The sequence below is a fragment of the Corvus moneduloides genome, chromosome 1 (genome assembly GCF_009650955.1).
Source record: "Corvus moneduloides isolate bCorMon1 chromosome 1, bCorMon1.pri, whole genome shotgun sequence".
Lineage (NCBI taxonomy): Eukaryota > Metazoa > Chordata > Aves > Passeriformes > Corvidae > Corvus > Corvus moneduloides.
This window is the reverse complement of record NC_045476.1, coordinates 113,923,874-114,068,052: the sequence shown is the minus strand read 5'-3', so window position 1 is coordinate 114,068,052 and position 144,179 is coordinate 113,923,874. Positions and strand designations below refer to the sequence as shown.

Here is a 144,179-nt window from a genome sequence, read left to right as displayed (position 1 = left end):
GCTCTTCCCTGACACACTGCAAGCCTTACGACTTTTGGCAGAAATCTAAGAGCCTTCTGCACTCACTGTAGGGACAGGCAACTGCACAGATCTCCAAGCTGTGTGAATGGCTAATGCTCACATGCACCATGGGTACCATATTCTGAAGTGGAACCATTTCAAACAAGCAGCAGAAAGCTTCTGTTTCGTAACACAGTTACCTTTCTTTCACAAAGCTGGGGCAGCCCTCATTTTTCCATGAGTTCCAGTTTTCTTCAGTATTTAATATATGCTGTAGAAACACAGAAGGTATTGCATATTATTAGGATCATAAGCACTTTCAGAGTTGACTCCAAAGTTTTAAACTAAGCTATTAAAATTAAGGGGAAAACTTTGTTCTAGGTTGTGTGTTTCAGTCACTATCTTAAAGATCACCAGTATAATCTTAGGCAACTGGTTTAATTTATTAAAAAATAGTGTATCTTCTCTCTTCAAAAATTGTGGGAAAGGCTTTATTTCCCCTGGTATACACAAGAAAATAGATGGAGTCAAACTAAAGGAAAAAAGGAAAGCAAAAAGACAACTTCTTGGGTTTTTATTAATTTCACTTGTATTTTATTTCCATGTCTTTGGGCACAGGACTCCTATCTGCAAAAAGTTTTAAATTTTTTTTGCTTTCCAATAACCCATCTCTCCTGTATGTCCACATGCACATATAGGCATATTTCCATTTCTCCCCAGCACAAGGAAGAAAAGAGTATTAATGAAAACATGGGATAAAATATGACTACAAAATAAAAAGACATCATAAGACCTTTTTTTACTGGGATGAGGTAAAAGCTTTCTCAGATATAACAGCTGTGTTCCAAAAGCTAGTTTAAGCTGAAACTGATTTTTTATATGCTATACAGACTTTGTTCAGGCAGGCATCAAAGTACTTACCTCTACCATTTTTGAGAACCTTTCCCCATCTGGAGGATTTTCTGAAAGAAGCTATGAATGGGAGAAAAGAAAGTGAACTTTTTGCATTATATCTGTAGCAGAATATGTAGGGAAAAAAAAAACCTCAGAGAAAATAGTCCTTACTGCTTCAAGGGTGGTTGATACAATATTATATGCTTAATCTTCTTCCATGTAATTTTTATGAAAGTAGATACTGTACCAACCTGATAAACTGCTTTTGTAGTATCTTCAATCCAAAGAGACTGTTCATCTGTTAGAACATAGTTTGAACTGAAATTGAAAAACAAAACAACACATCAAAAAGTGTGCTGAGGACACATAATTTACACTACATGCCTTCTAAGAAGTGTTGGAGGGGATCTAAGGAAAATACTTAGAATGTGAACTGCTCTGGTCCCAGGGACTCACCATTTATTAGTTTGTGGAATTAATGAGATGCGCTTTCAAGGTTTAGATTCACCCAATAGGAAGCCCATTTGTGTGATTCAAGACGACACCTTGATGTTGGACCCAAAACCCAGCAAATGGACACAATGAAAAGATTTACCTCAAGAAATAACCAAGTGTTATACTACACCATTTGTATCTCATGACATCCTTGACCACCAATAAGTGGTCATAATGCATTTTTATGCATTGACATTGAAATGACTCTCACTTCAACAGGACTGAACTGCAGTTCCGAAGACCTGAATTCCATTCCTTCTCTGTCACTAGACTGCCTTGACAAATAATCCGTAGAATTAGGGTAATGATCCTAACCTAGTTTACAAAGTTCTTTGAGAGCTGCTTATAAAAAGCAATATACAGCAGGTGAGAGACAGCTGCCTTGTTAAGGATGTTAATTATTATGTGCACATATGGCCCAGGGCACAAGGAAATGAACAGAGAGATGGGATTTTCTTCAGCATAATGTTAGATACTAGGAACAGATGGGGTTTGGTTCTATCCCATTAGTTCATAAAAGCAACAATCACCATTGCTATTTCTTGCCGTTTTAGACAGAGTTCTGTAGCACACTAAGAAAAAACAAATCAGTAACCAATGCCACATTGCAGAGTCACTATAGATTCAAAATGATGCCCCACACAAGTACCTTCCACTGGTCTAACAACTTGGTGCTGCCAAGGAGAGTCTCCTTCCCTCTCATGGCTGGCACTCACTGTAAGCAAGTTTTAATGGCCTCTACTTCTCTGAGACCCCACAACTCACTTTACTCTGCAAAGATGAGCAGATTGGGTTTTTGCCTGTATAGTAAATGGCACAAGTTTGAGTAAGTCAAATCAACACTAAAGCAAAGGATGGCAAACAGGCAGAGGAACAGAGAAATTAATGAGACCTCTGCTTTCCTGCCATAAAATAACTTCAGCCACACCCTGTATTTACCAATGCAAGGCTCCAAGTTCCACAAGAACCTCAGAATAAGTAGACAAACTATTTTAAAATATTTTGGTTTATCTCCAAGTTCCTAGTTCTCCATCCCCAAAATACAAAATATTTTCACACTACCTTTTAAATTTGACTTGTCCCTTTAGATACTGAAACAGTATTAGGTACTGCAACAAGATGTGACGGCGGAAGTTACTGTCACTCAGCTGTAAATCCATCAGCTAAACAACAACAAAAAAAGCAACAGATCTTTAAATATTTATTCTCCTTTAACTTATCTTTGTAAAGACAACATTACAAATGAAATCAAATAAACAAATGGCAGCTTTACTGAAGACTCTTATTCCAGAAATAGAAACTCCCGTGTCATTAATTAACAGAGGCAATCCACAAAAAATAAAATACAAAAAAGAATAAAATAGAAAAAGGAATAGAATAAATGCATCTAAATAAATTGGCCAAACAGTGTAATTGGGTACCAGAGTCTCCATCTGTGGAGTCTCAATGTGTGGAGACATTCAAAGCCCAACTGGACATAGTGCTAATCTCCAGTTTAGAGCTTTGAGGGAGGCTGAACCAGACACAGGTTCCTTCCAACCTCAAGTAGCCAAGGATTACAAGACGGGAAATCACATACCTTTTCACTAGTTAGGAACTTTGCAAAATATACATGTTCTCCTCCTGTTTTTAGTTCTTCCAACTTTTTTCGGGAAGCCTGAGTGTCATCCAGTTTATAACTTTTGAAAACAGCCAAAACCTCTTCTGAGTACTATAAAACAGTTATTTAGCACGTGAAAACAATACTGAACCTTTGTAGTTAGAGAACTACACTAGACTTAAAGCCAAGCAAGTAAAATAATTTGTAAATTTGCTATCAGCCCATTGAAACAACCCATTTGTTACCAATGTGTACAACACAAATGAAGTGAAAGCACTATCATGTCAGAACACCTAATCATATGGAATATTTAAAGTATGCTAAGAAAAAGAACGTTTTGGGTTGTAAATAGTGCTTTGTTGTTGAGACATCATGAAGAAAAAAGGTTCACATGATGACAGTGCTACACTGAAAAATTTCACCTGAAAGACTTAAGTCTGGCCTTGATCAGTTTCTGAACTGCACCCGGGTGGTTTTTTTTTTGACCCCACTAGTAGACCTCATTAATTACATTTATATTCGGATGTCTGAGCAGATGTCACCTCTTATTACCAGAACACAGAGAACAAAGATGAAAAAAAAAAACTAGACTTCTTTGAATTAAATAAATACTGAGTGACAAATTGTGAAGAAACAGTAGCTTAGCAATAAATCATCTTCAATATTCATACTAAGCAAAACTGAAACAGCTGGCTGAAGGGGACATTCAAGTCATAGTTTCTATAAAGAGATTTGCTTCATTAGAAACCAACAATCTTTAGGATCCCACTGGGATCAATACGACTATTCAAAAATAAGAGCTAGGACTAGATAGAGCTACTTATCTTCTCTGGGTACAAAAAACCCACTCAAACCTACAAGTTCTGCTTTTTGCAGCTGTTAAGCCACAAAAAAGTTATTTCTGGCACTGTTGCAACATATGAAGTATTTCTGATACTGACTTACACAAGCTGTATTAGGGGGCTTACTGTACATCTGAACACAACATGTTTGTTTACTGCAAAAGGCTCACTTTAGAAAACAGCAAAATGCATTTCCTCCTGCACTATCATCTTCCAGCAGCCTGAGCCTTTGAACTGTTCCATGCTTATGCAGTCACTGCTACTTGTGTAAACAATGACCTTTACTTAGGCTGAATGGTTGAAAGCACGAACTCAGATTACCTTAAGGAAAGTTTTCCATGACACCTTCTCGTAGCACTGCACAGGATTTCTAAAATAATCTTGAAGTGACCAGAATTTTCTATACAGGTTATAATCTATTGGAATGGAACTGTGGAAAAAATAATGAAAAAAAACCATACTGAAAAGCAGCATTCAAGTTCACTCAGGAATGTACAATCCCAGAAAATATAATTCATTTTGGAAGTAAATTAATGAGTCAGTAGAGAACCCTCACAGACAAATCTGTAACTCAGAATTTGTCCTTGTAAGAGTTTTTTCATTCGGTCTATTGTTACTTTCTCACCACAAAAGCAAAAATAGTACGTAAAAGGGATCTTAGGAGTTTTCAGTATCTGGGAAACAAAGAGGACCACAACTTTTTCTCCTAAAGCATATACTCAAAATCCCTGAATACATCTTATCACAACAAGTTTTGTGAAGGGAATTTGGAAAACTGTCAAAACCAGACTGGTTCTCAGCAAGGGTATGTAATTTTTTCAAATCTGTACATTTCTGTCTTCCAGGCAACTCCACTTGAACAGTTAAGGCACTGTCAGGAGTCTTCACCAAGGAGATACATCTTATCTTCAGAGGGCAGGAGATGAGGAGAATTTGGACCACGACATTTAAGGATATTTCCCAAATAGCTTTTTTCCTTTCACTTTACAAAGCTTTGCTTCAGCTTTTAAAGTTTCTGTAAGCTCACCAACTTGTTGGTGCTTCATCATCTCCCATTTCACCTTCTTCTACATCCATTCCTTCTTCCCTCTCCTCGGTGTGCTAAATAGGAAAAAAATATTTAAAATTTATACAAATGCCACTACAGTTTGCATAGGGTTCTCACAGTGTTCTTTACTACAAACATTCAATTACATATTAGATCAGAAAGCTTAAGCTGGTAACTCAAAACATCTCTGAAGTATTATTACTGTCAAATGTGCAACAAATTCGTGTCTTAACGCACTGGTAGCCTCACTTCTCCTATAAAAAGCTGAAGAGACGGCTCTGTTCTCTGCACACTGTGGGGAAAACTTCGCAGTGAGTGACAGTGCTTATTCCTCACAATCAAACCAATCCTTTTCCCCTCAGAGTGCACAGTTCAATGTTCCAGATAACATGCCTATTCCCAAAACTACAGCTTGGTCTGGCAGAGGAACAACCAAATGATGAACCTACAGTCCCAAACACTTCTTGTGCAAACAATCTAACATGTTTACTGCAGAATCAGTGAAAAATGACATAGGAATTTTCACCTTCTGTCCCAGAGTGCTCTCATGTTCATTGGTATTGAACACAGTGACATTTTCCAGGTTAAACTGACTCTGTAGGTTAAGCCCTGTGAAAAACAAAGGGTAAGTTTTAGAAGTTGTGAAGTTCCCAAGTCTGTTCATTCAGTCAGCTGTTTATGAAATGTTGGTACTCAATTCTCAGAGCATTCAAAACTTATGTTTGAAATCAAAGCAAATAAAAGTCACTTACAACATCGAGGACAGACACAAGAACTAGGATACAAGTGCAAAGTGATTTGGTCCAACTGGACTTGGTCTGCAACCACCAGAAACTTACAAGGTTCAGCTTATTTAGTCTCAATGTTAAGTGTGATGAAATGCAAAAAATCTCACCTGACTTTTCTGAAAGTGGAAATAACCGAGCCAAGAAGAGCTGAATTCTTCCACAAAAGACTGTGTTTTGTGACTTAGATAATCTTCTTAAGAGGTCTAGATATCACAAAAAGTACAGAATATTAGTATTTGTCCCTCTTCTCCTTTCTCATGTAATAGAATTCAAGACTTGCTAATTACACGACTTACAGAGCTAACGAAAGGAAGCTCATATTTGTAAATTTAAATGCCAGTGAATTCCTCTGATCAGACATATTTCTTCCAAATGCATTCTTACAATTCTTCTAACACCTTCAACACCAATAAAAAATAAGTTTGAATGAATCCTACTCAAATACAGCCTCTGATATGAGCCTTGTCATTGCTGAGGAATGATATTCTTCTATAATGATCTCCACTGATGAACAGAATTCCCTGAGGTCTGTACGTCTTTTACATTAATAAGCAAGACTCATGAATTTCTATCTGCTGAGAAATGCACCTTTTAACTTTATAATTTATTGAACACATCTGAATTTAAATCAAGTTATTAAACTCACTTTCATTTGCTGAGATAAGTTCTTTAAAACTGCTCCCCCCTCCCCGAAAAACTACCACTCACCATTGCACATGCGTAGCAAGTAATTTTTCCCTGCAGAGTAAAATGTGTTCTGAAACAGAGTAAAGGCATTTAGAACATTAAGAGATAATAAAACCTTCTTGAGCAGATTTAATCCAGCCACAAGGTATGAGTAAGTATGAGTCAATCCTACAGGTAACTCGAAATTTGAGTCTTTTCTTACATAACAGGCAGGTTTCACGCAAAAGAAGATAAAACAAGCAATCCCACAAATTCCAACAAAGCATAAAACACATTTAAATCCAGCCTTCATAAAGAAAAACGTATGTCAGTGAACAGTAAGAACAGCATCCACTTTTTTTTCTGAATATGCTAATTTTTACAGTAATTTCCTTTATTATTTCATTTATGATTTATATAAATAAGCAAAGAGCACTCACAAAAGATTTACAGTGTTCACAATACTGGTGATTTGAAAGCAGGAGAAAGAAATTGGTAGAATTAATTGAATTAATGACAAAGAACAGTTTGCGAATATATCAGGGGCTGCAATGTTATCTGAAACAGAACAGCTTGAGTTAATGACTATAGGAGGAAGTTCTGGTTAGAAAATCCAGGTTAGGAAAACACTGAGACAGAAGAATGCTTTTTGGGTGCTACCTCTGGGGTTCCTGACACGTCAGCTACAAGACAGTTAAATTCTCTTCATAAAAATGGTTCATGTAGACAAAAGCTTTGGCAAAACTATGCAATGTTTCGCAAAAATACCCACCGATTTCCACGTAGCAACATTTTTCTCCACAAAAGTGAAAATTTTGTCACACTGATCCAAAGGTAGGCAATCCAGAACATCCCCCAAAAGCACAAAAGGAGTTGATGCAGTGCAGATACCTGTGAGGAACAGGGAATCTTTTATTCAACAAATTTGAACTGAAATATAAAGAAAAAAAAAGATGTGTTGCACTTGCGGGACATTTTATTAAAAAAAAAAAGAAGAGAAAAGTTTTTATTCCTAAGAAAGCTTGGACTAAAATGGGAACTTTCATTGAAGATATTTCTACACATACTCAAATGAGACCTGCAAAAGCTTTGCACTAACATAAAACAAGTACTAAAAAAATTGCCTGCTCTAATGACCTCAAACAAAGCCTCAAACGATGCTGCATCTTTCTGCAGAACGCAAGTGAACTCTTTCAGACTTCTAAACCCACAGTTAGTCACACTACACACACCCATGAAGCCCGACAGCCTTTCCAAGCACCACTAAAACTGCTCCAAGGCCATCCATCCATGATCTGTAGGTAGTGCCTGCATTCCTCATATCACACAGCTCTTGCTATTCTACAGCTCACAAAACATACATGTAGTTGACCTATACTTACTAAAACAAACAATTTTTGATGAATAATGTGAACAAATAAACAAAAGGAAGGGCTCAAAGGTCACTTCAGAAGAGACCAGCACACTGATTTCTGACATAAAAAACTGTTACAGAAACAGATTCAAGTATCTGAAAAACAGCCATGTACTGACAAGGAGACGAGCACAAACATCCAGGAAATGTCATTTCTGACTCGGCCAAGTCATTTGACATCTCTGCCTCAGTGATCTCATCTCTGAAATTATGCTGGGAAACTTCTAATCATTTTAGAGTGCTGGACAAAGCAGAAAATGCTAATCATGCTGCAACGAAACCCATACATCTCTATTAAAAAGAAGAAAAAAATTCAAAATTCCAATACAAATGTCACATATATAACCAAATTTAATTATATTATACTTAATTTCTCTTCTAAAAGAAACCCAAGCCTACTTACCACTAGCATAAGAGTCACTTATCACCAAAGATAACTGCTGCAGGTGACTTACAGAAATCAAGATCTTAAAATTCCCTTAAATGGTCCCTAAAACTTCCAATAGATTTGAAAGAGAGATGCTCACCTTCTGTGACTCCATTAATAGCAAGAGAAATAATTGCCAGGAGATTTTCACATGGAGCTTTGTTTATCTAAACAGAGAAAACAGCGTTGAAATTCTCTAGTCTGACCTAAACGTATCTAACAAAACTAATTTTTTTGTTTACAAGTAAGCATATTTAAAACAAATATTGACATTCAACTTTCCAAAACAATCTATGAAATTTGACCTATCAGCTAACTATAATAAGTTTTTATTGAGTGTGAAACCTTCCTTGACTGCTTCCAGCCACTAAAGACCCAAATACTGGGAGAGTCATTTACCTCTGAAAATTAATACCCCACGTTCAGACTTCATTCAAGTATTATTTGACGGTAACATTATTTGACTCCTTACATCATTCTTTTCAGCTGACAAGGCAGCTTTGTTACAAATACATATTAGTATTGTTACATATTAGTAACAAATCACAAAATAGTTTTGATCTGAAGAGGCCATAAAGATCTCCCAGTACAAACCCCCCTGCCATGGGCAAGGACACCTTTCACTAGACCAAGTTGCTCAAAGCCCCATCCAGCCTGACCTCAATCACTTCCAGGGATGGGGCGTCCACAGCATCTTGGGGCAACCTGTTCCAGCGCCTCACCACTCTCCCAGTGAAGAATTTCTTTCTGACACCTACTCTAAACCTACCCTTTCCACCCACTCTTAAAGTACAGTTAAAGAACAATGCACATTTATGAATTAGAATTTTAAGATGTAGCAGACTTTCATAAGCATTACAAAGAACTGCTGGAAGAGGCTCAGTCAACAGCTCCCACCATAGTGTGACACCTGTAAAGTACAAGATTCTACCAATCTCCTTGAATCATCTGTATTTAATCTCACTTACCTATTACATAGTTCCTGGTTTTAATAAATAATGTTTTCTTACACTAAAGTAAGTTGCTGTTACATTAATATACTAGCCTGCAAATAGAAATTTGAGGTTCAACAAGAGATAACCTTCAGCAGTTTAAAATACTTACTATTTCTTCTTCTACAACAACTCTAAAAGCTTGATCCAAGGTACACTTCTTTTCATTTTCACTGCAAATGCAAACATTCCACCTTAGTTAGTAACAACACTCAGGCACAAGATTACTAAAAGTTATCTGAATAGGCACTTTTTAAAAAACCAAGTGGCCCTTACTTACCTCCCAGGAACCTGGTTAAATGCATTCAACAGCGGCTTGATGCTTTTGTTAATCAGAGCCTCTCTGGTGGATGTCTACCAAAATGCAAAGAAAAAAAAAGCTACAACACCAGTACAAAACTAAAAGGATCTTCCTATTCCTCTGACAGTGGTCAGAAATACTAAGGAAGCTTTCTACCACACACCATGTGTTAGTTTACAGAGAGAACTTTGGAACAAGAAGGGCAAATAACAAGCACCTAGCAAATTAGACACCTGAGCTAGTAGAGCATCACACCTCAAACCCGGGCTAACAGTGCGGTGAAAACAGCATTTCTAAGGGATACACACAGGAACACGCTGTTGTGACCAACACTGCATCTATCGTCTCACGTGCCACACTCACAGCTTCAGGTGGTTATGGTGGTTTGGGATACAAATTGCAGAATATTCTGAGTTGGAAGGGACCCACAACGATCATCGAGTCCAACTCCTGGCCCTGCACGGACAGCCCTAAGAATCACATCATGTGCCTGAGAGCCTCTCTGTCTTCAAGGGAGTTAACAGCTCCTCCCAATTTCGTATCACCTTCAAAGTTGCATAAGATCCCTGCAAGTCCTGCACCTTTAGGAAGGTGTTGAAAAGCACTTCTTAGCACTTCCTGCTAAGAAGATGGTCTAAAAATTACTATTTCCTGTTACGAAATCGATCTAATGGATCGAGCGCTTGTGCCTCGACCACTTCTGTGCAAATCCCACCCTCTTGTCTGACAGCCTGGGTCGCAAACGACAGGATCTAGAGGCCTGCGTACACAAGCAGGCCTCATGCTCCGGCAAAGGAAAAGCATCCCTCAGCAAAGGCGGCAAGTGCAATACACTCAGACGTTTTGCTGCGGGGGGCACGCCATACCTTCATTGTCTTTTACATTAATTTTCGCTAACCTGACGGCTGATCCTCCCCTTGGCAGAGCCGTCGCGCAGCCCGCCCTCACTCCCGCACCGCCGTACCTCGGCCGCGCTGAGCGCTCCATAAAGGAGCGCCCGGGCCGCTCCCGGCAGCAGCCCCAGCCGGGCCGCGGGCCCGGAGGCGCCAAGGCACAGCCCGGCCCCGCAGCTTCCCGCCCGGCCGGACCCCGCCTGAGCAGCGGGGATGGAGGGAAGGGTGGAGGGGGGAGGGAAGGCAGGAGGGAAGCGGGGGAGGCTCACCGTGAAGCGGAGCCGCGCCTCGGGCAGGCTGAAGAGCGGCGGCGACATGTTCCCGGCCGGGCGGCGCTGCGCGGCGCGGCGCGCGCCGATGACGCCATGGCCGCCGTGCTCCCGGCGGGAAGAGGGAGGAGCGCGGGCTTTGGCGGCGGGGTGGCCGGGGAATCGCCGCGGCATGGAGCGGGGCCGGCTGGGAAACACCGCCGAGATCGCCGAGTCCAGCCGTTAACCCAGCACTGCCGGGCCCGCCACTACAGCACGGCCCCAAGGGCCGCGCTTTTTGAACGCTCCCAGGGATGGTGACCCCACCGCTTCCCTGGACAGCCTGTTCCCATTGCTTGACAGCCCTTTCGGTGAGGCAGTTGTTCCTGATCGCCAACCTAAACCTCCTCTGGCACAACTTGAGGCCATCTGCTCTTGTCCTGTCACTTGTTACCTGGCCACAGCCTCCTCTGAGGTGTTGTAGAGGTCTTCCCTTGATGTCCAGGTGTTAGAAGGATAAATTACTGGTCGATGGAATTGCCTTGTTGAAGTTGAGGACTTGACATGTTTCAATGATCTCAGACAAAGGTTAACAAAGCTTGGGGAGAAGGATGTGCCACTGAGAGTGGACACAAAAGAATGCAGAATTTACAGGCCACCAGAACATTTGGCAGAACTCCCGAGATAAGGATGGAATTAACAAAGGCAACGCGGCAACTCTGGTGAAATCAGCTTGAGCTAGGTAAAAGGTAATTCTGACAGGGAGATTGCAACCACCTACTTATGGACCACCAACTCAAGAAAAGGCCTGACCATATGACTAATTAGCATGAGAATTGAGGCAATTATTTAACCAACATAGGATAGAATACAAATGAATAAGAGAACTATGTAACTTGTAGCCAATGAACATCAATGCCCTTTTCCGCTAAAATGTATAAATAGTGAAACATTTTTGTAGTAGGCGTGCTTGCTTTGTGGATTTGCCACCCAGCACCCCTCTCTGCTCACAACTGGAAATAAATCAAATATCTTGACTCAGTGTGTGGATTGGCCTCTTGAATATCAGGTGAAAGAGCCTGCAACAACCTGAGCCTCCTTTTCTCCAGGCTAAGCAACCCCAGCTCCCTCAGCCATCAGACTTGTGCGCAGACCCTTCACGTTTCATTATTGCCAAAGTGGAAATGGTTTTTTTTCTGATAAGCAATCCTAGGCCACAGTCTGCCACCATTTTCAAAGTATCACTGAAGTAAGAATGATTAGGGATTTTTATATTGTCAGTCAAATCACCTCAGCGCTCACAATTTACAGGTTGAGCAATATCCTATGGATACCTCCTCAGTGGCAGAAATATTTCCAGAAGAAATTACACTTCTCATGATCATAGAATCAAAATCATAGAATTGTTTGGGTTAGAAGGGACTTTGGTGTCTGGCCAAAAGCTCAGGTACTGCCAAACTCTTGTTCATAGGTGGGAAGAAGCTCCAACATCCACTATCCCGTTCATATGGGAAGAGGCAAATAATATTAAAATGAAATTTATTGTCATTATTAAATGCAAATATTTAAAATAACGCATGAAAGGATAGATGAGTGTGTGGGGGTTTTTTTTGGTGTGGTATGGTTGTAGTTAGCTTTTTGTACCGGGAGAGGGAAGTGTTTTCCCAGAAAAGGAGGATGCAGTGTGAGGGACAGCTTGAGCCGCGCTTGGGTGGCTGGTTCCAGTCGCTGCTCCGCTAATGGGGAGATGGAGGCACCCTGCCAACCCAGAGTTTGTCACCTCATCTATAATTGAAACCATTGTTTGACGCTGCCTAAAAAATGTGGGCTGTGCCGGAGCCATGCCCATTCATTTCAAATCATGGGGAAAGGGGCTTCATAACATTGAAAATAGGCTCCACATGATCTGTCTTTTTGAATGAGTCACCTGCACGTGCTGTGAGACTTGCTGAATGTTGTTCATTCAGGCTTGGGAGAAATTCTACTTTCCTCCCCCCACTTCTATTTCTCATCTCTTATTAAAATCATATTATCAGCTGAATAAAGGGCCATTCTAAATGAGTAATTTGAGATTATTCTAGCCCCCATCTCTTGCTGTATGAAAGACAACCAAAGAAGAGCTCTCTAAATCGGTTATAAAGTTTTTAAACTTTAAAAAGATGGTAGAAAGTGAAAGTAGAAGTGTTCCAAGGAGATACTGTCAAAGGAAATGGTCTTTTTTTGACTATAGATATTCCTTAAGCCAAGACTAATGTTTTATATGAACAGAGAGGACTGCCAACATACTGAAAAAAGCAGTACAGTATATTTGTTAACGAGTACAACATGCCTGAAGACTTTTTTTCTTGGGGTAGGAACAAATGAAGAGGAAGAACAATGTTACTACTGCGATTTAATAGTGTTTTATAGCCACCTCCTGTTTGATACCGATTTTTTCCTGTTTGGAACGGTGCTTGTTACTTTCTCATGGATCTCATGCCGAGAGGGGATCAACAGTGGGCTGTTAGTGCTCATGTTGGGTTGTGGACAAATGAGACTGCAGTGCCTGAAGAAGTTCTCACTCCAGCAGCTGCTGTGCAGCCAGGGCAGAGACTGCCCCTTCAACAGCAATGTCAGCAGCGTGGCACTTCTGCTTGCCACGTGGTCTTGTCACCCTGCAACATCTGACGACATTGCTTAAAGCCATCCTCATCACCTCCATAACAGAGGTGCCAAACTGTGCTCTGGGCTGGCAGGCGACAAACTGGGTTTTGGGATCAAAAGCTCACTCAGAGGAGTAGTGCTGTGTACCTGTAAATTAAAATGCCACAATTATCCTGGATATTAAGAAGAGTCACTGTCCTAAATTAGCTAGCAGTATGTTAGAAAAAGCTGTGTCTTCTAGTATGTGCTAGGTGGGAAGCTAAGGGGGGAAAAAAGGAGTAAATATTGCTTTATATAGAAATATTGTAAGCAAAATAATGTTTTAGCCCAGATTTGAATGCTATCACCAGCTGAAAGCTCAGATGGATGAAAGCAATCAGCAGCAACAGTATGTCAGGACACCTCTGTACTCAGAGCTCAGTTGATAGAACAGATGTTCTATCATCTTATGTCAAGAGGCTGTGTAGTTGGAATTCCAAAAAAAATCACCCAGATGCTGTATTTTGGAATAAAATCCTATTCCAAGACCAAATTGAGTTTCCATTTTAGTTTCTGTTACCATTCCTACAGAAGGGCATGTTTGGAGACTCTGAAGCCTACCATCTCTGATGGCAATAGGGCTTAGTGCTTTGTTCTCCCTCTGTCATTGCCCACCCTTGTGCTTAAGTGCTTTTCTTCTCAACCCACTTCCTTCCCCATCGCCCTGCACACCATCCAGTGTGGAAGTACAGGCATTAAAGCTGGATAAATTGCCTTAGTAGGCTGGTTAAAATAGCTTACCTGTTACTTCCAAACCAGTCATGAGAAGTTGCACAAGGCAGTTTTATCTTTTAAACGATGATGAATACAAGGTGTCCTACCTTAGGCACTTAATTTTAAGGTGGCATCCTGCCAGCCACTGTAGCTTGTTACTGACGGTGCGATACAATTAATAATGTGTGGACTGATGAAAGAGAAGCTAGATTAACACAAAAAGTAGCCCCTCAGGAAAACTTAAATAACATTTTTATAAAGTGAATAATAGAGAATCCTTCTGCATTTTATTATTGTATTACACTCTTCACCAGAACATACATATAATTTTTATGTTTGTTAAATCTCATGATGATGTTCTGGTGCGTTTAATACTTTCAGGATTTTATCTCGATTTATTGAATAAATTGCTGGGGAATATATACCATATGATCCCATTCCCTCATACCAGTTACAGCAGACATGTTTCACTGATACGTTTTGGTGGCATTTTTCAAATAATTTGGTAAGAGTGCCTAGAAAGGGTTCATTTACCTCAATTCACCTAGAAGACTGCTTCACATGTGAATCTGAGAATGAATAATTTTTCTACTCTTCATCTTTTTTCTGGGACATGTGACTTGCTAGCATAGAATACCTGGAATACTGCCAGGTATTATACTTTATTTATATAAATTTATATCTGCACATAGGTGGAAATATGGTCACAAATGGCAATGGTTGTCAAATCACCCACTAAGGACTTTAATGACTGAGAGCAGGGATTTGACCTTAGAGTCAAAACCTTGCAGAAGTGTTTACTGTATATTGTTTGCTTTATCCCAATGCAGAGAATGTGTCTTTTTCTTTGCCAAAAGAATTTAACAAAATTAGTATCTGTGTGCTACTAATACTACAGAAATCTGGCTTTTTTCAAAAGCAAGGTGTCACACATTTGGCTGCTATTCACAAAAATCATGCTATCAGCAGCTCTTTTCCTCATGTGGCAATATTTTTTGGATTCTAACCTAACGATACTACTGTGATTCCAGCAGAGAACTTGGATTAGTTGGACATTTTTTAGCTAGAATTTCCTTACAACATACCTCTCATTTTGCACATACTCTGACATGGAATCCCTTTAATTTAATTCATGAGTGCTTTAGAATGTCAAACTTAGTTATTAAAGAATGCAGGAAGGCATCTTCTGGACCACATGCCTATGTTTCTATACCACAAGTGCCTGAGGTTACTTTCACATCTGCCATTGGTATGGATGCTGAAGTATGTTGTTGTTTTGTGATTATGCTACTGAAAAATGATACCATTTTTGTAGATTCAGGTCCTGTGGATTGCACTACTGAAGCTCATTCCTTCCTCCTTGTCATCTTCTTTTTGCCCTTCCTTGTCAATATTCAGAAAAAATACAGCTCTGCCCCTAAGAACTTCTAGTTTGAATATACACATAAAAAAACATACAAAAGCCAGTGGAAGAGGTAGGCAACTAATTCTGATCATAAGCCAAGAAAGATCATAAGTCAAAGAAAATGAGCTTTTCTTTGACTATAAATTTGAAATGAGAGAGCAAAGATACTCAGCAATCCAGGCTTGGGGTAATAAGGAAGAAGTCATACAAGTGAGAATCCCAGAAAGACACAGGTAAAGAGAGCGAGTGTGATGACCCACCCTTAAGGGGAAGGAAGTGGGAGTAAGATGTAAGAAGGGGTCAGAGTCATGAGTGCTGGAGTGGTCTCAGTGGAGAGGGAGAGAAGGAACCTTTGGAGGAATAAAAGAACCTAAGCAGGGAGAGCCAATCTTAGCTCAAATATTCAGCCTGCTTTGGAAGAAATCTACCATGCTGCAAATGTTTTTAATTTGGGTGCCCGATAGTTCTCTGTGTGGGGCTTGGTTAATGAGGAAATGGTCCCTACCAGTGTTTAGTCCAGTCCAAATAACCTCTGATGGTCACATGCATAGGCAAGAGGAAAAGAAGGAATCAACTCTTGTAGTTCAAGCTACAGAGATGCAATCAGGAAAAGCTCTGCTGAGGCTGTGTAGCAGGAGTTCATCCAAAAATCTCCCCAAAAGGCAGATTATCTGGGTGAAGTTTTTATATCAGAAGTTGTTGCAATGTCAGCTGCTGTATCTCTTCTGTACTTCAGCACAGGGCATAATTTACGAGAGAGGATCCTCTAGTCTAGTTGCTGCATGATCACTATGTGCTGCACTCACATGGTGGTTCTCCTTAACAAAGAGTGAAGAAAAGAAAGAATGGAAAAATATTTTAAAAACTGTACTGAAATTCAGTATAATATCTTAAAATATGTAAGGCCTAGAGCTAACAATTTTATTAAAGTACTTGGAAAAAAACCCAAAAAGCATAGGGAGGACTAGCAGGGAATTAGCAAACTATATGTGTCACATCTCCCAGCTCACTTTATGAATATGTTCATCTGTGTTTGGGTTTTGTTTTGGGTTTGTTTTTTTTTTTTTTAACACTGCACAACCCGTAAGTTCTCCATACCCAAATGGAAGTTTGTAAAGTACCTTACTCTTTGTGGACCTGTGTTTCACCTCAGCCTGCTGCTCTCCAAATGTCATTCTAGATTTTCCCTTACCTGGGGGTTTTGTGTCCCCCTCTCAGATGGATTGTCGCTGGAAACTGCCAGCTTACGGCAGCTGACGACATTCTTTAAGAGACATCTGAAGACAAAGTGGAAAAATCCAGCCATGTCTGTGTGTAAATTCTAACTAAGGCATGTGTCATTGATAAACTTTGCTATTGGGACTCACTGTTATACTTTATTTATATCAACTTAAAGCCTGAAAGAATGTTGCTTTGGCTGCCTTTCAAAACCTGAGAACTGAGAATATGTGGATTCATTGAAAGGGAAATTAGTCACTCTTATTGCTTTAGAGAAACCAATCACTTTAAAATCCCTGCAACATCAGTATGCCTCCCCATGATATAAATGCCCCAGAGGTTTTCTTGTTTTGAACAGTTCCTTAGTGCAACTATCTACTAAAACACAGTTCCATACTGAACTATGGAAAGGCATTTGGAAGTATAGCTTGTTCAATCAAAACATCTGAACAGACTTGGAATCAGCAGAGTGTTTACATTTTTGTCAGTTATCTCCAAGTGCTCGCTACTATTAGAAGCTGTCTTTTTCCAGGCAGCCTTGCTTGTCATACAGTACTGGAGAAAGCTCATGAGGAGACCCAGTGTCCTTTAACATTGCAATTTGTAGCAAACCTAAGGCTTTTTACCCTCGCTTTCACATGCACAATCACCTTCACCAAGGTGAGCTGTTCCCTAGCTGAAAGAAGACAGTGCAGGCCCAGAAGATCAAGTGTTATTGCCATGGTGCAACGCACTATGGTGATGCAACCAAACTCCTTTCCAAGGGCTCCTCGTATCCTATGTGACCATAACATGTGATGAGCAGGTTTCTGAGACTCTGTTATGGAAAGTCCTCTCTAGTCTCCCAGCAGGAGAACAACTAAGTGACAACAAATGAACGAAGAGAATGCTAATACTCACAATGGCAAAATGGCATTGACTGAGATAGCAAAGCCCTCTTAGACTCTGAGACTGCTCAAAAGATGTCCTTAGTCATCACTGGGCAGAGTGGTAAGGCTGTTTTCTTCTTGCGTCCCTCCTAGATGAAGAGCCTGAAGCAAAGCTCTTGAACATCACTCCTATAAAAGATGTGGGAATGGCAGGCTCAGATGCATTGAGATGGAAGGTGTAGAAGACCTACTAATCTGTATTCAAGTTTATATCTCATAGATAGCTCTATTCCTTCAGTAAGGCCTGGATCCCAGTCATGTGTGGAACTAGGTGAGGAGCCCAGCCTTCATAAACACATCTTCTGATGAAATGAAAGGGTGATTCAGGATTTAGGTGAGAGAGTGACACTGTGGTGGTCTGTTGTCCTTACAGAGAGCCTAGGACAAGTATGCCTATCTCTTAGGCACTCAGTTAAGTACTATGAATTAGGTGGGATGGATCTCAATGACAGAAGTAACTTCATGATCTCCCCTACTGCTCTTGTGCTGTGTTCTGGCAAGTGGAGCAGACCAGCATCCTGGCAGGATGATTGCACGCACCCACCCTTCAGCAGGCTGCAGCCTAGGAGTAATGGCTAAATTGACTTGCTCAATCCCAGATCTGTTGCTTTTCCAGATGACTCCTGACCTTAGATGCTTCTTACAAAACTAATTTGATCAACCTTCTCACTTCTTCTGGGACTTGGTTGTGGTCCTGAGACAGAACCATGAACCTGGTTGCAAACTGCATGTATCAGGAGGTATATCTAGCACTGTAGTATCTGCAGTGTCACTGTGACTCCTCTCCTTAGTTAGCTGGTTCCTCACACTCTCACAAGTCTGGACTCTTTGCATATTCACAGTCATTATATTAACAGTTTCACTTTCCTCACAACATTTGGTATTGAATTCTTCATAACGAGACTTGAATTCTCAAACTATTCTAATAGTTTGGCATAGTTACTGGCCACTGGACTTTTTATTGTTGAGGAATTTCACAATTTTGTAATTAAAACAAGAGGGTTTGTATGGCAGCGTAAGATACTCTGAGCCTCTGAGCTATGGTTTTGGATTTTAAATCAGTTGTTGGAGCTTGTGCTCAGAGCTGTGACAGCAACAGATTCATAAAAACAATTCAGGAACAAGGTTTCACTAGGTCATTGTTAATAATACAGTCTGCTAGCATATATTTGAAGCATGCAGGTAGCTCCAAAGAAAAATTACTAGACAAGTTCCTGTGCTTTGCTGAACCTGGAATCTGGGCAAACAGCTGAAGGAGAGCATTTGCTACCACACGAGAAAATTCTCCTGGCTCTTGGGGAAGAAGTTGAAGGGGGAGGACACACTGGAAGTAGTTTCACTTTCTTTACTTTCCTTTGACTCTAAGTGTCAATTTAAGTGACATTATGGTACATTTTCTCCTTGTTTTCAAGTTGTTTTACTCTCCTTCAGATCAGGTAGGAGGAAAAAAAAGAGAACTCATTACATGGAGAAATATGTGCAAAGAGTTGCCTAACACACCAAGTCAGTCCACCAAACAAAAGGGAAAAATATATTTCCCCCTGAATTTTTTAGAGTAGGATTAGTAATCTGAGGTGCCCCTGTACTTCACAGCAGTAGGGATGCTCAGGTAACAGTGTGGTTTCTAACCTGAAGATAAAATACCCAAATGACAAAATTTATTACCTGACTACAGCTTTATATCAATCACATTGTTTCTTGTTATATATAGCTCACCTACTTAAGTTTCATATATAAATTACTTCCCTGAGTTACCCAAGGGAACAGTAATAATTTTCCAAAGTATTCACCTGAAGGTTCCTAAGATTATTCAGGTATCTATTAGACTCTAGAGAGACTAAATATAGCCACATGGAGCCTTCCTTTAAAATCCAGGGCTGGAAGACTAATTTCTGTTTCAACAACAGGCAGCAGGGCCATTTTCTTTGTGAAGCTGTGGATCTAAAAATGTTTTAAAACCTCTGTGGCTTCTTCACATGAGAAAAGTGTGTATCAGAGAAAGAGGTGTTGCAAGAAAGGCCATCTGAGGCAGAGCAAGCAGTACACACAAATCTTATCCCAGATTTTTGAGCTGAGAGCATTTGGCAAAGGAGAAATTGAGAGGTGCTGGTGGTGGGATCTTCCTGGAGTAATGGTGATGCTGTTAGCAGCCAGTCAGTGTTGCCATATCTCACTACTTCTGTGCCCCTGTTCCCACAGGTAGACCCAGCCTTGGTTCTGCAGTATGTATGGCAACAATGCAAGTTCATGTTTTTCCTCTATAGATATAGCACAACATTTTTGCCACTCTTACAAAAGGAGGGATAGAATCGACCTCAAAGAGTCCTGTTCTTAAATCCTACCCCCTAAATTATTTTGCCTGTCCACTCAGTATAGACCTTCCATTCACTGCCTTATGTGAAGTGAAGCAGTAATTGTTTGGGTCAGTTGCTGTTTTGTAAATGAGGCAAAGGGAGGTTTGCCTTAGTCAGTTACAAATATCTTGTGAACTAGTGCATTTTTTCTGTGTGTTTATATTTCTACTCCATCTTTCAGCCAACTTTCTTAAAATATTTTGCAGGTGTTTCTGTGGGAATACTCACAAAACCTTTCTTTGGTTGAAAAAATTCATTAGCATCTGTAGTGAATAGTGAGAGAAGCTGGGGTAAAGAATCTTTCAGACATTGATCAATGGGACCAATGATCTGATTAAAGCCAAGCAAAAATTTAAGTGATTTACCACACCAGGCCTTTAGATCTTTGCCAAATGTCATCAAGAAAATTGGTGGTAGTACCCATATCTCCTACAGCTCTGCCAGGCTCACATTTTAATTATTATAGAAAACTACTGTTTTATTTAGTAAAAAAAAAAATCTGACAAGCTTGGAAGAAAAATGAACTGGTTTTGTGGCAGACGGCTACACATAGAAATCTTGTGTGACAGCAGCAGGACTGACTCTGGTTGACTCCCCTGGAGAAAGGACTCTATAGAATGAGTGTATTTGCAGAGAATCTGTGAATAGAGGGATGGACATCTGCTGAGTAAATCCTCTGTTGTCAGGCTATAGAGCTTTTAAAACACGAGGCAAATTTCACCTGATTTCCTGAAAGGTGAAAAATATTGAGATCCTCTAACTTCTGTTGCCTAAACCACAGTGGCATTCAGTAATTCCCTATTAGGCGTGGGATGGTCCATTTTAAAACTCACAGCCACAGTATGAGCACTACTAGAAAAAACTGCTTCTCTATTAAATTCAAATGCTGATACCACAATGCTCTCTAAGTTTTTTTCTTCTGTCTCTGGTTGGCATGTAAATGACATAATTTGCTCTATTAGTTGCAGGATTAGAAGGCAATTTGGAAGTCCTTTAGCTGATGTTTCAATTAATATATTTTCCAAGTGCACTTATTTCATGCTCTAGAATTTAATGTTCATGCCATTATAGTTGTTATTATACAGACCACACTAAATCAGGTCCAGGTTGTGTGTGGTGCTGGATGGTGTTAGTGGTGTGTTTGGTGAGCACTCTTTGCTGTCACCTAATGATGCCACAGGTATTGTGATGCCACATCTACTGCTGAGATGTTCACACCGTGGCGTATCTGACACAGCCTGAGACTATACCCTTGGCAGCGGGAGAAGGTGGCCCTGAGCAGTAAAGCACTTAGGAGTAAATGCCTGAATAAATCCCTTCCTCCTGCTTTTTCTTTCTCCTGCAGCAATCTCTTTTGAAGAGAAGTAATGGGTCTGATTCTGTCCTCCCACAGGTTTTTTACTTTGTATCCTTTCAGAAGTGTCATCTCATGTGAAGGAGAAGTGTGTGGTGTGTGCTCTTTTCCGGTGCCTGACAGCCCTGGTCACACTGACAATAAACTACAACAAATACTATATTTTCCCTAAGCTTTACTTATCACATATTTTAACTAATGATCAAAGAATTTACCTGTTCTAGGCTTAGTGTAGTTTCTGGTTTTGTTTTTGCTTTTATTTTCCCAGGAGAACATCAGATTCTTCTCCTGATTTCTTCAGCTTCTTTTTCAAAATGTTCAAAAATTAGCGCTGAACCTTGCAAAGTGCTGCATGTGCACTGGAAAATACCTGACCCAGTGTTATCTGTGGTCTTTGAGCATGGGAACACCTCTCGCTGCAGCATCAGCGGTGGAGGGGGAGAGCTGCCTCCAGCAACTGGTACAAGAGCCAGGTACTTCTCAAATGGTGATAAAACTGTCAAAAGAAACAAGGCTTGCCTGGGCTTCGGGAAGCTTGTTCTTGGCTCTCCGCATGCATGGACTGTCATTCCTCATCCCATATCCATGGCGTGAGTAGCCCAGAGCATAGCCAGAGTGCTGTGGGAGTCAGTTCCACATGGGTTTGTGCAGCCTATTACATGGTGTACACTCATTTTCACTGTCTCTCTGTGCTTGGAAAGAGAGCAGCATTCCTGGCTCTTTTTCCTAGTTTCACAGCCGTATATTCATACATATTTTTACCCTGGCTGGTGTGATCACAAAGGAAATAGTGCAGTAGCCCCTCAAATTGAAGGAAAAGAGCAAATCAAAGCACATCAGTCACCTGAGCCAGAGTCCCAGCTACCAGAGGGTTGGGAAAAATGCCATGCATGTGATTTTGCTGCATGTTAAAATATAGGGAAGGGAAACGAAAAAATATATCACCATGTCCTTTAAAAATCTGTACCTACAGAGTTGAAGCAACCACAAGTGATGCTGTACAGATGGTTTTACTCTTGCCAGGGAGAAGTGCAGTGAGGCCAGAGTCTTTTAATCTGTCATATATATAACTCAAGATTTACAGTTAGAATCAGACTTGAAAATGTAAATGGCTTTTCAATTGCAGAGTCTGATCCGTCACAAAGGCTTTCATTCAAAGCTTTGTCTGGGTAGAACAACAGCTGTTCTGCCTGTGGTTTTTCTTGTTTTATTTTATTTTTAGAATTTTGTCATATGTAAGATGCCACAAGATAGACACAGACTGGGAGACCTCGTGGTGATGTCTGAAATAAATAAAGTGCTCTCCTTCTACACAGAGAGAGTTAATTCAGCTAGTGAAGAGTCCTGACCAGGACTTTTGACCACCCTCCCACTCCTAACATGGCTAATCTGGATAAAATGGTATGCAGAGATCCAATTTGCCTTTGAAATTAGTTTTTTTCCATGAAATCACCAGCTGGTGACTGATGAGAGTCCCCAGCTTTTGCATCTTAAAGTTAAAAACTGGGGAAAATCAGTGGTTGGTCATTTAAAAATGCTACCTTCAAAGAAAATTCAAGGGTATTTGGAATTGAAGTGTCTCTGGTGTTCAAATTCAACAACTGTCTGTTTATAAAAACTAAGGTACCTCCTTTTTGTATCCTCTTTTTCAGCATGTGTACATTTCTGCACCTTTTGTTCATTAAAGTTTGTTTATCAAAGATCCATGTTTGACTTCATAAAGTGCACCTGTTCAAATGTCAATACCAATGAGAATTAGTATAGAAACAGGAGCTGTGAGTCCAAATACTGCTGTGGACGTATTTTCCAGACAGTGTTTTGTTGCTTGGAGACCTACTGTATGTTCTTGCTTTTGTTCTCTCTTCCAAAGTTGAGTTTCGTATTTCTAATACAGACGGAAAACTAGAAAATATTCTGTGTTTCAAAACTTGTGTAGGAGGAAAAGGACATGTAGGAAAAACCAACCAACCACCAAAACAAAAGCCTCGACCCAGCTCCCAGAAGACCTGGAGCCACCAGGAATTTTTGTTTGTGCTGGGAAAGTATTACATGACTTCAGGCACCAACTGAATGATATGCCTCTCTTGCAAGGCAGGGATGTGTTCTCTTCACAGCCAAGAATGGGAATTACGAGAACTATGACACTGCCCAGTTGTATGTTTCTGAGAAGAGACCTCCTCTGTGGTTGATCTTACTAGAAACCACAATGAGGACATCAGTGTTCATTATCGTCCTCAATCATTCTCCATATTTTTCTCTTCTACTCCCTGAGCTGTCCCTTTCTCTTTTCCTCTGTTTCCCTTCTGTCATCAGCTCTTCTCTCTTTACCTTTTCTCTTTCTTATCTCCTACAGTTTCTTTGAAACACAGCAGGAAACATGGTTGCCCCAGCCTGTCAGAAGATGGACCAGTGACGAGGCTGTGCCTGTAGTTAAGTTTGCTTCTACAAGTAGATAGCATGAAGCTGTCTGTTCAGATATCAGTTCGTGCTGTTATCACAGGCAATAATCCAGGAACATTATTTGCCTGCTACAGTGAGATACTGCAATGCCAAGGATGCTTTGTCTGATTTCCACTTCCAGGCTTTTATTTTGACATAAAAAACCAAAGTGGACAAAAATACATTGTTGCCATTCAGAAAAATAATTCATCATCCGTTTGATATGAGTGCGGGTAATAGAGATGGAATTAAAGAAATGTCATCTTTGCAATATGCCCAGACTTTTGAATGAGAGGGATTCCTGAACAAAATTCTTCCAAAGTCATATTTCAGACTTGCAGCTTCTATCAGCTGGACCTCTTGCAGGGCTGGCAGGAGCATGACTGCAAATACAGGGAGTTTGGAAGCAATCCTTAGAGCCTGGAATCACACTGATGCCTGAGCTGTGGATTTGTGCCTTGGCAGGACAGATAGAAAAAGTAGAAGTCACGTGCTAATCTCTGAATTGGAGATTTTAATCTCTTGAAGATCAAGAACCTAACTATAACCTGAACTTAGATTCTGCTCTGGTGCAAAACCAGAATAAGTGTGCTTAAGCTCAGATATACAGAGTGATTTTTCAAATGCCTTATAAAATGTGTTACTGCCTTATAAAAAGCCAAGCACTTGTAACCTACTCTAATTTAGTGGGAAACCACTCTTTATACCCATTTTGTTGCTCTCTTTCCTTTTGCAACACTAACAAAAAAGAGTATGGAAACTTCCACCATTCAGCAAGATGCCCAGAGTGTCCTCAGATAATCCCTTGTGGGCCTGGGCGGTGGGATCAGAGCCAGGCTCTGTCATCAGGGCTCCCCAGCTGGTCAGAGGGATGTGTTTGTTCCCAACCATCCCTTACTGTGTCTCAAGATGAATGGCTCCACACTGACCACTACAATTACTTGACGGTCCCAGGAGAGATGCTATTTAAGCTAAAGGACAGCACTGGAAACAGAACAAATGTGTCTAAATGGGACACAATTGCATTCACACTGGTTATTAAAAGAAGATTCCTAATAAAGTTTTTGAAGAGCAGCCAAAATGATTTAAGGAACAAAGCAACCCCTAATTATTTTTGAAGTGTAAGCTGGTATGTTTTCAGGAAGATTTGTTGAAGTTGAGCTGCAGAGGAGTCAAAGGTCTCAGCAGTCCTTAACCTTCTTGTTTCTGATCAAGGGGGTCTCCTGGTAATTTAGTGTCAGGTGTTAACTGTTACCCACACAGGACATTGCTCTACTCTGCTGCTGTTCCTCTGCTGTGATCACACTGAGCTCTGCTCTACAAAACAGCAGCAGAAATGTCTGCCTTCCATATGCAGGGTGATGGGGGAAGGACACCATTCTGTTTAATTCAGCACTGAAAAGCTCACTCCCCTCCTTGAGGTGTATACAAAATAATTTGCTCTATGCCAATTTTGGTTTCACTGGAAAAAGTCACTTCTAAAAATCACCTCCCCAATAAACAAAAATCTCCAAAACAAGACATCAAAATGAATCATATTCTTGAAAATCTCCTTTTTCTTCCAGTCACAAAATGGGGCTGGCAATACTAACATGCCTCTGGGAAGTTCTCTGGGTAAGAAAATCCTCATGGCATGCAAGATCTTCTCCAAAAAGAGCATTATTTGCCTAGTAATTTGCTTTTATTGTTTTGGTCTAAAAAAAACCCAAAACATCTCCACACAAACTTTGTAGCAGTACACTGAGTTTATTTTGAAAAAGAAATCAAAGAATGTTTTTTTCATCTCTGAGCCAGATGGGAAGAAAAAACAAACGTATTCCACCATATGAAAGAAAACAGATGAGAACTTTCAAAAAAGTTTTTAGCCAGTTTTTGGTTTTTTTTTTTTTTTTCACTAGACAGCATGAAAAAAATGAGGTGGAGATGGTGAATGAACAAATAGGCTCTGGTTTTAGGAAGGCCTGGTTTCTGAGGAGCAAGGGTTTTGTCTGTAAAGCAGTGTATCATCGCATTTATAGATGCCAAGGCTATCTCTGAGTGTAGGTAACACTGGGAACTTCCTCCTCCTGCTCCTGCCCAAGCCCTGGAGAGATCGGAGTGTCCCAGCTGGGGGAGTGCCAGGCATGGGCAGCTGTCCCACTGCTTGACTCTCACGTGTGAGCCCTGACACCTGCACAGGGCAGCACAGAGACCGCTCCAGGGACAGCCAGGTGGTCATGGAGGAACCTACATCTCTGGGGTGCACAGACCCCAGCAGAAGTGAGGGAGGAAAAAAAAAGTCAGTCTGGAGGCTGGGGCTGGAGACTTTTTGTTCCCTTTGGATGCTACAGATGTGTGAGCTGCTGTGCTCTTAGGCAAGGGGGCTGCACTGGGGAAAAGTGGTTGTGTTTTCTCACGTGAGAGTGGACTCGGCCACCTTTCCCCTACTCCCTGCAGAGCAGTTTCTTCCCACAGGCAGTGGCTGCTCTCTGACCAGCTCCTCGCCTTGCCAGTGATCAGACACCAGCTCCTGCTACTTGCTAAAAGCAGAGTAGCTACTGCCAGGAACAGAAAATTAAAAGAGGAGGTCAGCCATCTGAGAGAGAGAGGAATAGCAAGACCAGATTGGCCATTATAAACAGACAATTTAAGCCATCATAATGGCTAATGTGAGGACTGATGATACTCAATTCAGGCTGTCCTTCACCGGGGGGCCCATCTGAGGTGCTTGGTGTGCTAGGACAGTAAGCAGCAAAGGGCTTCAGCCCTTCTTAAAGGTCTTGTTCAGATCAGACCTTTGAACCCATGTTCCTAGCCCCTATGTGCTGCAAGAACAAGGCACTAAAATTGCAATTATGGGATAAGATAGCCCCGGTCAGGCTTAGAACTAGGATGGTGTAAGTGAAAAGCAAAGCTTTAATGGAAAAAAACTTCATCAGTTTGATTTTTAATACATATGAATGTTCTGGCTCCACATCTCTCTGATCTCCACATCCCTCTGTTACACACACATGCACAAAGTGAACAACATTCATCTCCATGTCTCCGCTTAGTGATTCCTTTATTAGAACATTTGCAAGTATTAATTATAGACAACAAAGGAAATGAGAGTTGAGATTTATAAGCTCTAATCAGCTGAAGGCATTTCCAAATAAATTAATGAAACGAGTCAGAAATGACATTAAGAAATCCAGAACTGAATGTAAATCACAGTGACTTTGTACCTTCTCTGCCTTTCCCTCTTTTTCTTCCAACAGTCCCAGTGCTTGCCAGGGTATACGGACTTGAATTTAATTTTATGTAAAACAAGAAGGGTGATGGCAATGTGTGCTCAGTATTACAAGTTACAATACTCATGCATAAGAAGGAAAGCCAAAACTCAAGCTGGGACAAAATAATTTGCTATCACTTAAAACTTTCCATACAACCCACATTATTACTCAAAGCATACAGAAAGATTTGACGGGGATGTTTTCCCATTAAAGAGTGGCAGGTCTGATTTTCATGACAACATCTTGGCCCATTCTGGTGACCTGCTTGCATTCCTACCAATCTGTCCTTTCTGTGACAGGTTCCTGAGCTGTCTTAACACTCTCTTGTCCTAACACTCAGTGATTTCAATCCTTGTTGCCATTGGACACCTCTGTTTCCTTCCTGCAGGAATACTAGGTCAAAAGGCTGGTCTGTCTCAGCACGCCTGGCTGCTCAGGCCATATTTTAAGGATGACTGGGCATGTCAGGCACGCAACTGCAGCAGCCCTCTTCATCCAGTTTTGTATAACAGCTGCAGTGTGTGGTTCAAGTGTGTGAACAGAAGGTATGAGCCCAGTCACATTTCATTTCTCAGTGTCCTCAGCTTGTCATTCCTCTGACTGTAGGACACTAGATAACTCTTGGATAATCTGATCTCATGTATTTACCATCACTGCTGGTGCTGAAGGAAGAGAAGGATGAAATCTGGGCAAGGAAGCAATACAGCTTGAGCCTAAACAGAGGTTTCTCATTCACTTCTTTTGGTGACAGAAGTCTGTGGCATCAATAAAAAGCATGAAGAACGCAATTTTATGTAGCAGATGCTCAAAACTTATAAATAAGCCAACATTCAAAACAAAGGTAGCAGTGCTTCCACTTCAGTGTGGCTCTGCAAGGCTCCACTCACCAGGGTCTGTGAGGCTCTCTGGGCATGCAAAATACTAGTTTTGTACCTCATTATCCAAAAATAGCAGTTTAACATTATCTCCACAGACATTGTGTAAATATAAACACTACAGCATGTGTTTACAAGGCAACTCCTTGGTACAGCATGACAGTGCATGGCAGAATCAAGTTGTATTCAAAACCTTATGAAAAAGCCAAAAGAAAAGTCTTATGAAATCCAGACTGTCTGAAGACAAGCCCTGCCTCCATGATGGTGACACATGGTTTCTGCAGCTGCAATACACAGACCTTTCACTTTTAATTAAGCAGATGCAATTTTCAGGTTGTTCCTGTCTCATATCTAATTTGTACCCACAGGGCAGATTCCCAAATGTAACATTTTGTGTATTTTGAAAGAAAATTATAATTGAAATTTAAAACACTGGAGGGAGTTTGAGATGTAGAGAAAAAAACGCCTTTAACGGGTTGATCTTAGGAGCAATATTTGAAAATCTTAAGTACAAAATCTTGTCTCTTTCCAACAGAGCTGGAATATTTCAACAAATTTATCTGCATTCAGCCAAGGTAAATGGCAAGTCATGAGGCAATGGAAAAACAGTTCTCCTTCCCAAGAAGCCAAAACAACTTCCTTCATTGTAGAGCATGTGGCGATGAAAAGAGTACAAAAACTGGAAACAAATACCAAGATTTCTGCTAATGAATTAACCCGCTAATTTTTAAAATTCCTGATAAGCAACACTGCTGCCTAGACAACGGCTCATGGGACTGTGGAGGAAACTGGCTGGGTAATGATATCATCTCTTTCTGCTTTGCAGCATACTTTATTTTCTACTTTGTTTGGGAGAGAAGTACTGGTCCAAGAAAACAGAGAGATTGATTTTCAAAGCAGTTTGGAGAAGTGCAAGTTTATTAGACTTTTCTGAGTACGGCATGTTTTTCTCACCAAATCTTGAAATCTGTCTTAAAAACAAACATATTTCAGTGTGTGCGGCTTCTTTGTTTCTCTTTTCATAAAGTCTCTCACCTGGGCTTGACCTGCAGTATGTGTGGCACCTTTTCGGGTGGATTTCCTTACGAGAAGGGGGAAGGAATGAAAACATTTCAAAATCATTCTTTAAAATTGGAGATTTACTTCCATTTCTCAGGCATTTTCTCCTGAGTGGAAGGAATGTAGGATGGCAGGATAGCAGGCAGGCAAGCAGGCAGGCTGGAAAGAAGGAAGGCAGGCAAGCCAAAAAGGACAGAAGGAAGGAAGGAAGGAAGGAAGGAAGGAAGGAAGGAAGGACGGAAGGACGGACGGACGGACGGAAGGAAGGAAGGAAGGAAGGAAGGAAGGAAGGAAAGGAAGGAAAAGCTTTTATTAAAATTGTCTTTCCATAGTATCCCAACGAAACACTGGCTGTGATCAGAGCTATAATGAGTATCTAGTCCTTAGTCAACTTAATTGTTACACATGCAGACTAGACTGCATACAGTAAGGAAAACACTATCTAAAATCTGCTTTAAAAGTTATTTAACCAGAACAAATCATCTGGGAAAGTAAAAATATTTCTAACTGGAAAAATATTTCTCTATAGCTGAGCTAGGCCTCACAGCAAACCTTAATGAATTATTAGTACCTTTATTGTTTTCTTTGGCCCCTGTGCACTATATTTGTAAAAAAAGTCAGTAAAAAAGAGAACAATTGTAAAAAGCAAATATTTTGTACAAAAATACAAAGTTTTAAAAGCTCTTAAAAGTATATTCCATATTATTGATAAGAGTTGGACTATATATATATATTTATATAAAATCTATATATTCGTGTATCTGTATAATTTTCCTACATTTGGGATTTTAGCAAATCAAGCAACTGTTCACACAGTTGCGTTATATGTTTTTCTATATGAGTGACCAACAGTCTTACTCAGATTGATAGAATGTCTTTTCTCAGAAGACACAAGTTGCTTATGGATGTGGTTACTGGCTGGGAAGAAAATCTAAAACAGAATTAGTCCAACACTATTTCCTGATGCTGTGGGTCAAAAGGCCTTAAATAATTACAGGATGCTGGAGAAGAGTTACTGCTGAATTCCTTGATGCTTTTAAATCAGTTTTCAGTGCTTGCTTTTTTCTTTTTTCATATTTTTTTTTCGATTTTGGAAGTCAGTGTTGCTCTCTCCCAGGATTTTCTTCTTCTTCATGTAAGTTTCCTTAATATGAAGGTATCTGTAAAGTCACAGCCTATTATACTCCAAGTATTTGCCCTACAGTATGAGAAAAAAAAAGAAAAACAAAGAGAAAAAAAATCCTGTAAAAAGCCTGTGAAGATTAAACAAATTTCCAAAAAGAAAACTTACAGAGATCAAGGTATGTTAAAAATTTGAGCAGACTCATATTCAGATCCTGTAGGTCCTGGAGGATAAATATTTGTAAACCTTGAAGTTTTCTTAAAATAACAAATGTATGTAGGAAAACCAAGGTAAATTATATTGTTACTTACACACGGTCCTTCAATCTGGACCTCCAAACAGAGTTATACACACAAAGCTTGTTCAGCAGTTTGTTTTGTCTTAGGGGGCTATGGATGGGATGTAATTTTGGCTCTAGCTGACATTTATGTCTGCCTTCACTGAAATTCAGCTGACAAGTTTCCAACTGGAGCAGCCAGGCACCCTTGGCAAAGCAATGTTTAAACAGGTTGTATGGAGGAGATAACGTTTCAGGCAGAGCCCCACCATGAACACAAACAGCAGCTTTGACCACGTTCTGTGATGATGGGGCAGGGCTCTATGCAGCCATGGGAACCACCTGCCCTCTGCTCCTGCAGAAATGCCTGTGTCAACAGAAAGAGATGCCCTGTGGCAAACACCTGGCTGACTGCTGGGCCACATGGGCACTTTATGAGTCCTTCACTCCAGCTGCAACAGATGAGATGCTTATGGCCTGTGGACCCAGCTTCTCAGTCCCATGGGACATCTCCTGGCAGCAATGGGAATTTTAAGATCTCCTTAGCAGTCACCAAGTGCCTCCTATTGCACAAACTTTCAAAACAGAGTCTTTTTGGTTTCTGAAGGCTGGTGCCTGAGCCACCCTAAGGCCACCTTTACTTTGTTGTGTGGCCACTGAGCCTATAAAAACAGCTTCCAGTGTGGGTAGGATCTGGAGCATGTGCCAAATCATGCCCAAAATTTTAGGCATGTGTAAGGCCTACAGGAGATGGTCAAGATGCTGAGCATGCCATGGCTATAGCCAGTTGTGAGGCTGCTTTTTCCAAGTGCAATAAATCCAGCACTTGCATCTGGATCCGACTAGAAGTGCTTCACATGTGATTCCCCCTCTTCCTCAACAAGGCGCTGCTGTAGCATTTAGCCAAGATCTCACCTCTAGCTGTAGCACATTTACTATGGGCAAGATGAAATAATCCGACCAAGGGCCTTGCTTACCTTTGTCCATGTCTTTTTCACAAATGAAATTGTTAATATCTTCACAGTAGAAGTCATTCCAGAGCCCAGCATAGATCAACCCGGCACAATCTTCCCCTGGCCCGTGCCCATGATTCCAGTTATCAGGCTGCCCGATTTTCCAGTTTCTTTCCACCAAAAAGCAAGAGATATGATTGCACAACACAGCACACATGGCAGGTTTTCACCACAAGAAATTAACAAAAACATCATGAGATCTGTTCTGAACGGGAAATTCACATTGAAACAAACAATACATGACTCTTGCTGGAAATGGAAAACAGATGTATTACAGAGAAGGGAATCTATTTGGCCTCAGGCTGCCAAGACTCAGAGACCTAAATTTAGACCAATGAACTTTATTTTAGTTTCTGAGTGTACATCCACACACAGTGGGAGTGCTCCATGCTCCATGTGGATTGCTCCAAGCCTGCAAAACCTGCACACTGCATTCCTGGTGGCAGATGGGACTGAGAAGAGCCCATGGGCTCAAAGGTACTGCCAAGATGGCAACAGCCTGCCCTTGCTCACTGCAAAGGCACTCAGCCCTCTGACTGTATAAAGGTGGGCATCTTGGGAGGAACAGCAAAGATGCACATGTTTTAGGGACACAGGCTCAGATGGGAAGGGAATTCTACTGACTTACAAGGAATGCACAGAGTATATTTACAGGCATCTTTTGAGAACATTAGCTTTGATGGCGAAATTGAATGCAGCAAGTAAGAAATCTTACAGCAAGTGTTTCCTCATCCTGTTTTTGTTTAACGAGTGAGAAATGCTTCCAAACTCAGGACTCAAAAGCTCAGTTTTCCTGAAGAAACAGGTTGTTGAGGGGAGCTTGTGATTGCTGGCTGACACAGTCCATGCTCAGCTAAAAAACATGCCTGCCTGACACAGAGTGTCCAACCAGGCACCTGGGAGGACACACAGCTTTCCAGAAGTAATGAAATGCTCCAAAAATCTGTAACTAACAGCTCTGAGGTTACAACAGAGCACCTAAAACCACAGTGTAGTGGAAATCTACTAAAAGCAGTGGCTGAAGTGGGAATCCATCACAGTGCTGCCATAAAGAGGAAGAAAGATGAAAACGGGAAAGGAGGAAAAGAGGAAAATATCACGGCTCATTTGAAATGAATCTGACTTTTCCCATGTTTTTCATCTAAATGAACACCAATGAGATCACAGCTAATCATTTCATAACATCTGCCTGACTGTGTAGCCTGTTTTTCTAAAGCACAGCATGCTCAGATCTATAAACTCTTTAGTCTACTCCTCAGTATTAAAAATTTGGGTGGTTGCAATCTGTTCCATTTAGAACAAATTAGGTGTAGCCCTAGGATTCCTGGAGAGCTGCCAATTCAGTTTTCAGCTGGCCAAAGCATAGACGCCCTCATTTCATGCATTTTCCTTATGTTTAATGCTTTCCACTTGGATTTGGGCTCTATCTAAAGACTGGTCATTTTTTATCAGAACGAGTACTCTATTTATAGCCAGTTGTAATGCAAATAAGGAAAATTCAAACCAAAACAGTAAAACTGTCTGTGCTTTCCATCTCAACTTCGTAATAAAAGTCAGGAGCAAACGTTTTGGCAAGAAACACTGCGCTGCGTAGTTATGTGATTCTTTCATTCAACATTCAGTTTTCTTCCTGGCAAGGAAAGGAATCCTTGTGCATGGAGTAGGGAGAGAGAGAAAAAGCCCAGCACCCCCAGTAACAAATTAAATTATTGGCATCTACAACCATCTGGATCCATTGGATAGTTTCAAGATGGTGCTTTTAGAAGTGTTAGCAAGAGTGGTAGCACTGCTTTTTGTTTACGTACGTGTAAACTGGTAAGGATCCATCCAGCCATCTCCATTCATTTTCCTTCTCTGAATCTGTTAGTCCAATCCAGAAGCTGCCTTTCCCAAAAATCTGCCTTTTTATCCATTGCTGTGAAAGAAAGATCTTAGTCCGTAACAAGGATGACAGTCTTTGGAGCCAATAAACTACACTGGTTTCATAAGCCTCTTGTTACCAGAATAAAGAGGGCCAGAGAAATTTTTCTAAGCTGAAGGTATGTTTCAGGAGTTGGCCTTGGGATGTGTTGCCCAGACTAGAATCCCTTGAAGTGTTTGCAATGAGGTAGAGAGAGCTAGGCATGAAAATCAGGTTGACATGAAGTCACAGCTAATGTCTTATGGATACAAATCGAAAAAAACCCAAATAGTAAGCAGTTGTATCTTGACATCCCCACTGCCATGTTGAATAGTATTAAAAATAAAGTTAGATTTATAGTCAGATTAAAAATACTTTTGGGTCACACTAGTCCTGGGCTGCATGTGTCAAATCAGATAATTTAAAATTAAATTATATTCACTGCTGTAAAAGATACTGATAATATACAAGGCATAATGGATTCCATCTTTAAAGGTTCAAAACTCCTACAATTCTTAGCAGCTTTTCTGACTGCTCTGTCCTCACCACCTTCAGCATCAGCTCTGCTCACACTGCCCTTCTGCAGATGGAGAAGCTGCTGATCAGAGGGTGGACAAAATTCTGAGTCAATCAGTGCGTTTACTTCTACTATATGAAGTCATGATGCTCTCAGCTTCCCACTATCTTGTGGTTTCTACATGTTAAACAACTTCAAACTCCCTCCTTGAAAACCAGAAAGAGAAGGCAATTACCTGCTCCTCTTTGTTGTTGATGATAACCAATTGCGATTCTTTCTCTTCACAGAATAACTTTGCCTCTTCAAAAATTTCTCTTTCAACTGAAAAGTAGTAGCACTTTTCTGTATAGTTCTTCCAATGGGGAGAACAACCTGTGGTGTGAATTTTTGGTGTTAAGCCCATTCTTGGTAACTCAGCAGAGCAGTAATAGGGTCACTAATAAATGGAGGAACCCATACCCATCTATAGCATGCAGTATGTTCATGGCTTACCATTAGCCTCGGGTACGGATGTAGGTTCACTCTGTAGTGCCATTGGCATCCCTGGACCTGGTGGCCCTGGCGGGCCAGGTGGGCCCTTTGGACCGGGCAGCCCAGGGACTCCAGGTAGTCCAGTTAGTCCTCGTGGTCCTGGTAACCCTGGCTGTCCCACAGTTCCTTGCAGGCCTTGAAGCCCTGGTGGGCCTTGAGGTCCTGGTGGACCATCCTTGCCTGGAGGCCCTGGTGGCCCTGGGTCTCCACTTGGTCCAGGCAGACCCGTCTTGCCAGGAGAACCTCTCTGACCTTTGGAGCCAGGCGATCCTCTTGAACCTTTCCCTCCTTTTTCTCCTGGTGGCCCGGCTGGCCCAGGTGGGCCCTTCTCACCTGCAGGTCCCGGTGGTCCAGGCTCTCCTTTCTCTCCTTTCTGTCCTTTTAGGCCAGTGGGGCCAAGAGGACCTTGAGGGCCTCTGTCACCTTTAGGTCCCCTTGGACCAGGAGGGCCTGAAACAATGTAAGCATGCAAAGTGGGGATATGCACAGAAAACAAAACAAAAAGCCCACATGGGGTGGGATTGTTCAATACATCTCAGACCAACACCACTGGATATTTAACAACACAGAAACTGGGTTAACAGCTGTTTTCACCAGTGCTTGTAACAGTGCAGCTGCTTTCCAGGCCCTATATACTGTTGTTCATTCCTTGACCTCCACAAAATACAGGATACAGAAAATACTCTGATCCACCCAGCCATGTGAACTGGACAGTGACACTGTGCCCCAGGTGACCAGCCAAGGTGCCAGTCCCTAAAAGACTCTGTGCACTAGTCTATACTAGTTTATGCACTAGTCCTGTGTGTCGGTGGTCCTGTTTCCTCACTCTGCCACGCTCCCTTCTCCTTCTAGTCTCACCTCTCTGCTCTTAGACCCAGCACTTTTTCTCCTGATCCTGTTTGTTGGTCTTTCAATAATGGGGGGTCAAAAAGAGACAAAATGATGGATAGTGAGCAACAGGCCAACTGTGGGAAAGGCCAGAAATTGCAAATTGGCCAGCTCTAACAAGACAGGGAACAATAACCCATGACAGGAAATGGCAATACTGTGACAGCAATAAACAACAAAACAATTTGGGATTCTGTTCATGGATGAGCAAAACCCTCGTCAATACCTTCCCACCCCCGGCACCAATGTACATAATTCAAACTCCTCCAGAGATAGACTTCCAAGCTGGAATCATTTAGGCCTGGTTGAAATGAGAACAGTTAAGGTTAAGGACATATAATCTTGGCTTTAATGCAGCCTTAGTTTATTTGGAGCAATGGATTTATATTTGTGATTGGAGTTTTAGACGGGTTCACATCAGATTGGAAATATGAGTGTTCTTTTCATTTGGGATAATATTTGGCTGGGAGAAACCTCCTAAACCTGATGCTATTTATTTCTGGAGAAAATGAAATATCTCAGGATTAAAAACTAAGCAAAGTAGGATGTTTTCTGGCAGACTAACAACTGGCTTAAAGTGAAATAGCAACTTGTTTTTCAGTAAGGGTGGACCTTTCTGGGAATAGTCCAACATATATTTTTTAGCCATTTCCTCCTTACTGGGGATTGGTTTCTTGAGGTTCCACACCTTCACTCGCTTATTTTAGAAAACTAAATCAAAAGCAGATCCTGTCAGTCAGTCAGACAGAATAAAATTTTGCTAAGTCAGAACCTTCTTTCATAACATCCCCATTTTAGCTATGTAAAAAAGGCATAGAAAAATTAGTAAGGAAAATTCAAGCTACATGTACATTTCCAAAGTTTAGGATTAGATAATGGAAAACCCCAGGACTCTGGACCAGCATGCACTAACTTCCACAGAACTAAAGAACTAATGCAAGCAGGAATTCAGCACACACACATCATTAGGGAAGCTGCATACCTTGTAGGATAGTGAAGTTCTTGATGAGCTGGCCATGTTTGGAATCCACCAGCTTCATTTCTTCCATGATTACTGACAAATTGGCAACTTCAACATCTAACCTTGACCTCATCAAATCCTGTTGCACCTTGAGAGATGTAGAGTCTATGCGAATATTGGCTAGCGTGCTGTTCATAAAAATCAGCTCATCTGAGTGTTTACTTAAGGTGTCTGTACAAGTTGTCCTGACCTCGTTGAGATTGCTTGTCAGCGTCCGTAGGTGATGAGCAGTGTAGCTGATGTTGCTGATGATATTGACTATATCAGTTTCAAAGACCTGGAATCTTTCTTCTAGATGGCTGAATTTGGCAGCAGTTCTGTTTTCATATCCTTTATGCTGTTCCTGGAGATCCTTTAGACTTTGTTCGTTGGCTTGGGCAACTGTGGTGATGTTCTCCATCTGCCCACTGAAGGAGCTGAGCTGATTGTTCATGTCTTCAAGCGTATCATTGTTGGCTTTTGCCATTGCTGAGTTGTTGGCAGCCAAAGACTGTAAATTTTGTACTTTCTCCTTTAGCCAGTCGGTGTCCTTCCGGGCCTGAAGGACAACCTGCTGCAGATTTTGAAAGTCACTCTTGATTCTCGATATAGCCAAGCTTGTGTCTTCCATTGACTTTTGTAGGACACTGATAAGATTTCTTTGCTGTATTTGAGTCAGGTTTAAGTTGTTCAGGTTCATGATGACCACATTGTGAGAATGCACTTGGCTTTGCAGATTTGTTTGTATATTACTTGTGTCTTGTTGAAGATCATTGATATAGCCAGTATATGCTTGAAGAGTCTTATTGACACTGACGATCATGAAAGAGTTACTATCTAAGGCACTTTTCATTTGGTTCTGTCTATCATCTAATACATTTCCAGACTCTTGCAGCTTCTCCAGTGTATCTTTGTTTCTGGTAGTTTTCTCTGCAATGTCATGAAGCTGCTGACGAAGAGCCAGAATGTCAGATCTGAAGCTGGACAGTTCAGTGTTAGTATTCAAGGCTTTTTGTCCAGCCTGGTCATCTGTTGTACAGGAAAAAAAAACAAACCAGAAAGGCTTTAGGGTTTTTTTTAAAACACAGTATAAACCAGCACAGAGTATTTTAAGAACAGTCAGGTTGTCAAACTGTTCAACAGAATTTCTATGCTATCTTTTCCAGAAAAGAGAAACCACTGAGCAAAGTTCTACCTCTAGACAGAGAAAAAAAAGCAGAGAGGAATTGATGAAGACCTTGTGTCTTGATGAAGAGAACAAAAAGGTGATTCTGTCATCACAAATGGGAAAAACCACAGAGCATATGCAGTCAAGTAACACTGTGTTCTGAATGAAAACTGAATGGGAAACAGAATTCAAAACATTAAACAGGTATCAGCAAGTGTAGATTTTAAAGTTACAACTGGATTTTGCTGAAAGCTCAGAAGTTTTTTTTATCTGTTCATGTTTTCTTCCTTCTTTTCACTGCAGGTACAATACCTTCATTGTGATTTAGTACATGTAACTCCAATTTTTTAAATCTTGGGTTTAGTTTTACGTAAGTTTTAAAACAATCTGAGTTAGAGACAAAAGCTTTGCCAGCAGGCTACTTCAGATATATCAGGATAAGATATATTTCTGGTTTTCTCTCTAATACATTACTATTGCTTTTAATGACATTTATTTTTCCATTATTGTTTCCTCATGTTCTGAGTTTGAGGAAGGCAAAACCTTTAATCTTTGAGAAACATCTCTGCTTGTGCTTACATTGCCCTATGGAATACTTCTGGAAGCTTGTCTGAGTATGATAAAGCATTTGAGATTGCACAGCCTATCATCCAGGACAGAGAAGCCAAGGAAATAAGCAGTCAACACTTGCTTTCAGGGAAGACTCCCTTGCTTGACCTCAATCACTTCGCTAGCCTGCTCACAGTCCATTTATTTTTGTCCTCATCTAAGTGTAGCTATATTTATGAATTACACAGTCTGAAGTCCATAATTTCAGATTATGCTAAGACAGAGCAGTATGGTTTTTATAAATTACAGTGAATACAGCTGTGTATGGAGCTTTGTTTGGTGTGATTGAATGAGTCATGATGGCAAATGTCAAATGATGGCTTGTGAGACTTCAGCCTGAAGTGTTTATGGAGTCTTTTGTGGACGGACATCTTCCTGAGCACAGTTCCTCTCCCTGCTGCTTGTCTCACTCCCAGATCTTCTCAGCTCTGACTCTATGTTTACCTCTTGGCTATAGCTCAAATTCTACTGTGTTCCTCACACAGCTCTGACAACTGCCAGGTCCACATACAGCTAATCCCTGAAGGCCTGTCTTCCATTCACCACACGCTGTTATCCTTCTGGCCCTACAGCTGTTCTCTTACCTTTGTGTCCCCTACTCAAACTGCCCCAGAACTTTCCTAACTGCCTCCATGGCAAAGCCACTTAAATGGGAACTGATGATCCTGAGCATCTCACTGAGCATCCATCCAGCAAGTGTGTAAAAATGTGTGGTCATGAATGAAGCAAAGGTGCTCCAAGTTGTGAAAATTTAAACAGCTTGATATAATAACCCACATAGAAGCCAAGTGTAACACTTCTGTAGATGTGCCAGTAAGAGAACATCACACTGAATTACCCCATGTCTTTGAACTAAATGCAATGTGCAAATACTTTGGAAGCCAGCTTCTTTTTGGGGGAAAAAAGTTGTAAAAATTTATAATCAAGCTGTAAGCACGTAAGTTTTCCTAGAAACGCACGTCTCAATATATGGTTTATGGAACTAGACAAAATTTATTTCAAGAATCACATGCATGTATGTGTATATTAATACTTCTACAATAAAAACTGTATGTCTGTGGCCAGGAAGAAAGGTAAAAATGTACACTTAGAGAGTAGAATCGTTATCCATGATTTTTTTTTACATCTTCCTGCAAATTGAAAACTTTGATAGCACTTGGGAAATCCAAACACATAACAATCTTATGTCCTGTATTCCCTTACGTCCTGTATTCCCTGAGATGATCAAGAAACATTTTGTGGAAGTAATCCACTCCCCTCAGACATAAGAATTTTGAATAGCTGATTATTTGTGTACCTTGTAAAATGGCCTTCAGTTTTGAATCTTAATTGCTAAAACACCATCAAGATGACTGGGTGACAGATTCTCATTTTATGTAGAATCCCTTGTGCTGTGGAACAGCTTCTGCTATGTTTTCTATCTCTACTTCAGAGAAGGTTCTCTCCTGAGGACAACATTTAAGTGTCTGTTTATTTAAGTAGAAATGCTTTCAGAGTGAGTTCAGTGGAAATTGTAAATTTTGAAGTATTCTTAAAATGCTCTCCTAAGTAGAGCTGATCTGAACTCATTTTAAGGACTTTACCAAGTATTTGAGAAACTGGAATAGAAGTGCTGTATCTTGTCATGGGCAGAGATTTTTCAGACACATTTCCTGCCTCCATCTGCCAGGAGAACACCCCAGATCCATAACACAAAGGGGCTTTGCCTGTGTGTGGATTACCTAATTTCTTCAGATCACTCTCCACTTCTGTGAGCTTTTCTGTGTATCTTCTGTGGGACATTTCCAGGCCACCTGTCACATTGTCCATTTTTTCTACAACTAGGGGAAAGAGAACAGTATGTTACGGAAAGAAGAAAAGGGAAATGATTTTAAAAGTCTAGTAAACACTAAAGCATACAAAACCTCACACCACTACCATCAAACAGTAAAAAAAGAAAACACCTTAAAATTGCCTTGCTTGTCATTACACTCTGCTGCTGCTCTGTGAAATGTTGGAAGGATGAGCTCCTACTTGCTGGTGGACCCAGAACTCTTCCACTTCTTCAGTCTGCCAGCAGTCCCTAGACATTTTCTTTTGCCCATGAGCAATCTCTCTCCTGAATGAGGAAATCCCTCTTTGTGGGTTTTCCTCATGAACAAAGTCCTTTTCTTTTAACAGTATTTCCACGCTTCAAGCACAGTGCTGTGGCAAAGGCAACCTGATTGTTAAAGGCTCAGACATGTGAAAAGAAGACTTCCTTTAATTTTGTTATGAGCCATTTCTCCTTAAAAAGAACTTCTTTTTCTTGTGCCTTTTCATCATTAAAAGTTGCCACCTGGATAGCAAACTTAGGACTGAGATAGTGAGATAGTAACTACTAAACGTTTTGGGGGGTTTAAACATATTGATAATGGTACAGATCACTCAAAACAGTCTTGAAACGATTCTGTCTTGTTAAGATTGAAAGGATGGTCATTCAGGAAGCGCAGATTTATGACTGATCTGCAATTTATTTTTAATGCCTGAGTACTTGTCGCTGAGACATTCAATTATTTGATGAAATTAATATGGGAATGGAAAAAGCAGAGCAACAAATAAACAGCCCGGGGTGGCTTCCAGTGGCAAAAATGTGAAATGCTTGCAAGGTTAGAGGTGAAAGCCTACAGCTTTCACACCAAACATTGTCTAATAGCCTTTTGTCTTCAAGCCACAACCAGGGGTAGAAATTGCTTCTCATCATGAGATTATTTAGTCCTTTTGCTACACTGGGAGCAGAATGGGTCTGTAACAACCCTGGGAGAGGCTACGTGATTTATTGAGCCAGCTCCCTCTTTCAAACAGTAGAAATAGCGTTTCCCATGTTTTGCAACATGTTTTGTAAACCTGTGTGGGGTAGGGGGTTCCACTCTTTCTGTCTGTGAAATGATCTGCAGCTTGGAAAGAGTCTCATAGAAGTTGTTGCTATGTAAAGATTTGGGTTTTCACAAGAAGTGAAATTTAAGGATCTTTTGTGGCTCATAAGCAACCACATGAATCCCAGACCTTTACAGTGTAGTCCATCAGGTGCTTCTTCTTTATTAACTTTTGCCTTTGTTTTTCTGATTCTGGGTACCACAGTTACACAGAAGGCTTTTACTGCTTCCCAAAAACCAACAGGAGAAAAAACAGACCAAGACTATCTGATGCAATGGCACTAAGGTGAATGAAGTTACAACTGGAGAAAAGTCTCAGGGTCTTCAGAGAGACCAGACATCCTTTGGTGAATTACCTGCCTGCTCCATTCTAGGCTGCTAAAAAGGCAGTAAAACAGAGGCTTTACTGTGTGTGCAAAGTCAGAGTGTGGCTTTCTGTAGTTGAGATGATGACAGATCGCTTGCTAAACACCAGACCCAGGCTACAATAATGGCTTTGTTTTTTCAGAGGGACAGTTGCTCAATACCTTCTGCTTTAGAAAGAATTCTTCTCCCCATTATAGCACTAATTTTTCTCTGGTTCTTCTGCCCATTAAAGTTGTCAAAAGGCTGTATGCCATTTTTCCTAAATAAAACCAGAGTTGATTCTCTGTTTGTCCTACCCAGCTGTATTCCAGGCTGGAGCCCCGATCAGCAAAGGTCCTTCAGCTACTTCTGACACTCCGCTGATGCATGTATACACCAATGTATCACATGCAGTGAGCGTGAGGACCATACTTGGCTTTTCCTTCTGGCTCTTGGCAGCTCCTTGTTCAGTCTGTGGTGTTCTCCTTTGGCTACAGATAGTCAGTGTGAAGGGCATGGCTCACTCTGGGCATTTAGAGGGACCTGATGAAATCATCTGCATTTAAAAAAGCAGGCCTAATTCAAGTGTTTCTGCTGAACCTGTGCCTTGACTAGCAATGTCACATCACCTACGGCTCTTGTTAATTCAGATTTAGTGTAATATTCAACTGTTTTCCCCAGTTATGCAACACACTTGGAGTCAGCAAATAAATATATATTATCAGTAATTAAATGAAAAGTGTAATTTCTTCTTTTTGCTGTCCAAATGAATACCAGTTTGTACTTCAGATCTGAAGTCTGTAAAACTCAGATTTTATACTATCACATAACAAGTATGTTTTCATACACTGAAAATGTATGAATGAAATCTAACACTGGAAACTTGGGTTAAAATATCACCCTGAAGAGTCCAAAGCAAATGAAAACAGTAGTAATCCTATCAATAAGTAGTTGTCTGGCAGTTAGATGAGACTGAACAGCAGTAATTATACAACAGCATATGGTATTTTCATTGCTCAAAGTGAAAAAAAACCCAAACCACCCAACTCCAGCATCAGAAACAGAAGAGGTCTCTGCAAACGTGACTACAGTGTTAGCTCAAGGCCTAAGCTGCCATCCCATAGATACAAACCAATGCATGTATTTGCTTTATACGGGGGTGGGATCTTAGCCTCCATGGTCAAACAAATCATGGGTCTGGTGAACTTGATCCCCTTCCCAAACTCCTTCCCAAAGCAAGTTGTAGCTTATTTGCTTTTCTTGCTACTGCCCTGCAAGTGGAAAGGATGAACTTGGGAGAGAATGAGTAGAGAGAGGCCAATGTTGGGTTTTGCTGCTCTTGATGTCAAAATAGGTTGTATGGACCGATGTCCTGTTACTGGGAATGCCTTTCCTTCCCTGATAGCAGCTCCCACCACCATCTCTGGATGGAGCCTTCAGTGGTAGGTGAGCACGTGGAACACTCTCAGAAGTGAAAGTCAGCATCTAGTGAGTGCCCCAGGCTTGAATAGCCACTTTCCACCTTCTCCAGAAAAAGGCAAAGCAGGCAGAGCATCTGTACTATCCCTCACAAAAGGCCACTCTGCTGCTCCCAACAATCTGCCTGGTCTTAAAAAGGCAAAGTTGAGTATGTCCTAAATTTGTTTTTGGTTAGCTTCACCTTAATTCACCGCTTGGTCTCTCTGCATTGTCATCTCAATTTCTGACAAGGTCACAGTGGAAAATGTGGTGAAGATCCTCTAAAGGAAGCCAAAATTTCAAGAAGTTGCTGACCAGAACAGTGAGGACTGTCTGCATCTAAGCCACTACGACAAAATGTGCCATCTCACCAGGATGTGTTGGCCTCAGGTAATGGCAGGCAAACTATGTCTGGGAGACAGATAAAAGAAGTAGATTAAAGTCATGGTGGGCATTACTCAAGAAACTTAAAAACAAGGACTAGAGAATAAAAACTACCAGAAATTCAAGCTGCAAGCACTCCCTTACTGGAACAGGAAGATCATTCATCTTCAGTAGACTAATCTGAGACTGGGTGGTGCCAGAAAAATTATAACTTTGTATTTTTCATTTAATTTAATAAAGTATGTGCAAAAAATTACAGATTTCTTTATTAATGTTTTAAACAATAATTTGTCTTCTGAAAGCAGAAGAATAGTAAACCTGCCTTGTTATTCCTTCATGTTTTGTTTCCTTGTTATTCATGTTTTGGTTTCAGGTTTCTCCAACATACTATGTAATTTTTACCACTAGTTTGCAGGTTTGTTCTGTGTTGACTTTGCCTCCCATTGAGTTACTTTTTTGCTTGCCATATTTAATCCAGTGATTAGTAGTTTTAATGTTTTAAATCACAAAGGATATCTAAATGCAGTGTAGGAAATGAAAGTTTTAAAAGTAGTTTTGGGCTTTATAAACATTAAGTGTGGAGGCAAATTTAATGGAAACTTAGCTAGGAGACTAAAAGAATCCCTGATGCCAGCAGAATTCCTTCTTTCAGTGTAATATTGCAGTAAAATAGACAAGCCAAACTCTGATGTAGAGAGGAGAGTTCAAGAACTCTATCCTTTTAGTCTGAGTTTTGTTCCTTCTATAAGGCCTAATTTCTTCTTAACAATCAAAAATATTGCAGTAATTCATTTGAATATATACAGTCAGCTGGGGTTTTACCTATCTTATGTTTTACCTGCAAATTAGCACGTAGGCACCGTGAAGACAAAGCCCTTAAACTGCAGGTACAAAGTGCAAAATTAATGCCTGACATGTGACCATTTGTTCCTTGGTGTTACAGAAGGAATACCTTGAATTCAACAAGACCAACAAGACTTTTGTCTCTTTGCCTCTTTCCCTTAGCATTCAAATGTTGCAGTCACCAAGATGGTGAGCAGTGGAGCAGTGGTCACCAAAATGTCTTAGGGTCTGTGAGCAAGATATGCATTATCCACCTTCCTACACTCCTTTTAACATTTATTTGTGGAAGAGAGATTATTTTGTCCTTCCCCTGGATAGCTGTGATTTGGTACTGCTAAGACAGAAAGACTCGTCCCTGGTGAGTGACTGCTCATTCACAGAAAGTTTAGAAATGAGTGAAGCAAAGATTGAGCATCAAGAAGAGAGCAAAGCCTGGGGAAAAGATGGTGCTAGGGGCCTCCATGGAGAAAGAAGCTTGAAAACTAGATTGAAATGAGGAAGACAAACTCCTTCTCCCAAAGTCTTGGACAGTTTCCTTATTGCTACTGCTTCCTCCACACATGCAATCATTTGCCAAAGCAAAATAAAGAGCAGTAGTCCCTCCAACTTGATACGCTGATTCTGATGCTGAGTGAGGTCTGACTCTTCTGGTAAGCCCCAGAACTGACAGTCTTATTTAAAACTCTTGAGGGAAATTCTGCTAAAACCCAGTCATTTAGTGGCTGAGTTAAGTCTGGAAAGATCCCATTCTCATCTGATGTAAGCAGATCTCTGCAGCTTTATGTCTACAAAAGGCCTCCACTAATCCATATGACCAAACGATCTATTTATAGATCAAGAACAAATTTTTGAATCCTGGAAGGTTTTTTGTCCCTCAAAACCTGACTTCCAGAGACCAGTTACTTCAGGAGATGTATTCACAAAGATTTACTGCATTTTTTTACATTTGATGTTAATTTGCCACATTCTGTCTGCTTTATCATGAAACAGGATTATCTAAGTCTCTCTATCTGTTCCTCACATCGTCTCTTCTCTCTGGGTAAATCTTCCATCTAAACCAAATAGTTTTAATTCTCTCCCACTCAAAACTGTGCCAAATCCTCTTAAATAATTATTTATCCTTTCTATTTCTACAATTTCCTTTTCTTTCCCTGGCAAAGGACCAGAGGTGATGTCAGCTCTGCAATGAGTGCAGCTGTTGGCGGCACAGGACGCACTGCATGCTAATCACATGAATATTTACCCAGCTCCTTGGAGGGGTTTTGAAGCTACTCTCAGAGCCATACTCAGACAGGTAGTTTAGAGTTAGTTTGGTTTTCTCTGCAGCAAGCTGTGATGTCCTGTTATAATGCTCACAATGATGTTGTTCACTTTCTTTTTCTTACCAGAAATCCACACCTTATTTATTTAACTTATTATAGCTGCACAATAAGCAGGTATTTACATCAGAGCATTTCTAAAAATGCCTAAGTGGCTACATTTAATTAGTGATAAGAATTTATGGGAATTTTAAGCCATGTTTCCCAATGTGCCCAACCAATGACTTGCATAAATGAAATTCTCTCCATTACTGGGTTGCTTAACTACCAGAATCTTTGAAATTACTGTTAAAAACATCTAAGTGTCTTTGTTCATCACAATTATTTCGGATAGGCAATACATTGGGACATCCTGGTTAAATTTTTCTTCTTCCAGATATTTAAAATTAATATTGATACTACAGTTTGTTCCCGTGCTAAGTATTCTATTAGTAAGATATTCCTGTCTGCTGCACATGTTACACAGCTTTGAATCTTCCAGTACTCCTTCTTGGTGAAGGAATGATCATTTTGTTTTAACTTTTCTTTCAAATGTCTAATGTAGTTTCAAAATTTCATAGTAATTTGAAAGTGAAATTCTAAGGTTGCAGTTTGTTGTTATGTATATACAAAAAGCCAACATTGCCCAAGTACTGATATTTAGGCTAAAATATGACAAATTGCCTGGCTAGCTAGTAAGCAACAATACGCTTGGATGCTTGTCTGAAAGTGAAATGTTGGTCTCAATGCATACATACCTTTGTATCCCAGAATGGCTACTGTGATTGTTAACAGGGCACATAAAATATATAGTAAGATGATGGAGAACTTCAGTGCCCAGTTATTTTTACACTTGGTACATTGGCTCCCCTCCTGAATACCTGCAAAAGAAGATTTAAAGTAATTTAAAACAATGGCAAAGAACACATTGCTGGGTTTAGCTCCCCACTTCCTTTCCTCTGTTTTCTAAAGAGCAAATTATTTATGTAAGCAGATGATGTTTACATATGGGGTGCCTATTTGCCTAAGCTGCCAGGACAAACTTCAAGGTGGTTAAAACATCAGCTCAGTGAAACAATCACTTTGGGATTTTAGCATGTGTAAGAGAAGTAGGTTCTGCTTCACTGGAAAACCTCTGGTTTTCCTGAGAGATGGCTATTTTCTGATTGTGCTAACAAGACTATGGTGAGCTTTGGAAATAAAACCTTTATTAGCATCTCCTCTGTCAGGCATTACACTGCAGAAGCTCTTTCTTAGCATTTGGTATCTCTGTGCAGGCAATAGGACACAATAAATGCTCTGGCAGAAGGAAAACACAGAAATAAAATAGCACTGTGTAAACCTGGTAGGAGTACTAGTTCTGCTTTGTAGCAATTACCACAGATAGTTACCATGCAAACACTTTCTTTCCATAATGAGAGAGACTTTTTGCATATTTTTGGGGGATGTTGGAGAACACTATTTCCACAGAAAAGAAGGGGTGCTTTACTGATAGAGCCATTGGTACATCCACAGAAAAAATGCTGGTGAATTTCTCTTTGTGGACAAGCTTGAGAAAAAGGGCCTCAAGCTGATGAGTGAAAACAGAGCTTTACTATTTTATATTTGAGCGTTTTTGCAGAATGGCTTGCTATCTTTGAGTCTATTAGGGAAGCAATTTTTCCTCTTTTGTGCTCCTTGGGAACAACTCAAGAGCATTGGAAGCATTGATTATTAATCAGAAGCACAAGTGTGTAAAAACCTGAAAGCTGGGCCAATGTACTGGAACAAATGGGTGGGATTTGTCCGCCTTTCCAAGGTGCGTTAAGCAGGCCGGGATTAATGTAATTTTCTGTGTCTGTCAGAAAATGCATTTCTTTGATATTTCACTCTATTTGTGTACTATTAGGGGAGTCCCACAGGAAAGCTTTAAGCTCTAATAAATTCTATGTACCAGATTACTTAACTAATCAAAACTTGCTCTGTAGCTTTTTATGAGCAACTTATATTTCCCCCAAGGCCTAATGCACAGATGATTTTACTTTTCCAAACTCATGACCTTCTGCAGAGTGGATTTTTATTTCTCATTTTTTTAAGAGAAAAGCACGGGCCACTTCCCCTGGGTTAATGGAGGGTGGGTGACCAACATAATGAGTTAAGTCAACTGCATTTCTCTCTCCAGTGACATTTTCCAACGACTTCCTTTAAACCTAAGGTACTTGAAGGAGGAAGGATTACCATATTGGAGCAACTCAGGAAGAGGATTTATACATAGTTTATTTGACAAGGCATTTTCTTCAATTCCCTCTGCACATATACTTGCTGTGGCTAAGGCAGAAATGCGTCTTTTGCAGGTCTTTTCCACATTACATCATCACACATTTTTCCTAAACTCTTCAGGTGTGACATCACATTCTGTTGCCATGTGATGAAAGTGATGTCATAGATCTGGGTTCCTTGGGGTTTAGGCATAAGACCAGTTGGGAACATCTGGTTCTTTTTTCAGGAACATTATGGGAAAATGAGACAAAGGCTTGTAAGCATAAACTCAAGAAGAGAAATTCCAGAGGGTAAAGGCTTCTCTCCTGCCTGTGAGCTGGGAAGGGAGGGAGCTGGCACAGAGACAGGCAGTTGCACAACCTACTTATTGGTGACTTGGATTTGGAAGGGTGGTAACTCCTGCACCACAAAAGAAAAGGTGAAGGGTCCATAATTCAGTAGTCAGGTTTGCTTATGGATCCTGATACGTGGGCTGACTTGCTTTCTTTGCAAGTGTCAAGGCGTTTGATGGTGAGGGAGCTCAAATTGCTGAAAAAGCAGGAAAGGGAAAGTGCAGTTTCTAAAGGTTTGCAATAGGTATTCAGAGACTGACATTATTTCACAGTGGGAACTCGGTGTTGTCTGGACCACCATTTTTCTGGTCTTTGCTGGTACTAATGAGCTCACTGAGCCCCTGTGTCCTAAATACGAGGTTCCTTCCCCAAAGGGTTTAAAATTCAGATTCCAATTTGGTTGTCTTTGAAAGTCCCACATATCCAAAAACAAGCTGGGGGGCGGGAAGGGCAAATCTCACATCACATTCACTTTCTAAATCGGCAGATAACAGAAAGCTTGATCCTCCTTATTTTAAAGTTAATTGAGGCAGGCCTAGATCCCTATCTGGGAAGAATGATGGACTGCAGACATACAAAACACAGAGAAAGGCAGAAGTAAAAACAAAGCCTTTGGCAGCAATTGCACTAAGTTAAGTTTCACTTGATAACTGTCTCATATTAAGATTACTCATTTTATGACATGACCTGCTTTCTGTCACTGTACTCTGGCTTCCTGGGTAGTGTAACGAGCTGAAACTTCACCGATGTCACCGGACGTACTACAGTTCAGCATCAAGCATCATGTATGTTCCAGTGCTTCATAGGGATCTAGTTTCACTTGTCTCAGCCCTCTCTACCTCTGGTTCAATAAAACAGCACTTCAGCTTTTCGGAACTTTTAGTTTCAGTGTATTTCAAACTGACATCAGAGCAGCACCCCAACAAAAGCCAGACCTTTCCATCCTGTAACAGTCCAGCACGGTTGGTATCAATAACACAGGCACATCATACTAAAACCATCATACAGGCTGGAGTGATTCCATTAACTGAGCTGGCCTGCAACTGTGTATTGCATTCCTTGCTGGGGCTTTCTCCCTGTCAGCCTAAAACTACATCTGATTGCCAATGAACCCCTGCTACCCTCATCTAACATGACCTGTGTCCAGGACTGGAGTGAAAAGCCAGGGAGCTCTAACAGGCTCCCTTGTTTTCTTTCACCTAGGATGCAGTAAAGTCTTTCAGAGCAATTAAATTTGCTCTTTATTGCAAATATGTAGTGCTTAAGTCTGCTGCTAGTAACACCTGATTTTGTAGTTTACTAAACATATAAAAACTACTACAAAATACCAAAGATAGAGGTACCCCTTGAAGAAAAAATTTGGAAGCCTCAGTCTGATGTCCGAGCAGTTAAATAATATCAGGTTATATGCAAAGGCAAAAGGCAGGAATGCAACCCTCTCCACACAGGGACAAACTACAGCATAATCAGGGCTCCCCAACCTCCCCAGCACACACCCTGACTTCAACTTGCCACGTTGTTCTTCCCCACTACCTCACTTAAGGATCATGGCCAAAAAAGATTGTTCTGATACAGAAGATGCATTTAGTCCATGTTGTGAGGACACATTTTTATTGAAAGATGGTTCTGAAAAGATGTGACAGCCAAAACATTAAGCAACAACAAATGGGAGACAATTAAAAATGCTTGCTGTGATACACAAAACTCAGCAGGTTGGCATAAAATCATGAAGGTTTACCACAAAAGCTGAGAGTTGAGGCTAGCCTGAGCCCAGGCTCAGGCTTTAAATTTAAATTTAATTTATCCACTAGACTGCTTTCTGTCATGGCTTACACAAAATGCAGGGTTCTTCCAGGAGATGTATCACATCTCATCTAGAAAGCTGTAGACTAAATGGACAGGGAAAGACCCTACACACCCAATATCATTGACAGAACAAATGTAAAGCCTCCAAAAGGCCATTCTCAGCTGAAGTCAGCTCTTCTCCATTTGTTAGTGATGCTCCTAGTGCAGCACACTCCTCTCTGTGTCCTGTACATGTGTTTTCAATGTTGGTCTGCTCCCAGACATTTGTCACTGACTTCCAAACTCAGGGAGCCAGGGTGACTTCCGCATGACATGCATTGCTCACTGCCGATTTGATCAATGTTTAATAATTATCAGATGGGACACAATGTGCCTCATTTCACTGGACACATGCTTTTTTCCATTCCTTTCCCTGACTTATTTTAATAAGAGCCCTGGTTTTTCTGCCTCACTGTTGGGAAGACATCTGGCCAAACAGACAGCAGCTTAGTACAAAGAGATCCTGCTGGCTCACATGCTTTGGGGACCCCCTTCTCTGCAAACCAAAATGGTCACAAAAAAATATGCAAGTGAGACATCCCCCTGTTACCAGGCTTTGTAGTATTTGTTTTTATAGCATTGCATTCCAGTGACTGAAGTCTTTGTTCTCATGCAGGGGGTATACATCTGCAGATTCCTTTTGGGCTCCAAGAAGAGGTTTTGCTGAACGAAGAGCTGGGCTTTTGGGTTTTTGTTTGTTTGGGGGATTTTTGTTGTTGTTGTTGTTTTGTTCCATGGTTTTAATGGGAGAAAAAATATCTTTGCTCTTTGTAACCGCCTTACAAAATGCCTGACTCCTCAACTGTATTATGCTTCAGGAGCACATCTTTGAACACTGGAAAATGACATGCACACACATTTTTTTTCCTGAGTATTTCTTTTGGAAGTATTTGCCTCTGTGTTCTTTTCTTGGCTCTGGCTGCAGGATCATAGGTGGCCTCATAATATTTCTGCTAGCAAATCAATTTTGACAAAGATGCAACGTTTCCTTCATAACCCTGACAAGAAATGTACTGATAAGATAAAGAAATGCAGTTCAGGAAACGAAAATACATTAGTTTGGAGGGGTTTTCCCCAGGATAATTCACTGAAGAGAGATAACACCCCTTGAATTTCAGAAGGAAGACTGCAAGCCTAGTTTGCAGCCTTCAAATGATTGTTTTCTCAAAGCTAATGTTTTCAAAACAGCAGTAGACCTAATACCTATATTCAAATACTATATAATACCTAATACCTATACCTGAGCAAACTACATACATCTAATTCAAGCCTCCTGCCCTGGAAGGTGCCCCTGTCCATGGCAGGGAGGCAGAAACTAGATGATCTTTGAGTTCCCTTCCAACATGAACCATTCTGTGATTCAATGTGTAACTAGGAGTCAAATACTGAGAGATAATTAACCATGCAGAGTTGCAACAAGCTCCCAGTGGTGTCTATCTCACTAGCAAAAGTAGGTGATCCCACAAGGAATCAATCTCTAGGTTTAAATTTCTAAATGCTTTGAAAAACCTGTCTCTAAGTGCTTAAATTCAGGCACCCAAGTGTAAAATGGTAGGTGTTTAGTAACATGCATGATTAGAAATTATGGAAGTAAGTTTGTCTCATAGGAGAGAGAGGATTTTAAAATTCAGGCATGTGTGTGTTTTCATATATACATACACAGAAACACACATTTGTGTTCAAATATATGGAAAAATATGTGTGTGTATGTTTTTTACAGAGAAGCTTTGGTAATGACAAAACCCCAGCATATTATATTAGCACAGTCTAAGAAAAAGCAGGCAACAGCATCTTTGACAACAATAACTTTGTATAGGTTTGCGATTACTGGATCCAGCCAGCCACAAAATCCACAGTGAGATTTTTGTCTTCTCCTTTGTATTGTGTCACAGGTTATTAACCTACCTCTCATGAAAACAATTCCCATGATCCTTCATGAATGGTTTTGTTGCAGCGGGCAAAACTGATGATTTGATGGTTCCATATGCTGGCCTACTTCAGAAAGCAATTGCTGTTTATAATGGTCACAAATGGCAAAAATTGAGAGTGGTTCATGCCTTTTTAAATTATTGTTTTGAGATAAAACTGATGTCTTCTAGTTTAGAGTCTATTCTCACACCGTTAAAGCTACAATTTGAACTACACGTAAATAGACGCCCTATGCATTTCCTATCTAATGTGTAAAGGTCCACGCCTCCTCCCATTCCACAGTCTTTGCAAGCCCTGTCTCCACAGTGGCAATGGTCCTGCTCAGCCAAATAGTGCAGTGCTGGCTTGTGGGCAGGTGGATTGCAACAGCCTGCTTAACTTAATGATCAGATTTTTACAATGCCATTGGAAAAAATATTTAGCACAAACATGCTGTCATTTGTTCTGGAATTTGCTAGTTTTGCTTCTGGTTTTGTAATCAAATAGGGATAAATACCAGCTATGCTTGCTTTGAAAAAGTTTCTGGTTATTTATTAGGAAGCAATTAAAGCAGCTAAACTTGAAATCTAAGCAGTGGGTATGTACTTGCCTAACTTGTGCCAGTTTTCCTATGCCAGGTGGAAAATCATGAAGCATGGCAGCAACACACAGGCTGAAACAGCCACTCTATATTTCAAGTAAACACTGCAAGACACAGAGCTTCTTTCTTCAAAAGTTAATAAATAAATGGACCCAACTCAAACCACTCCATCTTCACAGGTTTCTGCAGTGTTCAGCATAATCTGATTGCCCTACTGCACAGCTGGCAGCTTGTGCAAATAACCTCTGGAGAGAAGAAAACACCTCAAAAGCCCAATCTGAGAATTTGTGCCTCACGATGCTGCACAACCCCTACCAGGGCCAGTGGTCCCAGTTCCTGTGATTTTATCCTGAACTTCACATTCAAGATTTCTAATTCACCTGGTGCCCTTTTCTTTCCAAGTGCAAGGTTGGGGCAATCCCTGGTATCAATACAGGCTGGGGCATGAACAGATCAAGAGCACCTGTGCCAAGAAGGACTTGGGAGTGCTGGTGTACAAAAAGCTGGACATGGGCTGCCAATGTGCTCTTGCAGCCCAGAAAGCCGAACACATCCTGGGCTGCATCAAAAGCAGCGCGGCCAGCAGTGGAGGGAGGCAATTCTGCCCCTCTGTTCTGCTCTGGAGAGACCCCCCCTGTGTACAGGTCTGGGGTCCCCAGCACAGGAAAGACACGGACCTGTTAAGAGTGGATCCAGATGAGGGACATGAAGAAGATCAGAGGGGCTGGAACACCTCTCCTATGAAGACAGGCTGAGAGAGTTGGGACTGTTCAACCTGGAGAAGAGAAGGCTTCGAAGGAACTTTACTGTGGCCTTTCAGTACTTGAAGGGGGCTGATAAGAAGAATGGAGACAAACTTTTTAGCAGGGCCTCTTGTGATAGGACAAGAGGAAATGGTTTTAAACCAAAAGATGGTAGGTTCAGATTAGATATAAGAATGAAGATTTTTACAATTAGTGTGGTGAAATACTGGAACAGGTTGCTCAGAGAGGTGGTAGATGTCCCATCCCTGGAAACATTCAAGGCCAGGGTGAACAGGGCTCTGAGCAAACGGATCTTGATGAAGATGTCCCTGCTCATTGAAGAGCAATAGGACTAGATGACTAACTTTAAAGGTTCCTTCAAACCCAAGCTGTTCTATGATTCTTGCAGCTATGTAATTATGTGGGACTTTCAGCTTGCATTCTAGGAGAACAGCAGATTCCTAGACTCCTAAAAAATAGAAGTGGTGAGGAGTTGTTCCTTAAGGCTTAAGAAAATAGAGACTCCACCATTTACAGGATTTTCATAATCCCACCTCTACAGAGCAAGTCTCAACACTGAGGGGGCAATGCTGGGGCTGGCACGGCTCACCCTGTCCCTCATCCCCTGAAGTGGAAGGGGTGCACTTTGTCCCAAAAGCCCAGGGTATTTCAGTAAACACGAGGGGTTTCCTTCTCTGGGACACCTTGGGAAAACCCAGCCCTTGATGATCTGCACACTGCAGCCTGAAGCTCTGCACACAGGGACCGTCAAGCAAATTCTCCTCCACACACCAGACTGAGTCTGTTGGAGGCAGCGGCCACTTCCCATAAATCAGAATCCCACATCTGACATAATAAAGAGCCTCAGAGGGCCAACACTATTATCTCTGGAAAGCTTTCAGCCTAAGAAATACTTTATTCTATGTAATGTACACAAACCCTTTCATTAAATGAGGGGAGAACCCTCATCATCATCTCTCACTTATTTATATAACCCAGCCAGCATTTTCTCTCTGGCTTTGTTCTTCTTTGCAGCAGTCCAGAGAATCACAATGAATTGTCAGAAATCCTAATTATACACTTCAACAACCACCACCATTTAATTATATACTATTACCAAACAATGTCCTACTGTGATTAAACACTAAATATTTTAATTGAAAGGATACAAAAAGCCCAACCACAACACAGGCTAAGCAAAGACTGCTGAGTATCTGAACTGTATGTTAGGCAAATATTATGAACAGAGCTGAAGAACCAGTATGGTAAATTTTATGAAAAATCACGGATTTGCAACAGCTTAAAGTCCAGCCATAACAATGTGGTAAGAATATCACACCAGCGGAGGGTCCAGCATCCCATAGGCTATTAGATTTAAAGACAAACTCAAACCAGAACAAACCTCGGGAAGTGCTGGTGCTTTTAAATAACTGTCTGGAATAAGAGAGATGCATCTGTCCTCAGTTACTGAAAATCAAGCAAGGGATCACTCAGTGCATGTCTCTGCAACTCAACCCAAAAATCTAATTAGGCTGTTCAAAAGATGAGAGAAAAACTGGAACAGTTAAAAGAAGATAGAAATTACGTATGAATTAAAGACCTGTTCAATGACAGGTAAAACAGCCATGATACATGACAGCAAAGCACCTCTCTCAAACTCTGTCTCAATAGAGAAGAATTTAGACTGACTTGCAAGAAGAAATATAGCCAGATCTATTGGGAGATCAAAGCCAGATCTTTCGTTTGGGAAACAGCTTCTTTAGACAACCTGAAGATATTCCGTTCAATGATTTAAGTAAAACCAGAGGTAACAAAGCTTTAGCACAGTCATAGAAGGGATCTGTCCTTGAGAATTGTGCCAGATGGCAAAGTAATGCCATTTTTGTCAAAGTCCAGGCCTTCCATTCTGAAATAAATATGCTTCATAATGAAACATAGATCCTAATTAAGATTCTATAATTTGATGACTAACGTACATGATTTTTAATCTTAATTCAATTTACATTCAACTGAAAGGATGAAAAAAGGTAACATACCTAAAGTGTACATTTTCCCTAACATTCTCTAATTTTGTAACACAGTGTTTAGATGTTAGTGACCCTAGTAATGGTGTTAACTGGTAGGCAGAAGAAGTGGTTAACTCCATACTTTTGGCTTTTAAGATACACTTCTTGAAGAGGGCAACATGATCTCCTCCAGGGCTGTGAGTGTGGTAGGTGCCAATAGCCATGGCAGTGACACCTGTGCTGCAGGGCCACTCACCAAGGACATGACGAAGTCATCCAGAGCACAGGTGCAAAAACGATGCTCTTCACAGGAAGCTTTCACTGTTGTTTTACCAGTTTCTGCAACTTTTACCATTAAGGGCAATGCTAAAAACATTGGATCACTGTTTATAGGACAAGAAACAATGGAAACTCCAGCTATGCACAACAAATCAACATTTCTGTATCCACTGATGTTGTCAGAAATGGTATTCCAGTTAACTACAGAGATTAAATTTTTTATGTGCCTTCACAAGTTAAATGGAAATATTTGGCAGCCATCTGTTCCATGTAAGTTTCTGTGCACACATGCACCCCTGACATGGCTGAGGCAGGTCATTCATTTAGGAGCAATGTAAAACACCATGTGTCACAGCAAAGTGTGCTTTTAAACTCTTGTAGCTCATACAAATCTAAACCAATTTTCACTCAGTAGTTAGAAGCACAATCAGCATGCCCTTCTCACCAGGATTTTTCATCTCATCTACTACCTAGTGGAGCAGAACAAAATAAGAGTTTCAACCATATTTGATAACATAAAAACTGTATGTACCTTTTTTTTGTTAGGGAAAAATACAGAGATATTTTTATGAGGTTTTCAGAAGGAAAAAATTGCCTGCTGACTATGAAAAAGTATACCCAACTTCATGCAGAAAATCAAACCTAGAGATGTATCTGGAACTACAAGTTTTGTTACATGTTCCAGGTGGAATGCTGCAATAAATCCTGGCATTAAAAGAATTGAAAAAAATTCATCAAGATTTGACACCTCAAATTAATGTATAGACCTTTATACACCCTTTTCTGGATTTAGTGGTAATGCTCCTATTTCCTTCGTTATGAACCACTCTAATATAAAAATTACCCTTTCTCCAACTGAAAAGTCTCTCTGAGGATATTATTTGGAATTTAAAAGACTAATGTGCATAAAAAAAGAAGAGGTGAAAGTGTTTCTATCCATGCTGGGTACTTAGCAGGTACATAGATCTCTTATTTAGAAGGTGACCCTCTTATTTAGAAGGTGACCCCAAAAATGGAGAGGACCACAAGGAAGAATGCAGTAGGACCTCAAAAAAAAGTGAGTTCAGAAAACAATAGGTATAAAGAAGCCTGCTCTACTCTTTCAGTTATGCAAATTGCCACTTCTGATTAGTCTTTTCCCTGTGATATCAACAATGCTTGGCTGGGATACCAATACTGAACTGAGAAGAAAGGATCCCCATAGGCACTGCACTGAACATAGCTCATGGTCACAAATCCACTGGCTGTAAATTCATTCCTAATCTCCTGAGGCTACATGTTCAGCTACAGGAGAGAAATTATGTCTAGGTATAAATGCTGCTCCTCTGGAAGTGTGCTGCCTTACTCCCCTCAGTTGAATTGAGACTTGGCATTAAATCACCTCCACAGGAGAGGAGCTGTCAGGTCCTGGATTTATTTTTCACCTCACCGGCCTTCTAAAACCACTTTCTAAAGGTAGAGTTTTTTCCACAGAAATATTGCAGGCTTGGTGGCAGACAAAATAAATCCTGTTTCTATCCTCCAACCTAACCAACCTCCCCCTCTGCCTCCTTTTCCAGAATCTTACATTTTCAAAGTGGAAGTTTTCCTCTGTGAAGCTGGATCTGTAGGTTAAGGAAGGATTGCGACCCAATGCAGCTCCCATCTTTCAGTCTTCTCACTCTGTTCTCCCCTTTTCCCCCCTCTCCTGTCTCCTTGTGTCCTGTAGCATCTCAGACTCCTGAGATCTCCCTAACCCTGGCTCATTCACACCTCACTAGCATCCAATTTCCTGCATAAAAGGAAGACTTAGGATGAATTCCTCAGTCAACCAGAACATTTTTTTCAAACACTTGTGTCAATGTGTAATGACTGTGCAGTGTAAGGAGCAAACAGCCCTGATAAATGGATTTTTTCCACTTCATACCATCACAATTTCTGGGATTTTTCCTTGCTTAATATTCACCCTTACCGAGAGAGGAAATTTTTGTTCCGTAAATTACTACAAGAAGTTTCCTGTACAGAGGTCAGAGTGTGGTTGGTGAATGTAATTTGTGTTTTCCCTCCTAAGAAAACAATAAGCAAATTTGCACTATCTTGACAAATGCTGGGAAACGATGAATTAAATCTGCTTGTTACTAGTGAGGAGAAGCCATGCAAAAGGACATCCAGGGCACCACCGTTGCAAAGATAAGGAATTAGCCAATAATTAGACAACAAACATATTACCTGCCTACATAGCACCTACCCCTCTGCCTTCTTTATGTCAACGCAATCACTGTGCTAAGTAGGTGAAAACTCTACTGCAATCATGAAAATACAGAAGCTGACAAATCCATTAAACATGAAAACATTTACTACACTTTCAACAGAAACAACAACAACAATAGTAATAATACCTGCAAAAATAATTATTTTCCTGAAACATATATTCCTTGCTATAATCCTTTTCTTGATAGCTTATGAAATCTTGGAAAACCAAGTCTTTGAAAAATACTTTTTAATGGAGCTTGGGAGTTTCAGCCTCTCTGTCTTCAGAGCAGTACAAGGGCAAGGCAGCTGCCGTGAGGTCAGGGATCCCACATCTGAGAACTAAGATCCCACATCTGCAAATGGAGGACTAAAAATCTCAGAATCATTTTGGTTGGAAAAGACCTACAAGTTCATTGAGTCCAGCCTTTGACCCATCTCCACTTTGTCAACTATACCACGGCACTGAGTGCCATATATAGGTGTTTCTTGAAGACTTCCAGGGATGGTGACTCCACCACCTCCCTTGGCAGTCCATTCCAATACTTGACAACCCTTTCAGTGAAGAAATTCCTCCTGATGTCCAGCCTGAACCTCCCCTGGCAGGGGACATAGCTTGAGGCCATGTTGTCTTGTCCAGTCACTGGTTGCCTGGGAGAACAGGCAAACCCCCAGCTGGCTACACCCTCCTTTCAGGTGGTTATAGAGAGTGATAAGGTCACCCTTGAGCCTGCTTTTCTCCAGGCTAAACAACTCCATCTCCCTCAGCCATGCCTCATAGGACTTACAAGTCTTTTAAGTCTGATTTAAAGTCTGACTTAGGTCAAGACTTAAGTACGACTTACTAGTCTTTAGTCTGGTAAGACTCAAATCTTACCATGCATTTCAAGCTCATTGCTACAAGCTTTATCAGGGGATTGAGGCTGACAGTGAAAGGCTTAAACAGAACAAAATAATTTTCTTAACCAGAAGACTAAATAAAAAACGTAGAACTTTTCACTATAAAATCTATGTGCTTTAAGGGAGAGAAAATCCCAGGGCATTTTAATTAAGAGGCAGGAAGCATAATATAAATCTATAGTTACAAGTGGGAATTTGTTAATTTTAATTCAGACAAAAAATTGTAAAGGAGACCTTGTGGGTTTTTTTCCCCCCTAGTTGACACATAAATATGTTATTAAAAGTTCCTGTGAAAGGTACAACCCTATGCAATAAAAACCCCAAAAATTAGCTTGTGCTTCAGTGATAGCAATTCCAAAGTAACTGAAAATTTGGAGGACAGCTATTCAGGCAAGAGGGAAGAAGGAAACTAAGTGAACTCAAAACAGTCAAGATGTCTAAACTCATTCTGAAAAATTATTCTGCCTGAAGTTAATGCCAAAGACTTTTGGACTGCAAACCTACATGTCTGCTTTAGAACTTTCTCACTGGTTTCCAATGTTCTTCTACACTTGTAACTTTATCACTCTTTTAACTTTTTTAAGAATGTTGAAATTCTTAAACAATGGCTGTAATAATCAGTCTCCTTGTTTCAATATGATATACCACAAAAAATACAAGGAAAATGGTCCCTTTCTGTAAAAGGTGGAAAGAACTTAGAAAGCTAATAGAATTGACTGTATTTGTGTCAAACCTGAATTTGCCTTTTCATTCTTGTTTTTTTGCCAAACACTAAGATTTATTGCTCCTTGAAGAAAAGAAAAAAAATACTGAAACAAATGTGGGGTCAATATTTGACTTCAGGGTCAATATATCTTGCCTTTTCACTCTCAAAGAGGTCAATATCTGCTGTTATTTATGCCATACTCTGCAGCTGCTCTTTTGAACTCCAGCAGAGAAATACATCACACCCTTGACCCACAGCCTTTCCAGCTAAGTGTGGAGACACTGTAATTTATTTCTTCAAAGCAAGTGTCAAATGTTTTTAGCACTAAACTGCACTAAACACTCTTGTTCCTTATCACAATTTCAGTTACACAAGTGCAACCTCTCTCTCTGGCTTCCACAGACTTACATGCAATTTACATCAGTGCAGGTGTCTCACTCAGCCAGGGAGATGGAAAATGTTTTTTATTCCATGTCAAGCTAAAAGCATAAAACAGAAGAGCAGGTGAAGCTGCCACACTGGCAGCTCAGTGGAAACTTTATATTAAAAAAATTAACACACAGCACTGTAACCTGCTTAAGGAAAATCCAATAAAATACAAAATAACTCTTCCTTGTGTCTTTGGAATCCACAGGCACTTAGTCCCTGCAGTGCTCTAAGGTTTATAACTAATAGGCTGAAAAATAATTTTCACGTATTAAGAGTAAAAATATTTTCTAAAAATTCTGTTTCTCGGCAATTTTATTTGACTGAGTACATTTATTTCTTGGCTAGTTCCTTGTATGGTAAGTTTCAGTCCAGTACAAATTTTTTCCATGGCTGAACTACATCCTCCTGAAAAGCAGAGCTGGAAATGTTGAAAACCATAAACTATAGCTAAAGGCACACATCACAAATAGGATCATGAAAAGCAGAGTTCTCAGTGTGAGCAGAACCTTCTTTTTCAATGTGTAGTTTGTTTGTTAAGCACACTTCATACCTCCTCATACTCTGAATCTTACTCCAGCCTCCAAAAGGAAGAAATGTTTGAACACATAAGCTGTAGCCTTTTCATGTAAGGGACTGAGTTTTCACTGCTTTTCATGTTCTTCTTGTTCCATGCTTCTTTCCACAAGAAAAGATGGCATCTTGTTTGCTCATTTGAACAATGCACCACTCTATTTAAATAGCTTAGACAAGACTTTCTTTAACACTGTGAAAACTAAGAGTTTAAAAAATATTTTTAAGGAGAATTAAGGTATTCAGTTTTTTCATATCCTACTATATGAATACTATTTTTTACTGGTGAGATAAATATCTGTAAATTTGTAGATGAACTGTGTTGCACAGTTTTGCACATGACCCTAAAATAGATTAAACTGCTTGATAAATGTCCTGGTAGTTCTTGTGCCAAAAGATGAGAGAGGATATGCCCAGCAAAAAGTATTACACCCCTGTAGAAATTGGGAAGCATAATTTGTTATGCAGGATCTTCTTTTTTCCACTTCTTGTTTTGCTGAGTGCTTTGTCAAAGAAATTTAAATCCACTTACAGAAATTTCCTCTAAGTGTTCTGCCAAGGTGCATGAGCAAACTCAGGTCAAAATTTTACTGTACATGGACAGAAGCCAGAGGACAGAAGAGCACTTAATTTTTAATCATTATTTCATTAGTTAGTAAACTGCTTAGCTGCTCCATAGTATTTTGGATTGTCTGAAAATGGCATAGAGCTTTGTGTGAAATCCTTCTTTGGCCTCTCTCAGCCGCAGACACAAACCTTATAGGTTTCCCAAGGGAACACAAAACTTAGTGCATAACTAAACATAATGATGAGTTCAGGGCAGCCATTTAAGCAAGCTGAGTCACAGGATAAACTGGGACCACATACAAGAAAGTGAATATCAGGGTATCCAAGAGTATGGTGGAAACAAAATCACAAACCCTGTGTGCTGTGAGTGGAGAGCAGTGGCTCCAAAAAACATAACGAGTGAGATGACAATGAAGGCTACCAAAGCATTACCACCATGATGTTAGGGACAAAAAGGCAGAGCCAGCTTCTTGGCTTGCTGCAGTGAGCTGGCAGCTGGTCCAGCCTTGAGCACTGTAGCACTGATGAGAACTCAGCTCAACACAGGGACTAGAAAAGCCCAACTCGCTGCTGTGGCTTCCAGCCTTCTTATGCTGGAGACAGTACTTGGAGGCTGGACAACCTTGGACCAGCTCTACAGCTCAGGGCCAGGCCAGTCATTCAAAGACCAAGAGAAAAGGTCTCCTGGAGCTGGTGACCAAGAGTAGCTCCTGATGGAGTCAGGAGTTTTGAGGGCCACTGGCTCCAAGGTAGCACATACAGGAGCGAGCTGCTATTGAGCTAATGACCCTAATGTCCCTAGTGGGGAGGCTGCAAGTCACACCAGGTGTTTCCACCACTATGAGTCTTACCAGGAGTCCGGGGTTTACAGTGACAGGCTTAAATTGAGCCAAATGCTTTTCATACTTGGAAGAAAACAGTAATTAAAAGAAAGCCAGAAGACTTGGCCGCAAACTCGGGTGCTTTAATGGAGCACTGTCACTAAAGGGCACTTTTATGAAGAGGTAGGAGTAACATACACTCCTGGCTACAAGTTGGAGGTAGAGACTCTTCTTGGAAAAAAAGCAAAAATTGAAGCAGTGGGGGTGATTACAAGTGGAACAAATTACCATCACAGGGGATTCCCTGTACTTTAATGCCTTTAGATCAAGCCCGACTCCTCATTTAAAAGATATGCTTTAGCCAAAAACAAAGTCATTGGACTTTGTACAGGAATAACTAGATAGAATTGCACAGCCTATCACACACAAGAGGTCAGAGCAGTTAAGTGCTTTGGCTCTAATCCCTACATGTGGAAATACGTGTGTCTCTGCTCTGGCCTGCTGCACAGAAAATATATGTCTCATGGGGAAGTTCACAGTGATGACAAGATGCCTCACTACCCCTAGGGGAATGTGTCTTTCAGATCCAGCTGAGCTCAGAACTAAAACAGGGAGTGGGCAGATAACCCTCCCAGATGTTTCATGGCACTGGATGGAGACAGCAGATGATAAGGTTCAGTGTATGCTGGAACACAAGAGGGTTTGGTTTTTTTCTTTTACAGCAGGTAATAAGTCTGTTCAAGAAACAAAATAAAGTGAATCCAAAGGAATAAAGGCTGGAGGTTAATTAAAAGCCTACTTCTATTAATACAGGGGGAGAAACTGCTCAGGGATAGTTCATTATGTTGAATCATGGCCCTCTAATACTGCCAGAAATTGCTAAGAGCTTTGGTGAGTTATCTTTGACCCGGTTTGTTAAACAAAACTGCTGTGTTGTTGCTTTTCCCAAGAGTGGGGACAGATATCCACCTTGGGAGGCAACAACCAAGTCAAGTATATGTCTCTTATGTAGGGGTGAAAGGTCACATTTCTCATCTTGACCCCCTTTTTTTTTTTTAAAAGCTGGTTCTTCCAGTCTGCAGGACTTTCTTCAGAGCTGTCAGCCAAATTCTGGAGGAAAACTCTTTTTGCCAAAGTGCAACTTTTTCCTTGAAAAATATAGCGAGTATGGAAAAGTACGAGGGAAGAACAATATTTCGGTCAATTAATACAGCTTGGGAAAACATAATCATACTAAATTTTTACTATTTTTACTAGTATGATTTACTATTTAAATCAATGAAAATTTGCTGGTAATGCTAGTGACTACTAAAAAAATCACAATATGGAAAGTAAGGATTTAGGATCAAGATATGAAACAGAAGCATTATCTAGAAAACCTAAAAGGGCTAATTTGGACAGGCTCGTAGAAGCTGTTTACTGAAGTACTACTTAAGATAAAGTTCACTTGACATTCACAGAAAATTTCTGAGATCCAGCTGGTCCCTGCAGTCCCTATCCTGAGCATCGTTTCTGTTGTATTTGCACCCTTACTTCTATAAATAAATTAAATACTGCATTTTGGGACAATTCAGCTGCAACCAAAAAAGGATAATGAATTATATAATAAATCAAACACTGGAAGATTGCTAGAAGTACTGGACAGCCATGCATGAAAGCTTAAGCATTAAAACCAGCTTTCTTGCAAACTTGCCTTTATCCAAATCTGCTGGGAAGGTTCCTGGAATTTGCAAGAGAACAGAGACAGAAATGGTGGGGTTTTGTCAGCTTTTCATGGCATAACGGGTAATCAACACATCAGCCTTTTACAGCCAAGAAAGCTGCCTCCCTCTGAGCTGTAACTTGAATCATTCCCCATGTTAGTCACAGCTGGGGGCGGCTTGTGCTCTGCTTCCAGCCACTTCCAGACTGCTGCGCTGGGGGAAGTGGTAAGGGCGCTTTTGGGAATCTGCAGCGTGGCAGGGACCCCGTCATGGAAGGGGGACAGTCACTGCAGAGAACGTGTGGCCACCTTTACTTCAGGGCACTGCTTGAGGGATGTTCACACTCACGCTCAGTTTTTCTGCAGCCTGTAGGTGTGTTACTCTTTTAGCACCTTTTTCCAGCAGGCAGCAAACTGTGGAAGGCTGAGCACCCAGATATCCTATATTATCCAGTCTGACACTTATTAACCACTTATGCCACTGTAATACCGAGGGTGCTTCTTAAATGAACACTGTTGCATTTCAACAAGGATGCTTAATGTGTTGCAAAAAGGAAGACTGAGGGCCTGTGTCTTCTTAATTCATCTGAACAGTGCCTGGCAATCTTACAAAGTGAAAAAAACCCCATTGCCTCAAATTTTCATTAAGGCTCAGTGTTTAGATTCAGTGTCAGTTCTCATTGACTCATCCCATCTTCAACGTAAGTTGCAGACTAATCTGTTTTACTTTCTTACACCAGTGAGGCCAAATTACCTTTGTACGTGCTCTGTTGGAGCCTCACAGAGTTAATGTCATCACACAGATAAAACTCAGCCCAAAATCTGGTGTGCTGACTGATGTCCGTTCCCTGGTTTTCCACCCTTTATCAAAAGAAAGAGAACAGCCCATCCTTCAGCTTTGTGTGAAAACTAGCAAAGACACAAGTTCCAAAATTTATATTTACTTAGCTTGAGACTCTATTGAATGTACATTTATTTTAACAGATTGAATTTTCTTAGCAGCTATTACAGACTGAAACTCAGCTCTAAAAGATTACTACCATGAATTAAGACAATTTTCTCTAGTGGAAATCCACCTCATAAATCAGGTCTGGTATTCATATGGCAGCACAGATGCACCAACTCAACTTGCAGCTGTAGGCACTCAGAAAGCAGCAGAATTTGTCCCTAAATCTGCAATTGTTTGATGAAAAAATGAACATATTTTGACTTTCAAGTGAACAGATCATTGGAAGATGTTTTCTAATACAGAATTTCAGGATATCTAGTATAAAACACCACTGCTCATGAAAACGAGCAGACAGTGGAAATTAAAGGGTTTTCCTAGTTCTGCCTGCATTGCAATTTTTCAGATATATGTTCTTCTGCCTCCAACATGCTGGTCAGCAGGACAAGCATTTCTTCAGTATTGACACACCATTCGGCCCTACATCGAATATGGAAAAGGGTTGGTTTTGCCCCACAGGAATGTAAAGCACTTCCAGGTCCAGGGGAGTTACTAAATAAACAGCCTACATTTCAAAATTACCTGGGAATTCCTGCTGAAATTGGGGCCATTCATCAAAGAGACAGTTTAACATTAAATACCTGGGTAGAAGGTTAACTGAAGTCGCTGGTGGTTCACTCTTCTGAAATCTGGTCTATTATTACTATATAGTCAAGGTCCCTGTTTTGAAGACTCTAGACTAATCCCACTTATTTACTTATTTTTGTCATTCAAAAAGTGGCTGAGATCTTGATTTTGACTTACCAGACAGAATGAGACCAAAAGCTCTAAAAAAAGAAGCTTGTCCAAAATTTATATTTGGGATGAACATAGAACTCACAAGAAAAAAAATTCTGTGATTCAGTGACCACAGAAAACAGAAGATTTTTCCCTGTAATTATGACATTTTTTCCCAACAGAAAATTCTTTATTCACAATAATTTCTCCTCAGATTTAAATTTTTAGCATAATCCAATTTTCAGCCCTAAAATATGCCACATAGGCCATTCTGTTAAGCTAGATGGTGAAATTTTTACTGTACTATTTTGTATTTACATCTTTGCTCTCAAATACAGACTGCCAGTCATGCTGTCCACCTTAAATAGCACAGAAACAAAATTTGACTCCCATCAGGTAGTAGTTTGAAATATATGGTCCCTCCAGTGCAGAGATACACTGAGCAGAGTCCTAATTGCAGGTTTTCCACAGAATTTGCTGCTTTCCTGAGCAAGTTTTTTTATTTCTGAACCAAATTTTCAACTCTTATATCAATGTGAATCCAGGATAATTTCAGTGTAGTAACTCTAGATCTAAATGCGTACAAGTGAAAACAGAACAGCACTAGAATATAATACTGCAATTAAAATGTTACTTGTTGAAACAGATTGTAGAAGCCATGTCCAAAATCTTTGGTTTTGTTGCTTTAATATATTTTGTGGGATATTCAAAAGCACTTCAAAAAAGGGGTCATCAATTCAGAACAAGAACTGTATTAAAAATCAGCTTGTATCTTCACAGGACCCAATATCCCAATCTTTCTGTAGCCCTTCCTGGTTCCCTGTCAGGGCAGTGCTTCCAGGAACACCCTCAAAAACTCTGAAAACATGCAATATAAAGCCTGGGCTGTGGGGAATAATATCATTAGGAGAAATTGATGCAAAATAGAGTCATTTTGCAAATTTACCATGCTCAATTGGGATACCTCCTGTACATAAAATTCCTGCTTTATGAAAGTGGTATATGAGGAAAATCTAAAAGCTCATTTAACAGTTTCAGGAAGTGATCTGCATTCAGACCATCTCATAATTAATACTACATCATTTACCCAAGTCAGGTTGAAGAATAATGTGATTATGGCTCACATGCCTCCATCCTGACTTAGCTTCCCTGCTACTCCGGTCCCAGGCCTCTCTTCTAATTCAGCTAGTCAGCTTGGTAGATACCATACACTTATGAACCAGACTGGGATAAATTAGCCCTTTGAAACCAATTTGAATTTTAGCCAGATGAGGTAAAAACTGTGTGACTTGTGTTGTGCAATAACTCACTGCTCAGTTATCTCCAGTCTCCTCCACACTTTCCTATCTCCCCCCTCACAAACACCCTGAGAACTTTGCAGGTCTCTGACGCTTTACCTGCCGTGCCTATCACACTCTGAAGCTCCCGTGCATGAACATGTACACAGCTAGATATTACACAGTTCCTGTTGGTATCCCACCTCCTCAGCAATTCCAGCTGTCCCTGTGAAAGCTTGTGGGATGTGAGGTTAAAATTTGGAGAAAGCCTTCCTTTAGGCACCTACAACAAACTGTTAATTTTCCATGATGTTTCAAAGGGGTGCATATCAACGATTCATTCCTTGCTGGTTTACAAATACATCTCAGATTAGTAACTCAGGCTGAAGCTGTCATTTAGTCATATAGGTTCTTTCTTTAGAAGTTTCTACAGTTAGCTTTCACCACACTTTTACTACTGAACTTTTGGACCCTAGGTTGGCCACCCCTAGACTCAGTGATTAAAATCCCTTTGCCACTGGATTCCTTACATGTTTTTCTGACCTCTTCCAGAGGAGCTCCAAGGCAGCTGCTACTTCTGTTTCCCCCAAGTGACTCCCTCATATTTCCTGCATCCATCGGCTATGTCCTGCTGCCCCATCTCCACAACACACACATGGGTCTGTCAGTAACTCCAGATGTCCTGTGGAGTCATCCTCCTCTAATGTCTTCTCACACCCTGGCCTTCCCCTCCCTCTTTTCACTTGTAAAACTTCTGATGCACAAGGGAACCTCTCCATCTCTCAACAGCCAAGCAGCACCTGGTCCTTGTGCAAAGAGCCCCAAACCTGCTCCATCACATTCTTCTCCCTCTGACTCCCCTGCAGAAGTCCCTGGTGGCCCCAAGATTCAGTGGCACATGAGTCTGCCACCTGGTTGCCTTCTGGGTCAGTTCACTGTCCTTAACCTGGAAGCAATTCTGGACAGGGACTGTACTGAGTAAGTTACTGTTTGAATGGTGTGACCTAAAGTGTATTATAAATGACTTGGGGAGTACAGTACTTATAGCCGCTTCGTCTGAAGTCTGGCACTGAGGGCTTTTGAAACACTCCAAAACAAAGTTTGCTAAAAACCCACCCCTCTAAACTTCCTCCTCTCTCAATCCCTGAAAAAGCAGGAGATACAGTTAATCCACCCATTTTCATGGCAATACCGGTTCAACAAAGGCTCAGAGGAGTATCTGCCTTCCCCACATACCATCGTGTCATGTAAGGAGGCTGTGACAGAAACAGATGTTCACTGTATATCAAAAGGAGGTTACCACCATGCTGATACACTTGTTATCTGAAGGCTGCAGTTGTCAGAAGTTTTGTACAGACTGAAAGCCCACCTGGCTATTGAATGAGGACACATCAAAGAGGCACCAAACCAGAAACAGCCTGACTTGAAACCCGTATTCAGCACCACATTCTTGCAAATGGCAATATAATCTCCAAAAAGGTGCATGAGGATATGGAGAATATGTTTGTTCAGCATAAAATATCTGGCAATTGTGGTGGGTTCACCAGTCTGTGGGTCATGGCTGAAAACCCCACCAGAGGATACAAACTTTGGAAAATACAGAGGAGTCAGAACTACAAAGCAGCTCAATTGTGAGGTAATTGGTTTTGCTCATCAAGTACTGTCTTCTTTTAAAATATTGCCAACTAAATATAAAAGGCAAGAGCCCAGTCACATAGGAGGGATAGGTGACTGTGTTTCAGCAAGCAGGGAAGGCAGTGTGGGTAACCACCAGAGCCTGACAGTAGGAAACCCTGTAACTGAGGAGAGAGTAAATGAGGAGAGAGTAAATGCAATAGCTAAGTCTGTAAGCAAAATTAGAGACGTGGTATAACTGTGTCTGGTGATGGTACTGGAATAGTTTATGCTGTTTCTGCATCCACTCATTGAGCAACTGAAATGCAAAAATGAATTGGACAGTACAGATGAAAGGATGATAAAAAAATTTCTTTAAAATGAGGGGTTAAAGAAAACATAATTTTACTGAGTTTATCAAAGATGAGGCTAAGCTGACTTACTCATTTTGTTTTGCTCATAAATGAACCCCCTTCTGACAATACATGGCTTTCAAATAGACAAAGACATGATAAAAGCCAATGTGGTAGACAGTGAAGTTAAACTTCTGGAAAGTATTCCAATTAGACACAAGCTGATAATTCTTATAAGAGATGATGATTAACAATAGGAAACAGCAAAGAAGAGAAACGGGATTTTCTGCTGCATGAAATGTTAAAATTAAGGCTGGGTGTCTTAATAAAATATGCCTTAGCTACAGGAAAAAAAAAAATATGGGCATTGTTCAGCAATTCTTCTCTCTTGTATTTTATAAAAGGTCAGGCTTCATGATCATAATGGTGCCCTCTAACTGTAAAGTTATGAGCCTATGCATTTTTAAAGCATTCTACGCTCTTGAAAACCATTAATTGCACCAAACTATATGACTATAAAAAGGAGTTTTGATGGACAGGCTGAAGAGGGTATCTCACAACAGCCAGTAACCAGCTGCCTGTGCTTATGGAAACCAATTGAACAGCAAGGAGCAAACATGTAGCTGCCCCATGGATAATTTTCTGAGTACACAGAGGCTGCCCGAGCCATGCTGGGATCTTCCTCGGGTAGAAGATCAGAAAGGAAAATATTACTAATATGTCATGCTTATTCCCTTAATGCATTTGAAGAGATGTTTATCTGTTTATCAGTTTTCCTGGTGCACCAGGAAAGTCACCCCAGTCACCTCTTTCCTGCTTCTAGTACCTGTGCTTCACCTGGGACTTGTGTTTGGGAAGCCAGGTGTGTCAGGCCAGTCACATACAAACTGTGCCCGAAGACCTGGCTCTTTCCACCCTCAGACAAGGGGTGAGCTCCCACACAGGCATGCGCACCACCAGGGTGCACCTTCAGCTAGGGAGCTCATGTCACAGGAGGAACAAGTGCATTTGTGTTGGGAAACCTGGGACACAGCAGAAACTGAAGAGGCACCAGACACATATGGCAACTGATGAGCCCCAGTATGCTTTGGTGATTTCATTTCTCTCCCTCTCTGGCCCCTCAAGGAAGGGTGGGGAGAAACTTTTCTTCTTCTTTTGCTGTTTCAGGAAAAAAACAGGTATTGTGAGGCATAAGGGTGAGCCATTTAAGAGGAAACTCCAAAACAACATACAGAAAAACTGCTTTTAAAAAAAAATCCATCCATCCCCACAACCATTCCAACATGTTTCAAAGAAGTCACTGTGGATTAATGATGTCTGCAACCACTTTTCTTACTAAATAGTTCACTCTCTCCTTGAACACTGAAACAGCTTTCATCTCACCTTTCAGCTTGCTGTGAACTCTTGTAGTTAAGGAAAGAATATTGACATGGTCTTTGGCTTTTTAAATAATGCCAAGAGATGCAGTTTCTTTATATCACTCCACTTGTGCACTATTAGCAAAACTCCAAACCTCCCTGAGAAGGAATGGATAACCTGACTGGGGAGACTGACAGATTTCCTTTGATGCCTCTCAAATGCACCATCCTACTGCTCGTGCATCACTGCTGATAACGTGAAACACAGGGCTGGGAGCCCCAAGTTAACACTGAGCCTGTCCCTGCACTCCCAGCACCACAGCATTACTGCACCTGTCCCACTGATTATGGGCACATCAGCTTAGCACCTTCATTTTGTGTCCTCCTGTCTGGTATGATGAAATACATCCTTCAACACTTACCCAAACATTAAAATAAAAAAAAAAAAAAAAAAAAAAAAAAAAAAAGACTTATCCATATGCAAGTTTTGAGGAAGCTTTTAGAAAGGCACTGGCAAAATGTAAAACAGATTTTGAAATTATACAACATTCCTAATCCTGAAAAGTGAGGTGTCACTTTTGTCTTCAGATTTAAACTCAGAGAAGGCTTTGCCTACAGTTATCCCACTAGCTCTGACAAGAACTGGTTTAAAACAGCATTACCTTCATTAGATACAATTGAGTTCCTCCTCTGAATAAAAAAAAAAAAAAGGTTTAATGATCTTCAAATATCAGGCTTTCTGTGGACCATAAGCCAAAATCTACTTGACTTTCCCCCTCAGCCTCCCTGTCTTGAAAAGCAAACTTCACATCTGCTTGTTATCAGTAGTTATCTCACAGCATGCCTCTGAATCATTTAGAAAACTCAAAGCACATGTTTATTCCTGCTGAGGAACCAGTCATTATGATGCTATTTACAGGCCCTTGGTGACCCATGCTCACTACATGGTGTACAAAACTGCCAAAGATTTTTTCTCAGGGGTTCTCACTGCTGCTAGGTTTAATTACTTACCATCAGCTTTCAGCCAGGAGGCTGCACTCCCTCCTTTCAAGCTGCATTGAGGCATGCTTGTGTGAGGACATGTGGGAAAGCTAAGATAAATCAATTAGACATATGAAGCATGTCGCATGTGACTTAAAGCACGTTAAATCCTCATGTGGTTACTCTTATTCAGAAGAATAAAAAGGCTTTCGCTTTCCTGTGCAGACAACTTCAAAGCTGCACCATTTTACAATTGTAGTGTGTTGTTAAAAGCAATGAGGGGCTAGGAAAAGATGTCAACAGTCTTGGGCAAATGTATTTAGATCTGAAAATGAAAACACTGATTGCTCAGTAATGTGGAAGGGTGATATGTCCTTCTGAGACCAAATGTGCTTCTCCCAAGACATTGTGCATGCAAACCCCTCCAGAGCCTTTCTGCTTAGACAGCCAGGAAAACCTTACAATTGTCTTAGCACAAGGATGAATAATTGTGTCACTACAAGATACTCAAAATGAGCCTACTTTTTTTGTGGGACATGAAGGTTCATGCAAGTCTGCACTTCCCCTGACTGTACAGAGTCAGCAGTTTTGCTCAGTATTTTCAATATTCAAGAAAACCATTTAAAGGTTTGATCCCACTGCTAGTGTCTAGTTTGCAAGTGCTCCTTACTAAATCAAAGGGAAAATTCACAACATCAAACTCAGACCTTTGGCACTCCAGAACAAAAGGCTAAGAATATTGGTTCCTCCTTGTGCAAAGTGCAGAAATCTCTTCATACAATTCTTCTTAACCCTCTTGAAAATCTGTGCAGGGCTATCCCCACATGTCATTTTTCATGATTTTGAATCAAAACAGAGCCCTATGTTTTTTGCTTTTCATTGAGTAATTTCAGCAGTGAGCCATATTTTTTTTTTTTGCCCAGAAGTGTTTCAACAAGTAAAAAAAGTTCTTTCTAAAGCCTTAGCAGCATTTCAAGAAACAGGAGAATCCCAAAACCACTTCCTCATCTCATTTTGCTAGAGAATCTTTTGAAAAGGTAACAATATCAGACAGGGATGTTTCACCTTTCACTGCTTTCAGAGAATGTCTTCTTCACAGAGAAGTGACCTACAATGCCAAGCTCCAAGTGTTATATGTGAGAACCCATCTGAGGCTACTTGCTGTAGCATATCTGTGTGATGTACCATGTACAGACAGAGCCATCTACTATAAATTCTGTGCAGAAGTTGTGAGGTGTCTGTCATCTTCTTAATTAAAATAAACCCAAAAACAATAATAAAAAAACCCAACCCCAAACAAAAATACTTCAGCAGACCAAGAACAGCTGAATGTCTCCAGTATTTCCATTCCTGCATGTGGGTTAAGTATCTGCAGCTGACAACTTCAACCACACGTTCTGCAGGCTGCCTTGTTCCTCGCTGTTGGGGGGATGTTTATATACCCACTCACATGCGTTGTGTTCTTTAATAACATAATACACAGAACTGGGAAAATTTAAAGAGAAAGCACTTGGCTACACCTAGGTCCAAACCAAAGCTATGTCTAACATAACTATGCCTCAATTCCTTGTGTTCCTGTCACCAAACTAGCATAAAATTTGACTACACTTACAATTTCTGACTTTATCTTGAGAAAACCATGGAAACTTGGGGTTGGATAAAAAAAAAAAAGCTTCAACTGCAGTGCAATGTGACACTGCAAAAAAAAAAATCTAGAGGCAGCAAGTGTATACAAAATATCTATTCTGTCCTGTAAATAGATATTAAAAGCTTAGTTAATATTCCTCAGTGGTTTGACAGAATAGACTTTGAAGAAATCAAATTAGAAACGAAAAATACGTATGCCATTTATTTTGCACATGCTAGTGCCATAGGTACGGTTCAGTAAGTGTGAGGAGCCTGCTACATTACTCACAGGCGAAACGTGTATTTCAAATCTGCCTTCATTTAAGCAGTGCAGTTCAGTTTCCTCTATTTCTCCAGTTTCTGGCTCACATTTGGACTCTTTTTGCTGAAGCGTAGCTTGAGTTGGGATTCAACTCCAGATGTGTACATCACTGATACACAGGAGGGAAAGACAGCGATGCACTGGAAAGGCTTGTTTCTGCTGCTGTTAAAGGCTGCCATTCTCTTCTCATGCAAGAAGCTCATGATTTTGAGGGGACACTAACCTCCTGGTTAGGTCCCCACACATTATTTGCTTTGCTGAAGGCTTTAGAACCTTTTGTTCAGGCCCAGGTCCTGGCGTAGTTAGCCAAAGCTTTCCACTTCCATTCCATCTTTCTTCAAGATGTAATTACTGCAATGCACTCTGGCTTGGAGCTACCCTTGAAGATCAGTCAGAGGCAACAGCTGCCACACACTGTGGCTTCCCACTTGCTAGGAATTGCTCACCACAGGCGACATGTCACAACAACTCTTTCAACACACTGTACAGATTTGCATTTCTCATGTTCGAAGTTGCATTCATCAAGATTAGCAGAGACATGGGGAAGCTGGCACCACTGTGCTGGCTTGCTTGGGCTGGAAAACCAAGGGCTTGGCTCACACAAAGATTAGGCACTTTTGGGTCTAGTGTATTTCCAAGCCTTTTAAAGATGGATCTCACTGCTTTTGTCTTGTCCTTTGCTGGTTCTTTACTCCAGGATCATGGTGTCGCCTCCAGCACTGACTTCATCAGCAGGCTCCTCTGGTGCCCCTCTGCCTTCCCCCATGTCCCTTGCAGCATCCCTGCCACACAAGGATGAAATACAAGCTAATGCCCCTGCAGAGCTGGCTATCTGTGCTGTGCTCTGCTTGCTGCTGTGTCTCGTTGGACTGGGCAGGAGCCAGCAATCTGTAACTCAGCCTGTGTGTACGGTGCTCACCTTGGGAAACTGGGATACAACTCAGAGGAGGCACGGGGCTGAGCAGTGTTTCAGGTATTCAGTTACCCCCTCAAAAGGTGGGATGTGGTTATCTGTAAGGTTTTGTGCCAGAACCAGAGAGCCAAACCTGAGCCACAGCTTCTCAGGGCTGTACTCTAACCTCTAGTTCACCTAACTGCAGGTCCTAATAGTAAACACCACAATGGAAAGTCTGGTATAGCTACGCAGGGATAGGGTCATGCAGACTACAAACCAACCTCTTTTGCATAAGAATGCAACCATAACTGTTTGAATTTAGCTAGCCCTTATTTTGCTCTGGATGCAGCCTGTTTATACTGCTTAATTGTAGTCATTCCTGTGGCTTTGTTTGTTTGTTTACAACAGTACTCCAAAGTTTGGGAAAATGTTGCCAAAGTTTTAAATAGCAAACATGGCAGTCATTCTTTAACCTAATGTTTATAGTTTATAGGAGGGCTTCAACATGCATTATAATATTGCAAAACCCCAGCATGTCTTTGCATAGTTTGTCAGTATAAATCTGGGGACAATTTATGCAGTGCTGAGAAACAGCTACTTTTCGTACAGCTGTAAATTTTTGCAGACACACAAGATAAATCACCTACTCAAAGATGATGGAAACACTACCAAGAGTTTCAAACAAGTTCACAATTAATTAATATCTACCATCATCAAAAACCTGTAAAAGCAATTCTGAAAAAAAAAAAAAAAAAAGGATGTGGTACCACCCTCCTGTTGTCCCCACATAGTATTTGCATCAGTGAAGGATTTACAGCAGCATTGCTTAGTTCCTCTTTTTTCCCCGACGCAAATGGGTTTTCTGAAGATTTCCCGAGCTAAGTCATATGCTGTATTTCTCATGCTTTAGTATATATATTCCAAAAGTGTCCCTTTTCCCAGGATTTGTCAGTCTTACCAATACATCAAGCTAAAGAAACTCAACCTTCTCGTAGTCTGGTTGGAGCAAGACCTGTTCACCTGAAGAAGCAAAGATCTGGCATCTAATTTAGCAAGAATCAATGGGACAGTTTAGGAACAGGGAGTTTGAGGAGCCCTATGATAGTTAGGACCTCCAGTCCAGCAGAATTTGAAGAGGGTATTTTGCTTCTACATTCACTAGGTACATACACCTGAAAATTTTGCTTCTAATGCACGGCCTTAAAACCTACAATTCTCGTACCACGAGACTGGAACAGTTCTTGAAGTGGGACATCTTTCTTCTATCAGCAGGTAAGTGCTCTGAGACATACCAAACCACATAACCTCCTTGTGGATTGTTTCAGGTGAGATGCTCTCTCCATACCCTTTGATCTCCTCTGGCCTAAATTCTATATTGACACTGTGCAGACAGCTTTTTGCTGTGACACTGATCTGTTAATGTGATATTAACTTACTGTGCACAGTATATTTTCTACAAGGCATGAACATTGAATCCATCTGTTCTCTGTTGCTTGAACCTGGAATTTTAACTCAGAATTGCACAGGGTTTTGCCTTGCCTCCTTTTGCCCTTTATTTTGTGGAACCTCAGTGTGTTGAGATCTGCAACTTCATGTTCTCCCTCAGTATCGACGATTTCACTGGCTTGTGGTGAAATATCCATCTTACACTTTCTTTCCTCTCTGTTCACATCTGGAGCGAGGCATGATGTCATCAGTATAGTATGTCATCTGTCTCATCTCCCCTGGTAAAAATGAGAAAATTTGCTTGATTTTCAAGCATTCATTCAAGAGTCTGAATGCAACATGAAGCTGCTCAGAGTGTCCTACCCACTCTGGCTGGTCTGATTAACCTGCACCATCACACAGCTCTCTGGGAGGATTTTAACAGCCATTGCCTTGTTCTCAGAAATAAAATAACTCATCTCATTCACAAATTCTTATTCCTCTCTGCCCTTCCCCTAGCCTCAAATCCCATTTCTGTTCCTTTAAAGGTGAATTATTTTTTTGCTTCCCTTTCATTCCAGCAGAAAGATGGCCCCTTTTCTGTTTCAATGGGACCCAGGCCTTCCTGCCGCAGCTGCTCCCTCCTGGCCAGCGGCCGACTGCCTCATCCGAGCTCAATCTTAATGTAGTTTATTTTTCTCTGTCTTAGTTGTTTCATTCTTTGCCTTTTCTTCGGGTTGGACCTCACTTAATCAATCTCAGTCTTAGCCCTTTTGCCTTTCAATTCAGCCTTTTTTGCTCTGCTGGGTTTGGGGTAAAGGAAACAAGGCTTCCTTAGAGTGATTTGCTTACTCTCTTTTTTCCTGATTTCCTTACCCTTCTCTTCCTCTGCCAGGGAGGTCAGGAGAGCTCTGACCTTGGGTAACAGTGCAAACTGGAACATTTGTGATTGCAAGAGAAACAATTCTTTAATTAATTAAACAATCCAGAAGTTGCAGAAGGAAGCCAGCAGGGCTCTCCTGCCTGCTGGGACCTGCTACACCATGTCTTGTGCTGCCTTCCAGGCTGAAGTACACGCTCACGGAATGAAGTCATGACTCTGATACATCCCTCCTTGTCAGTCAGCAGCAGTACAAGTCAAGCATCTTTATTTACGTTTGGTTTTACCTCTTAAAAAAAATTAAAATTACCCCTTAAAACTCAAGTTGTGTTGTTGTGAACCCTTACTTTGCTTCATGTGGCTTTTGTTCATACAGCTGAAGAGTCACAAAGTTGATGAACTTGAAATATCCGAAGAATTCTGTAAGAAGTCATTATATGAAATCTTAACTGGAAAGAAGTAGTCCGTATGTTTGCTCCTACAGATGGCAGTAGGGCACGTACCATTGAGTCCTACGGAAACAGAATGCAGCCCTACAGTTTCCAACTGAAGTGTTTTGTAACTGTCTTGGCCTGAATGGGGTCTGAAAATTTATCCTATGCATAAAAGAAAGAAACTCTCTTTAGGAGGCTTTTTCATGTGTTTAACAGATGTTCACAGAGATTGAGCCACGCTTTCTAGGAGGGTTGGGGCTGCTGAACCACGTAAATGATATGGGAAAACACAGGACAGTGTCAAAACACCATTTGCTTTTAAGGTGGAGGGTTATCTCACCAGCTCTCAAGCATCTAAGACTACTTTTTCAGCAACGCCAGCTGACATAAAATTTAGGGCTGACCATTCTGATATAAAAACATAGTGACTGGAAATCATGAATAATCCATGGAGAAATCCATGTCCTTAACTCATAATCACATTTCTTTAGATCCTCAAGTTTGCCATGTGGTGTTCAGTAGTCTCCTTTTATGAGTAGCCACACTTCATCATGCCATCTGCAGAAGAAAATAACTGCATTTAACAGAAGCCTCTATTTAGAGCTGCAGGGGGAACTAATTAAAGGTAACTGAAACCACAGCTGCTAAAATAATTATATGGCATCTAAACTATTTTGGAAAGCCCTCATTGTTTCTCAGTGTGACAAAGCAGAGTAAGATGGGAAACCTACCATCACCTTAAAAAACATATTTGTGGTAAATGATGTACCTAGAACTCCATAGGATACTCCCTAACTCAGGCATGTGTAGCATCCATGCATGTTTTATGTATACACAAACACACACACACATTGTATATAAATTGACCTTTTTTTGTGCTCTTACTAGCTGCATATAGTCTTCAAGACTTAGGAGAAAGAGGTACTGGCGTTATAAAACTGCACTAAAGAGATGCCCACATTACTTTGCAAAGAAAAGCATTTTATAATCACACACAGAACGGATTTTTTGGAATTAAATACACTGGACATGATTCAACCAGTCTTCAGCGAAAAAAATTTCCTTCAACCATTTTCATGTAAGAAAAAAAAGACTTGAACTTCATATATATATATATACGTATATATATATATATAAAGAATGACAGTACTGAAGCTTGGAAAAAGAGTTTCAGATGAGGTTTGAATTATTCCAAACTCAGAGCTCAGTGGGGAGCTCAGATTTTACATTTGCACAGGGGTGCAGCTGTCAAAAAGAAGTAAAATCAATTGACAAAAAGCACCAGCAAACTAATCTGCTTGTGTCATTTGGAACTTATTCATAAGAAGTTCTTTAAAATTAAGAAGAGGACAGATGTGCATTTGAACTCCCTTCTACTTTAATTTGTTTCTGTCCAAATGATGTTCATCATCATGGTGTTTCAGCCTCTTTTTAAACTGATTAAAACAAGCCAGTCTGCAAAAGGCAGGCGTTATCACAGAGTGACTCAAAGCTGGACCTGGCTTTAATTTTACAAGCCCATTCTTCTAACACCCTTTCCAATGTTTATTACAGATCATACTAAATGTTTTGGAGCAACAGTGTTTCCCCAAAAAAGCCATGACGAAGTGCAAGAGTGCAGAGCACTCCCCTGATGGTGCACACACTCTCTAGCACTCCTAAAACCCAGCTCCTTTGGTCTTTCTAGAACAAAATCCCCATATCCATCTCCAGTTGTTGACTTGTACTTCAGTTTTGAGGAAAGAGATGGTCTACCATAAAGTTACTACAAAGTTTATCAACAATAAGCTCAGTTTGCTGATAGTCCTGCTCTTCTAAGCCCAGCCAACATGCAAATGAAGCATTCAGCTTCACAAAAGTGAAGTATTAGTAGTCTGTTATTAAAAAAACCCCAACAAAGTAATGATATCCTCAGTGACATCTTAGTGCAAATACTACTTGGAAATAAGCATGAATACCAGACATTAAATAATTTCCATACCTTGGAAACAACGTATTGTCCCCCTGGCGATGCAGAAAAGGAGATGAGGCCATCTTCTTTGGCAGGATATCAATTGACAGGGCAACAGCCACATTTACCATTTTAAACAGTATTTGGTCAGTGAACATTTATTTCTAAAAGACCAAAGTACAAATCTCCAACTCAGACATTACTTTTGTCATCGTATGTGGATGTGAAAGACGGAAATCTATTAAAAACATACGCAGACTCCGAATGATTTAAAAAAAATTGCTTCCAAAAAATACTAGGCACTAAATAGATTCCAGGGATAATATATAACAAGATATTCCAGAGCATCCAACAAATGGTTATGTCTTGAGTGAACTAGAAAAAGCCCCTAATGGACAATGACAGGCAAATGGTGAAGAAATATGCAAAGAATGAAGCTGATTTTTTTGCCATAACAGACATTGCATAGGCCAGTGCGTAAACCCTCAGAAGGCCTGACTGAAAGCATTCCCTCCTTCAAGCCTGCTGAAGGAAGGGGATTGAACTTAGGAACATGCTCAGCATGAAAGCAGGAATTTCAGTTAGTCAGGGGCTGCAGTGACTCTTAAGTGCCTTAAGAAACATTACATGGCTTAAGGAAAGATTGAGACCCAGGTGTGACAATTTTCACAAAGTCATTTGCCTCATTAATTTTTTCATAAAATGTTTAATTTAATTTTTCCCATTGCCCTCTTGTACCTCACCAGTTTTCCTTCACATACTGAAGGAAAAACAGCCCAGGAGCCAGGATGTTGTCCTGGGATGGACAATGTCCTTTCATTGGCTTTTACTGGGGCTCAGAGCAAGTCATGCAGGCACAGGCTACTACGGGCACTATACTATCTAAAGATGCAGATGCAAACCCCCTGTGACTTTAGGAAGTGCCTTAGCAACTAAACCTTGTTGAAATCAAAGAGGGACTAAAGGGCAAACAAAAACCACCACCCCGTGACTTTGAAAGAAAGCATGAATTAAGACCCCAAAATTTCTTCAGGGTCCTGTAGTCAAATAGTCTGTCAGAGCAAAATGTATTCTGTACATTTTCTTTATTTTTCCCCAAAGTTCTCTCTTGTTGCTACTCTAATGGACCCTGTGTGAAAGCAGGAAGCACACAGGCCTAAAAGAGGTATATTGAAACTATGGATAGACTGCATGAGGCTGCTCTCAATTACAGCTGAGCTGGAAGGAGCACAAACGAAAACCAGACTGACAGTCTGGCTATTTTATATCCCAATGAGACCTGAAAATTTAGATAGTTTCAAGAATATCACATATGAAGTTTGATCAATAAACGGCTCAGAGACTGAACGGTCTCACTTGTAGTCATCTTCATTTTGACCTGATTGAAAACATCCTTCTCTGTCTTGGATGGTATGTGGGTCACATCAGTGGAAGGATATTAAGTTCACCCTGCTGGTGCCCTTTCACATCTGATGTGTTAAGAATGACCCTGACATGCCAGAAGTGTTGACTGACAGTCTCTTTCACAGAGATGCTGGAGAGATTATGTAAATCATGGTGTTTATGAGCTGCTACACAAGACCCGAGCCAAGTTTGGTAGAAACCACCCCTTCATTTTGCTGGCTCATGAGCCCACCCAGAGTAGCTGAAAACCTCAGACAGTGGTTCCTTCCTTATGGAATGAGAAAATGCCACACTGTATTGAGAAACTAAGATTGACTTGGACTTCTGTACCAAGATCTTTATGTTTATTTCAATTGCTTTTTTAATGGAACAGCAGATAGTTTCCATTTTCCTTGAGGCCTTTTGCAAACAGAAGAAAGGGTCTGAAGAGTGAGTTACAGCCTGTGCCAGCAGCGAAGATTAAGGCTGTCAAGATACTATGATAAAAATTATGTTATTTTACACTAGGATTTGGGATTGAAAGTAATAAAAGAAGGCCCTTACAAAGAAACTTGGATGCTATCCTCATTTTCCTTGCTACACACTGTTCATAGCTGCCCCTCTTTGTACTACGATAATGATCAGAATAGAGAAGCTTTTGGGTTTAGTTTGGAAATCAAGCAAATATCGAAAAAATACCAAGACGATGCAGTTGAATGCATTCTCTAAGTTGCTAAATGTGGAGAAAAAATTCCAGTAAGCTGATAGCACTGAAATGAATGCATACCACTTGTGCTGAGGTAAGGACTGGCACCACTCAGAAAATGTCTGGCAGAGGACACACGTTTATTGTACAAAATATCTCATCACTCAGCTCTGCGCTCTCTCCATCTCATCTCATCTCATCTCATCTCATCTCATCTCATCTCATCTCATCTCATCCATCTTTTCTTGTATTTTAGCTAGAGCCACACCAATGCTGATCAGTGTAAAGTCTCACTTCAAGTGATAGAGTGATAGCAAACAGTCCTATTTATGTGTCACTACGTGAGACATGGAAATATCTGGGCATTCTCCATGCTACATTGGCCATGCCCACAGGCTAATGGACAAACAAACTGAGGCACTGAAACAGACTCTGGTCTCAACCAAACTCAAACCCTCTGAATTACAGTAGGCAAGAATGATGCTTCTAAACGTTTATCTACATGACAAAACAATATCTGAAGTCTTTAGAAAATTGTCTACAAACAAAAAGATATTTTCCTGTTGAGTATCAAACCATGAGGCTGGGATCCTGCATGTGTGGGCAAATGATTAAAACAATCAAAAGAACAGAACAATTTAATTATGCAGTCAATCATACAGCTAGTTGAGTAACCAATGCTTTCAGAGCGAAATATTTCTGTATAAGGAGTAAAAATATTGCCAGTATTTCTGAGTAAAGAATCTTTAACAACTAACTTAACCTGTAAATCAATGCCATTAAAAGAGTGACTTGGATAAGTTTGGAAGTCAAAGAAAGTAAAAGACGCACGCAGAAGTTTGGCATTTAAGCAGACTCATAAATGGAAGACACGTGGCCTTAGATGAAAACAAACTCCCTTAATGTGCTGGTTTTCTGAAGAGAAAATAGCTGCAAATATTTGAGATGTTTTCAGGACAGGCTGCTATGGTTAGGGTCTTCATTTTTGCAAAGTAAAAAAAAAGCAAGATGTCTATAAACACAGCATTATGCAGATAAAGCAGATTTAGGAGTGAAAATTCCTCTTGCTATTGAAACTATTAGTGTCTTGCACACCAAGGAGAACATAATCTCAAAAAGCACAAACTCCCTGCAATGGAAAAGGTATAAAAGAGCTGGCAGGATGTTCCAGGCTTATTTGCCCCCCTGGGCTCCACACCCCACACCCTCACCCATGGGCCAGAAGCACCAATAAGCCAAACCCTGTGCCCCTCATGATGGCATCACCTCACGCCCAGCCTGCACTGATGGCTTCCAGGCTGGCAACTCCCAGCCCCTGCTCTGTAGCCATGGGCTTGCTGGAGGGCACAGAATCCGTCCATACTTCCTGCACGTGTGCTGAGCCTCACGGGCACAAGGAAGATGGGTCTCACCCAGCCAGATGAGAAACAGGACTAGAGAATCTTGAGAACTTGGCCCTTCCCAGCTTAAATAAGAGGGCTAATAAAGAAAGCAACAGTGACTCTAATGTACGGTAATAATTAAAACATATCTGAATGGTGGCAAACGAAAAGGGTTGTTGAAGATTAAAGAAGAAGTAAAATTATAATTGTAAGTAGCTGAGCTTCCGCTTCGTACAAAAACAAGAGAGACGCTATGAGGGATGCCATATTGCACTTGGCTCCTGTCCTAAAACAATTCCACATTATAAATATTTGACACAGCACTTAAGACTATTGCCTCCACAGGATTTAATGCAGTATAATGTAACACATCTGTTAGCTACCCACATGGCATGAAAAGAGCGAACGGGGAAAATAGGAACAAAAAGTTCAAAAACATATTGTATACTATTACTTCTGTGTTGGTGTTGATCATGCTGCATTCATTACCTATTGAACTAGGATGACAAAAAATGTTTCACAACACCTGAACAGCATGATCTTGTCCACTGTTTTTTTGATCTGTGAGACTACATCAACCCTGTTCCTGCCTTTACTTTCTGTACTCCTGGTAAGTACCATGAGAAGTCATGTCTTGCATGGATACTGCATCTAATGTGAAAAATTAAGAGTACCTGTATGAAAGTGCAGCAGCATAAGACACGTAAGGTCAAGTAACTTGGGGAAATGCACCTGCTTTTTATATCTTCAATTTAAGTATTAAAAATCTATTGTCATCAGTTTACATTAGCTGAAAAATTGTAAATTGAAGAGATAAGTGTTAGCCAAGTTAATAAACTTTTTTGTCAACCACATTGCAGCTAAGTGACACTTTCTTGCTCTACTTTCAAGAGTTGCAAGATTGCCATACTTTGACAGTTATCTCCTGTGTGAGTTCCTCTGCTCAGCATCCTTCCTTCTTACATCCTACCCTTCTTAAGGGTATCTTCCTCAGGAGAAACTCACAGAGTATCCTTCTTAAATTGTAAGTCCTGTAGTCAAAGAAAAATGTTAAAAGCCACAGGTCATATTAACAAGTAAACAAACTAATGTGCAGAGAACACATAAGGGTTGACACACACTTTCATCACCGCAGGTCTGTCAGTCTGCTGATAACAAACTCCACATCAGCTTTTCGTTCTCCTTATAGCAGCTTAGATTGGTTTTGGAGTGACCACTCACTGGAACAGATTGCCTAGAAAGGTTGTGGAGTCTCCCTGACTGGACATATTCAAAAATCATCTGGATGGTTTCCTGTGCCATGTGCTCTAGGATGACCCTGCTTGAGCAAGGAGGTTGGACCAGATGTGGTCCTTTCCAACCCTACCCATTCTGTGATTCTGTGAAAAGAAAGCTACACTGAAAAAGTAATTACAGAACAAACCTTTGGTTTTCTCGTGGTTCCACAATAAAAGTGCCAATCTCTGCTCTGTTCCCAAACTTAACAGTTAAAAAACAAAACAAAACAACAAAGTAAACAAAACAAAACAAAGCAAGCAAATGAAAAACCCAATAAACCAAAAATCCCCCCAAAGAAATTCTTACTGTGGGACAGAGTTTAAAATCTTTCCAGGAGATGGAGTCTGTCTTCATTCACGTTTTACTTTCATCAAAGCATTTTCATGTGGTGGTAGACCCACCAGGATTTTCAAAGCTGCAGACCAGCTTAGATGCCCTTTGTGCATTTGAAAAGGTCAGTGATGAGCTCCAGAGAGACCATGCACAACCTGGCCACTGCTTTATGTGCCTGTGCTCCAGCACTACCTGCTTGGGGGAGCCAGAAAGCAGGAAGTGGCCAGGAGACACAGCTCAGCCAGGAGCTACAACTAGGCCAGGCTCCCAGATGCCACCAACACTGACTGACCTCTTTCTGAGGGTTCTGAGAACTCCTAATGGGTGCACTTCGGTAAGCTCAGTATCTCTGTGACCATCTTTCCCCACGTCTGAACCACAACATTTTGTTTTCTCTGAAAGCTGCTGCTGAAGCAAACATTAGGATTTTTTGCGAAATTGCTTTAGCATTTGTCAGAATATCAAAATGAGTAAATCATTTAGCAGAGAAAAACAGATCTAGGCACAGTTTTGCATACCATTATCTTGACTCCTCTACTGTATAACTTTTTATAACTACGCCTCATCTGGGAAAAGTCACAAATCTGTTGTTTGTGGGAAGCTAGATAATTAGACACTCTAAATGACAACTTACAAACTATAGCTAAAAGCTAACCAGACTGGTAAACAGGAAGTGAAAGACTGACTTTTGCTTCTTTACCCAGAGATTAACACAGATGAAATAAATGCTTAATTCAGCCCTTCTCTAGCAGCAGTTCATGAACCAGGGGAGGTTTGTGAAACCACACAGCTTGCTTGTGGAGCCATGTTAAAGCGTAACATTTCCCAGTTTTGCTTGCCTGCAATAGTCATCCCTCCCAGAAACTTGGTATGTACTGGTTCATTCATCCACAGCCTGGAGATCCATAGGTTTCAGTCAGGTCTAATGACCAGAAATGTAGCCAGTTTTTCATAAACAATTTCCCACTCAAAAGCACAAGAGCCTGACTAGGCAGCCCCTTGAGCCAACAGCACACCTAAAAGAGCTAAGAAATCAATGTAACAGCATCCTGAATAAAGTATTAAGTTTTTTCCACTGGTAAATATTTACATTTTCCCTAACAAATAACCCATGCATATGTACTTGGTTATGGATGAATTTCTGATTTCACAAACACTGTGGGCAAACTCTGTGGTCAGAGGTTGCTAGGAGCATAAATGTGTATAGCTGTTCATCATCATGTCCTCCTGCCTCTGTAGAGGACATAATTAAGAGTATATCATTCACCTCTTTTGTTTGAATTATGGATGGACCGGGCTGAGAGCAGCAGGAATGAACTCAAAACTTGGGTCATGAATGTGAATGATTGGAAGGATCTCAGCTAGTATATTTGATCTCCTGAGCTTGGAGGACAATTAGAGCAAAACTGAACAGCTGAAGTTTTTCTTTAATTAGTCTCCAGTCTGCAGTGTATGGAGGTTCAGAGCTTAAATAAATTCTTACATAACTCAAGGTCCTCTTTTCTTTTTCCATCAATATTACTATTTCCATTGAAAAATATTTAGGTTTTAGAAAGGAGGGAAATGTGATAGCCATTTATTGCCCCCACACCACTAAGAAATTCCATGCTTTTATGTGCAGGAAGCATTGTGTTGATGTTGGCTTCCCCATGAGTTAAAAATCTTGTTTAAATGTTGCAGAATCTAAATGCTCTTTGAGGTTTTTCTGTGTTGTTTTATGGAAAGGCTTCTGCCTGATTATTTACAGATGCTGTCTCTGAGAAAGCCAAAAATAGTTCTTTACTAATTCAAAATTTAAACTAGCATTTCTATTATTTTACTGTGTAACCAAGGAACTCTGCTCTGGGGTCCTCCTCTTCAAAGAGGAGAACGAGCCCTTCGGCTCGCTCTTGGCATCACAAGCAGTGACATTCCCCTTCAGCCAACAGCAGTGCCAGGCCTTGGCAGACTACAGGATCCTCTCCAGCAGAAGTGCAGCCTCCAAAGCATTTTGCAGCACAGACTCCCTAGGTTACATGACCATGAGGGACTCGCATTGTTTCCAAAGTTACTTCTCCCACAGTAGCACAGGGTGTTTAAAGCAATTTTAGGAATTACGACAGCCCTTCAAGCCATGCTGGTTTTCCACGGCCACCTTGGCTGAGCATCAGGAAGGGATTTTTTTCAACAGTTCATGAAGTGCTAAGATGTATCTTGAGCTTAACAATCAAGAAATGTCACTCAGACAGCTCAGCAAGTAAGCATTTTGTCAGACGAAACACTCCTTCAAAGTTTCTCTTCACTTCTCCAAGGCTAAGGAGAGTCGTGAACACCAATGAATAAGGGGAGTACCCTTGTTAAATAGAAGCCAAGGAGCTCGGATCTCATCCTTGCCAGTCTAAAGACAGATTTTACTCTTTACTCTCTCAGCAACCAGGGCCAGAAGAGTTGCACTTCCCTTGCTGCCTGAAACTATGGCTTTTCAATCCTAAGTCCTGTATATACCTGGTTGGTGGGTGGATTCACTGATCTGGAGACCACGTGCTGGACTACTCCCATCCTACGGATATGGCAGTCCCAGCAATCCTGGAAAGGGACTGGGGGTCAGCACAAGCTAGCAATATGAGAGAGAGAGGTGGGTTACCAGACATTACTTCTGCCTCACCCAGAGCATGGTTCAAAATAGCCTTCCTGACCCACATGAACTCCTCAGCTTCTCCAAATCCCTGAATCATGAGATGGTTAGGAGCAAAAGTGATGTATTAAAAACTCAGCATTGCAGTAAACAAGAAGATATGTTACTGTTTTCATTATGAAAGGTTCTGCATAAAATATTGTTGATAAAACATTTGCAAACGTAATTTTCTGCCTTTCAGCAGGTACTCATACCAGCTGAAAGCTGCTCCTAACTCCGTTTGCACAAACACTTGCCTACTACAATGTGGCTTTGAAACAAAACAGGAGCTGTTTGTGAACAACTACTTGTCTCAACCCACAAGTAAAGTACCACACAGATACAGGACAAATCTGTGGGGTTACATGGTAGATTTGTCTTCTAACAGACTGGCCTTCAATCTGGATATCTCTCAAACACAGGGCTTGGGAGGCTTGTGTTTATTCCCCCATTCCCCATTTAACTTCTTATCTGAAAATAGCATAATGGATTTTCTGAAAACAACAGCAAACACCCCTTGGGGGATTTCTTTACAGACTTCTCTAGTTGGTACAGCATTTGTAGTTGTTCTGCAGTTTCACTCAAAAAAAAAAAAAAAAAGGCAAAAGAAGACTCGGCTGCACTTACTCCCTCCAGCTGAAAATTTCCTTCATCTCAGAGAGACACAGCTACCAGAGATGACTGGAGAACTTGGTACGATGACAAATAAATTAGGTTCTTATTTACATGCAACAAAGCACTATCATTTACTTTGAATGGCAGAAACCTCTTGACCACAATTAGCATTTTAAAGTGTTAACTTTTTACAAACTATAGATTTCTCCCAGATCTGAAACCACTCGAGAACCAAGATTCCATAGTCAAATTTGATCTAAAATTGAGTTCTCATCTTTCTTTCTTGAAACACATTGGAGCTTGCATTCCTACTGGTTCTGGCTGGATGCAACTCATCTCTAGCACTGATGCAACTGGCATCTGCTCCTTCTAAATGTGGAATTCTTCCACAGGGAAGACCTGTATGATATGTTTAGTTATGCCAAGTTTCTTAGCCATAGCACAAGCTGGCCACATAGTTACTTGTCTTATCCTTTATACCTACATTTGGAAAGACAATGTACATGACAGATAATTTGCACTGTGAATTGGGTTTGCATGGCCTCGCTACTTTTTATCCAATAATTTTACATGCTCTAGAAATGTCTATACATTTTCCTAACAGTGCCATTTCCTACTATTACTGCAATTTAAGAATCTCCCACAGCAACACTAAACTTTTAGTTCTGGCACTTACCTCCTCAGTTATAAATCACTTGTTCAATGTGTTTTGCATTTTCTTTCCATGCTGGGATCATGGATCTGAGATACAGTCAGGTAAATTACCTGGGTGCCCCCCACCAGCCTTGCTTTGTCTCCAGCTCCCTTGCTTTCTCCTGATGACTGTGGTCTGCTGTTCTCAGAGGCAAAGAACCAACCACACAATCTGTAAATTGTGTTTTCTCCTCCTTACTTTTTCAGATGGAGATTATGTGCATTTTCCAGCACAACACAGGCACTTGCACTACAGCTGGAAGACCACCAGGATTTTCTTCCTGTCCTGTGTCAGAGCATAAATTAATTGCTAGTTGCTCTACCTGTTCCTCAGAAACACTGATCTGCCATGAACACAAGCAAATTTCTTGCCTTGGTTTCAGTCTCATCTCCTCTACCAAAAGGATGATGACGCACATTTCCCTTGTTGAAAAGATCAGTGATGACTGAGAAATGACCAGCAAATTCCTACTGTTGTTAAGGAAAAGATTTTCATAAAAACTCTTCATCTCTCCTCACCTTGTTGATGAATATGCAGCTTATCCATGACATGATACACAAGAAACCAACATAATTGTGCTGAAGACAGTGTGATTTCTCTTTTTCTAATAAAAAAGAGTGACTAGCAAAATTTTTCTTTGGCTTCAGATGTCTTTAATAAGTTAAATGGATGTACAAGATGTAACTGAGCATCTTCCTCTGCAAGTATGCGTGGTGAGGATGGCATTTTCTGAAATATGGTTGGGTAAAGAAAATCATTTAATCACTTTTGAAATCCGGTTCTGACAGAAAAATTGCAGGATAATGACCTCTGATGAAACAATAATAACAATAATAATAATAATAATCAGTATATTTCCCTAATCCTACCAGTATTATTTTCATCATCCTTGCATTCAGTACTGTGCCTGTCAGCCTTAATTCCTACAACATTTCACTGCGTTGGAACACATGAGGTATAAACTAAAGTCCACAGCTATTTCTTGCTTATTGTCCTGGTTTGGGATGGGGTAGAGTTAATTTTCTTCATAGTAGCTGATATGGGGCTATGGTTTAGATTTGTGCTGGAGACAGTGTTGATAACACAGGGACGTTTTCATTATTGCTGAACAGCGCTTATGCAGAGTCAAGGCCTCTTCTGCTCCTCACACCACCCCACCAGTGAGTAGGCTGGGGGTGCACCAGGAGCTGGGAGGGGACACAACCAGGAGAGCTGACCCCAGCTGACCACTGGAATATGCCATAACATATGGCATCATGCTCAGCATATAGAGCTGGGGGAAGACGGGGGCATTTAGAGTGATTGCGTTTGTCTTCCCAAGTCACCGTTACATGTGATGGAGGCCAGCTTTTCTGGACATGGTTGAACACCTGCCTGACCAGGGGAAATAAGTGATCTCCCAGATATTTCACAGAATATTCTGAGTTGGAAGGATTTTCTCTCCCTGCCTTTCACCTCACACATTTACAGGTTTCCAGGTGCTAAGAGGAAATCCGTCCAAAATTAAGTACTTGAGCACAGTTACCTTGGCAAGACTCGCACCTAGCTAGAGCCTAAAACTGATCCCTTATTAGAGCACCTCAGTGGACTGAATTTATTAGCAATCTGAGCCTGAGTGCAAGCCACACACTAGATGCAAGTCAGTCAGAAAATGGGCTTGGTAGGGTTGGGGATTACCCAGCCTGCCTTGGACTCTGCTGCAGAAATGGAGCATTTCTACCCTGGATGCTGATGGTATTGTTTACTGTGTGTTCATGTGTCCCTGCACTGCACCACAGTCACACAAGCAGACTTGTGAGTGCAGTGTCAGCCACCTGCACGATGAGGGGTTCCTGCTGGGGTCTGCTTATAGTGGTTTGTCTGGCTCCTATTGTTCTGTCACACAGGCTCAGAGGATTCCCCAGGACTTCACATCCATTCCTGTGACAAAGCAGAAGCACCACCCTGAAATATTTTCTGTCTTCTCTTATTTTGGGCATGTGCTCACTACAAACTACAAAAATCTCCTGTTCTTCTGTGCCCGACCACATTTTATTTGTCTTTAGTCAGCTTCTGTATAACCTCAGCATTTCTCTCTCATACCTGGAGAACGTTAAGCCAGAATTAATGACACATGGCTAACAGGCATCATGGCTAATATGTCATCAAGGTTATATCTCCCAAAGCAGCAGTCTCTGCTGAGCATCATCCCTTGCCTTCGTGACTCTGCTGTACTCTCCATGTAGTTTACTAATTCAGATTATGTGTAACATCTTTTGTTATTTAACACTAATAGGATTCAGTTGAACAATGCTTAATTACATCCAGGTCTCCTTCAATGCATGGCTTGTTTCCACTGTCAGTGATTTAATAAGCACTGAGACATACCATAAAATGGAGAATGAGTAATGCACACAGAGGTGATTATTATGCTGTGGTGCTCATGATAATAGCTGGAACAGATCACTGGATTAATGAAGCTATATGGACTTTGGGATAGCCCCTGCAAAACATTTTCAAGAACCCAGAGTTTCTCAGTGCCCAGGTTAACATACCCATCCAGGTTGCTTCATCCTTCTTTCCAAATGACTGTTTCCTTTACACCATTTACTGCATCCTGAGGAAGATTATTTAATCTCATCATGGATTTATCCTCATGAAAACTGGGGAAGGCTGAAAGAAGTCTGCAGCTCACAGCTATTCTTAACTAATAGTTAATGGTGGATCCAGGACATCAAATTCTCTTTTATCAATACCTACTTAGTTTGGTTAGCCATGACAGAAGTCATAAACAGGCATAAAAAGCATGATACCTTTTAGATTGGTGAGATGGATCAAGTGAAAATTCCCCAGTTTGACAGAGCTGGGGTCAAATGTGGGGGGCAGCCCCAAAAGCATGGCTTCAAGGCCCCTGCTGTTGAACCCAGGCATGGGAGGTGGTCAGTCTGCTGCCCACCCTGTCACCATGTTGTCCTGAGCAGAAGACGGTGGACCATAAGTCATGATGCTGGATGTATACACTGTGCAAGTCTCTGAAGTGCTATGACCACCCCAAAAATGCTCTGGATAGAAAAGGAAACGGTACATGCCACCCACGCGAACCCGTGAGGTGTCCACAAGGGTTTAATTTACACAGAATTGGCCCATGGGCTACATAACTCAGTATCACCCCCCTGCATGCACAGCCAAGGACAGCTTCGCTTCATTAGTGCTCAGCAGTGAGCACACCCCAAACTCTACAAACCTTCCTCACAATTCAATCCCTGATCCCCTTGGTGATTCCCTAGCTCCTCTAAGTCATCCAAAAGGCTTTGGAGAGGAACACAGCAGGTCAGCCAGACTCCTTCCATACTTCACCAGGAAACACATCCTGTTTACATTACATGTTTTGGGAGCTGGGGCGCACAACACCTCATCCAGAACACTGCAGCTCATCGACGATTTGCAGCCAATTCCTGGACCATTCTGTAATGTGCCCAAGGAGCCCTCGATAATGAAAGTGAATGCAGTCAGCAGCCACCTGAAAACACCCAGCAGGTGTTTTTATGTATTAACCTGCTGAATAACTGTATAAAAAATCCTGCATCATACAGAAGCATGAACTGTCCAGTGTGCTTTCTTACACCCCTCCACATCATATTCAACCTACCTCAGACAAAAAAAAAAACAACCCAAACTAGGCAGAGCTGATGGACTCAGCTGCCTGAATAATCCAAGGGAAAAGCTTCATCAGATTCAGTGGGCACCCTGCCTTTCTCCACAGTGACAGGACAAAGATTTAATTGCTTATCACGGATTTCTGTCAGAAAGATCCGAGAAGATCTCACTTGCTCCTTCAGTTTGCTTACTTCTGCTGAAAACAGTCTAATTACATGAGACTTGGTAAACATCCTACAGTAATAAAAAAATGGCCCGTGCCATCATTTCAGATAACAAACAGAATAAGTTAAATATCAGAAAACATGCTAACTTTACAGTTATTTTTCATCAAAAATATGTTTTCAGCAGATTCCATCTTCCTTGCCTTCAGAGTGTTTCAGGAAGAAACAGTATCCCTCTGTTCTGGACAGGTCACACTCCTGTTTTGTCATAGCTGTGAGCACTGGTTCCACCCCTGGAATTTATACAACCTGAACTGGTTTGTTTATATTTGCTTATAAGGAGCCAGGTTAACTCTCACAAATGCTGATGTGGAAGCACAGTGATCCCACAGAAGCCTCAAACTTGCTTAACTCCTGCCAGAGACATGTTGAAATAGCTGTAATACCTTCCATGATGCTGCTGCAGCAAGGAGTCTGTCAACAAGTCCTTTTTCAGCACAGAACACTCCAAGCAAATACAGCCCTGATCTGTGTGGGACACTGAACAGTTTTACATCCACAACCACATCACTTGATGCTAAATCTCTGCTGCACTGAGCAGAAGAAACGGGAGTGTCACATCCCTCCCCGTCCTCCATCTCTGCGTCCTATTCTGCAAGTTTTAGAGAGGTTTTTGTTCTCTAAAGCATAATTTGGATGCATCTAGAAACCATAATTTGAGCTCTACTACATATTCTCTTGGTGATTTCTTAAAATGTGTTCATTAAATTCACATTGTATTCTGATACTCAAAGTGGAAAAAAAAAAGTAACTGGAAATCTGTTAGTAAAATGTCCCTGTGTTAGTTCCAGATTAGGATGTTTAAATGAGATAAAGAAGATCGACACATAAAGACCCTCCTTGGTCTGTACCAAAAGACCTAGAGGTGTTAAGATGAAACAACTCAAACAAGTAAAAAAAAGTGTTTATGAATTTGCTTGGAGCACAGTTCAACCTCATGTTTACTAGCTGGTTACAAACAGGGCTAGAAGCCCTTGCCTGTTTTCAGTAATTTTTGTGGAAGGCAATATAGATGAAAATATGCTTTTATATGACAGCTAAGAGATGAACTAATTTATTTATTGCTCATAAAGACTTGAGGACTTAGTAACCCAGTAGGGAGGGCTCTCCTGGAATCATGGATGCTCCTAAAATGGTACTACTGTCTATCATTTTTACACTTTGAATCTCAAGCCTAGAAGCCAACAGATGTGTGAATTCCTGCTGTCACATCCTTCCCTTGGCTTGCAGGTTATTACCCACTCTTTGCTCATCTCACCTGCTGAGACCACAAGATCTTGCACGATTCTTAGTATGAATTTTTTGTTGATGAATTTCAGATGCTATGAAATAAGCATCATGAGTAACAGCAACAGCCCATCATTTAGACACTGGAAAGGGAACAGTTGCTCACTGCAAGCATGAAACATTTTAGTCAGATCTTCTCAGATTTTCAGATACTAAATACAGAATTTCTGGAGGGGCAGTCTGCAATGTATTTTTGAGCAGGGTACTGCTGATGAAACCACAGTGAAGAATGTGACAAATTTTTTTTGGAAATTAAACCCGATGGAAGTTTTTACTAGAATAATGTGTCTATGGAAGAAGGCAGTTCCATTTGAAAGATTTAATATTTACAAACACTTTCAGATTTTTCTTTAAGGGAAACTAAAATAAGCTGTGGATAATATTTAGATCATGGACAAAGCATAATGAACAAGCATCAAAACATTCTGCAAAACTGAAAAATTGCACTACTCAATTGAAATTTGTTTACTTTGAGGCAACAAAAAGGAAATACTGGGCAGTATTCCTAAATAAACCACTGTGATACCCCATGCATTTCCAGCTTGGAAGCCCAGCCTCCTAGTGAAAAATGAGACAAATTTATCTAATCTGTTCATCCCATGAAATAAAGAAGCAAGATTTTAAATCACACCAGAATAAAGTAGAATAGCTCAGTCACTCAGGAATTCTGAAGCTGCTCTTCAGCTGAAGACCTCAAAATAAAGCTGTATAAGCTTTTCCAAGATGATCATTTCTACAACAGTCCCTTGGAGGGGGAAGGTGGGTGGAAATCACACGGTGCCTTTATTCAGACCAACAAAACAAAAACTTGAAATGCCAGCGTTTTTTTCTGGGACAAAAGAGTCAAAAGTTTTTGACGAGCTCTACTATTAGAGCAATACATCAGCATTGCACTAATTCTGAAGAGAGGTATTTCCATATGAAAACAAACTTACATACTTGGAATGTAACACCAAATACAGCCCTGTGCAATGCAGCCCTATTTGCAGTATGTAATCCCACATACGAAATCTAAATCAAAGAAGCATTTGATGCTTTGAAACTTCCATATCACAAATAGATGGGCCATGAATCATGGTGAAAACAGACAGAAAAAATACCTTCTCTCCCCAGTCTTTCACTTAATTCCTGAATTCATTGCTAAAAGTGATTACCAACCATTCAGCCTCACCTCCACGGCTGGTAAGGTCATGGAACTGGTAATCCTGGAAGTTATGTTGAAACATATGGAAGAGAGGGAGGTGATTAGAGACAACCAGCATGTCTTCACCAGGGGCAAATCATGCCTGAGTAATCCAGTGGCCTTCTATGATGGAATGACTGCATCAGTGGTCCCTCACCAGAGGGAAGGGATGCCATCCAGAGGGACCTGGACAAAGTCTAAGGAGTGGACCTACATGAACTTCATGAAGTTCAGTAAGATCAAGTGCAAGGTCCTGCATGTAGGTCTGGGCAATCCCCAGTATCAGACTAGGAGGTGAATGGGTATGAGAGAAGCCCTGCAGAGAAGGATTTGGGGATACCAGTGCATGAAAAATTGGGTATGAGCCAGCATGAACCACACCCTGGGCTGCATCAAAGAAACATGGCCAGCAGGCTGAGGGGGGATCATTCTCCCAACTACTCCTCTCTCGTGAAACCCCATCTGGAATACTGTTCATACAGTTCTGTATGTCCACCCAGTTTCCACAGTACAAAAAGACATGCAGCAGGTCCAGAGTAGGGCTAAAAAAGTGGTCAGAGGACTGGAGCACCTCTCCTATGAAGACAGGCTGAGAGAGCTGGAGTTGGTCAGCCTGGAAAAAAGACTCCAAGGACACCTTATAGAAGCATTCCAATACCTACAGAGGGCTTATAATAAGGACAGAGAGAGGCGTTTTAGCAGGGCCTATAGTGATAGGACAAGGGAAAACAGTTTTAAACTGACAGAGGGTAGATTTAGATTGGACACCAGGGAGAAATTTTTTATGATGAGGGTGGTGAGACACTGGGACAAGTTTCTCAGAGAAGTTGTAGATTTCTCATTATGGGACATGGTAAAAGTTAGGTTGGATGGGGCTTTGAGCAATCTGATCTAGTGAAAGATGTCCCTGCCCAGGGCATTGGAGTTGAATTAGATGACCTTTAATGTACCTTCCAACCCAAACCAATCTTTGATTCCGTGTTTCCGTGATTTTAGACATGCAAAAAGGAACCCAAGCACTGAGAGAGTGAGGACCCAGTGGGGTTTTCACTACTTGGATGTTTTGTGCCATCATGGCTGCAGATTTAGCTTTTGGGTGCAAACTTCCTTCAAACCTTCAATTACTGTCCATTTAAAGCTTTCCTCCTGTATTTGATTGGTCAGTCAAGAAGAATATCTGATTTTCTCAGCTTTACAGGGAGCCACAGGACTGTTTTAGTCAGGCTTTGGAAAAACAAGATTCAAGCATGTAATGAACAAAGATGAGGGTTACTGCACAGATGACAGGAATAAAGCACATCAACATCTGGGTGAGGCAGGTGGTATGTAAGAAGGAAGAACATGACGGTTTATTATTTAAATGTGAAAATTGCATTTTGAGAAAGTATTTTCAAAGTAGTAGCTAATCTGAAGTGAAGACCTCTGAATCTGCTTGCTTTCTCTAGAACGCCATAAATATATGTGTTTTGTTTACAGATAGACTGAGAGCATACAGACCCTCCAAAACAAGACCTGAGCTGCCTGATGGGTCTCTGATGAAGACATCAGCCTATATGCCTGTATTTGTGAAGCCCTGATGTCAAGAAAAGGAAAAACACAAATCTCCTAGGAGAAGCTGTGGTAAACTAAAATAATTTATCAGCAGTTGCCTCTGAAAAGCTTACGCATTTACAAGCACAATTTTCCCATTTGTTACAGTACTCTCTACCACAGTTCACTGATCCCAAGTTATGCTGGAATGGCTTGATTGTAAAAAACGTGTGGTGTTTATGAGAAGAACTTGGTAGAGGATTCACCATTTTAGTTGCATGTTATGAATAGAGGCTGTTGAGGACCCCAGTTTGTAGGCATGCATGAACATGGATGTGTATTCCCACAGGTATGGTGCGGCAAGGGCATCCACAGAGCAGTGGGCATGAGGGGCTCTCTGCTACATAGGCAGCAAGATGAGCAGTTTACATGGAATCTTCTTTGCCCCTTCTCACCAACCACTTGCAGTTCTTTCTCTGGGGTCCTGAATTTAGGCCAAAACAAATGGGGAGAAAAAAAGTAATCCACATTTTGGGATGGGGGATGAGGGAGATAAAATTTCCCTAGACATTTTTTCTTTTCATTGGCAGGCACTGACACTGCTCACAGGTTTGGTATGTCAGACATGGTCCCAGCAGAGACCGCCCAGCACAGAGGCTGCAGGTGAGGCAGCTTTTTCAGCCAGGGCAGTTACCACTACAAACATGTTTCTCTTTTGCAATCTGTTTGGTACTTGCTTCTCCTCCTCTCACCAGACACAGACAACATTATAAAACAAACAAACAAACAAAATAATATTATTAATATATTTTCCCACCCCAGTGATTTATTGTGACCAAAGGCCAGTGACAAAGATCCTACTTGGCCAGTCCTGTCTTTGTAGTTTCTTTAACTGCAGTATCACTAGAGGAAAGTACATCACACTTCCTATGTTCTTGACTTCTTACATAATAGAGGAAAACAAGCTCAGGCTCAAAATAACCCAAGAACCCCATACCAAGGAAAAAAAAACCCAACAGAAAAATTAACATTCCACATGTTTCAAGAATGTAAACAATGTCATCACACAGACATGCAGAAAACTGGTGTTACTCAAACCAGGCGCTGCCAATTCTCCATCTAATGAGTTGTTGAATCCTGAGACAAGCAGAAACCGCTTGTGAGAGCTTAGTGAACAACAGCATTTGTTTTCCCTTCTGATTTCTCCTTATTAAAAGCTACAGGGAAACCACTGGGCTAGAAAGACTACCTCAATTACTCTTAATTGCTGTCCATTCTGATTAGCCCAGGCCACGGTGAACCCGCAACAACCAGCACAGGATACAAAGCAGGTGCTCTGTCTGTTCCCAGTCCCTCCCTCAGCCTGCAGTGGAAATGCCATTGAAGGAATGGGTATGAGCTCACCATCTACAGAGGCTGCTGATACCCATGACCGCATTTTGTGTTAAAAGAAAGGCTTGGCCTTCCTATTTTGGTCAACTGTCCTTTTTTTTTTTGTGTGTGTCTGTGTTTTGGGCAGTGTTCCAAGTAATCTCATGAATGAAGCCCCACCTTGCAGAGCAAGAGGGGTGCTTCTGCTTGGACGAGAAGGTGAACATGGCTGTGGTAGCTCATCTACGGAGCAGGGACATGTGTATGGCCCAGTGGGCCAGATACATAAAGCAGCAAGAAACCCTTTTCCAGAATCAAGAGGGGGACAGAAGACTGCCTCAAGGGAGCTGAGTGAACATTGAAACTTTTTTGAACAAAACAGAGGAAATAAGATATTGCTTATTCCCGGTTCTTGCTGTTTCTCCTTTGGCATACATCTGTGAGACATTTGGGGCATAACGACAAGTAACTAACAGTGTTCCTTGACACATAAAAATAGTTGGAAAACAGAGGTGCAAAGTGGTAAACTCTGAGTTTTCAGTCTGCTTCTTACAAGGTTTCCCCATTAAAAGATAAGAAAATGTCAGAAACATACATACTGAGATAATATATATTAGCCAATATAGAGGAGATGGATATGGTTTCAGAACATAAATTATCATATATTAAGTTTAACTATTAGCTGTTTTATCACCCAGTCATCTAGGACCACATTCAACATCTCTATTATTCACTAAAAATTAGTAATACAGCAATGAGGATGTTGGAATGTCCATCCCAAAGCAGCTTGCAGTAAAGACCAACTTACTAATTAAGAAAAAGGAAACAGAGCCCCTTAAAACTATCAATTAGTGAGGAGACCAAGTACTGAACAAAATGGTTTTTTTATAAATCCCATAACAACCTGATGCAAAACTACATGGCAGGACTAACTTTACTACTGCAAAACTTTAAAACCTTCACAGTGAGATGCAATAATTCTCTGATGCTATCCAGGTGTTAACAAACTCTTGCTTATGTTCCTCTGACAAGTGTTAAAGGACTACATGGCACATGCAGCTACAGAGGAATCTATTCTTGCTCACTGAGATCCTGGCTCTAATTCACTAAATACAATGAAAATGAATGAGGGATCTTACTGTGATTTAAAGCAACGTACTTATTTAGGCCTTTCAGCTGGCTGCACAAGTATTGTTCAACTCTCTAGCTTCTAACAGTGGGATGACACAAACCTACCCAAATCATTTCACAATTCAACACTGTCAGGGACAACACTGCTTTAATCAGCGGAGCTGTAGCTATTTGGAACAGAATTGTCAGTGACCTAAGAATGTAACTCCTGAGAGATAGTCACAAAATTCTCCACTCTCCTCAGACTTCTAAAAGACATTTAAAATTATTATGAGAAAATTAAGTTAGAGATAGCTTCCATGAATTTCAAAAAGAGCCTGAAGCAAGAAATCCCAGAAAAAAACCCACAATGTTTTGCCTACTGTACTACAGCTGAAATGCATAATCAGAATTTTAAGGCCTGGGAAATCAGAATGGATAATCCCAAATCCTCATAACAAACCATAAGATTAAGAGAATAATGGTCTGCTGTGGGTATCTCATCTACACCAGGCAGAGCTGCAGACAAACTACAGATCATCCTCCTCCCAGCTCTGTCTTTTACCTAAGCTTTCCCCATGACACTGTTCAAATACTTCAAATAAGCCACTTTCACTTAAATGTCTAATTTACTGGAAATCTGCTGGCAACATCCTATGAGGTGTCTGAAAAACAAGCAAAGTAATCTGCAAAACTTTAAAACGAACATAGTTTTAAATGGGGATGTTTGCTGACTGCTTTTTCCTCTCTCTTAGGAGTGGCCAGCTCTGGCAGCAAAATGCTTTAAAAAACATACAGCCCGTGCTAGAAAAAGATCAAAAGCGGATCAGATGTCAGTGCCAGCTCATGTCAGTCTTGCAAGAAAGAGGAAAAAACAAAGTGAGCAGATGAGTTTTTCTTGCCATGCATCACTCTGTGCCTCCCATCTGCACGCAAGGGCTCCTGGGCACAGTGGAGCATCTCTGCCAGGGGACCTGGACCCACAGTGCGAGTGGGATCGTGCTGTCCAGCACTACCCCACCCCTCTCCCCAAAAGAACTCATCAGCCTTTATTCTGGCAGCACCAGGCTTTTCCCACCTGTGCTCCTCCTCATTGGGCTGGCAGTCCTGGAGAAGGCAAAGAAGCCTGGGTGCTGGTTTGAGGTGACATCGAACAGTGACAGGGTTCAGGGTGAGGGCAGCCCACCTCACAGGCAGGCAGTGGATGCACACGCAGGGCCTGGCTGTCTCTGGGAGTGGGGGGCAAAACACCCTGGATTTGTGAGCAGTGGAGGGTCATGGCACAGCTCTCCTTCCCTGCCCTCACTACACTACGTCCCATTTTATCTACTTGCATTTGCAAGACTATGCAGACTGTGCTGGGCTAAAAATGTGCAGATAATGCTCTATTTTCTTTAAAAACATGAAGCCTTTTAAACATTGTGGAAGTGGACATGAAAGAAGAGTCCCCACCCAAGAGTCTTAAATGCCATACCCATTTTCAATGGGGTTTTCCTAAAGGGCTGTGTTGGGACCCATACAAAAAGCAGTGAGTTGAGTTTATAGCTCTGTATATCCCTTCTAGACAGGCACACAACGGCAGCTGACCGGGGAGCATCCCCTTCACGCTTGCCCACTGCCTCTCTGTTCTGTTCTCCGATGCCTGGGGGTGAAGGTGGTGAGCACCCACTGATTTCGGGGCAGGATTAACCCGAAAATCAGCCAGCCCTCCGCCAGGATTTCGGAGGCTCGCTGTGCTGAGGTGAGGCGAGCGGCAGCAGTCCATGCCCTGCTGACTCAGCTGGCCAGGCTGGTTGGTGGGCGAGATTGGGTTACATGGCAGAAATCATAACAAAGGCAGGAAACAGATCAGCACTCCCTGGGTTTAACGCTCTCTGGGGACCCTGCCGGTTTCCAGACTGCAGATGGTTTTAACCCTCTCCTGAAACATGCCTGTGTGGCATACTCTGCTCTGGTGAAGTCAAGCCTGGTACATAAAAAAGAAAGCAAATCAAGCCAGCAGAGGAATGGCCCCAACAGGCACCAGTCAAGAGAGGTCCAAAGGGACACGGCTTTTTATGAATGGGTACAGAAATATGAACCCTGCTGAGCAGCAGTCAAATAAGAGTAACCAGACTGCAACGACTGAGTCCCTTGGCTGAGTTTTGGGATGACCCCCTCGCTGTTGTTCCCTGCCAGCTCTGTGTGGCTTTGCCTCCCCACAGCAGCAGGGCGTGTGTGCCACCCTGAGCCTGGCTCTCCTGTTTTTGCTCTCAGCGCTGGGCTTCCAGCATGGGACAAGAGGAAAACCCCACCTGACTTCATGCAGCTTTAGTAACTCCAGTGCCAAAAAAACAGTTGTGCCCTCAACTGCTAAGTTTTGGTGGCTGAGTTGATGCAATGCGTCCATCGGAGAGAGGATGTCTTTCATAAAACCAGTCAACTCTGCAGGACTGTACTTTGTTTAAAAAAGCTCAAAGGAAATTATATGAACACATTACTGATTCTCTCAAGTACTGATTTGATTTCAGGTGGTGTTTTTCCACTTCGTGCCAGGATGCTTTAGGAACAAGTCCTACCTGTGATGTGAAGTGTTGCTCAGCGTGGGGGAGCAGGGGAACAAGATATACGATCTCCAAACTGAAGGTCTTTGGAGAAAAAGGACATTTCTCATGAGATCATAATGAGCCCAGCACTACCTTTGGTCCCCTCTGGGAACTCTGATGTTCTGGAAACAGCAATCTTGAATGGTCACCTGGAGGCTACGAATCCTTTTCATATACAAATCTGATAGCAAAAGGACAGAAAAGTGCCTGCCAAAACCCCCTTGCTGGGAATTTGCCTGAGTGAAGGTTGCAGGACTAAGGTGATATCATGGCTTCCTTCCAGCGGGATGGCAAAGGGGGTAATAGTTCTATTACATGTCCTCCTGCAAAGCTCCCATAACTGGTGGAATATGGAAGAGCTTCTTAATTTAGTTTCCCCTGTATTAAAAGCTTATGAAAACTATTAAAAAAAAAAAAAAAAAAAAAGACATAGGAGTAGAGTGTTATAAAAACCCAAACAAACCTCAAAACGCCCACCCTGGAAATGTCTCCCATTCACAGCTTCACCAAGTATTTTCTTTCAACTTACCACAAGTCTTCCCAGAAGAACAACTGAAAAGACATTAGACATTATTTATTTTTAAAATATTGTTTTAGAAACCTCCCAGAAGGGAGGAAAATAAAATAAATTATTGTAGTGCCACATCAGCACAATCACCAGGCTCAAAATGAAGAAGGCTACAGTGATCTAAGTATTCCTTTGACGTAAGATGCTCTTTAATTTCATAGTCAGCTGTTCTGCTTCCTTTTACAAAGACACTTCCACCTAATGTCTTCAAAGTCACCTTGAACACCCACTGGACATATACATATTCTTGGTAGCTCTTTTGCTTATTTTCCGGGTTTGTTTTGGTAATCTGGTTTCATGCATGGGAAAGTTCATTCTCTGTAGTAAATGAAAGGCTTTCATAAGGGGTCTTCTTTCCATTGAAGACATGATTAGAGGCCAATTTCTATTCAAACCAAGTGTAATAAAAAGGGCTTGTTGTGAAGAACACAGCTCTATTTCTTTTTATTAAAGCACAGAACTACTCACAGTAACCTTTTGCAAGACAACTGAGAATAAAAACAGCTTCACCATGCTGTATTTCACACAGCAGCTTGCCAAGAATACGAGTTTCTCAGAGGTCAGAGCTGCAGCAGATGTGGCTGTTGCTGCAGAGGTGGGCCCCAGCCAGCACCCTCTCGTCCTGTGGGTCAGCATGCATGGTGGTAACATGCTGGGCAAAGGGGTTCAAACTCACGCTGTGTCTTCATCTGCTCCTGGCCCAGAGTCAAGGCCTGTTGAAGCAAGAGGCGAGCTGTGAAGTTTACAGGGTTTATGGGGTGCCAATTGCCCTCTGACAAGGGCAGGCATTTCCTGCAGCTACCAAATTTCCCTTCTGTATCCTCTCGGTGGGCTCAGTACTGAGATGAGCTTTTTACCTTCTGGTGGACTACTTCGGAGCTAACCCAAGTGGGCAGGGGGAATAATGGACAGACTTACAGCTAAACATGAAAAGGACAGTGCCACCTCTGCCTTGCTCCCATTACCTCTTAAAAAGCAAAAGCAGACCATGACACCACAAACCAGCATCTCCACAGAGCCTGCAGTTTTTTGAACCTTGATGAACTTGAGCTGTGAACACCACACAAAGCACAGAGATCTTTCACAGATGTGGCTTCATGTGCTGCTTTGGACCTTGCAGAAAGGATGGTTCTGATCTGAGACCAGCAGAGATGGAGCAAAGGAAGGCTGAATGACAGGTCTCTGAAAAATGATCTTTGGTTCTCTTTGATGAGGCAAGAGAAAGCCAATGAAGACATGTTTACTCCTTCTTCCTCTTCCAGTATTTCAGCTGATCCAGACCCTCACACATACCAAACTCATTACTTTGAGCCCCCCAAATTTTCTCCTAATTTTAGCTAACCTTGATTAACTATTTAAACAGGTATCAGTATTAAAATTGTCAATATTCTGGGAAGTTTTTTCAGCTCCTTTGTAATGAGCAGAAGAGCTGGTGCTGGTTTGTTTGCCTCCCCTTAAAACCAAGATATGCTGCTGCTTTCTGCAAGGCACTTGGAGTAAAGAAATTTTGTGTAACACTGAAATCTGCATATGGTCATTTTTATAAATTTGCAGAAGAGGTTAAACATGTAGTATCATTAAACAAGAAGAAACCTGCTTTCTTAAGGAGGCAAGTTATTTTGTTTGAGGCAGCCAGAAGACTTGTGACTGGGGCCTTGGAATACAGTGAGCACAAGAACCACCTCTCAGATTTTTGGCTTTCCAGAGCTAGGAAACAATGTTTGGAGCACAAATTTCCAGATGGAATCAACATGCAATGTAGTCCTACAGATCTGTTTTTGAAGTTGTGCTGTTAGGTAGTCCTATACACTAAGCCAAATCCAGTTGGGAGGTATTCCCACAAAGCACATAGGTTTAAACATAAACATCTGTGCATATAAGCAGGGATGTGTAGTAACTTCTGGGGACAAGTGAATTTAGCTGTGCACAGATGCTGTGCTGAAACCTGGACAGTGTGTGTTTGGATTAATCTGGCTTCAGACTGTGCAAAGTCTTAATTAAGGACAAGATTTCTCCCAGTCCAAACTTGAGACTTACAGGTCAGATTTAAAATGAAATCACCAATTATGTGAGGCATTATACACCAGATTTCCACCTGAAGCAAGTAACTTCTAGAGACAAAGGAAGAAGGAAGAAAAATATCCTTTGGCTCTATGTATTATTATTTCTTGTAACCAGACTGTCCTCTGTCATATGATAAAGCAGAAATATATGTAAGGAATCTTTCAGTCAACAGTTGTCACTACATACACAGATGGTCTGAAATCATACCTTAACCCACAAACAAAACATAAAAGGCAAGGTTTTCTTCTGCATTGAGTACTACCAAATATAGGGTATATGGACCATAACAAGCCTGGCAAGTAAAAGCTTCCATATCCATTCCTGGACCAATTAAAAATATAAAATTTGGTAGAATTTTTCATCTTCCATCTGAAAATCAGTAAGCATTTTCCAAATATTTAAAATTTCAGGTTTTGAAAAATATGCAGTGAAGCCCTGTTAAGCAGACCCTTGTGCCCAGATGTCCTTAAAGGAAAATAATTCTGGTCTGCATCTTTGTGGCATTATGAAACCAGAGAAGACACAAAGTTTTGCTACGCTAGGCCTGAATGTCTGCACACCACTTTAAATACAAAATCTCCTTACAAGCCTCAGCTGGGCTGAAGAGAAGTGGATCCTTGGGTCTCGCACTCCATCTACTACAGAAACTTCAGCTGCCTCCATTAAGAGTCACAAGCCAAATCACAAAAACACATTCACGTTTTATTTATTTAAGGCATCAATCTCTCTCTCTGGCTGAGTGGGTGGATTTTCCAGATGCTTTCCTGACTGAGCTGAAAAGTATCTGCAGGACACAAACCTCTCCATACACCCATTGCGCAACTCTTGTCCGTGCCGGCTCCGGGCGCTGAGCAAGGCTCCTTCCCGCGCACGCCTCTCTCCCGACCTCTCTCCGCTTTCCAGAGTCTCAGCCCACTCACTTAAACCAGGCTGGAACGGGACAAGTGGAAATTTCTTGGCTCTTGGCTGCTTCACCTAAGGTTTACCCATATACAAAAGACTAATTGAGACTGGGTAAAATTTTAATCCAGGCTTTATTTTGGCTAATATTTTGTAGAGCAGCACGGTGGAGTTTGAATTGATTTTGACTTGGCAAAGCAACACACTGTTTCCTTGTTAGTGTTTGTAACAGGACAAATCAGCCTAAAACACTTACCACATTCTTCATTTGTGCTATCCCTTACACCGTTCTCTCTCACAGGCTTCTTTAGCCTTTTATAGGCTTTCCCCAGCTTTTTAATGGGACATAATACAGAGATCTGGAACTGACAATATTATCTATGTAGTAACTCAAAATGATCAGCATGGTGATGCTCTTGCTCAGCATGGAAGTCTTTTCCTTGCTATTGCCATTTTAAGGACAGGTGTCTTTAAAGAGGCAGTTGCCTCAGATCCCTAAAAGTAGCTCATATGACTCCTACCCTAAGTCCTATATTCAGATTTCATATGGAAGTCAATCTTCAGACAGAAAATTTTCTCTCTGAAAATTATCAAGAAATGAGTCAAGTACAACAATATGATGATGTTGCACTCAGAATGTTATTTTGCCAAGACACTGGCCAGGCTCAGGGCTGCTGAGTGTGATGGTGGAGGACAGCAGAGACATTTAGGTCTGGTCCAGGGGTCTAGGGGGTCTAGGTCCAGGTCCCACATTCAGGTCTGGGTGAAACTTATGTTTCACATCATCCTTGCAGCGGCTTCCCCTGGGAGCATGGGAAACCAGGCACCAACCACACATGGAGCTACAGTATGGGTTGAGGAAATGCCTAAGAAATAAAAAGAATCCAGAATATCAAAGTAAGCAGCACATGACAGGTATGTGTTTAAATTTGTGTGTGTTGTTAGGTTCATCCAACAAAATACTCAAGGGAATACGGCCCCCCCTTTCTCATGGTAAGACCAATGTCCCTGTGTTGCTTTCTGATGGGAAATCATTATGAAGAAGGTACAGAAAAACCAAAGATCAATTGGACACATTGAGCACTTGCAAGCATAGAGTTAACAGCATGCAGTAAAGAGCATAGTATAGTAGCAGCTGGCGACAAATGCAGACTTGTATTTGGAATAAAGCTTAAGAGGAGCTCAGGAGTAATGCTGGTGCAGTCTACAATCCCATGGCAGTGCTGGGAGAGTCCACTAATGGGTATTTTCAACTATTTTTTCCTTCCATCTCATGATGTCTTCATATCTGAAGTTTTCATTTTTTTCCCCTGTGTTTTGCCACAGTTTTCCTGTGTTACTCCTTTGCACGAAAACATACTGATACCAAGTGCTGAAAACACAGTGCTCAGTTTTTTTCCAAGACAGTAATTTCACAGGTAATTTTGCTATGAAGTTGAACAGCCCACAGTGCATCTTAGGTGTTCTGGCAGCAAGCTGATGTTACCAAACATCATTATTTGTCTAGCTAGTTTACAGGGAAATAAAAACAAAATCCCCAGGTGTCGCTTGCAGTGTAGCCAATGTTTTTCATTCCATTCGTAAATACAACGTACTGTTCAGCCCACACACCTATTTTATAGCTCTAATGAAAAAGACAGAGCAAAATTCACACATCAGGGTGACCACACTGCCTTTCAATTCACCCCTGTAAAAGACAGATTGATCAAACAGGTATTGCTCCAAGCATGTGACTGCAATATATGAAGAAGCATGTCAAGAATTTTAATTGTACTAAATAGGAAAAAACCCATAACTAAGAGAAAATAGATTGCCTCCATAACAACACACAGCTGGAATGACTTTAGTCCCCACGGCACTGCTAAGAGGCCTCTTTACGGGCTTGGATTAGAAGTGCCTTTAAGCCAGGCACAGCAGGACAGGTTGGAGAGGGGCAGCCTCAAACCCACAGACCTGAATGTCTCAGCTCCTAAGTTAGCATAGGACACACAGACCCGATAACTTTTTGGATCTTGCTGTTACTGCCTGACACTGATGGATCTCTCAGGGTCCACCAACTATTCTCCATCTTTATGAAGATAGGCAGTTTCAAATTTGTTGTTTGTATATTCCATTTATCCCACATGCCATTACATTGCAAAAGACCAAAGGTACTGACAGAGAAGGGACATGCTGATGGCACAGGGGCACCTTGACAGGCCCTGAGCACGTTCCTCTGCAATGGCAATACTGCACACATGTCAGCATTCTTTATTTATTTATTCAGACTTCAGTTCCCTGCCAACTGCTCCAGTACTGGGAGCACATACTGGAAAAGAAAAGAAAGACAAAGGAACTGTACATAGGTGGTCCCTCCCCATGCAGCCCCTGATTCTGGGATTGAAGCCCCGACACAAACTCAGGACCTCTGAGGGTGCTGGATTCTCTCAGCTGCTCAGGGCTCACCCCAGAAGAGGGCAGGCTCGGCCCCCTTCCACTGTACTGGCCATGGCAATTAGAAGGGTCACTCCAAATGGAATTTCTTGGCCTAAAATGAACAGCCACACAGGCACCACCATTCAGCGGGGATTTCATACCCCAGGACGCATGCAGGCAAAATCCTCATCTGTCACACATGGCCAGATCAGTGAACTGGAAGCAACGTGCCTGACTTTGCTCTGGCTCTGTGATTATGAGTGACTTTTTATTGAGCCATATGATTACACACTGCAGGCATACATGTGAAAGAACGCCCAGGGAGGTATGTGGTTGTGGCACCTGAAATCCCTCACTGGTCATTTACAAACCATAAAGAAAAGTTGACAAATTCCTAAAGCTTAGGATTTTTTTTTTTCCAAAGCGGCTTAAGGTTTGTGTATATCTATAGCACACCTGGCTGATGCCAGACATTTTTTTGGTGCTTCCTATTAGAGTTGTGAACAATAGCCTGGATTTATCCAGAGACAAGGACTAAAATTATTCTGTCTGTGCAGTGTTAATGAATAAATGCTACTCTTGAACTATCGCAAAATTCTGAGCCATGAATTTTCATCATATCTGAACAATTATTCATAGGCACAAAATCCCCTGTACTTTTTAAAAAAACCCTTTTCTGAAAAAGCTTTGTATCTTAAAGTTTTCATTTTTGCTGTAACCTATTCACATGGCTTTTATCAGTTGTACACTCCTGAAACTCCCTAAGTTGTATTTTATTGAAGGTGAAGTAATTATATATAGCTTCTTACTGTATAAAAGGCTATGAACAGTGCATGGTGAGAAAACAGTTAAATGGATCTAGTTCAGCTGCTCCCAAGCCACTCATCAGGGAAAAAAATTTTACAAATACGTTTTTAGACCATTTTTTTTCCCCCTCATCTTTTTTTAGTGCATGGCAGGATGATTCATCCATTCCTGGTCCAGAAATTCCTAGACTTGATTCTTACACCTGGAATCATGCTTAGGAGCTAGATTGTTGTAACTGCACGGAAGGGGTATCCTGACCCAGTCATATCTTATATACCCTACAAAAGATACCTAAAGAAGTACCTGCCTTCATTGAGGGGGGCCCCTGCTAATTTTTATCCCTCTTTCCCTTTCAGCTCTTGACCTCAGGGGTGTGGAGAAGGCTGGAGGAACAGTGCCTTGGTGTGCACTGGACCTCCCTGGGGACACGGGAGACTGTCTCCTACCAACAGCTCAGCAGGGAAGAGGGGAGGTGAAGGTGAGGAGTATCCTGACTCACTGTCTAGAGCATGGAGGGGACCAAGATGGGTGTTTCTAAGGAGAAAAGGCTCACAGTCTGCAATTCTGGCTGTGTTTGCCAAGGGCAAAGGGTAATTATCTTACACAAGCTGTTTAGTCTTCCACTTATCTACAGTGTACTGGTCCTGTCTTCTGATACCTTGGGAAGCTTCTCTTCATCAGCAGGACTTTCAGCTCATTTCTTTGAAGTCTGTTTTCTAAAATACAACAAGTGTGCTTCGCAACAGTTCAAAGACCATCTCCTCTGCATTCAGCAATTCCATATTTACTGTAGCTTCGAATTATGCAATCAGTAAATTTCATGGTGAAATTTCTACTTAAAAGACTCTATTTATTAAAGTGCAGATCTTAAGTTCTTAAACATTAACATAAAGAAACAAAATGCGCAATGAATTCTACATCTATTACCTCAGAATGCCATGAGTTAGGAAGATCAGATCTTCTACCTTGGAGTCCATTTGATACCTTCAATTCCCTTGCCTGTGGAGATACCTGGAGCCTGAATCTCAGAAGAAAGAGTCAAATCCTGCCAGAAAGAGATCTCATCCTTCTGTCTACCATCTAGAAACTAGTCTGAGCTCTCATGCCTGAGATTTAGCATCCCCAAAGTGTATCATATTGGAAAGGAAGTTTTGCCCTTTCCTCATTCATTCTTTCCCAAAGTGAGTTGTGCATGGGGTGGTGCAAACCAGCGACATTGATTGATGAAAGAGTTAACACTGATGGCAATCTGGTAGAGGAAAACCAGTGGAGAGGCTTAGCTTGCCATCTGGAGCAGATAACTTTAAAACAGCCTAAGAAATGGGGCTGAAGATGAAGTAACTGGGAAAAGAAACACGCTTCCTCACTTTTTCAGTGCAGCAATCTGGAGGCACTGCAGCTGAGCAACTTCCGGCAGCATCCCTGCACATCTGTAGCATCCATTGAAAAGAAGTAAACAGCATCAGTGAGCTGGAAAAACTGTTTTCCTCATTCTCGCTGACCCCTTGCAGCAAATCTGTCCCAAGCTCAAAGGAGAAAAAATCTGATGTGTATTTTCCTAGGAGTTGTCATTGTTCTTTAATATGTTAGTGTCTTATGCTTAGTATGTTTGGCTTAATATGACCGGTTAATGTTCTATTGACTAAAAAATACAGCAGCTTGACAAATTCCCAGAAATTAACTTATTTGAAAAGGAAGGACAGAATGATTCAGAAAAAGGGGAAGTGGTATAAGACAGTGCATATTCAGTCCTCTTTTCAAAAACTTCTTCCCCAAAATGAGAATCGTTGGAGAATGTCTCTCTCCCTCCCTCCTTCTGCTGATCTCTTCCTTCCTTCAACCAAACTACAGGCTCCAGCAACAAAGCAGCTAATAATAAACTCCTCAGCTGAACTCTAGGAAAGCAGCTTGGTCAAGGTTTTGCCTGCCAAATGCTGACCAACACATGTTCCCAGCTGCCAGCAGTGACTGACTGCTAGCCACATTTTTTACAAACCAGTTATACTTTAGCCTTCTGCCCCTCAGAGCACATTGTGCTCCAAACAAGACCTCCAAGTGATGGAGTCAAAGGTACTTGACTCATGGTCCTCCATGTCTCATGTCCATGGAGCATACAGGGACTTCTCCAGTCACAATATATTAACACAACTGCTCTTGCACTATGACTCCTGAAACAAAAACCCCACTGCTGTTTTTATCCCATCCCACACCAGCAGGCTGTACAGGAGCAGCACTGGCATTTCTACAGTGCCAGCCAGCAGGACTTCTTTCAAAACGACCTTTTATCAAGGTTTGTGTAATAAAACTTGGCTCTTGCCTTGGGATTCCTCCCTGCCTTCTTTTACCATCAAGAACACAGGGCCAAGAGGGAACATCAACTGAGACAGCACATGTAACATTTCCTACTGGTCAGGCAGGAGCTTGATCTACCCAGATGCATTTTGGCCCAAAGAGCCAAGAGTGCTTCACTTGAAATGCTGACCCAGCTGTCCACTGAGTTTGGAGTCTTTTAAAGATGTGCACGTCACCTTTCTGTCTGGAGGAGCCCAGTGCCAGGTGAGGAAGCTGCCAGCACTGCTGAAGGCACGAGGCTCCCGCTCCCTCCAGAGGCCGCTCAGAGGCTGCCTGGAAATGCAGCAGAGACTACAGAGGTGGAAATACACCGAGTCAGGTTTTCTGAAGAAGGGGAAATAAACCCTTTAGGGGACACAAAAGCATGAGCATCTGCAGTCAAACAGCATGTATGCTGGTGCAGGGATGTATGAAAACCAGGTCAGCTGAGATCCTCCCTGAGCTCCATGATGCTGGGAAAGATGAGGAGAGTATGGGAGGAAGTTTGGGCTCCAAAATAGTGTGGACAAAGAAGGCTGCTTGGATTGGGACACTATTGAATTACAGCTCTCACCAGTGCCAATGCTATGGCTTCATTCATGATCCTATTCTCCCTTTAGTCAAGCAAGGCTCTTCATCTGTACTGCAGATATTTGGGATACCTCCCTGACCACAGAAATGTTGTTTTCCTGAGGCATAAGGCAGTTATGGTTGGTTCCTAAGGGTGGAACGACCCTGACTCCTCCTCTTGTGGTGAAATCTCCTCCTACCATTTCCCGGCTGCCAGTCCTCTCTTCCCTCCATGCTGCCCCGCCAAGCCCAACAGCACAAGCATTTCTGGAAATGGTCTTGCATTTCTAAGGGTGGAAATAACTCACCTTGGCAGCATCACAATACCCATGAGAAAGAAATTAATGAGAGCAAGTTAGTATGCAAAAATCCCATCATGTCACAACAGCGCACTTACTATTGGGATAGTAAGGATAATGGAGTACCCACTGCTCGGTAAAATTCTCTGCAGTTCACTGCAAGAGAGTGCTGACCAGGGATAGCCAGGTAGAGGATAACACAAAGGGAACCTATTTTTATAGCTGTTAATGAATACCAATATTTTTTACTCATTTGGAGGTGACAGAAATGAACAGATAGCATTTCTTCCTATTTCTCAAGATTTGTTTTGCTTTTTTGCTATTCCAGGGCTTAATCCAGAACAACAACAACAACAACAACAGCAAAAGTAGGAAAAAACCCTGTGTGCAGCCTTATGGAGGACTTTCCAAGCCACAGATGCTGGCTCTGTGGTTGGCTGATCTATCCAAAATAAAGCTCAGCAGCAGGGAGCAGTGGAGTAGTTCAGGGGGTAGAAAAGGTCATGCGAATGTGATCCCCACCTCCCAAACTCCTCATCTTACGCTGCCTCCCCCTGTTACTTTTGGGATGGAAGGAATTTTTGACTTATTTTTCATTTTTATTTTCAGCCTGCCTTTCCTATCCACTTGCCAGCTGGGGTCACTGAAAGTGACTCTTGTTGCAGCCACTTTCCCAGGACAGAAAAAATGAGGTGAACCATTATTCTGATGACTTATAGGTGAAAAGGCACCAGCAGCTTTGATGATGAGCCCCTTTGGCTCCAACACCGAGCTGGCACTGTGGGAGCTCAGAGGCCACCACGTCACCTTCCCCTTGCCATGGGGACAGGCATTCCCCTGCCCTGGGTGAAATTGTTGACTGCAGAGACTGAAACGTTTTCAGAAAAAAATCACAAGAGCCTTGAAAATAGGGGCCTCGAAGGCTGCTGACCCCTGTGCACAGATGTGTGGCACTGCCCACCTCACAGGAGAAGACCATTTTGGGTGAACAAACATAAAAAAAAAAGAGGAAAGTGGAAAAAGGGAGGAAAGTGGAAAAAGGGAGGAAAGTGGAAAAAGGAAAGAAAGTGACCAACCTAATTTTAATAATTTTTGACATTAGAATGCATTCATACCGTATCCTTTTCCTTTTCCTTTGAGAGAAGTGCACAGCCTATGTCCTGGCTCAGCTGACAGTACAGTTTCTGCAAGTCTACAGGAGATCCCATGAAACCACTCTGGGGAACACCTACAAACCCTGCTGCACATCTGTCTGGGGGCTGAAGCAATGCCCAGCTGGGAAGAGGACATGTAAGAGGCATGGCCCATTTTTTATTACAGCCTGCACATTCATTTCTCTTCAAGTGTGGGCTTCAATTTCATAATGAAAGAACTATTTTGGAAGCCTTATGTTTGCCAAGAAAATAAACCAAGTCTAAACATCACACCTTCCTCTGGGAGGACATTGAATGTGGATGATGGGACTGTACCTGTATGTTTTGATGCTGCCAGCAAGAAGGTTTATCATGGCAAGTGTTTGACTTACCCTAAGCACTATGCAAAAGCAAGCTGAAGACTGCTAGCACTTACCAAACCTCTTGTAGCCGAAGGACTGCACCTCCTCCTCCTCTGCAAAGTCGTCTGGAGAAAGAAACACACAGCAGCAGATTATTACTACTACCACTGGAAAAAAATGGGAAGAAGTTTTTACAGGTGCATGTTCATGAATTCGTGTAAGTTTAATTGATTTGTTAGGCATGCTACTGCTCTTCCCCTGTGCTGCTCCTATCCTACCTCTGTCTCCAAGTGCAGAAGGCAGTTCAGAGCCTTTCCCCCAAACAGAATCCCCCGCAGAACTCTGGATTACAAACTGTGCAGATTTATCACCTGGCAGCCATCCTGAGGCCTGCTTGGCCAGCTAAGTACAGACCAGGGCTGATATGTCCCTCATCACAATGACAGCCACAACTGTCACCAATGTGCCACTTGGTCAGGCTTGTCTGGACCACAGTAGTCAGAGGGGATGGCTGTCCATCCATCCATCCATCCATCCATCCACCACCTCCCATGCAGCTTGGCCTGAAAATGTCAGATCCGATAAAAAATGGGAAACAGAACTGATAAACTCAAACAGATAAGAAAAATAAAAACCAAGATGGTGAAGACTGTGAAGGCTCTAGAGGAGTGGCTGAGGTCACTTGGTTTGTTTCAGCCTGGAGGAGACTGAGGGGAGACCTCAGGATAGTCTACAACTTCCTTGTGAGAGGAAGTGGAGGGGCAAACATGGATCTCTTCTCTCTGGTGAGCAGTGACAGGACTTGAGGGAATGGAAGTTGTGTAAGGGGAGGTTTAGGTTGGCTATTAGGAAAATATCAGGCTCCCCAGGGTTGGTCACAGCACCAACCCTGCCTCAGTTCAAGAAGCATTAGGACAATGCTCTCAAATACATGGTGTGATTCTTGGGGCTGGCCTGTGCAGGGACAGGAGCTGTACTTGATGATCCTTGAGTGTCCCTTCCAGCTCAGCATATTCTATCATTTGATGATTCCCTCATGCCTTTTGTTCTCATCTTTATAGTTAGCAAGTAGTAATATGCTAATAATCACAAGTTTATTTTGTCAGAAGCTGAATTTCTCTCCACTTCCTTCTGGCAGCAAAGGAAAAGGCTGGCATCAGCAAAAGAAATACACCCATGACTACTTTAGAAAAAAGGATATGTTTGTGTTCATGTGTTCAGCCTCCTTCCACCGAGACAACCCCTCATTCTGCTGAGTCAGGAAAGGCAAAAGCCCTGCCTCATCACCAGCACCAGCCTCTGCATCAACTGCTGGGAAGGCAGCACAGCCCAGGCTGTTCTTCTCCAAGTTCTGTATTTCCCAGAGGAAACATTTAATGACTGGTGGAGGAGAAGCAAGCTCAAAGCAGATAAACACGTGTGAGGGAGTAAGAAGTCTGTGTTTAGTTAGACCTTTTTTGCCCACAGACTTACTGCATGATTGGGCTGCTCTGCATCACAAAACTGGGCTAACTGGTGCCACAGCTAACTTGGGCCAGCACAGAGCCTTGGGGGGATGAATTCAAAGGTAAAGATACAGTCTCCATCCAGGCTCAACAAAGCCTAAATGATTTGAGTGCATGTCTCCAGCAGGAAATCTGTCTTGTTCCTCCTTGTGACCTGCGAGGTGCCACGAACAGAAGTCTGGAGGAGACTTCGCCTGAAGCAGCAGCAGAGTCCATGAAATGCATAATTTTGCAGAACATCACCCTTTACTGAGGCAGAACTGTTGATTAAACAGCTAAAAACACTAGGTAAGACATTTTGCTTACTGCCAGCAGTGCTCCTGTCCGTATCTTTAGCTAGACCCCCAATTCAGATGTGCATTTAAGAAGTGGAAGAGCCAGTGGATGTTCCTTAGGCAAATAAACATATCCTGATTTTGAAAGCAGAAAGAAGCCTTTAAAAAAACCAACCAAACAAACCCTCACAATTGTCCTGAATGCTATCTGAAGACAAGGCCCCCCAACTAAACAAGACAAATACCAATAAACCATAAACAGTCAACAACCAACTTCTCATCCCAACAGTGAGCTACTTAGGAAAAATCTTCCCTTCTTGCACAAAAGATAAAATGCTGCACAAAATAAGATAACAGCTCCAGAGCCCTTAGCTTCCTGCCCTCTCCTGCTATCAGGCTGCAACACAATTGCCTCCTTTGTTTCTCAGGAGTGTAACCTGGCTTATCCCATCCGTATCTGATGTATACAGCCAGGCCACCTTTAAATCCTGCAGCTTCATCCCACACCATATCTCCAAGACCTTCCTCCCAGGCTGACAGCCCCTTCCCTAAGTTGTCTTGTTTTTCACGCTTAGACCAACAGCATTGGCTTTTACAACTTTAATCACATTTGTGTTTCTTTGGCCTTTTCTGTATTTGCAACATATATTTATATAAATACATTTTACATATTTCGATACACACATGTACTTTTAAATATATATATGCTTTTCAATATTTGTGATGCTGCATGGTATTCATGCCAGGGATGTTTTTTTTCCTTAAGCTTTGAATACTTATTCATTAGTTATTCAATATAATTATATTATATGTAATTCTATATACTAATTATTCTTTATTCAATAATTATTCATTCACCTCCTAATTTTGAAGAGCACTCATAGTATTTGAAACAAGTGGAAATGGGCAAGGACAGCTATATCAAGTGGTGACCCATCTCCCCGCTCACAAAAATCTCAAACATCACATTAAATGTTTTTCAGTCTCTGTGAGCTGATCTTGCAAGGGGCAGTCAATGCAATTTTAAGGGAAGTCTATGAAAATTATTTAACAGGCAAAGCTCAGTGTTCTTTCAGTCACAACTGCAACTTTGCTGAAATCATGTGCAAATACAATATTTTACAATATTAATTGTAATGTTAGAAGTTTAAGGAAAATAAAGATGGAAGAAATTAATAAAGTAAGCTTAGACTAAATATTCAGAAATTACCAAATTCAGAAATTTCCAAATTCAGAAATTTGGAAAAACAGACTAAGATGGGTTGAAAGTCTGACCTCAAAAGAAGTCTGTGTTTGAAATATTAAAAATTAAGCCTAAGGCAAAATTTAAGTCCTAAGGCAAAGCCCTGCACCCAGCCTGCTCGTCCCATGCCTGTTGGGTAGCATTGTCCTCACTGGAGGCAGCAGAAACTTGACCCTCAGCTCCCTGTTCCAGTGAAGGAAATGTTAAACTTTTGTCACAAGTTCTACAAAAATCTCAAAGCTTCCTGATAGCTTCAAATCACGAAAATACAGGAGAACTTAAGTTTTCATTGAAAAAGTAACAGCTTTTCTAGTGAAAACCATGAAAATGTGATCTGTTATGAATTACAGAGGTTAAGAAAATATACACCAAGTAGGAAAGAAAATACTAAGAACACCTCCAGTACATTTTAATGGCTTATGCTTTTAAAGGCAGTATCAGAAATCGGTGTGACAGAAATTCATGAGCTTTGAGCACCAGTGGCTGATCTTAGAAACAGAAATTCTGCATTTTCACATCAGTGGTGCCCATACTTGAGTGGGGCTGCAAGTGGTGTAGGAGGGGCTTGTCTGACATTGTGAAAGCCTTAAGTTAGAAATATTTCTCTTTAGTTTAAATCCAGTCCTTCTCAGTTGCAGAGGACTGGAATGAATGCAGTATTTCTGTTACATACACATATATTAATATGTAGGCAAGGCTTATTTTCATGGGTGAAAATTATGGAGGGCAGACTCCTCCTTGAAGCAGACAATCAAGCAGAATTTGTTGTTATGTCCTGGTCACAAGAATTAACTCTTTAGTACTGGGAAGACCAGCCCTAACTTAGTTATAAGATGCTCAAGTGAGTTCTCAGCTGTGAACCAAAAGATAGAGAATCCAGAATAAGAAAGATGAAGAAACATAAAAAGCTGGTCTCTTATTCCACTGACTTGTACAGAACTCTGGCACCAGGAAGGTCCATAAAAAAGGTGAGCTTTGGGCAGAACAGAAACATGTGTGAGCAACCAATTGTATTTAACCATGTAGGGGAAGGGCCACTGGAGATCTCCTTTTTTATTGGGTTTACAAGAGTCTCTTTGGATGCTAGAACAGATTGTCATGGGGAGCTTACAGCAAACTGCTACAAATCACTGTCAGACTGTAGCTGAGCAGCAGCAGTAAGTCAAATGTTTTAGGGAGTCAGAGCAAAGCAAGAGTTCTGGTCTAAAAAAAAAAAAACCAAAAAACCCCTTTGAGATATTTTGGCAATATCCATGCCCCGTTGAGTATCAATGCCAAATTCCACTTGCCCTCCAGTTATAAGCTATTACTGCAACACCTCTAATAAATACAGTTGTAGAGTTAAATAAGTTACAGTACAATGCTTCAAGGGAGTGGGAATTATAAAAAGGCAGTTCAGCTGGGGATTAACGCAGCGAACAGAGGGAATTCATTTAATCTAAAACAAATTAGACTCTCATTTGATTAATTTGCTAGAGGCAAAGCAAATCTGTGGAGCAGAACTGTTTAATTTCTTGTTCTTAAATCTTAAATAAATTAATCATGGATCACTTATGAGTCATTCTGAGGTCAAGTAAGAAAGAGCTGGCCTGGAGCCAAAATGGATGCTAAATCTGCCCCTGAGACAATACAGGGCATAAAACCACGGCACCAGATCTGAGGAGCCTTTGGTGCAAGGTGATTTTAGGGAAGTTGTTTCCATTTTAGCCCCTTCCTTTCGCAGGTGTCATTGTTGGCATATGAAAGGTGTTACAGAAAGTACACCACTAATGTACGTGTCCAGCTGTCTCCTTTTAAGAGTACACCCTGCTCAGCCATTTAAACCTAATTAACTAACGAAGCAAACAAGACCTCAAAACCATTAGAGATGCTGGGTCATATGGTGGCTGTAGACATGTGGTATCCAATAATTTCTCGAACACTTGTGTGCTGCAAACATGAGTACAAAGTCCTTGTTTAAAGACTTTGTTCGAAGTCTTAAATAAAGAAAACACACCAATATTCTACACTGCATTTCAAAATCTGGGAAAATCTATTCCAGGAGAGAATGAGGCATCTGGGCTGAAAATTGTCATGCCAAGTTTCAGATTTTAGAAGTTCCTTTATAGCCCCCTGAAAACTTGAATTACAGTACATTAGAACTTACCCCTAAATACCAGGCTGGGAACTCAGACTGTAAGATTAATTTGTAGTAAAAATGCCATCCAGTGTAAGAGTTTCATCTAAAATAAATGTCTCTCTCAAAGGGCTTTAATGGCTAGAGCCCTACCTTTCCTACTGACTTAATGGGAACTGTAGAGCTATATCCCAGTGCAACTCTGTAAAAATCAATCTAATATTATCAAGGAGAGATTTTTACTTGTACCATTTGGAAAGAAGCTGTGCCCATTAGATGAAAATCACAATATTCCTCTCTTTAACCCATGAGTCAGCATGGATGAAGAACTCTGCTCAGAACTGTGTAACAAGTGCATCTCCTTCATGAGAGACTGCTTGCAGTGTCAAAAAGCTGCTTCTGCCCACTCTCTTCATCTCAGCACTTTCACTGAAAGGCAAAACTCATCCACTAGTGAGGTTTCTGTAATATTAACAACTGTTCAGACAGATGAGAACAGCGACACCAATATCTTTCTCATATCACATTTCAAAAGCTTTTTGAGCTGCCACCAGATTTATATGCATTTCTGCTCACTACTAACTGGGTCTACATTCAAACTGCTGACCTAGAGGTGAAATGGAGCCAGCATAAGCACAGCAAGCAGCTGTGGCCTTCAGATGTTGATGACTTCATCAGTCTAATTAGTTTCCACTGGTTTTCACAGTTTTTTTTCTGGACAGTCTCCTGCTTGTGCTAATGGGCTGCTCATTCCCCTCTCTCTTCACAGATGCTTTATTTCACTTGTCCTCTTATTTTGCCTTTTCTCCACTACTTTTTCCTTATAGGCCCTTTTCATAGTCAAGTCTTACTCTCTGCCTCTATTTTGATAAGCCCTCCCTTATAAAATCCCACCCCACACTTAAAGAACATCCTGATGGACAGGATCCCAAGCTGACATGTCAAACTAACAGTCACTGTTGTTTGCTGAGTGTGTTGTGTCCATATTAGCCACCCCTTCCTTTGTCTGGCTTGACAAGCAGCAAACTCCTTTGGACAGGGATTACACGGATTCTGCACTTGCAGAGTACCTGGTCTTTAAGGCAGCCATGGCAGAGGTTCAGCTGAGGCTGTCCTGGAAGAGAGCCCACCTCCCTGCATCCCAAAGCATCCTTTGTGATGTTGTTTGAGCTTGGATTCTGGCAACAAAACTGAGGCTTTTCCTCAGCTCTGTCCTATCCCAGACTGCTGATTTGGGAAATTTATCTGTTTAACTTCGTGACTCAAAGAGGCAATGTCCTAGATCAGAGATCCTCCCTTGGTACTATCCTGTGACTTGGCTGGTGTCTCTCATCACCTAACACATGCATAAAACAAGCAAAACAATAATCATGACAAATGGGTGCAGTTTAGTATCTTGGTCTTCATCTATTCCCCCACTGCTATGCCCAAAAAATGTGAGCACTTACATTAAGAACACACAAAAAAAGACAGAAGATTGTGAAATTTAGAGGTATAACAACAATCACTCTAGTTTTATTTTTTAGGCACAAGGGGGTTTTGAATAGGGGTTAAATAGGGGGTTTTGAATGCAACTTGTTAGCCCATAAGTGCCACACAGCATCATTACCATACCGGGGTCAAGAGCAGCTGCGTGGTGTGGAGGATCGACCTTAGAAGTCAAAAGTTTAAATCATATCGTATTTCAAAATAATGATTTAAGAGCAAACAGATCTGTTCTCATTAGTGCACTGAAAAATCGTGCCTCCCTGTCTGTATGTCAGAGGAGGCAATCAACAGCAGTATTAAAATGGCATACACATTCCTAACAACACATGTCTCTATTACCTCCCATAATTCATTCACTTTGTTCCCCAGTGATGGCCCAGTCTGCACCTCAAATTTATGCACCAAAAGGGATTGCAGTTTTAGGTGGAAGTGGTCAAACTCCAAAGACAATTCATCTGAGGTTGCTCCCTCCCTCGCACAGACCACACTCACATTATGAAGAAGATCGGGTTCACTTTCCATGCCTTGTAAAAAGCGTCTTTATTTTGCTTTCAAAGGGGGAGGGCTGGAAGGAGAGATTCTCTGTTCTGACACACAGAACCTCAGGATAAGGAACGTTTTGTGAAGCTGAAGATAACTGGGCATGCATCCTTTGCAGTACTGAGCTGCTTTCATCCTTGACATTTCTCCCAGCTCCCTTTATTTTACTCTGTTTTATCTCTGCAAGGTCTGATCAGCTCTATCTCTCTGCAAGATTACCTTTCTCTCCTTATCCTAGCAGGCAGAAGTGTCTGAACCTCTGGGCACAACGGTCTTTCAGTGTAGATCTAAGTAAACTGTTTAGTGGTTGTGACAAAAAAGGGCTCTGTTCAGCCCTCAGCTGCAGCAAAATCAGTCTAAAATGAATCTACGTTATCCAAAGTAGGAGAAGAAAGAGCCACAGGAGATTTTAAACTACTCCCTTCCTCACAGGGATAGGCTTGCTCGTGCTATTCTTAGTCCTATTCAGTCCTAGGTGGCTGGAAAAGTAGAATTGAAGCAATGATGAACAATTACAAGTTCTTACTGAAAACGGTCCTGTCATAAATGGCTTATATGCTAATTCTGCTCAATATCCTTTGCAGTTGTATAGTAATATTTCTATCTGTGCAATAATAGGTTTCTCTTGTAATTTCATAGCTCTGTTTTCCTCTATATTGTTAATAAGAATATCCTTTGACACATGCTTGCATCTTTCTCATCCATGTATTTAAAATCCTCTGTGCTACCAACTAATTCAGGACACACACAGACTGTAAAGTAGCATTGCTCAGGATTTGTTCTGTGTTTTATCACACATTTATTGTAACTGCTCATGCCTTTGAACTTCTGCTTTAGGGTCCTGTGACATGTCCAACACACACCACTCAGACCACCTGCATATGTTTCATGTTTATGTTACTATTCATATAAGCTCTGTTATATCTGGACTAAGGAAAGGTTACTGGATCACTCCACTTCTAATCCTTGATTTTCAGATGCTTTCTAACTTCTGCAAAATGCTCTGGACTGGATTTTTTTGAAATTCTTGAAGTTTCTAACCAGGAAAGACCTATTTGCAGATGACTGTTCATTTGATTTTGTGCACACAAAGGAGAGAGGGACTTTCCCCCAGTGTTACAAAATCATAACTTTTATTCCTTTATTCTTTAAAATTAGTAGTGGCATCAAAACAAAGAGAAATACAAAACCTGTCAAGAAGGTAAACATCATATAAATAGATTATTTCAGACTTTTCAAGGTAGTCAAGAAAGAACAACTGAACTTGCATGCACAGTCAGCTTTTGTAAATGTAGGCATTACTTGCAAATTCCATCCAGGCTCTAAGTCCCACAGAAGAGACAATTTTATCAACACAGGCTGATACGTTAATTAATTGTCTGATAAAGTGTTCACTGTGTAAGGCAAACTTGGGGTAAGCTGAACTGGCATATCCTGTGAGAGCTCAGTGTACTCTTATCTACTGCGAACTGAGCATGGAGCACACTGAGCTGCCTTTGAGGTAAAGGAGCGATGCTGAGAAAGGCAGGCGTTCAGGCCAGGCTGCTCCTGAGGCACTGTGGGCTTCACTGGTTCCCGTGGAACACAACCAAGGACAAACCTGCTTCTCCCCATGCACTTTTTTTTAGCATATGAGAGGAACGGCACAAGACAGAATATTTGGTCACATTCCAGGCTCTTGAGCACATCCCAGTACTCACAGGATCCTAGATGATTTGTCCTCCAGCACCATGGCTGTACAAGTGGTACATAGCAAGGTGCTTGTGATGGCAGAGAGGGAGGAGGAGGTGGGGGAGGCAGAGGAATGGTGGAAAGAAACAGCTAAGCTACTTTGAGCATCATAATTAAGAGCTTCTCTGTCATCCTGGAGCAACACTCCCAAAATGACCACCTTGACTTTGCCATTGCCTGAGTTTGGGCATTAGTATTAACTGGTTATCCAAACAGTATCCATATTTCACAGGAAAATACTTATCACCATGACAGTAGTGATTACAGACAGAGTTTAAAGTAGTAATTACAAAATATATTGCAGATATATGGGAAGAAGTTCTCAGTTTTAACGATGCTTGTCCCTGTCTTAAATTAGGGCCAACGTTTTTGAACATGTGGTGGTGTTTGACTATGAGGAAGCTGTTTTCATTTGTTTCCCAGGCAACGAGCACTCCTTCACACCCCAATAAATAACTACAACTTAGAAGTATCATTTGATAAAGATAAATCTGACCCTAAAGCAGTCAGATCCCCATATAAGTCACATGAATTATTACTAAAAATAATCACAAAGTTTGTGAGCTCAGTGTTGTTTGCTGGAAATAAAACTGCCAGCATATTGAACATAAACTTCAATTTGTTTTACTGATTTAAAACATAACACATTACAAATACCAGCAATGGGAAATATAATTTATTCCTTACAGATATTTAGTGATGTAATTATTTAGATATTCCTCCATTCTCCAGAGACAGTAGATACAGAGACAGCTGCAATCAAGAGATCTTTTTGTTTTTATTGAGAAAAATGTGTAACTTGGTATACCAAGTTCTACAGTCCTACAATTATCACTACCATCAGGTTTAAAGAGAAAATATGAAAAGCCAAGTCCATACCCAGAAAAGGAAATCACTGAGTCAAAATTTGGTTTGGCTCTCTGACTTCCCTAACAGTGGCAAAGGCACTTGATGTGATGATTTGTTTGAAGCTTTTCTTTTGCTATTAGCACAGTCATTCAAGTGTTCTTCTTTGCATGTTTTATTACTGATTTCTGTAACTCTCTGGGGGAAAGAAATAAAGCTGGCTGTGATCACTCTTAGGGAAACCAAATGGTAAGAACTAGCACTCCCTCTTGATTGAGCGTGGGGCACCAGCAAGTGCTTCCAGGAGCAGGAATTATATCTTCCCTTTGAATGCCACTTCTCTGCTTTGCAAAGAGCAGTGGAGGCAGAATGGAAGGAGACACAGGCTACATTATGTGTTATTCCCGTCCTTTGCATCCCACCTCTCCCCAGAACCCCAAAGAATGGAGTGCAAGGCTTTCAGTGATAACAGGCACAGGTTTGTACTACCAGATCCCCATTGTTTTGGTTTGTTCCTGCCCTTACACTTACACTGAGAATGACAAGCTGATGACAAAATTTTTGGCATGAGCAGCCAATAAATAAAGAACATTGTAAATACATTATTTCTAATATGTTGCATGGCCCTGGAGAGACACCATGCCACAGTGTCGGAAGTAACTTAAATAGTGTATGTGGGCTTGCAAAATAAATGCCCCCCAAAAGTTTTTCCTCCCTTCAGGCAGCTACTCTGGCAAGTGAATAAATAATCACATCATTTGGTGTCCTAGACTCTGGAAACTCAGTGTAACTATCATGATGTTTACTGGCCTCCTGGCATCTGGAATAAAACTCTGCAATCCAAGAACAGGCACACTGGCGCCCAAAAGAATTTTCATATATGTACGTCTTTTCCTTAAGCTTATTTTTGCCTCTGAAGAAAAACTGGATTCAACTCTCACAAAGTCCCAACTAACTCCTAAATTTTCCATAATGTCCTTTGATGTTTTCATTGTAAGTATTCCCCAGTGAGTAAAGCCTCTGCCTTTTGCTGTAAGGCTATCAATTTTCATAAACAGAAGGCTTTCTTGCACCCCACCCCCCCATACATCTTTACTAGGTTACAGTGTAGCAATTTGGAAATCTGCTTCCTTATTTCGTTTTAAAGTATGTAATACCTCTCAGTCACAGCTATGTAGGATGGGGTCAGGTGTTTCACTCATTTAACACAAAAAGAGAAGGAAGGGAGGAAAAAAAAACCAAAAAGGAAAAGAAACATAGTTTCAGTTTGAACAGATGCAAAGCAAAGACCAAAAATTTTCCAGTCGGTGGATGTAGAGGAGAAATACGCCAAATACATTTCACAAGCCAGTTAAGCCTCTACTGGCACCTAATCACTGCCAGATGTTTAGAAGCAACACCAAGAACATCGCAAAACGCTGGCAAAAAATAAACAAATAAACCAGGGAGAAACGCAAGTCTTCTCGGAGCACCGACGAGGGAGAAGATAAAAGTTGGGTGTCGAGAGAAACCGTGCTGGGGAGAGCACACATGCCGGGACACACTCACACACATGCCGGGACACACTCACACAGTCAGACAGGGACAGCCCGCTCCCGGGTCCGGGACTGACCGACGCACGCCGAGCCGCGGCGGCGGCGTAGACCCCGCAGACCGGGGTCGCGGTGAGAGCCCCGCTCTGCCTCTCCCGGCACCGGCTGCCCGTGCCCTGCCCGCAGCCGGCGTGCCCTGCCCGCCACCTGCCCGCACGACGTCCTGCCAGCACCTTGCCGGGTACGGCTCACCCCGGCGGGCACCCTCCGCACAGACCGCCCTGCCCGCACTGTGCCCTTGCTGAAGACCGTCCACACGCGGGCACGCTGCCCGCCGCCTGCCCGCTGCCCGCACACCGTTCCCGCACGCTGCCCATGACGCCCTGCCCTGCCCGGTGCCCGCAGCACACGTGTGCGGGCGGCGGAGCGGGCGCCCCGCTCCCGTCCGTACCTTTCATCTTGGCGCCGGGGCGGGTCACATAGGACGGACGGGGCGCGGCGGGGCTGCCGCCGGGAGCGGCGGGCGGCGGAGCGCTCCCTGCCTACTGCCGGGCCATGCCCCCGCCGCGGGCCCTGCTGCGCAGCCCCGGCCGCTGCCGCTCGCCCTCGCTCCTCGGCCGCCGGCGGCACCCAGCTCTCGCCGCCAGCCCCGCGGAGCCCGACCCGGCCCCGCGGAGCCGCGGCTCGGCCCCGCCTCCCTCCCTCCGCCCCGGGGAAGGGGCCGCGGCCGGGGCCGGCCGGCGGGGGCGGGCTCGGGGTCCCGCCGGCGGATGGGGCTGGGGGCGTCGCACCCCGTCCCGCCGCGCCCCGCGGGACCGCGGGGTTCCCGGGTTGCGGGGCCGTGGGCAGCTGGGGCTGTCCGTGGGGAGCAGCCCGGGACGGGACATACAGGGCATCCCTCAGTGACCGGGGGAGCTCGAGTGGAACGTGGTGTTCCCGGGAGGAGAACGGTCCCGTCCCTGCGCTCCCCACGTCCATGGCAGGCAGCCGGGGGTTTCCTCGTGAGTGTAACCTCTCCAGGCTCCCCACACCAGCGTGCCTCACGCGCGACACGTCGACCGAGGGATCCTGGAGCGGGAGTGAATAGCTGCCGGCTGGGAGGAGGCTGCAGGATGTACGAAATTCACCCTGGCGCTGAACGAAGGGCCACGAGTAGTCCTGTTGGATTCAGTGGGACTGCGTGCACTACAGGCACTGGAGAGTGTGTGTAAATATTTGTGGGAGTAGGGATATACAGGCCAGTCATCTTTTATTTTTCTAGTTCTGCATGTTGCCAGGAATAAGGGATCATTTACAGGCTCCTCCTTTCATGAAAGGCATGGTTTGATTTTCTGCAAAGCTACCAATTTTTAGGCAATTGAAGACAGTGGTAAATGTTTATGATCCAGCTTTGAGTATTGACATCAGTGCTGATGAGGCAGGGCAGGTGCAATCAATGTGCACCAGTTTGTTCTGGGGATGAACAAAATAGTGGAGGCACCAGAGAGTCCTTCCTGATGCAGTGAGAAGATGCACGTGATTTTGCCTTTGCAGTTAGAGGTATCACAGCCTGTTGAATGTAGAGATGCCCAAAATAATTATTATAGTACATGGTCTTTTCAGAGGTTCTATGGCTGCAATAGGGACCATAGTGTACCAGAAAGGTCATGGCTCAGGGTCACAGCATTAATTTAACACCAAGTCAAAAAGCATTGGAAACCTATCAAGTATGATCTCATATCAGCAAGGAATGGAGGCTTAAATCCACTGAAAGTAGTCATTCTAGAGCAAAAAAGAAAGAACAGATTCAGAAATCTGAATTCCTTCGGTAGGTCTTATTACCTGAGTTGACATCAGCTTGAGCATGCTTTGCTGATTTGGAGGCAGTACCTTTAGTTTGGGATTGATGAAAATATTGGAATACCAGCTGCAGTAGCCATTTGCTGCTTTAAAGCAGGGCTCAGATATCAAAGAGACTTGACTTAGCTTTTAGTTTACACTCTAGCAGTTGACTGCAATATTATGAGTAAAACACTTAAATCTGAATACAGTCATCAGGTAATTATGGGTGCCCTGTAGTGTTCTGTTGGATTAGGACCACAGTGTTTATGAGACAGGCTCATCCTTAGTTGGTGGTGTAAATCTCCTAAATTAATTTACAATTTTTCTTTTGAAGAATCAATAAAATTCAGTTTTCAAAACTAAAAGCTATCAAGACTCCGATCCAGAGCCCATGAGTATGTTTCCAAAAAGAAATCTTTCTTTCACTTTTCATGGATTGGACAAAAGCAAAAATGAAGCCCCATTTCTCCATAGGAGGGTACTTCTGCTTGAAAACACAGTGCAGAAGGAATGCTGTAAAAAAAGATGAGGAGAGAAGAATATTGCTTTAAACCTGTGTCATCAGGGGATGTCCAAGGAGCAGGACTGTGCAGGAATTTAGAAAATTACTCAAAAGCAGTAAATGGAAACACTTTTCTAGTTTTTCATATAGTAACCTTAGTGAACTGAAGGGTAGCAACCAAAATTGCAGAGACTGATGAGTGAATTGCTGCATCTGCAGATTACTAATTGAAAGAAAATGATTGGTATTTTGAATTCATATAGAGCTTATGATTGATTCAGTAGGCCTGGGATCTACCTTCATTCTTGTGACTTGAAACTATTTATTAATTTGTGAGCACAGTGGGATGCTTCATATTTCTAGAGTAAGCTTCTATATAGGCTTTTAATCATGGAAGTTGTATTCCACACTGGATTTCTTACACGTATGTTAGGAATGTGTAAGAAAGTATATGTAAAAATATGTTAATTTAAATGGCTGATGAGCTTCTGCTAATACTGCTATAAAAATCTAGTGTTAGTAAAGAAATACAGGAAATTCATGAACTGTTTCATATGTCAAATCTTTCCTCTAAACCCAAGTATTTTATGTTTTCGTTTCTGAAGTGAGCATTCCTTTTTCCTTCCCACAGATCCATGTCTGTCCACCAGAGGAAGGTGTAGGTATTAGACACCATCACCACCCTTAGCAATCCTGGGATTAATGAGGGGGAAGACAGATTGTTGATGGTTCATGGAGATGGGGTAATTGATCAAGCACACTTAACAAATATCAGTGGATAATTGATATTATGGAATATGTAAATTATTGTATATGTTCAGCTGAATAGATACATATTTAGGGTGCAGTACACTACATAACACAGGGTTGTATTGTGCTGGGAAACATAATACTGTGTTGCCCAGTCACAGGCCTTCACAAACTTTAACTTTTATACACTCTTTCATATTTTTCAAGTTTCATTTAAAGCTATGGTGAAATTTGCCAAATATAGTTATATTGCCTTTCTGGTGAAAACCACTGATGTTCTCAGAAAAAGTTTCAAGTGTATTTTCATATTCTCTTATTTTTAGGAAACTTTAGACCACATTCTAGGGAAACTAATTTCACAAAATACTTCATTTTAGGGGCTTCTTTGTTACCCTAGTTCAGGACATAAATTATGAGGCCTGTTTTTTCATCCAACAGTAGTAATGTGACAGCAGTTTACTACCATGACGGGCTGCCTGTCACAAAGTGATCCCATGTTGCAGCCAGATTCAGACTCAGAGAAGGACTAAAGGATCTAAACAAATCATCCTCCTTTAGAAATGTTTACGTATTGCCTTAATATGGCTTGTTTATATGGAACTATCACAATTTATTCATCAAATGCTGAAATAAGGTACCCAAGTGAGTGCTTTGCAGTTGCTGTGGCACAGTGTGACTTTAAGCCCTTACCAACCACATATGAATTGTTTATTTTTCCTTGCTACAGTCTCCTCTTGAATATCAAGGATATTTGTTTATAATGGGTCTCACTCACTTTTACTCTGCAAGATGTGTTCAAATTCAGCAGTAATCCAAGAGAGAAAGATATCAGTGTTTAATCTCTCTGTATGCACTTTAGAATAAATTGGGCAGGCTGTGCTAAAGTGATTTAAACCACAGGTAATGTGCTCAGTTCCTGTTCATTTTGATTCCACTTCACAATGGACAATTACCTTCACCTGGCTAATTCCCAGGGCCTAACCTACAAAACTGGTGCTCTTTGGCAAGTCTTGGAGATACTGGAAGCCTTGGTCCATGCACATGGAGGTATGTGTGACATTCTCTTTTGATCGGCAGCCTTCTCACAGCCTGAACCCACATACAATAGAAAGGGCAGAAATTAAATTAAAAAATGTCTGAAAAAGAATTGCATGCATCATTGAGGAGAACTGCATGTGACACGGGAACCATATGTGGAAGATCATTTGTCTGAAGTAAGTACCATTTGGGTACAATACAAAATGTGCATTTGAAAAATAAGGCTTGAGTATTATAACGTATTTTAATGATAAATCTTCTTCTGCGCAACCATTTCATATTGTTGTTAATGACCATTTTGGAGCTGTGCCCAGAGTGAAGACATTATCCTTGGATCTGGGTAATGAGTTTGTAAATGATCCTGAACAAATGGTGAAGTTATTTGCTAATAATTTTGTTAAATCTGCAGATGAGCCTTTTCCTAATCTGGGTAATTAGCATCATAATTTGAAAATATTTAGTTATCTGGACTTGTCCCTGGCAAGTGAGGTTGGTTCTTGTTTTTCCTTTCCTATTTTTTGATTAACTGTGAGACTGAGGGAGATTCGGAAAGCAGCAAAACACCTGGTTGTCTTTTCAGTATGCCAGAATTACTCAGAGATACAGACTTGTTCTAGCCATGGTTTAGATGTTAATGCAGAGGCTCATGTGCTAGTTCTCTTGTCTTTCAGTTGCTGTGACCTTTTTAGAAACTGACTTTTTTGGAAGGAAAAAAGGAAGACAGGTCTAGAATAGGGTGGATAGTCACATTGCACTAAATTTAAAGAAAAGCAAAATGCTGGAATGCAAGTAGAAGTACAGCTATTACGATTATCTGTGGGTGAGATTGAGGGACTACTCTTTCATATTTTCGATATTGGATAAAACACATCATTGCAGTGTTTTTTCATATTTTGAATGAAGAGGGACTGTTTGCAGTTCAGAAAGTTTGTGAAATTTTATTCTGGCAATTCACAGACCCATTTCCTTGCACAGTTTTTTGTCCAAATTTCCTAAAACAATTGTAGATGTTGTATCTGCTGAATATCCAAACCAATGAAATGTTTGACATTTGCACTCCAAAATTTCCATAATGAAAAGTAATTACCTTACTGCTAGAGTGCTTAAATGTTGAAGACAGTAAAACCAAGACCAAATAATTAGTGCTAATTTTATTAGGACCTTTGCAGAAGCAGATTTTTATACATTACTTATGATTTTGTTTGCTCATAATATGTGTTTCTTTCAACACACGGAAAAATAATTCTGATTGCGTCAGGAATAGATTCTTGTTGCCTGAGGTCTAACCAGGTCAACTCTTCAGCTGGAGTTTATCAAAATGATACTGGCCAGAGTTTGATTTATGTTGATAGAAAGCAGCAAAGATCTCTCCATGTTCTTGAGACCGTCCAAATGCCAATGATGTTCAGCGTATGGCTATCTTCAGTGGGAGCAAGCCAGCAGGAACCCAGAATTGGGCTGTGTCAGCCCAGAGAAGCATCATTCTGCTGTCATTACATGCCACACATCTGGGGTTCAGCTGGGTGTGTTCTGCATGCTCCAGTCCGGCTGTGCAGCTTCTCCCAGAGGTAAAGTGGTGCACAGAGCTGTCTCTGTAAGGGCATCTGGCACTAGAGGGAGTGGAAGCTGGTGTAAACTACTTACAGACACCAACAGAGCTTGGTTCAGCTGTGTCCACTCACTGAACTTGCTGGTTATGTTAGTAGAGACTCACATGGTAAGTCCAAATACATGATACAGTTATAAAATCATAGAATAGCCTGGGTTGGAAGGAACTTCCAAAGATCATCTACTTCTATCCCCCTTGCTGTGGACAAGGACACCTTCCACTAGATCAGGTTGCTCAGAGCTCTAAACAACATGGCCTTAAACACTTCCAGGGATGGGGCATTCACAGTTTCTCTGGGAAATCTGTTCCAGTGCCTCACCACCCTCACAGTAAAAAATAATTTCCTAATATCTAATCTAAATCTATTGTCTTTCTGTTTGAACCCATTCCTCCTTGTCCTGTCACTGCGTGCTCCTGGGAAAAGTCCCTCTCCATCTTTCTTGTAGGGTTTCTTCAGGTACTGGAATACCATATGTGGTCTTCCTGACCTCTTGCCTGGCAGTGCAGACCTCAGAGACTGAGTGTGGCTTGTATATTGCTTGGTCACAGGAGAGGAGCACAGCAAGGAAAGCACATAAAAATACAGTGAATCCTCCCTATATTAAGTTAACATTATTGCAATGTATTTTGGCTCCTCAGCCTGTGAGTTCCACCCATTAGGATTCCCTGAAGTTTCAACAAGTGGGTGTAAGTAGGTCCAGGGGAATATTAAATTACAGCTCTTCAGCTCTGACTTTGGCCCAGAAAGTACAGAAAGAAGCCCTTTGAAAATCAGGGAACATCATGACTGCAATTGTAAAGTATTTTGGTCACTATGTAGAACACGTCTGTAAATTATGTAAATTAATGTTTATGGAGAATGTTGAGCCTTTGAAGTTTTACTTGTTGGGACATACTGACAATAAAAGATGGCCACTCTGATTAGTACTTTTAGTAGCATTTACCAGGTTTACATTGACCTTTCTTTTTACAGTAAATGGACTTCAAAAGGAACAAATGTACCAGAAGATAGGTAGTGAAAAAATAGCTCCTCATGTATTGCTTCTGAGACCATATTATCGACAGTTGCTTCTGATGCAGTGCTTCTGTCTTCTTTCAGGTAGATTACAGAGCATGAGATACTCACTGGAAATATTAATGAAGATTTTGGAGAGATACCATGGCTTTTTCATTTTGTCAGACACACACAAATAGTTGTGGTCAAAGAACATTACTGAGGTGGTGAGATCAAGCACTCACAAGATAGGAGATGCCAGGAGAAAGATTTCCCATAGGACCTCAATTTACCTGCCGATTCGGAATTATTGACAAGACATATATTCCTACTGACAAAAGGTATCAATATGGATACTAGTTTATAATGGTGTATTAATTTTTTTCTCCAGTAATTCCATTTATTTGGTACAGAGAAGGGGCTGAACTCAGGGAGCACCCATTCAATATTTTATCTTTTCTTCATTGCTCCAGTAAGTCCCATTCACTCAACATTCATGCTCTTCTCTAAAGATAAAATTATTGATTTCCTCTATTCCTGTCATCAGGGTAGCATTTCACAAATGTTAATTAAACTTAGCAAGCAGTAAGGAGTATTACTACCTCCATTTCATAGGACTGAGCCACAGTAAAGCTTTTCTCCTCTAAGAAGTGAATCACTTGAAGTGCAATAATTTCTCAAGGTACCCAATGTTATAGTCAATGTTTACACTACACACCTGAGGACACCTTCCAGTTTCTACTTTACAAGCCTGGTTAAAAGTCCTAGTGACAGCCCCACAAGGCTCAGCTACACACAATGCTGCCTCTGACCTTTCTCTCCCTGCTTTCTGTGTGTATGAAACCTGCAAAGAGCAACCCTGGCAGGCTCTGAGTGAAACCCCATGTGTGGATGATTGAGACATGAAGCTACAGGCATGCTCAGTGTTTACAAGCTGGAAGGCTACATCCCATTGACTTCCATGTCAGGGGACAGTGCTCAGTCCTTCTGCAAATGAAGCCATACAGTTCCTATCAGGATTGTTGAGAAAAACATGGGTAGTGACAGACTAGGATGAGCTGGATGTTGCTGAGTGGCTGGGATGGGTCAAGGCCAGCTGGTGGCAGCTTGGCTCCCACCCAGTTGCTCACTCAGATGTTCTTTTAATGTTCTTTGACCACTTTCCTCCAGAGAGACAGGGGAGAGAGTTGGAAAGCCAAAACTGAGACAAACTCATGGGTCAAGATGAAGGCGGTTTAATAAGTGAATGGGGAAAAAAAAGATCCCAAGTGATGCAAAGGCAATCACTCATCACCTCCCACCAGCAGACCGATGCCCAGCCAGTCTTCAAGCAGCAGTTAAACACAAAAAGTCCCTGTTTTATTGATGAGCATGATGTATATGGTGTGAAATATCCCTGAGCAGTTTGGGTCAGCTGTCCTCTCCCAGCTTCTTGCATACTCCCAGCCTACTCATGGGGCAGCAGAGTTAGAAACAGAGAAGGCCTTGGTGCTGTGTAAGCACTGCTCAGCAACAGCAGAAACAGCACTGTTTTGGTCACAAATCTAAACCACAGCACCATGCAGGCTACTTGAAGAAAATCACTTCCATCCCAGTAGAGTTGCTCCCATCCCTGGCAGAGTCAGTCTTGTTCTCTATCTTCAGCTTTGAAAATCAGAAATTTCTGTTTCCCCTGCCTCTTCTCTGACCTTTAGAATAAGTGAGGCAGAACTCTTAAAAGACCTCAAGTTTTCTTCACTGTACAAATCTGTGGTTGACATCTTGCTTCTATGCTGTGTAGACTTCCACTGGGAAAGAGAAAATGTTATTCCAGGCACAAAGATCATCTATCCACCAGATTTCAGGATTGTGATGCAAAGCCTGGGAAATGAGAGTTTTTAAAGGAAAACATCTACAGGCTTTTGACATAGGCAACAATATATACATTTTCCCCTCGGTTCTTTCTTGAAAATGACTGAAAATTTTCCAAAAAAATTATCAAAAGAAGTCCAAGCGAAATCAGCCAGAGGCATCCAGCCAGCAGGAGAAATTACAGCTAGAATGACTGAATTTTGGCAAGGCTATAAGGTTCTTATAATGGAAAGTATTGGGTAACTTTAAGGAAAGGCCAAAACCAGGTCGGGAATGAAGAAAGAATGACCATGGTGGCCAGTGATTTTAATCTTCCATCTATCATGCAACCCTGTAAAGGGAAGACATAACTCAAAATGTGTTTGGAGGTATCTGTGGAGAGGACACAGGGGAACAAGCTGATTTTGATCTTTCTTCTGTCACTCCAGGCTGTCAGGTCTTTTGAAAGCTCTACAAAGCTTTCTCCCACAATAGAAAAGTCCATTTTCTCTACTTGAGATATTTGTGAGGAATGAAACACATGCATCCATACCTCTCTCAGATCCACATAAAATTAGCTATAAGCCCAGGTGAGCAATAAGTTACAGCCTTCAGCTTCCAGGCTCAGCATCTGCCACACAGACCTCCCCAGGCAGAGTACAGACCATCCTTTTCTCTACTTGAAAGATGACTACTCAGCATGCAGATGGCTTCCAGAGTCTTGTGTAAAACCTATTCCAAGCATTTCAGTCTAAAGCTCAGCAAGTAAGTGCTGTTATTAGCCCATTTCAGTGCAGGTGTGTCTTGGGATGACTTTGTAATGTGTATCCCCATGGCTGCCCCATGCCCAGAAATTAATTTTGTGCCTTTCTGTGCCTTTAAACTGAGCCTGAGAGGGGGGAGGAAAACCTGAGAAAAACTTCTTCAAAGCAGTTTGCAGCTTGTTCATGGTCACATAAAGATAGAGCCCTTTTTTTTTCAACTGCTTCAGCAGAGTGAGAGTGGGGAAGGCACCCTGCTTGCTTTCGGCCAGTTTTTCAGCTCCTTTTTCTTTCTCCAGAGAGAGATGGAGAGTAGAACTTTTGTTTGTCCTGGGACTTTGTTTTTTCCTCTTTTCCTCTGCTGGACTGTTTCAACATCAGAATACATTGGGAGGAATTTCCACTGAGGCCTTGGCCCTGGAGGTGGGCCCACCACCCTGTCCCAGTTCCAAGGAGGGACAGAGAGAGATCTACGGAAGGACTCTGAATTTTCCCCCAGGTTTCTCTCAGCAGAGCGAGAGGTTTTATTATTCAGCATCATTATCCTTTTCCTGTGTGTTTGTTAAATAAATAGTTTTTATCTCTTTCACTTTCCTTCGAGGAAATTTTTTTTTTTTTCCCAAAACTGGTGGAGGAGGGATGGTTGTAACCTGTCTGCTCTCAGAGGATATATTTCTAAATTTGGCCAAACCGGCACAAGGTGCTAGAGCAGAGTATTGAGATTGAAAAAAACTCACTCCTGCTCTAGCACAAGCATATCTGCTGTGGCTGACAGAGCTCAGTGAGGTCACCAGCTCTGCCTCCCAAAAAGGGAACAGCACAAAGATCAGGAGCAAAGCTCCATGTTATTCACCAGCTTTGTTGTTCCTGCAGGGACAGTTGGGATGGAGAGGAAAGAGTTCTGTCACACATTTATAAAATAACCCTTTGAAGTGCAGAATTTTCATGCTGTCATTTGTAATGCTGTTTTCTTCATGGAAAAAGACCAGGCATGCCTGTTGACAGAACAATTTTTGGTCAAAATCTGTCAAAATCAGCATGAACTGCAGAACAACTATATAGATACACCTGTTTGTTCAATTTTTTCCCTTATGACCTGGAGATCTCTGGGATTTCTTGGGCAATTGATCACTGCAATGGCAGGGAGAACTGTGAAGCATGGAGCAGCAGTAGACACTGAGTTCAGTCCACATGCCACATGTAATACAAGCAAAAAACATTTCCATGGGGAAGGAGAATGAAACAAGGCACCAGAAATACCACCTGACCATTGCTCCTGGGAGATGTTTATAGGTTTAAGTAGGGAAGAGTTTGCTTCTTCTGTTACCATGTATTTTTCTGAGTTTAAGAGTGTTACTGGTTTTGCTTTGTATTAGATTTCAGAAAATGTACTTCAAAATTGGTAACAGGCAGCTGGTCTGCTCATAATGTTCCTTCCCCCCTCCCCCCCGAGATACTTGCCTGTGTAATAAAGTTCCATTTTTTAATTTATTAAATGAACATAGTCAAGGTTCTCGCAAAGAAATGAATATCCAAATATATGCAGAAGTATCAGAGAACAAAACCCACTTGGATAGCAAAATTATGACACAGAGTCATTTATGTTGGAGGGAACCACAGGAGGTCTCTGGTCCAGCCTCCTTTTCCAAGTAGGGTCAGCAGTGAGACCAGACCAGGTCAGATTTTCCTATTTAGGTCTTGAAAGCTCCAAAGGCAGAGACTGCACAGCCTCTCTGGGCAGCCTGCAACCCTGCCTGCATGTGACTCAGGCTGAGGGCTCAGGCTGAAAATCTTTCTTCTTATGCCTTGTCTGCACCTCTTTTGTTTCAACTCATGCTTGTTATCTCTCGTCCTCCCAATGCAGAGCACTGTGTAGAGCCCAGCTCCATCTTCTCCCTAACCTCCCAGCAGGAAGCTGCTGTCCCCTGCTGGGGTGCACCTCTGGCTCATGTTCGGCTCACTGTCCTCCACAGCCCCACAGCCCCCATAGCCCTTCCTGTGGAGGTGCTCCCCCTGCTCCCAGTCCCCAGCCTGTCCTATTCCAGTAAGTTGGTCCATTCCAGGAGCAGAAAATTGCACTTGGTCTTCAATTTCAAAACATTTCTGTTGGCGCAGTCCTCCAGCCTGCCTAGATCCCACGACTGCTTCCAAGCACAGTGAATACACTCCCCAGTTTGGTTTCATCAGCAAACTTAATGAAAGTGCACCCCATCCCCTCCTTCAGGTCGGGAATAAAGGTGTAAGATGGGACAGATCTTGCTTGTAACTAGTCTCCAGACAAGGTGGCAGGAATCATTAGCCACTATCCTTTGAACCTTTTTCAAACCCTTGGACAAACCCTATCTACTACCATGGACATAGATTTAGTTCCTAGAGTCAAGGAACCTCTGACTCAGTTCTTTCTCCTTTTTCTTTAGTTTCCCTCTCCCTGACCATTACTTCTAGGCATAAATGTCTTAGACATCTTGTTGGTGAAGACCAAGGCAAAGAAGCCATTGCTCAGCCTTGCAGCTGCTGGTGCTGCTACATTCAGCCATGGGTCCAGCTTGGAGTGTACGAGGTGCTCCTGACAGTGGTCTCCTTCCCCTTGACCTTTCCAGACAAGTCCTAAGAAGAACCTGCTGGAGATATGCCCAGGTTAATGTACATTAGGTGTGGGGTGTTTGTGGCAAACAGGGATGCTTTGAGGCAGTTTATCTTGGCCCAGCTCATAGGAGCAGTAGTGTATGTTGTACTAAAGGCAGGACATCTGCCATGGAGCCACTTTCTGTCCACCCCTGCAAGCCTCCATCAACCCAGCCAAACAGCCTAACTTCATGTTATTGTCTTTTATTTTACATATTGATAATATTTGTGTTTGCAATTAAAGAAAGCTGGAACTTGTAAGCCATTTTCCTGTTCTGCTGGCCCAGATGCTACTTCTTTCACAGAACTAAAACACAGAGTGCAAAATTTTGCTGGTGGTTGATGTGGCCCCTCAGTCTCACAGGAAAAGGGCGGGAAAAGTTTTGAGTCATTCAGCAATAACCACAGGGAAATATAGTCCCATCCACATTCATTTCCAGAGAGGAATTTGAGGTTTGGATGATACAGAAGAGGAATTACTGTGGGGAAAGGACTTCCCAGGCTTTGCTGGTAGAAGGACCTTCCAAAGTGCAGAGGATTTTTATAGCCTCTGTAATTCTTCTAACTCTGTGTTTCTCATTTTATGAGTGTGAGCTGTCTCCATTTCCCTGCCCTTTCCCTTTGGGCTCATTCGTCTTTGTGTAACCCTGATTCAGCAGCAGCTCGGTGCCTCGTGGGATGAGGGTGAGAACTGGCTGTGTTTGCTGGCTACAGGAACAAGCATTACCTTGCCTGAGAGGGACTGAGCTGCTGCCAGCAAACAGACTCAGCTAGCAGAGCCTTGGCCATAATTGTAGCCACCTCTCATTTCCCCCTCCTGCAGGGAATGAGCTCCTTGTGACTAAGAGTGTTTTCTGGTAACTCTTCAAGACCTTTTTGCAGCCTTGGGGTGAAGAAAAGGAATGTGAAAGTGCAGCCTCCAATTTCAGAAAAAGTGTTCAACATAGAATCATAGAATCACAGCATGGTCTGGGTTGGAAGGGACCTTAAAGATCATCCAGTTCCAACCCTCTGCCATGGGACACCTTCCACTAGACCAGGTTTCTCAAAGCCCCATCCAACCTGGCCTTAAACACTTCAGGGATGGGGCATCCACAGCTTCCCTGGGCAAGCTGTTCCAGTGCCTCACCACCCTCACAGTAAAGAATTTATTCCCAATATTTAACCTAAACCTACCCTCTGTCAGTTTAAAACCATTCCCCTCTGTCCTATCACTACACGTGCACATAAAAAGTCCCTCTCCATCTCTCCTGTAGCCCCATTTAGGCACTGGAAGGCTGCTATAAGGTCTTCCCAGGGCCTTCTCTTCTCCAGGCTGAACAACCCCAACTCAGCCTGTCTTCACAGGAGAGCTGCTCCAGCTCTGTGATCTTCTTCATCACCCTCCTCTAGTGGTTGTGATGAATTACTGGAGCTCAGCTAAATCACAAACACGACTTTTACGTAAGTTATTTGGGAAAATATGGAGTCTATAACCCTCATTCTTCTCGAAATGTATTCCAGTCCCAATTCAACTTTGAATCCATGCAATATGAAAATCCTCTGCACTGATAGGAGGTACAATACAGTCCTGTGTTACATGGCATGGCCATGATCCAGCTTCTTTCACCCAGTAAGAAGCAGACTGCCCTCCATTTGCTGCACTTTGGAGCTTCTTTGCTGACTTTGGTAATTGCCCCAGAAAAACAATTGCTTTAAGAGGTGATAATGCAGGAGATGAATTCATCCACTGACATAGCTGTGTGGGCATCTGATCACCAGACAAGAAATCTTGGAATGGATTTCTTTTATGGTGGGGTTGAAATGTGAAGAATGAAACCTTGGACATGATCTGCTCTGCTAACTAAAGTAGGCTGCAGCATTTTATACCAGTGGAAGCTTTTTTCGGGGTGGTGGCAGTTCTTGTAATGGGTTGCTCTTGCCAAAACATTGAATTTTAAGAGTCTTGTGAAACAAGACTGCAACTAATAACTGCAAAGAATGAAGGAGAAAGCTGAAAGTTTATAACCTGTATGTGTCCAGGTGGGCCCTATCGAGTGGATTGTTTTGTGACATTTTAAACCCAGGGAATTGGTGGAATCAGCATCCCTGAAGGTAGTTAAAAGATGTGTAGATGTGGCTCCTGGGGACATGGTTTAGTGGAAGACTTGGCAGTGCTGGGTTGATGGTTGGACTCGATGATCTTGGAGGTCTTTTCCAACCTAAATGATTCTTTAAAAAAGTGAATTCTAAATTCTACATTAAAGTCTCTGTTGCTAGTTTTATGGCAAGTTCATGCTGGTCAGGCAAAACACTGTTACAAACGATATATTCAGGTGTGTTCACTCAGTTGTAGACCCTTGTATTACCAACTATTGCAGGTGAAGAGCCTCGTGCACGGTCTGATGCTCTCAGCCTTCTGCAGGAATTAATTGGTCACGCAGACAACACTTTTGTTAATGTTTTTTCTTGGCAAGGGCGAGCTGAAATGGTTTGTATATAATTACACAGCTTTACTTGGACTTGTGCTTCCTGGTTGTGCTGAAGGGCAGCATTTTTGGCTAATAAGAAATCTATATATAATCTTACACTGTACATGGTGATGATATATGAATTGATATTGGAACAATAACTGAATTCCTTCATGGTTTATTAATACCACTCTGACTTTAAACAGTTTTGACTAAATGCTCACTTGGGCTCATGCTGTTATATAACATGTGGCACTTTTTGAAAAGAGGAATTTTCTTCTATCTTGTTTGTGTAAATATCAGTTGTGATCAAAAGATGGAATTTATGTGTTCAGGAAATTTTGCTGTTGAAAATTTGTTTTTATTCTGAATTAAAGGAAAAATGACATTTGAACCCATTTTCCCTACACTCTGTGGTGTAAAATGTTTTTTAAAAAATACTATCTACTTAGAAGACTGTAAATTATGGGTTGGAGTTTGAAATTCTGGGTTAAAATATTTTTAATGTTTGCTGTGCTTATTGGTTTACATTTTTACATTTTGATATTACTTTATGCCACTTTTATTGCTTTAAAATCAGTTTATGACTTCAGAGCAACTATATTTTCTTATATTATTTTAAATAATCATTAAATTTGGCTTCTGTTTATTACACATTAAAGCATTTAATCTTCTCAGTGTAGCTGTCTCTGATTTCTGTTGTGTTGAAAGACTTTATCAGACTCTTTAGTTCCAAAACAAACAGGAAATACTTGGATGGGAGTGACATACCAGATCTTTGCAAAAAACGAGACACTGTGATCAAGGAAAGAGGTTTCATTCGGTGATAGAAAGCAGCACACAGTAATGATTTTAAAAGATAGTAAAGCCCAGTAAGGAAATAAAATATTTCAGCTGTGATGATAGTTTTTATTGCATTGTGCTATGTTGTCATCTGCTAACTGTAGTATTGTATAACATGCCATAAGTTATAAAATTTATTTTAAAATTAATACAAGACAAATAGAAACATAATTTCAGAATGCTGAAATGAAGTTTCATAATGTATGCTGAAATTTATTTTCTTGAAATACTGCTTTTCTTGAAACATTTGTGCTGAAAGACTTTGGGGGTGGAGTTGATTTTTATCAACATATTTTAAAATGTTTCAGTTTTGATGAAAAGAGCACTACTGCATTGGCAAATATTTTGATGAAAAAGTCAGCCTATGTTTTAGGTACTGTTCTAAGACAGGATGGCAGTTTATTAAAACCTGCATAGGAAGGAAATGAACATATTGCCAGGACATGTGCAGACATGGATGTAGATATTGCTGCTTGTTTCCTGAGGGATGGACTGAGCTGCCATTAACCTTAATGGGAAAGATGCTCTTTACTTTTCATCTCTTACAGGAGTGGCTATTGTTTAGTTCTTTAAAAGCTATTAAATATCTGCTTGAACTTCAGCTGATCGTTGAATATGCTCTTTTTGGAGTAGTCTTACTGCTTTTGCTCTTTCTGATGGTGCCAGCTCTAGAGAGCCCGGTAAGGAGGCATCTTTGCAGACATCCTTTGCTTTCAGCTTTCACATTCAACAGCTTGGAAGACACGAAGGCATCGTTGAAAACTTGGCCTTTCTGAAATCAATGGGATATGTGCCATTGCCTTCAGCAGAGTCAGGATTTCACTGTGTGTTGAGAAGATTACCTTTTTTTTTGTATTTTATTGGCAGAAAGGAAAGCCGGGCAAATCCAATACAGTTAAACAAACTTCTGATGGGTTTGGATGTGAAACTACTATTTTATGCTATTAGAGGCAAATTGTGCTGGAACCTGCCCGTGCTCACTGCAAGCAGGCAGCAGAGCAATCGCTGATTCATAACAACACACTAAGTTCTTTGAAAGCCAGAAATTCCCATACATCTGTAAGAAATAATGTTGCAACACTACCAGTGATCTATCAAAAATCAAGGCAAACCTTTAGAGAAGGGAAGGTGATTTTATTTGTAAAATGGAGTAAATTTCACTCACACTCTTGTGTCCATACACTGATGCTGACAAGCACCAGGAGGAATATACACCCAAATCAATGCATTCAGGCATCCAAATACCAGTATCCAGGCAGTCCGTCTGGGACTCCTTGGCAGGTAGGACAAGGGTCACCTGTTAAGTCTTCCCCACATGTCCTGGCTTCTTCTTGTATTGGTGACAGTGATGTGGGTTTGTGTGTGCCTTTTTCAACCCATCTAGAAGTTGAGGCATCAGTTACTCAGCCTGGCCCACCTCCGTGTCTCCCAGTCTGGGTGTCCTGGGAAGCTGCACACAGACCATCTGGGTTCTTCAGTGCTGCCAATCCAGGTATTAACAGCAGATATTGCACTCATAAACCTTTCCCTGTTGCTTCTTTGGGTGGTTGCCCACCCTGACTTTTCCATTCCTGCTCCACTCGTAACACTCCTAAGGTTTTTACTGCAGTTCTCTACATGTTGATGCAAAATTCAACAGACCTTTTTTTTCGTTTGCAATTTTTTCAAGGTCTATACAAATTTGAACTACTTGTGAACAAGTAAAGCCCCCCTTTCACTTACTTTACTTTGAAAGTGGCTCTGTTCTGATGCTAAGAATAGCTTTCCGTCTCAGGAAAAAGATCCAACTTTAAATGGGTAGTTTGTCAAGATTGCAAAACCTCTCTGAATAATTCCTATGTTTATATATATATTTTATATTACATCATATTGGGAGGCCTCAACAAGACATATTTTTGTGAGTTTATGCTAAAAAGAATAATCCCTTTGAGCCTAACTGCTTGGCTGTGTGATTAAGAGACACCCATTTGATGAGGCCCCTGGTGCTAAAGTCTCTAAGATGAGTAAAAGGCATTACTTTCTGTCAAACTGTAAACATCACATACTTTTAAAAAAAATGTTGGATAAAGAGAAAAGATAGCAAAGAGGTATCTTAAATCTGTTGTCTAATGGTAAGTGCAGCTTTTGCTTTTTATAGACTGTTGCATGTAAAAAACTGTGTGAAGTTGACCAAATTAAAACCAAAACAGATAGCATTCTATTGCAGGAATGAATGAAGGCTTTAAAATGAAATACAAGAACAACCTTCCACCCACAGAAACCAGTCCAAAAGCAAGATTTTGATTTATTTGATTCTACACATATTTTTGTCATTAAGCTTTGTAGCATATTCTAAACTTTTGCTGCACTGTTATGCATGTTAAGACACTGATTCCCACATGGTGAGCTAATGGCAAAGAAAACACTTGTGTTACCAGGAAAAAGAGAAAGTCTTCGGCACGGACACAGAAGATTTCAATGCTCTCTCAGACACGTTCCCCTAAATGAAGATAACACCATACAGGATTTCTGAACCCTTCTCCTCTGTCTTAGGACACCTAAAAGAGCTCCTTTCAGTCACAAGAGCAGAAACAATGACAGATTCTAATGAAACCACATTTTTAAAAAAAGAGGGGAAAAAAAAAAAAAAAAGGAAAAGCCAGTTAAGATCTTTAATTTTAGATAGCTAGGCAGAGTTAGCTGCACATTTTTGGAATAAATGAGTCAAAACCACAGATGGTCATGAAAAAGAAGAAGAAAAGCTGTTGATAGTATCAGCAGAGTTGGATTAGCTGAGCATGTGTGTGTGTGTGCAAACATCAGGATTCCCAGGACAAGAGCTCATACCCTGGTACAGATCCCACTCACAACTGCTGGAGTCCCACCACTGCTGGTGCCTGCCCCTGGCTCCTCTCTTGGAAGGCAAGAGGCTCCTTGGACTTCTTTTTTTAAGAAGCAGGAATAACATACTGCAATTTCTAATGAATATGCCAATCTATTCTCATCTTTTGAGAGGCTCAAATGATAATTTGTGGATGCTATATATAAATTAGGAGTTCAATATATCAACATTTATTAACTAATTTATTTGTTTATTTTACTTAAATCTTGGCCATCCTATGGATTTGCTTACTCAGCTGCGCGTGTCCGGGGCCTGAAGAGGTGCAGAGATCATGACAGCTGCCCTGCAGAAGCTCTTATGAATTTTCTTCTATCTCGAACCTGCAGTTTCCTTCAGTGGTGGGAGAAGAGGGATGAAAGGATCTGCAGCAGCACAAGTCCTTGGCCATTGCCCATCTCTTCTGTGCCCCCAAAAAGGGACAGTTCATTGTATAGCACACCAGACAGGTACCAACTTCTGGAGGAAAATCCAAGAGAGATGCAATTCCCTCCTAACCAAAATACAGTTGCAGCTACAGAGATGCCCATCTTCACTTCCAAGCAGAGCTATTTCATCAAAGCTGTCCTACCTCCTTGTGGTGGAAGGGCCAGAGTCATTGTGTTGGCCTATGGCTTTACAGAAAGGAGCATTAAAATAAGCATTCCCAAACTGACAGGCTTGTCCATACAAACTCTGTGTCTATTTGTGATGTTTTTCTGTGAAGCCCTTTTGTGCTTGTGTGAGCACAAACTGTTTGTTGGTGAAATTTGAGTCTTCACTAAAGGTGTTTGCCACTGTTATCACTGCTCCTTACTGAAGTACCATCTAATGGGTCGGGGGAGGAAAAAAGAAATCCAAGGATCACCTTGCTAAAATAGTTTTCACTACAGTCAAATACTAAGGCTAGACTCCATACAGGATTTTTATTTAGCTAGTTTTATATATTTAGTTTTATTTTCTCCTGTTTTGCCTGCTTGCTTGTTTGCATCTGTGGGAATATGTGTGCGTGCATGTGTTTTTAAATTTTATTTGCAATCATTTCACAGTCTCCCTTCTGATGTCTTGGAGACCACACATTAAGGAAGACTGGGTGTAGACTAATTGTGAGACTTTCCTAGTAGCATGAATTTAAGCTTGGAATCCCTTCTGCTCTTTTCTTTTTCTTCCCACAAGCAATATCAAAATGCCAACAGGAAGGGAGACATTTTTCATATTTTCATGTTTCATATTTATCTTGCATCATCCAGTGCACTCACATACTGGAAGTGTAAACCCATTACACTTGGGTATGGGACAAGCCAACGAGTTACTCTGAAGTGAATTAAGGCCTTCATCCTGGTGATAACTGCATTTCCATTCTATTTTCCCTTCATGTGGAGTAGTTTACCTGCAGTCACGTCTGGACAAACTGCCTTCTGCTGGGCTGCAAGGTAGGAGCCCACACCAAGTGGAACAGCAAGATCATGGCTTTGAGAATTTTTTTTTTATTTTTAAGGCTCACCACAGTGGAGGCAAAATTGCTGAAGCACAGGCAAAGAAATAGTGAAATGCCATGGTAAAAAAAAGGGAAGAAGCACGTGCTTCATTTAATATATGCATGTTCGTGTCATGCTTCTTCAAAGTGAAGTAAATGATCACGGCACAGAAATAGTGCTTCATGTTTCCTTTAGATGTGGGATATTTGTTAGCGTTGTTAGATGGACACAAAGCCAGATGGCTTCACTTTGAATTGTTATATGGTGTTCTTTTTCCACTGTGCCTAACAAAAAATCATTTATGAAGCAGAAGTAAAAAAAACCCTCCTTATATTACGTAATTGTTAATTCAGCCTCAAAAAGAAGAAAAGAAAAAAAAGAAGCCATTTGGGATCCCAGGGAAAGATTATTGGATTGTTGCTGAAAATCTATTGCTTAAGACAAACATTGGATTAAATGACAACTATTATAATGGCACCTTGGTGGCCAGCACATGTATTCATGAGAAAGTGGTTAATATTCCCTGCAAAGCAGCTGAACTTTTCATTATCCTTTTCAGAGAGGCAAAAAAAAGTACAGTTTTTTTCAGAGGCAGACGATGTTTTTTGAATCTCCACGCTGCTATATGTGCCCAGGAGTTCTGGATGACTGTGAACACCTCGTGCTAGCAGAGCTTTCCCAATGATCCCCAGCATGCAGAGCACAGCCCAGAGTCCATCAGGACAGCACTGTTGTATGAGAAATAATGAAAATGAAGCAGAGAGGAGCTGTGCATCATGTAATGTAATGGTGACAGGGCCAGGAATAAACCTAGACCTCCTGACTCCCTACCTTGTGATCTCCCCACTAGACGTCTTCCTGTTTTCCTTTGAAAATGTTGACAGCTTACTGGAGAGGAAAATCTACAAACATTACACATTCCACTGTCAAAAAAGGGGCTTTGTTATTTGATATAGGAACTCTTTTAATTATTGAGGTAACTTCACAGCATGAGGTCACAAAGGGCAAATTTGTTAGCAGCACTTATGAGTGATCTCTCCACGAGCAGCACACAAGTCCAGAAGAACTGGCTTGACATGCTAGAGTTTTTTAGGCAGTCCCATTCAAGAACATTTTAAGAATAAGCATCATAACTTCTTTGACTGGAAATAGTGAAATTGGTACTGATCCAGTGAGAAAAACGACCTGAATTCTCATGCACCACTTGAATCAACACCAAAAACTGTTCCAGCTCCTGTTTCTTTGGATTTTAGTTTCAGATAGAAACAGATGTACACAAATCCAAAGAGACACTTTTTCCCTGTAGGAGCCAAGAATTTAAACAAAACTCTGTACTCTTCCATCACACTGACTGTGCTTCAATAGCTTAACTTTTCAGACAAATACAAACTTGTTATTAGCAGGACCTTTTAGACATCTGGATAGTTAATTTGAAGGATTTCATTAGTCACAGAACATTTTTGTTGTTTCTTATGAATATTTCTATTAAATTTGTTCACAATAGGCCAGTTTTGTCTCTTCATTATGATGGGAATATTAAAGGGGTTAGAACTAAAATATGTCACAGGCTAAAGCTCTTCACTTCATGTACACCAAATACACAGTAAAAAGAAAAAGTATTCAGCCATGTAAAAATATGATATGAAAACTTAATTGCTCTTGATCTGTCACCTTCTTGTCTTATAACACTTAATGGTACAAGGCACACTGAATTCAGCACTGTGACAGATTGTGAGAACCTGGAAAGCATTCTTAAAAAACCTCAAACATCAGCCTACATCTAACCAGCCAAAGCACACATCTTTGGGAATTCTGCATCACACTCAAAACTTGGTTCGGGCCTCAATAAGACTCAGTGGTTTAATAGAGCATCATGCCAGGGTAAGTCTGGAATCACTGGAATTTGTAGTGAGCTCTGCACCCCTTTTCAAACAGGTTATAGAGTGACTGGGATATTACAGTGGCTGTGCTAGAAAAGGATGCATTATTTCCATGGCTATATTAAACAAGAGCTACAGTAAGCAGTGCTGATGCAAATAAAACCAGCAACTACA

General features: G+C 41.4%; 2 protein-coding genes across 4 annotated transcripts in view; both read right to left on the bottom strand.

Annotated features, from left to right (window-relative positions):
* The window catches only part of THOC1 (THO complex 1), an 18,730-nt gene extending 7,992 nt beyond the window's left edge, over positions 1-10,738 (bottom strand). For 2 of the 3 annotated variants that reach the window (XM_032123211.1, XM_032123220.1), the window contains exons 1-15: positions 10,630-10,737; positions 9,447-9,520; positions 9,279-9,339; positions 8,275-8,341; positions 7,106-7,224; positions 6,376-6,424; positions 5,775-5,870; positions 5,406-5,488; positions 4,859-4,932; positions 4,153-4,261; positions 2,969-3,100; positions 2,452-2,552; positions 1,146-1,212; positions 922-972; positions 201-271 (exon numbers count right to left, since the gene is read on the bottom strand). In XM_032123211.1, coding sequence (XP_031979102.1) covers positions 201-271; positions 922-972; positions 1,146-1,212; positions 2,452-2,552; positions 2,969-3,100; positions 4,153-4,261; positions 4,859-4,932; positions 5,406-5,488; positions 5,775-5,870; positions 6,376-6,424; positions 7,106-7,224; positions 8,275-8,341; positions 9,279-9,339; positions 9,447-9,520; positions 10,630-10,677 — 1,202 coding nt within the window. In that variant the 5' untranslated portion in view covers positions 10,678-10,737. Of the gene's footprint in view, positions 1-200; positions 272-921; positions 973-1,145; positions 1,213-2,451; positions 2,553-2,968; positions 3,101-4,152; positions 4,262-4,858; positions 4,933-5,405; positions 5,489-5,774; positions 5,871-6,375; positions 6,425-7,105; positions 7,225-8,274; positions 8,342-9,278; positions 9,340-9,446; positions 9,521-10,629 lie in introns of all 3 variants that reach the window. The other variant, XM_032123229.1, reaches the window with a different exon arrangement.
* Positions 10,739-26,718: 15,980 nt separating this feature from the next.
* COLEC12 (collectin subfamily member 12) lies at positions 26,719-123,178 on the bottom strand. The gene is made up of 10 exons (XM_032123197.1): positions 123,019-123,178; positions 111,366-111,416; positions 45,895-46,017; positions 39,636-39,734; positions 36,120-37,166; positions 34,211-34,699; positions 33,954-34,090; positions 33,107-33,216; positions 31,266-31,411; positions 26,719-30,086 (listed from the first exon to the last, which is right to left on the bottom strand). Exons 1-10 carry the CDS (start codon positions 123,023-123,025, stop codon positions 30,067-30,069), a joined length of 2,229 nt encoding a protein of 742 aa, XP_031979088.1. The 5' UTR covers positions 123,026-123,178; the 3' UTR covers positions 26,719-30,066.
* Between the last annotated feature and the right edge of the window lie 21,001 nt (positions 123,179-144,179).

What these genes read in the sequence shown, in the direction of transcription:
- COLEC12 (XM_032123197.1), bottom strand. An exon ending in AGCCATTCTGGGATACAAAG is followed by an intron (nt 39,735 to 45,894) that starts GTATGTATGCAT and finishes TCTTTCCCCTAG; the next exon opens with TTGTAGAAAAAATGGACAAT. An exon ending in TGAAAAAGACATGGACAAAG is followed by an intron (nt 30,087 to 31,265) that starts GTAAGCAAGGCC and finishes CTCATACTGTAG; the next exon opens with GGCAAATACTTGGAGTATAA.